The sequence below is a fragment of the Hemiscyllium ocellatum genome, chromosome 18 (assembly GCF_020745735.1).
Source record: "Hemiscyllium ocellatum isolate sHemOce1 chromosome 18, sHemOce1.pat.X.cur, whole genome shotgun sequence".
Taxonomy (NCBI): domain Eukaryota; kingdom Metazoa; phylum Chordata; class Chondrichthyes; order Orectolobiformes; family Hemiscylliidae; genus Hemiscyllium; species Hemiscyllium ocellatum.
The window spans coordinates 78,841,840-78,958,322 of record NC_083418.1 but is presented as its reverse complement, the minus strand read 5'-3'; the positions used below and the strand labels follow the sequence as shown (position 1 = coordinate 78,958,322).

General features: G+C 43.5%; 1 protein-coding gene across 2 annotated transcripts; it reads right to left on the bottom strand.

Annotated features, from left to right (window-relative positions):
- Positions 1 to 10,108: 10,108 nt before the first annotated feature.
- Positions 10,109 to 110,719, bottom strand: nadsyn1 (NAD synthetase 1). Of its 2 annotated transcripts, XM_060839119.1 has the most exons (22): positions 110,276 to 110,719; positions 105,845 to 105,905; positions 97,645 to 97,761; positions 92,809 to 92,862; positions 87,635 to 87,724; positions 78,555 to 78,606; positions 72,645 to 72,740; positions 70,271 to 70,359; positions 67,489 to 67,606; positions 62,445 to 62,576; positions 61,233 to 61,307; positions 58,769 to 58,893; positions 52,776 to 52,824; positions 46,182 to 46,284; positions 43,476 to 43,644; positions 30,226 to 30,361; positions 23,484 to 23,590; positions 17,069 to 17,200; positions 16,757 to 16,826; positions 13,686 to 13,814; positions 12,731 to 12,907; positions 10,109 to 10,295 (listed from the first exon to the last, which is right to left on the bottom strand). In XM_060839119.1, exons 1-22 carry the CDS (start codon positions 110,418 to 110,420, stop codon positions 10,233 to 10,235), a joined length of 2,289 nt encoding a protein of 762 aa, XP_060695102.1. In that variant the 5' UTR covers positions 110,421 to 110,719; the 3' UTR covers positions 10,109 to 10,232. The 2 variants fall into 2 exon arrangements, with proteins under 2 accessions (XP_060695102.1, XP_060695103.1); XM_060839120.1 differs by lacking the exon at positions 72,645 to 72,740 and having other exon boundaries at positions 110,276 to 110,718.
- Between the last annotated feature and the right edge of the window lie 5,764 nt (positions 110,720 to 116,483).

The window sequence follows — 116,483 nt, the reverse complement described above, 5'->3', positions numbered from 1 at the left end:
GGCTCACTCAAACCCAATGCGAATGGACAACCCAGTGAAGCCAATGTCTCCCCTCCCTTTACAGGGACCAACAAGATTCAGGAAGAAATCTTAGCAAAACAGCCCAGCCCTGTCTGCCCTCTGTATTTGCAAACTCCACCCAAATCCACATGGGTGCCAAATCCGGATTAATGTTGCATTGCAGAGACAGCCCAACCAAACTAATAAACCCAACGTGACACCGCACCCATAAGTTTATTTCCCTTTAAAGGATTGCAACGATTCACGTCTGAGCTTGTTGAGCAATGCAGAGAGTTACTTTCAGTGTTGTTCTTCTTTGATGTGTAATCTTTTTCGGTTGGGCCAGACCTGAATCAGTTCTGACGAAGAGTAACTTGGACCCGGAACGTTAACTCCCACTCCTCTCCACAGATGCTACTAGACCTGCTGAGTTTCTCCAGCAATTTCTGTTTTTGTCTCTGATTTACAGCAGGAGAAAGTGGGGTCTGCAGATGCTGGAGATCAGAGCTGAAAGTGTGTTGCTGATAAAAAGGCAGCAGGTCAGGGAGCATCCAAGGAGCAGGAAATCCGACGTTTCGGACATAAGCCCTTCTTCAGGAATTGCAGGAATTCCTGAAGAAGGGCTGATGCCCGAAACGTCGATTCTCCTGCTCCTTGGATGCTGCCTGACCTGCTGCGCTTTTCCAGCAACACATTTTCAGCTCTGATCTCCAGCAGCCGCAGTTCTTCCGAGAAAAAAAATGCCGATCTGTATTGAGAGCGCCAATTTATTAAGATACTTTTTTTTATCGGATGAAAACTGCTTTTAAGGTAACCTGCTATATAACTGCAAGTTAAGAATGTAGAGAGGGAAAGAATCAAGAAATTGTAACGTAAATTCTGATCTTCAAAATACAATGGCAGAACCTTTCGTGAGATTTGAGCTAATTAGAGCGGGATTTGTGAAGCATCCGCCATAAATCGAACTTTTTTTTGCGATAGTAAAGTTGTATCTAACCCGGGACTGTTAGCTAACAGCGTATACGATTGCAATCAACTGATTGCCCTGCCCAGGACAGTCTCATTAGTCCGTTGAAGACATATAATCCGGAAAAAAAGTGCACAGAAATTGGCAGGAAGTGATCGTTTGTGGTTTTCCAGAGAATTTGACTTCAATTATTTATTAATGTCTTTAATAACATGCTGTTGGTCATGTAGAAAAGGCAGAGTCCAGAGTGTGGTGCTGGAAAAGCACAGCAGGTCAGGCAGCATCCGAGGAGCAGGAGAATCGACGTTTCGGGCATAAGTCCTTCATCAGGAATTCCTGATGAAGCTCTTATTCTCCTGCTCTTTGGATACTGTCTGACCGGCTGTGCTTTTCCAGCTCCACATTCTCCACTCTGAGCTCCAGCACCTGCAGTCCTCACTTCCTCCACGTGGAAAAGGCAGGGGCTTTGCAATGGTTACATGTCAAAATGGCTTGAAGTGCGTGGCTGCACCTGGACCGTACAGTCAATGTCGTTTTAACCCATGGCCAAGGCTCTTGTGGTGAAGTGATAGTGTCCCTACCTCTGCGCCAGGAGGGTGACGTTCAAGTTCTACCCGTTCCAGAGGTGTGTCACATGTCTAAACAAAATGGTTAGGAAATATCTAACTCGTGTTGGGTGAGTATTGATAGGATATTGAACGTACAAATCGTTATTTTTTTTTATTCAGGTGTGTCTTTGTGAAATTTTCCTAATTTTAAAAGGACGGATCGAGTGGATTCTGTCCCCAAGTAAGAAAATATTTGAAAGTTATCATTGTTTGCTCTTAAAGGGAGGAGCGGAAGAAAGATCTCGCCGTGTGCATTATACATTGAGACTCATACTAAGTAATTTGTTTCCTAATTGTAAATTAATAAGGAAAAGAAATATAAGATGCATAAATAAGTAAAATGTACATCAAAACGCAGTCGAAGTTTTGAGGAAGAAGTTAATAAGTTCTATTTTAAGGGTAAAAAATGAGGTCTGCAGATGCTGGAGATCACAGTTGAAAATACGTTGCTGGTTAAAGCACAGCAGGTCAGGCAGCATCCAAGGAATTGGAAATTCGACGTTTCGGGCATAAGCCCTTCATCAGGAATGGCTTATGCCCGAAACGTCGAATTTCCAATTCCTTGGATGCTGCCTGACCTGCTGTGCTTTAACCAGCAACGTATTTTCAACAAGTTCTATTTTAAACCCATTGTAACAATCGTTGTGCTGGTGTGTTGCAATATAATCCATGTTGCTTTTGAACTGGCCATAAAGGGAGGTTATCTGCTCGGATTTTCTTCAATTTCCATTTACTTCCTCTCTATGAAATGAGAGAATATGGCAGGGATTAACTAAGTATATCCTCTCTTTCCATTATTCCGTAAAAGTTACAAATTTTCAGATTGTGTTAACTGACAGGAGCTTGATGTTACCCAAAGTTCCTACTTTTGTCATTAGACACACGACACACTGCTTTCGCAATGCACTGAGGGGGAGCTAAGCAGCTCAGTTATTTTTTAAAAATGCAAACTCATCTAAATAAGGGAACTGTTTGTTTTTTTTAAGAACGACATGCAGATAATCTGATTGCGTTCTTACTCCTGATATCCAATTTAACAAGTTAATGTAATGGAAGAATCACAGCCAGAGTTGGATTCATTCATTGCACCATCAGAACGCCACTTGTTTCTCGCCATCAGGAAGTGGAGCTTCTAAATACTGAATTTAAACAAAGTCGCCTTTTAGGCTTCCTACCTAACTGACCATATCCAGTCTGTAACCGAGACATCGGTCAATTCTCCTTTTATATATATATTGCAATCAACTTTCACAGTCTTCGGTCCTGCAAATACAGAACGTGGGGCACAAACATTTTCCTAATTGTAGATATTTTTAATCAGCCTGTTCATCGATGTTATATTATGTACCTGTGGAGCGGGTGGGACTTGAAGCCGGGTATTCTGACTCATAAACAGGAACACTACGACTGCACCACAAGAACCCGTTTTATTATTTGTAGAGTTTTTAAACCAGCCTATTCAGTGATGTTATTACGCATGTATGGAGCAGATGGGATTTGAACGTGGGTTCTCCGGCTCAGAGTAAGGGACACTACCGCTGCACCATAAGATCCCTTATTTGAATTATTTCTTATTTTTCTATTGAATTATACAACACACATGAAGGCCAGTTGGACCATTATGCTTATGGCAGCTACCTGAAATACTTTTTCTTACAGTGTGCAATGAACTTCTGTCACAACTTAATGGGGCTGGAAATCAAGGTCCACTGTTCCCGGAGTCATCACAAATATTAAATCAGCAAATTGTCCAACTTTCTCTTGTTGTCAGGTTCCAAGAATGTACACAGCAGATTTTACCATTAAAAAAGAAAATCACTATTTATTGCAATCAAACAGTTTTAAAGCAATGACAGCCAAGCAACTTGAGTTGCTAAATTATAACTCTATAACTTAAACTCCACCCCTTTTCAAAACTCTCACACGCATACAAACTGTCACTCCAAGAAACAACGCAGGACGTTGATACTGCGGCTAACAATGAATAGGGTTGTTGGAGCAGTACAGGTGTCGACGAATTTCTTTTGATGAAAACATTAGGTTTTGGACGAACTGACTCTCAATCTTTCATTTCCCAGTTGAAAATTCGGCCTTTCAATGTGTTGAAGGTAGCTTCTCCCTTTTCAAGACAAGAATGCGCAGAGACATGTGCTTCCCTCTGCCTCCTCCCCTCAGAATAAAAAAGGGGAGAGAGAAACAAAGATTTAGGTGTTTTCTCTTCCATAGGCTGGGTCTTACTGTTGCTTTGTCCAAATACAAAGCTGTAGCCATTTGCCCAGGAATCAGATAACAAGATATTGTAATACTGGGTACTCCGGAACAACAGTCCTTATTGGAAAACCAATCAGTCCCTGGGCGAAACTATCCTGTCTAGAATCCTCCTGCACTAAGTGAATAAGGTCACCTTATAAATACAACACACAATGAGTTCTGGTAACCTTTTTTTTTTAAAAAGCTATAACAGCTTTACTCCCAATTTCCTTGGTTAAAAGCAGTATCTTTTCCCATTTTGAAGTCTACAGTCTAAAATGTAATTTTTAAATATTGTACACAAAATTGCCTCCTCGACACTATTGATTTTAATCAGTGATGGTATCACCAAAGTGCCTTTGGTGATGGACACAAGTCTAGCACCCAGAGTATACACTGTGACCCTTATCACCCTCAGTGCTTTTTGCAAGTTTTGTTCAAAATGAATGAACACCAGCTCATTATCCAAAAGAAAATTAGGTAATAATCAGCAGTTGTGGGTCTTCATGGTGTTATGAAGATGAAATACTGTACCTTTAAGAGAGGGTGACTGCTGTTCTAAAATGAGAGCTTACAAGCCCCTGCGATATGACTAGATGACAGTCTCAGTGTACGGGAAAACTGACAATATGTAACATTTGACTGTGAAATGGATACTGGAGTTGGTTGCTGACAAAATTTGAATTTAACCAGTTTAAATTATGCCCCAAGGTACTAAAATCCCATCGAGTTTGAATTTATTGTTTTGCCAACATCAAACCAGTGAGATAATCGATGTTGGGGATATAAAAATGCAGACATTTTGAAAACTGGAGATAGAGCAACTGCCATCGAGAGAGACCCAAGAAATTAGGAAACACTCAAAGTTTGGGAGAAGATTTGTAGCTCGGGTGCTCGTAGTTGTGGTTCTGTTCGCCAAGCTGGGAGTTTGTGTTGCAAACGTTCTAGGTGACATCCTCAGTGCTTGGGAGCCTCCTGTGAAGCGCTTCTGTGATGTTTGCTCCGGCATTTATAGTGGCTTGTCTCTGCCACTTCCGGTTGTCAGTTGCTGTCTGCTGTAGTGGCCCGTATGTTGGGTCCAGGTCGATGTGTTTGTTGATAGAATCTGTGGATGATACAGACCACCAGTCAACAATCCACAAGCCAGGGACACAGCCAGACAGAACGGACTCAGGATGATCCAGGTAATGATTACAGACGCTCACAACAGACTTCACAAATACAGACAAGAAATTGCACGCCAAAAATCATTAATTTCAAAAACCACCAATCAGGAATGGACCCAGACCATAGAATAGGCTATCACCGTGGTACAGAACAGGACCACACACCACAAAAAAAAGCACTAAAGGAAAAAAATGGCCAAACTAATACACAACGAAGAGGACACCACAACACACACCTGGGTTAAAAACCTCTCCCACAGACAGCTCATAGACACAGAAAGAACAATACTGGCCAAGGGACTCAACTACCACCACAGGGACGCCAAGACAGCAGACTTCCTAGCAGCACTAGAACGCACACTCAGGAACAATGGACTGACAGAAGAGACACAACAAACAGTGAGACAAAGTATCGTACCTATGATAACAAGGAAAAGACAAACACACAACCTCAACACCAAGGAGAGAGAAGCACGAAGATCACTAAGAAACGATAAGAACATAATCATACTACTAGCAGACAAAGGCAGAATGACGGTCATACTGGACAAAGCAGAGTACATCCAAAAGGCACAACAACTACTTGCAGATACCAACACCTACCAAAAGAGAGAGTCTGACCCCCACCCCACAGCTCACCAATAGGATAAACAACACTGAGGAATCTACAAAATAAAAGACAGATAACCAGGTCTGACCTACAAAGAATGCAACCAGAAAGCAACACCCCCAGATTCTATGGACTACCTAAAGTACACAAACCAGACATCCCACTCAGACCCATAGTATCACTACCAGGGACACCATCACACAAACTGGCTAGAGAGCTACATCAGAAACTGAAACACCTGATCAGCGGATCCAGACACTCTATACAGTCAACACAAGAATTCTTAGACATCATCAGAAATATACACATAGACAAGGAAGAAACCATGGTATCATTCGATATAACGGCACTGTTCACCTGTCGACAAAACCCTAGCCAGAGAAACAATATCCAACCTGCTGGACATACAGAACAGACAACAAGACGGGGAACCTATCAACAAAGATGGCATACTCAAACTACTGGACCTGTGACTCACAACACACTTCACATTCAACAACCAGATATACAAACAAATCAATGGAACACCCATGGGCTCACCCATCTCTGGACTCATGGCAGAAGCAATAATGCAAAGGTTAGAACAAACAGTCTTACCGCAAATACAACCCAAACTCTGGGTCAGATATGTGGACGACACCTTTGTAATCATTAAAAACACAGAAGTAGAGAACACACACCTGATCATCAATGCCATACTCACAGGAATCCAATTCACGAGAGAGGAAGAAAAGGACAACCAGCTCCCATTCCTAGACGTGATGGTACAGAGAACACCGAACGGAGAATTCAGCACGAAGATATACAGCAAAGCCACACACACAGACCAAGTCCTGAACTATGAAAGCAACCACCCCAACACACACAAACGAAGTTGCATCAGGACACTATTCAAAAGGGCCACAACACACTGCAGTACACCAGAACTACAAAAAGAGAAAGAAGAACACCTATACAAGGTATTCACCAAAAACGAATACCCATGTAATTTCATCAACAGATGCCCAAGGGAAAGACAACGGAACGAGGACATGCCGCAACCCAAAGGACTAGCCACACTCCCATACATCAGGAGCATTTCCGAACTGACAGCCAGATTACTGCAACCACTAGGACTCATAACAGCACATAAACCAACAGCCACTCTCAGACAACAACTCACCAGGACAAAGGGCCCAATACCCAGCATGAGCAAAACCAATGTAGTGTACAAAATCCCATGCAAGGACTGCACAAAACACTATATAGAACAAACAGGAAGACAGCTAACAACCCGCATCTATGATGTGGAGGCATTGGAACGAGTGCAGAGGAGGTTTACCAGGATGTTGCCTGGAATGGTAGGAAAATCTTATGAGGAAAGGCTGAGACACTTGGGGCTGTTCTCATTGGAGAAGAGAAGGTTTAGGGGAGATTTGATAGAGGTGTATAAGATGATTAGGGGTTTAGATAGGGTCGACACTGAGAACCTTTTACCGCTAATGGAGTCAGGTGTTACTAGGGGACACAGCTTTAAATTAAGGGGTGGTGGGTATAGGACAGATGTTAGGGGTAGATTCTTTACACAGCGGGTTGTGAGTTCATGGAATGCCCTGCCAGTAGCAGTGGTCAACTCTCCTTCTTTATGGTCATTTAAGCGGGCATTGGATAGGCATTTGGAAGTTATTGGGCTAGTGTAGGTTAGGTAGGATTCGGTCGGCGCAACATCGAGGGCCGAAGGGCCTGTACTGCGCTGTATCTTTCTATGTTCTATGTTCTAGAACACCAACTAGCCACAAAACGACACGACCAGCTATCCCTAGTAGCCATACACTCAGATGACAAACAACATGAATTTGACTGGGACAACACCACTATTATAGGACAGGCCAAACAGAGAACAGCCAGGGAATTCCTAGAGGCATGGCACTCATCCACAGATTCTATCAACAAACACATCGCCCTGGACCCAATATACCGGCCACTGCAGCGGAGAGCTGGAACTGACAACCGGAAGCGGCAGATACAAGTCACTATAAATGCCAGAGGAAAGATCACAGAAGCACTTCACAGGAGGCTCCCAAGGACTGAGGATGTCACCTAGACAGGGGACAAAACGTTTGCAACAAAAACTCCCAGCTCGGCGAACAGAGCCACAACAATTAGGAAACACTCTCTATCAAAAGTACCTCTTCACATGAAACATATTCACTGTAAAAAGACGGCCCAGTGAGACCTTCAGCCAGAAGAAGACATCTAAGACAACAGCTGCTGTGTCGTTTTGAAATTAGTTTGATGTAATTTTAATAAAGTTGTATTGGAACAGCATACTGTTATAGAGATGGAGGCAGGTAATAAACAGTTAAGAGAAAGGGAGGTTTAGAGTTGTGAATAATTGTTTAATCTTCACTTTTAGAGTTAAAGAATAACTGACATTATTTTCTTTAATTCGTAGAATTTGGGAGTTCTCGATCACTCATACTTTAACAGATTATGAGGAGAGGTGAGCTTTTCTGGTTCAATTAACAGAGGGGTCCACTGCAATGTTCTCTCAAATCAATGTTAATAACTAGTAACTTCACACCCACAATGTCGCTTCAACCCCTCCACCCAATGTTAATGTCTGTAAAGCAATCGTGAGTGATAGCAAAGATTTTGAATAAGGCAATACAGATCTTAGAGTAATGAGACTGATGACTTTAAGAACATCATTCTATTTTACAATTCAATTAGATTCAATGCAATGAAGAATATGTGGCAATCTTACAACATTGACAATATTAAACTCCGTTTAAACTTTTTACAGTTTTTGGATTTAGCCTTGAACAGCTGAAACAGACACATTCACACATTTCAAAAAGTGTGGTGCTGGAAAAGCACAGCCGGTCAGGCAGCATCCGAGGAGCAGGAGAGTCCAGCAGAAGCTCTTCATCAGGAATGTGGCCACATTCCTGATGGAAAGCTTATGCTCAAAACATCAACTCTCCTGTTCCTCAGATGCTGCCCAACTGGATGTGCTTTTCCAGCACCACACTTTTTGACTAATTTCCACCATCTGCAGTCCTCACTTTCTCCTATATTCATACATTTGAAGAGTTGTGAAGATTCTTTTTTGAAGTTTCCATTTATCAATTTGTATTCCACAGTAAAATACTTCAGTTTAAATATCCATCTGATGATCATTTCATAATGTTCATAAAGGCCAAGTTCCTTCCTAATTAAGTGCCATCATTTTATTGTGAAATCTGTGCTATGAATCTAAAATCTCTTTCTGTAATTGCTGATAATGATGAAATTCCCTTCCAAAACTGTCTCTCTCCTATTCTCGATTTAAAACTTATTATTTCGACCAAACTTTGTTCACCTATTTCATTATGTCCTTCCTTAGCTTGGTCTAACCTTGTTAAACTGTAAAAATCTAGGAGAAAGCGAGGACTGCAGATGCTAGAGATCAAAGAGTGTGATGCTGGAAAAGCACAGCTGGTCTGTCAGGCAGCTCCTCAGATGTGCCTGACTGGCTGTGTTTTTCCAGCACCACATTCTTCGAAACTGTACAATCTGTCGAGATGTACACGATGTTAAAGATGCTATTTAAATACAGTTAATATTGCTGTGGTGAAAGCATGTAGCTTTAGTCACTTTAGTTAAGGGGGTATAGTAATTCCCATTATTATGTGTAAAGGTCATTCACCAGATTAATTCACTGGATACTGGGACTGCTTATGAGGCAAGATGTGAAGAAACTGGCACTGTATTCTCTAGAGTTTCAAAGAATGATAGGTAACTAATTGAAACTTTTAAAGTTCTTACAGAGCATAACCAGGTGGAGAGATAATATATTTCCCCTGGTTGGTGGTTCTCAGACAATGGGATGCAATCTCAGGATGACGGGTATCACAGAATCCATACAATGTGGAAGGAGACCATTTGGCCCATAAATTCCATACCAATCCTCGGAAGAGCAACCCACCCTATCCTGGTCACCCTGCATTTTCCATGACTAATCTACTGAGCCTGCACATCCCTGGATGCTATGGGGCAATTTTACTATGGCCAATCCACCTAACCTGCATATCCTTCGACTGTGGGAGGAAACCTGAGCATCCAGCGGAAACCTGCACAGGCGTGGGCTGGGGCGGGGGAACGTGCAAACTCCATCCAGACAGTCACCAGAGGCTGGAATCAAACTCAGGTCCGTGAGGCAACCACGCTAACTGAGCCACTGTACTGCCCAGGTGGCCATTTAAAAATCGAGAGGAGCAGAAATTTCTTCACTCAGAGTGGTGAATCTTTGGAATGCTCTCCTCCAAAGGGCTTTGGAAGCTCAGTCATTGAGACTGTTGAAGACATAAAATGAATATGCTTCTGGAAGATAATGATGTGAAAGGGACATGGGAGATGGCGTTGGAAAGTGATGTTGAGGTAGATGTCATGGTCTAGAATGGCAAGAAAGGCTCAATGGGCTGAATGGCTTTCTCGTGTTCCAAAGCTGTTGAACAGGAGTATTATTTCACAAGAATGGAAAGGGTTTTCACTGGGACTATTAGGCTTTATTGCTATACAGCTACAACAAAGTCTGCGGTTTAATTCTGTGGGAGCACACTGCTCTCCGTCCATTGCTGGCAATTGTGCTCAACACGGAGTTGTAAGATTCAGTCAAGCTCATCACAAACACCATTGTTGGAACTTTCTTGGCTGCTCTCGAGCTTTGAGACCTTGAAAAAAAAAGAGGAGAAAGAAAAATGAAACAATAATGAAGGACTTTCATAACTTAATCATCAAAAGCACTTTAAATAGACAAGGTTAAGATAGGGGATGCATAGTGTAAATCAAAACTGTTAGATTTAAAAGAATCATAATTGACAAGGAGACAACTTGCAAAGGTATGTGGAAAAAGCAGATTACCTATCGTGCCAAATAACACACATTTAATGAGCCAGTGCAGGCACAATGGGCCAAATGGCCTCCTTCTGTACCTTAAAACTTCTGTGGTCATGTGAGGTTAGCTCACGAGACTGCACATTTGTTGTGATGTATAGAATTGGGGGAAATCAAGGTAAGTGAAGTATTTTATTTTGTGAAATATTAAACAGTACACCAGTTAGTTTCAGACAAATACTACACAGGTTTACAATATTCCCATGATACTGGTGATGCAAATGGATGACACTTCAATGGATGGTTTGTGATAGGATGGAAGTGGGGAGTTAGAAGTTGCTGAAATCAGTGTGTGGCCTGTATTGGAAATGTGAAAAGACATTTACAAAGACCAGCTACATGATCCAGAATAAGAGTTGGAAGAGAATCAGTGTAGAGTGAAACCTGTAGATGTTTCACAACATTGTGGGCGGCACGGTGGCACAGTGGTTAGCACTGCTGTCTCACAGCGCCTGAGACCCGGGTTCAATTCCCGACTCAGGCGACTGACTGTGTGGAGTTTGCATGTTCTCCCCGTGTCTGCGTGGGTTTCCTCCGGGTGCTCCGGTTTCCTCCCACAGTCACAAAGATGTGCGGGTCAGGTGAATTGGCCATGCTAAATTGTCCGTAGTGTTAGGTAAGGGGTAAATGTGGGGTATGGGTGGGTTGCGCTTTGGCGGGTCGGTGTGGACTTGTTGGGCCGAAGGGCCTGTTTCCACACTAAGTAATCTAATCTAAAATGGCACTGAAACTAGTACAGAAGGACACTTTTTTTAAAATATAGAAGTGCCGATAATAAACTATTTTAATTGGAGATGATATCTCCTGACCTAGGAGCACAGTAGAATCAGTGGATGAACTTTATCTTCACCTTGCAAAATTAATACATCAGACCATTGCAGGTTCAATAAAACTCAAACTCAAATAGAAATGAGTACTCATTGGCACTATGGATCTATCAGCGCACATGGACTGCAGCAGATTAAGGAGGTAGCTCACCACCACATCCTGAAGGCTAATTAGGGATGGACAATTGTTCTGACCAACCAGTGATGCCCACATCTCATTAATAAATCTTTAAAATTAAGCTTAACTTAATGAACAGTCATCTAGATTTGAAATGTTAGTGTGTTCCCACTCTCCATGGATGCTGTCCAACCCACTGATCTCCAGCATTTGTTGTTTTCAGCACAGATTCCAGCATCTACAGTAACTTGCTCCAACTTTAAGATTAAATTGTTCACCAAGAAAGGTACAAGTACAAGGAAAGATAATCTATGTGAAAGAGAACGTTTTCAGCATTGAGTTGAAGGTGAAGTTTGAGCCAAAGCAGCCGAACATCAAATTCATCTGACCACTGCGGCCGGAATAGTAATGTGCGACCTCTCTCTCTCCACCACAAAGACAGGATCAAGAATGCAAAACAGGGAATCAGGTAACAAATGGAGCAGACTCTCCACTTAAGACAAGCTGCGGTTCTGCAATGGCAACATCCCAGGACTAGACCCCATGATATCATCCAACCTTTCCTATCTAATTAATTAATTATTAAAAGTTTGGGAGAAGATTTGTAGCTTGGGTGCTCGTTGTTGTGGTTCTGTTCGCCGAGCTGGGAATTTGTGTTGCAGATGTTTCGTCCCCTGTCTAGGTGACATCCTCAGTGCTTGGGAGCCTCCTGCGAAGCGCTTCTGTGTTGTTTCCTCCGGCATTTATAGTGGTTTGTCTCTGCCGCTTCCGGTTGTCAGTTCCAGCTGTGATCTAACTCCTCATCTCCTGGGTCAATAGTTTTAAATTAACAAAAGTCTCGCTTCAATCTAAAATTTCTCATTCATATAGCAGCCAATGTCAGGGAGGCAATGGCTTAGTGGTATTACTGCTGGACTCAGAGACATAGGGAATGGTCTGGGGACCCAAGTTTGTACCCTGCCAGAGCAGATGGTGGCATTTTAATTTCAGTTTTGTATTGAATTGAAGAGTCTAAGGAAGATCATGAATCCATTGTCAGAAAAACACATCAGGTTCACAAATACTCTTTAGGGAAGGAAACTACTATCCTGACTTGGTCTGGCCTAGACGTGACTCCAGACCCACAGCAATGTGATTAGCTCTGATGGGCAATAAATGCTGGCCTAGCCACGAATGAATAAATAATAAATCAAAATAGTCCAAGAGCCAAACCAAATAACTTGGATTTTCCAACTCGATTGCAGGCCACTGGATCCTTAAGCCTTACCTGGTTATCAATACACTTGAACTGCCAAGACCAACTAGCATTGTATAAGAATGGTCGAAGATCAAACCGATTGTCATCAGGACTATAATTTTCTGCATGGTACGCAGGGGTCAGTGTTGTCATCTTGTGCCGGTTAATCGAGTACATTTGGAAGAAATGTTTCACTTTCTCAGCCACCTTGAGATGAATCAGAAATAAAAATTCACTTCAAGTGAATGATATTCTCTTCAGCGCTCTTTCACGTTTGGGTTTAGTTTAACAATTGTGTGTGGATTGACTTTACAGAGAAAATCTATTGACATTTGGTCATGGCCTGTTAAATCCCATGCTGACTCAAGTCAATAAATAATAGATTTTCAGTTCAGTCAGACAATAGTGCGAAATACTAGATTGACAGCTCCCAACTGAATTCTTAGAAAGGTGCAGTCAAAGTTTAATCGAACATAATTTTAGTTGGACAGATAAAAGACTGGGATTTCTCAACACCTTTTTCAAATTTATTTGGGGATATTATGCAGGATTAATCATCCAAGTCTAAATAACTCTCAGCTTCTGTATAAATATTGTCTGACTAATTCAGAAAATAATTCTGAAAGATAATTGCAATCAACTTCACACATACATTTAGATAAAATGAAGTGTGTAAGACAGAAGATTTGGTCGTATTACACATTACCAAAAGAAAATAAAAATGTTCCATTCGAAAGAAAGGTCACTGACCTCGAAGCACAAAATCTATTTTCTCTCCACAGGTTCTACCAGACTTACTGAGATTGTCTGGCAATTTTTGCTTTTGTGTTTCATATCGCCAACATTTGCAGTTCTTTGTTTTATTAAACACACAACTATTGGTTTGATGAATATAATGCAGACTTTACTCAAAACATTTCCTGATACTTTTCCTGATTATTTTTTTATTTCTAATTAACATATTGCAAACCTACTATTACATTACCTGCCTTGGGGTACAGATACTTTTCCACATGTAGAGCAATTTGCAGAACATACTGTAAGGGCCACACTTTGCAATCTTTCTTAGCTTCCCAAAGACAGACAGTTCCGTGTAGGTCATTCCCATATCAGCCTGTACAGAAATGAATGTTACATTGAAGCATGTGTATCACATTGAAATGGAATCCAACTCGTTTTAGATTATTGTTGAAAAGATTCAAGTTGCCAAATCTTCCTGCACTTAATAGAAATGATGCAAAATGCCAAATTTTACACTATCACGATTACTTAAACCAAAGGAGTGTGGCCTTTTTTTACCTCCCTTGCGAAGAAGCTTATATGGTTGTGATCATTTGAAATTAGCTGAAAATGTGTTGCTGGTCAAAGCACAGCAGGCCAGGCAGCATCTCAGGAATACAGAATTCGACATTTCGAGCATAAGCCCTTCATCAGGAAAGATGAAGGGCTTATGCTCGATCATTTGAAATTAGTCCTGTTAAGTAAAAGATGAAAATCTTCACCAGCATGACAGCAATCATCGAGTCCTGTGCTGCTACACAACTCTAAATTGTAAATTGTAGGATAAGTCTTTTAATGGCAGCTGTAATACAATGAATTAAACAGTCTGATGCTCAGAGCTTCAATGAGCATATTCATTGCAGCCTTTATGTAATCAGTAATATTGCTTATAAACGTAAAGACGAGGTATATAGACAAACATAAACCAAGACCTACTGACAAAGCTGGACAAGATAAATCATTCAAGATCCAATTAGTACAGAGAGGGAAAAAAATAAATTATGCTAAATCTTAATCAAACTCTGGTCAGTCCCAGCTGGAATTTTATATCTAATTCTGGGCACCATATTTTAGGAAGAATACCAAGGCTGTGGGGAACATGGAGGTTTGCCAGTTTTGGAGGCACTAGGATCAAAGACTTCAGTTATGGGAGAGAGGAGAGAGACCGGGGCAGGGAGAGGATATTTGATAGAGGTATGCAAAATGACAAAGGGTCTTGATAGAGTAAATAAGGGTAAACTGTTTGAAGTGGCATAAAGTTTAAAGGAATCCAAAGCATGAAATGAAAAAAAAAAATCCACACCAAGCTTAGGTTATCTGCAATGAGCTGTCGAGGCTGATGGAAACAGATACAACAGTGACTTGCAAATGGAAGCATATGTATCACATTGAAATGGAATCCAACTGGTCTTAAAATTATTGTTGTTGAAATGATCCAAGTTGTTGAATCTTCCTGCACTCATTAAGAACGATGCAAAATACCAAATTTTAGACAACCACAACACTTATAGGGCAGTGGGAACAGACAAATCCAGAGCAGGAGTAGATCTCAGCTCCTGAAGCCAGCTCTACCACTCAAAAAAAAAAGTCACAGCTGATTAGATTATAGCCCTTCCTGTCCACCAACTTTCAACTTCACGCATATCAAGAAACTATCCAGCTCTGCCTTAAAATAGTCAAAGATTCTGCCTGCACCAGATTTTGAGACAGTAACAGCTCCAAAGATTGATGATCTCAGAGGAAACAAAACTTCTCCACATCTGTCTTAACTGGGCCACCTCTTATTTTGCAGCAGCTCTAGATTCCTCCCACAAGAGGAAAGATCCTCTCGAAACCCACTCTGTTCAGGTCCCTGAGGATAGAGTCTTAGAGTCCTACTGCATGGAAACAGGCCCTTTGGTCCAAATTGCTCCATGCCGACCAAAATGTCCATCCACGCTAACCCCATTTCCCTACCCTTGGCCCATATCTCCCTAATCCTTTCCTATCCATGTATTTGTCCAAATGCCTTTTAAATGTTGTTAATGTACCTGCCTCAACCACTTCCACTGACAGCTCATTCCATGTCCATACCACCGTCTGTGTAACTAATGCCTTTTAGTCCTTGATTCCCCAATCCTGGGAAAAAGGATGAGTGCATTCACCATATCCATGCCTCTCGTGATGTTATGCACCTCTAAGATTTCCCCCACTCAATCTCCTAAGCTCTGAAGAAAAAAGTCCTAGCTTATCTAACCTCACCCTATAACTCAGACCGTTGAGTCCTGGCAACATCCTTGTAAATTTCTTCTGCACTCTTACTCAAAGTGTGGCCTCACCAACGTCTGTATAACTCCCAAATTCTTTACTCAGTGCCCTGACTAATGAAGGCCAGTGTGCCAAAAGGCTTCTTCACTGCCCTGTCTACCTGTGACTCCACTTTCAGAGAACTGTGCACCTGAAATCCAAGGTCCCTCTGTTCCACTACACTCCTTAAGGGCCTACCATTCACCACAAAACTTGATTTGACTTTCCAAAATGCAAGATCTCACACTTATCCATATTCAACCCCACTTACCATTTCTCAGCCCACATCTCCAGCTGATCAAGGTCCTGCTGTAATTTCTGACAACCTTCCTCACTGTCCACTATACCTCCTTTCTGACTGTTATCTGCAAACAAACTAATCATGCCTTGTACATTCTCATCCAAATCATTGATATAGATAACAGTGATGTTTCAATTAAGTCAATCAAGCGGATTAGATTAGATTAGATTAGACTTACAGTGTGGAAACAGGCCCTTCGGCCCAACAAGTCCACACCGACCCGCCGAAGCGCAACCCACCCATACCCCTACATTTACCCCTTACCTAACACTACGGGCAATTTAGCATGGCCAATTCACCTGACCCGCACATCTTTGGACTGTGGGAGGAAACCGGAGCACCCGGAGGAAACCCACGCTGACACGGGGAGAACGTGCAAACTCCACACAGTCAGTCGCCTGAGTCGGGAATTGAACCCGGGTCTCAGGCGCTGTGAGGCAGCAGTGCTAACCACTGTGCCACCGTGCCGCCCGGAGGGGAATAAGACTCAACAGACAGCTCTTACAAAGGGCCAGCATGGTGCAGTGGGCCAAATGACCCCTTTGTGTAATGGATTATTCGATGATATTGCAGTTGCTGTGTTGCTCACACTCTCTGGTTAGAATAATAACATTTCATGTTGTTTCACTAAAGTCAAGGCAACAGCGAATTACAAACAAGTCAGAAATCTTAAAATTAGTCAGAAGTACCTCATCAGTTTGAGATGTCTGTCCCTCTGAAAGTGGCTCCAGTTCAGCAGTTGGTGGCGCAGACATAATGCTGCAACAGGACAACACAAGTGATTCCTCAATATTAAATCAACTGCACAAGAATCAAAACATCTTTCACGTCACTTCCTTAGATCTGAAACAGCCTTAATCTATCTTCCGTTCTGGAGAATGTTTCGGGTCCAATGACCATTAACTCTGCTTTCCCTCCACAGGATATGCTGAGTTTCTCCAGCTCTTCCGTTTCTGTTCCAAACGTAAGCATGAACTGAAACTCTTGCAACATCAACTTACCTTCTCAGTGCGGTCAGTTGGAAGTTTTCGATACAGTACTGTATAAAGCTCCTTAAATCGGTCTTACTGATGCCACCAATTGGGTTGATGTCAGCACTGGAGCAATCGTATTTGGTCAGATATCCACAAAGGCTGAAAATAAAAGTAATAATCCGTTTCCTCAGGTTAGGAACTCTGTCACCAAGACAGATTCAAACTCAAGAAGACCTCTTTACAGGAAATGTTTAAGGACCCTGGCCTTAAGGGCGGCACGGTGGCACAGTGGTTAGCACTGCTGCCTCACAGCGCCTGTAGACCTGGGTTCAATTCCCGACTCAGGCGACTGACTGTGTGGAGTTTGCACGTTCTCCCCGTGTCTGCGTGGGTTTCCTCCGGGTGCTCCGGTTTCCTCCCACAGTCCAAAGATGTGCGGGTCAGGTGAATTGGCCAAGCTAAATTGCCCGTAGTGTTAGGTAAGGGGTAAATGTAGGGGTATGGGTGGGTTGCGCTTCGGCGGGTCGGTGTGGACTTGTTGGGCCGAAGGGCCTGTTTCCACACTGTAAGTCTAATCTAATCTCCAAACCTCTCCTGAGCCGGGAGGGAGTGCCTGAAGTTTTACTTTTGGATTTCCAACCACATGTTTATTCATATTCAGCATGCACCAGATTTGTTGTCATGACTGCACAAAGAGGCAGCTTTTCCTTGTCCAAATGCCAAGAGGAAATGCTTTAGTTGCAGTGTGTGTTCGGACTGAAAAAAAACAGTTTGGTTGCAGATGTAGCTGATGCTGTGACTAATTCCAGCCTCTCTAACATTCAAGTCCACATTGACAGATTTGCATTAACTAACTGTGTTATTAATCATCCCATTCGAGGCAGTTTTACTCAAATACCGTATGAAACTTCACCAGGACATCACTCAATTGCTTAACCGCAAGAACAATCTGTGCTTAAATAAATTGTTTTTAAATGTTCAGTTAGGTTTTATTAATTCGGAGTTTCCCATGTGGAGTCATGAGCTCAGAGACAGCAGTGACCGTCATGGGTCTCTGACCGAGTTATTACGGGTGTGTTCCCACGACAACAAGGCCCCGCACACTCAGTCACCCACCTATCTCAGTCTCTCATTCCTTACTCAGGGGGTCATGACAATTCTCAAGTCTTGAAATTGGGCAGAGTGGGAAAAAATTTGGGAAGCACTATATTAATTATTTTAATGTTTAACAAATAAACACGAGTTAGGAGGAGGCCTTTCAGCCAGGTGAGCATGTTCTGCCCTTCAACAAGATTATAGCTAATCCGACTGAAATGTCATCAACTCCACTTTCCTGTCTGTCTCCCCATAATCCTCATCCCCCTCATCCAATAAAAACTTCAAATAAATTCGAGGTTGATTTGTAACGACCCTCCCTCCACTGCTCACGGGGGAAGAGAATTCCAGAGATTAATAACAGTTGGATTTAAAACAAAAAAAACTTTCCTCATCTCAAAACTTGATTGCAACACCAGGTTAGCGCCCAGTTTTATTTGAAATCACAAGCTTTTGAAGTGCTGCTCCTTCATCACATGAAGGGACAATGCTCTGAAAGCTTGTGATGTCAAATAAACCTGTTGGACTATCACCTGGTGTCATGTGGCCTTGTCCACCACAGTCCAACACTAGAACCTCCACATCATGCCGAATTTTTAAACTCAAGGGGAAACATCCTCTCAGCATCTACCCTGCTGAGTCCCACATCTTAAAATGTTTCATTCTTCTAAACTCCAATCAGCAAAAGCCTAACTAGTTTGTTTCTTGGTAAGGCAGGCCCTCATCCCAGGAGTGAGTTGTGTAAACCTTTTCTGAAGAGGTACTCATGTGATCATATTCTGAAGTAAGGAGACTATGACAGTACTGTGCCTTTAAGAGATACATGTTCTGTCCTGTTACTCTTGCAGAGAGCTGTTGTCACCCTGGTGCTGAGGTGTCTGCACCTGTGAAGCAGACTAAATAGCTTTGGGTTTTTGTTTTAAATTCAACAAAAGCATTTGCCAGGGGTGGGTGGGATCAGACTCATGCAGAACCAAGGGACTTTGCAGTTTGCTGGCTGTTGGAGTTAATAGACAGATCGCTCTCTCTCTCTCTGCTGCTAATGAAGACTTAGACAGAAAATTAGCTTTATACTGCCCCTTAGAAATAAAAGAGGCTGACTGTTTCTTTCAGTATTTCTTTCTACTGGACTGGAGAAAGATAGCATGTGAGAATACAATCATTTTGATAACCTACCTTTGCCAAGGGGGTTTATGCGATGCTGCTTGTATTGGGACCTGATTTGGAGACGCCGGTGTTGGACTGGGGTGTACAAAATTTTAAAAATCACACAACACCAGGTTATAATCCAACAGGGTTATCTGGAAGCACTAGCTTTCAGAGCACTGCTCCTTCATCAGGTGATTGTGGAGAATAAGATTGTCAGACATAGAATTTATAGCAAAGGTTTACAGTGTGATGTAACTGAAATCACATATTGAAAAGAGCTGGATTGTTTGTTAAGTCTCTCATCTTTTAGAGTGACCATGTTGGTTTCAGTTCTTTTACATGTAAATCGCAAAACTTTTTTTTAAAAGTTACATTCAAGTGAACTTTAACAATTGGTGTCATGTCAGCCCAGATAGCGCATTGAAGGTGTTAACTCCCTGTGAGGCTGACATTCCTGATGAAGGGCTCCTGCCCGAAACATTGATTTTCCTGCTCCTCAGATGCTGCCTGACCTGCTGTGATTTTCCAGCACCACTCTAATCTAGACTCTAATCTCCAGCATCTGCAGTACCCACTTTCACCTGAACACAACTATTTATAATTTCAGCAATTGTTTTGTCAGGTGTCCATGGGATGTGGGTATCACTGGCTAGGACAGTATTTATTGCCTATCCCTAAACACCCAGAGGGCACTTGAGTGTGTTACAATCCCAGTTAATATTAGCACTGCATGAGGCAAATTGTAGACTGAAATCTAGCCTGGAGAGCACCTGTTTAACTTAAAGTAAAACTGAAAGGGTCGCTTTCTATAGTTTTCGGTTTTACCCCCAAGCCTACAAAAAGAACCTAGTCCTGAAATTCTAACAGAAAACTTGGGGCATAATTTTTTACCCTGCTTAGTCCCAAGGTAAACCACAAGGTAAAGAAATCCCTTTGTTGCTGGAAACTAGCTCTCTCAAATGGTTATTTGAAACAAACACCGGTGACTACTGAAGCAGGTTAATTATTATTCCCTTCAGACACACAGGAAAACCTTTGTGTCACTAATTCAAAATCCAAACAGAAATGATATTAAAATACATAACAATCACAAATAATCAACCACCTAGCTACAGGTCTGGAGTTACATGTAGGCTAGATCAGGTAAGGTATGGCTGTTTCTTTCCCTAATGGGCATTAGATTTATTTTTTAAAAGCCCAATCAGGTTATTAATTTTATTCCAGCTATTAAAAAATTATTGAATTAAAATTTCACCATCTTCAATGGTGGGATATGAACCAATGTCTCCAAAGAATTAGCCTGGGGTCTTATATTACCAGACTGGTTCCTGTGATGGCAGGACTTATGTATGAAAAGACACTGAATCAGTTTGGACTATATTCACAAGAGTTTACAAGAATGAGGGGAACCTCAGAAAATGGCAAAATTCTTATAGGAATAGACTGGGTAAACGTAGGAAGGTATGCTTTCCTCTATTGGACAGAGCATTGAAGATAGGAGTTGGGAGGTCATGTTGTGGCTATACAGGACATTGGTAGGCCACTTTTGGAATATTGCATGCAATTCTGGTCTCCTTCCAATCAGAAGAATGTTGTGAAACTTGAAAGGGTTCAGAAAAGATTTACAAGAATATTGCCAGGGTTGAAGGATTTGGGAAGAGGTTGAATAGGCTGAGGCTGTTTTCCCTGGAACATCGGAGGCTGAGAGGTGACCTTATTGGGGTTTATAAAATCATGAAGGGCATGGATAGCTTAAATAGACAAGGTCTTTTTTCAGGATAGGGGAGTCCAGAACGAGAGGTCACAGTCTAAGGATGCAAAGCCCTTTAGGGCTGAGATGAGAAGAAAGGTCTTCAGCCAGAGAGAGTGGCTAGCCAGTAGACTTCTCTACCATAGAAAGCAGTGGAGGCAAAAACATTGAATTTTGTCAAGAAGTCTAATATAGTTCTTAGGAGTAAAGGGATCAAAGGATATGGGGAGAAAGCAGGAACTTGGGACTAAGTTGATCAGCCATGACATCAGTGAATGGCAGAGCAGACTCAAAGGGCTGAATGGCCTACTCCTATCTTGGAACGTTTATTATTACTACATACCTCTGCCCCATAACTGACCTAGACTCTAGCTCAGCCCCATTGTCATCGCTCTCTATGTTAACCTCAGTCTCTGCCCCTGCCTCCGTTGAATGACTGCTGAAATCCCTGAACTCCTTTCGTTCTCTGCCTACATCTCAACTCCAATCTCCATAAAGGGGACGTCATCCAGCCCTCATTGCCAACTCGTGTTGAGCCCCTTTCTCCCATCACTTGCTACTGTTGGACTTCATGACTCAATATCTCTCCCTTCCCCAAGCTTCAATAAAACTTTAAACTTCCAAGTATCTCAATGTTCACAATTCTCCGTAACAAACTGCATGGTCGGCAGGATCTCTGGGAGCTTGGGACATGGAAAAGAGGTTACACATGGTCAGAGGGTTGGACAGTATGTTTACAAGCCACCCTTAGATTGGACCATTTGTGAGACGAGTTTCCACCTCAGTTTGAGAAGGGTCCAAATCAAAATATGTAAAGGAGCTGTGCAGTGTGTGTGTGTGTCTCATGTTCCAAGGGTGAATGAGGAAAGAGAAAATACAACAATACAGCAAGGAACCGACCCTTCAGCCCACCAAGCCTGTGCTGATTCTTATTTAGACCCGCTACTTATTGCCGATAGGTGGTTTCTATCCCTCTATTCGCTGCCCATTCATAGGTCTATCAAGACAGGGCCTAAACGTTGTTAAATGTGCCTGTTTCCACCACCTTCACTGGCAGTGCGTTCCAGGCACTCAGTGAAAATTGTTCCCCCTCCCTCACCTTGAACCTGTGCCCTCTGGTGGTTGACCTTTCCACCCTGGGAAAACAGCTCTGACTATCCACCCTATCTACACTTCTCAAAAGTTTGTAAAGCTCTCTCAGGTTGCCTCTCAGCCTCTGTCTTTCAAGTGAAAACAGAGTTTACCCAGCCTCTCCTGCTCCAGACCAGATGATATCCTGGTCAACCTTCTCTGCACCCTCTCCAAATATCCATGGGTCCTTCTGATAGTGTGGTGATCAAAACTGCAAGACAATACCAAGGGCTACAGGCGGCCAATGAATACTGATGTGACTAAACAAAAATAAAGCTGCCTAATGTGGGAGAGGTCAAGGACAGGGCAATGCTTATCTGTAGGCTGCAGAAAATTCAAACTGTACCCTATCAATAGACAGTTAAGCTGCAAGTGGTGCACGGTAAGCATTTATGGACAGGTACAGATGCAGAATCCACTGAGATTCCTGGACATCTCTCAGGCAGACTCTCCAGATGGATGGCCTATCCATCTGAGGGGTTCTTGTGTCGGACCAAGAGGAGGGAGTAGTCTGGGACAATTGCAGATGCTGGAGATTAGAGTCGAGAGTGTGGTGCTGGAAAAGCACAGCAGGTCAGGCAGCATCCGAGGAGCAGGAAAATTGACATTTTGGGCAAAAGCCCTTTATCAGGGACAACTGTAGGTCAATAAGTTACATATTGGCTTTACAATTGTTAATGGGATAACTGATTACATTTTACAATTGAATTAAAATTCAATCATTTGAAAGTTTGAGTCCTTATTGAGGCTAACTCAAATTGACGTGATCACAAGAAGTTTGGCTTGTTTAGGTTTTGATGGTTTCAGCTTCCTCTGGTAGAATACAGCAACTATAACATTTCCTCCTGTGTCTTTCCACTGGAATAAAGCTTTGACAACTCAAAACATTTCAGATTCCAGAGAGGTGGTTCAAAGTCTCCATCACACCTTCATCCACTAAGGCTACCAGCTCTGCAAACCTTTGAGCTACCTCATTGGCAAAGTTTCTCATCATCTTCCCTGTATTTCTTTGTATGGCTTCGGTGTCAAACTCTATTGGTGAATGGTGCAGTGAAGTGCTTTGGGGTGTTTTACAAGGTTTAAAAAGTCCTTTACAACCACAAGTACATCTTGAATAATTTCAATTGCAGCAAGGTGCAAATTGTGGGACAAGTTGACTTCTTATGAGACTCTCAGAGAGACTCTACAGGGAGTTCACACTCAACTACAGTAACCTGCTGGTCATCTTAGGAAAAAATACAAATTCACAGAAAGCGAGTCATTTTGACTAAACTACAACTAAATCCACGATTTTGCGAAATGGACAGGTGAGCTCACCTCTCATCCACATTGGCTGATCCAAGAACCAATGAGCTTCCAGGTTTTCCAGAAGTCCATAAACATAACTGAGCAAAGAGATAGGCGATGACCATGCGAATTCTTGCCTGGAGAAGGCAAACACAAGAAAGCAAAATTCATGACTGAAGCTCTAAATGCTGGAAATTTCTTACAGCTAATATTAAAATTAAAATCCCAAATTTAAGAACAGGGAACTCCATTTAGTATAAAGCCCAACCTCTCATCATTAACGAGCAGCAAACAGCTTTGCCAGAAGACAACTCCTTTCATGAGTAAAATGGCTGTGGTTTGAAAGACGGTCCCTTGCGGTCAGGGAGATATGATCTCCAGATGAATGATCAGTCAGGCAAGAGCGTCAAACTTCAGCTTAGCAATATCAATGGCAATGCTAGGCCATCTCCCTAACACATGTCCCACTCCCACACCAATTCTTCAATCAGTAACAAACCAATAGCCCTACGGCTGAGGTGACAAGCTTCATTGTGTCAGAACTGTTGGGACTCACTCTTGTGATGCCATGCCACAAGGCTGTGGGCCTAAGGGCTGGAAAATGGGATTACAATAGTTAGATGGTGGTTTTTGACTGGCACAGACTCAATGGGCCAATGTGCTGTACACTTCTATGACCCTACGGCAGGGGGCTGTGTATCTACACTGGGAAAAGCAGACAGACATTAAATCCGGGAACTCCACTGCACAAAGAAATAGCAGGATTTCATCAATGGTGGAGTATGCTATCCCTAGTCTGTGACTCCCTGGGATCGAGAAGAAACAGGAAGAGAGCTCCCAAAACTTCTCATTTTACCTAATTTTCAATCACTTCTCAACACCACCAGTGCCTCAATCCAGGTGGCGTTCTGGAGGGCGCGATGACATCACACATCCACTGGTTATATCTGTGCCAGCACAGGGGCTCGAAGATCTTTCCTCCACTTTCCGTCTCACTCTCCTTGATTCTGCCTGTGAGACTGTGGTATTGCTGATGGAATTCTCTCTTTTGGTCAAATATTTGCAACTGAATCTGCTGTAACCCCCACGGGGTTGGGCAGGGTGGGTGTGGGTGCAGGCAATACATTTAAAGAGAGAGCATTAAATTAATCTCACAATACATCTCAGCAGTAATGTTCACCAGTGATAAGGTAGTTCATAACAGCTGATTGCTGCATCAAAGGAGACACAGTTTTGTGGATCGATAAGTGACAAGAAGTCTGCAATCTAATGTTTTGGCAGAAGTTTAAACAGTCAAGCATCGGGAACAAGGAAATCAGTTAAAGTCAACCAGCTGCTCTAAAGCCAGGTGAGTGTGGTATTAAACAGTGGGAATAGTTGTTCCATTTGTTCGTTTGTCAATGAAGCATACAGCTCCTGCAAGACTCATCTTAGAAGGATCCCAATTTGACCAACATTAAAACAGCCTGAGCTGATGTGATGATGTCCTTTATAATTGTCACTTTCTAAAACATACCGACTTGAACACTGCACGCAATATTGCCTTCTGGGAATGTCAGCAGGGCCAACCATTTACAGGAGTGGTGCAAAGTGTTCACTAACTCTGGCAGGATACATGCTGGCTCATTTTAAAGATGTACATTTTAGTGTAAAGCAGACAGTGAGGGAAAAGTAGTGGGTGGCATGGTGGCTCAGTGGTTAGCACTGATGCCTCACAGCACCAGGGACCCAGGTTTGATTCCCACCTCGGGCGACTGTCTGTGTGGAGTTTGCACATTCTCTCAGTGTCTGCGCGAGTTTCCTCTGGGTGCTCTAGTTTCCTTCAATGATCCAAAGATGGTACTGGTCAGGAGAATTGGCCATGCGAAATTGCCCATAGTTTTCAGGGATGTGTAGGTTAGGTTCATTAGTCAAGATTAAATATAGGAAAATGGGAGTGGGTGGGTTACTTCTCGGAGGGATGGTGTGGACGAGTTGGGCCGAAGAGCCCGTTTCCATTTGGGGCCAGGGAGGGCGATCTTGAATTCTACTTAAACTAGATTTCAATAAACACACATTAGAAAGCAGGACTGAAGAAACTGGAAATCTGAAATAAAAATATTAAATAGTTAGAAACATTTGCAGAGAAATAACGAAAGTTAATATTTCAGGTCAAAGAATAGAGTCATAGAGATGTACAGCATGGAAACAGACCCTTCGGTCCAACCCGTCCATGCCGACCAGATATCCCAACCCAATCTAGTCCCACCTGCCTGCACCCGGCCCATATCCCTCCAAACCCTTCCTAGTCATATACCCATCCAAATGCCTCTTCAATGTTGCAATTGTACCAGCCTCCACCACATCTGGCAGCTCATTCCATACACGTACCACCCTCTGCATGAACAAGTTGCCCCTGAGGTCTCTTTTATATCTTTCCCCTCTCACCCTAAACCTATGCCCTCTAGTTCTGGACGCCCCGACCCCAGGGAAAAGACTTTGCCTATTTACCCTATTTATGCCCCTCATAATTTTGTAAACATCTATAAGGTCACCCTTCAGCCTCTGACACTCCAGGGAAAACAGCCCCAGCCTGTTCAGCCTCTCCCTGTAGCTCAAATCCTCCAACCCTGGCAACATCCTTGTAAATCTTTTCTGAACCCTTTCAAGTTTCACAACATCTTTCCGATAGGAAGGAGACCAGAATTGCAGGCAATATTCCAACAGTGGCCTAACCAATGTCCTGTACTGCCGCAACATGACCTCCCAACTCCTGTATTCAATACTCTGACCAATAAAGGAAAGCATACCAAACGCCGCCTTCACTATCCTATCTACCTGCGACTCCACTTTCATGGAGCTATGAACCTGCACTCCAAGGTCTCTTTGTTCAGCAACACTCCCTAGGACCTTACCATTAAGTGTATAAGTCCTGCTAAGATTTGCTTTCCCAAAATGCAGCACCTCACATTTATCTGAATTAAACTTTATCTGTCACTTCTCAGCCCATTGGCCGATCTGGTCCAGATCCTGCTGTAATCTGAGGTAATCCTCTTCACTGTCCATTACACCTCCAATTTTGGTGTCATCTGCAAACTTACTAACTGTACCTCTTATGCTCACATCCAAATCATTTATGTGAATGACAAAAAGTAGAGGGCCCTGCACCGATCCTTGTGGCACTTCGCTGGTCACAGGCCTCCAGTCTGAAAAAACAACCATCCATCACCACCCTCTGTCTCCTACCTTTGAGCCAGTGCTGTATCCAAATTAGTTCTCCCTGTATTCCATGAGATCTAACCTTGCTAATCAGTCTCCCATGGGGAACTTTGTCGAACGCCTTACTGAAGTCCATATAGATCACATCTACTGCTCTGCCTTCAATCTTCTTTGTTACTTCTTCAAAAAACTCAATCAAGTTTGTGAGACATGATTTCCCACGTACAAAGCTAGGTTGACTATCCCTAATCAGTCCTTGCCTTTCCAAATACATGTACATCCTGTCCCTCAGGATTCCCTTCAACAACTTGCCCACCACCGAGGTCAGGTTCACCGGTCTATAGTTCCCTGGCTTGTCTTTACCACCTTTCTTAAAACAGTGGTACCATGTTTGCCAACCTTCCGGCACCTCACCTGTGACTATCGATGATACAAATATCTGAGCAAGAGGCCCAGCAATCACTTCTCTAGCTTCCCACAGAGTTCTCAGGTTCACCTGATCAGGTCCTGGGGATTTATCCACCTTTAACTGTTTCAAGGCATCCAGCACTTCCTCCTCTGTAATCTGGACATTTTGCAAGATGTCACCATCTATTTCCCTACAGTCTATATCTTCCATATCCTTTTCCAGTAAATACTGATGCAAAATATTCATTTCGTATCTCCCCCATTTTCTGTGGCTCCACACAAAGGCCACCTTGCTGATCTTTGAGGGACCCTATTCTCTCCCTACTTACCCTTTTGTCCTTAATATATTTGTAAAAACCCTTTGGATTCTCCTTAATTCTATTTGCCAAAGCTATCTCATGTCCCCGTTTTGCCCTCCTGATGTCTCTCTTAAGTATACTCCTACTTCCTATATACTGTAAGGATTCACTCGATCTCTCCTGCCTATACCTGACATATGCTTCCTTCTTTTTCTTAACCAAACCCTCAATTTCTTTAGTCATCCAGCATTCCCTACGCCTACCAGCCTTCCCTTTCACCCTGACAGAAATATACTTTCTCTGGATTCTTGTTGTTATCTCATTTCTGAAGGCTTCACATTTTCCAGCCATCCCTTTACCTGCGAACATCTGCCTCCAACCAGCTTTCGAAAGTTCTTGCCTAGATTTGATTTGATTTATCAATGTCATGTGTATGGAGGTACAGTGAAAACTGTTGTTTTATGTGCTGTGCAAACAGATCACAGTATACAAGTACATCAGGGTAACAGAACAGAGTGCAGGGTTCAATGTTACAGCTGCCAGAGAAGGTGCAGAGAGCGATCAACATTAACATTAAAGAGATCCATTCAAAAGTCTGATAACAGCAAGGAAAAAGTTGTCCTTGAGTGTGTTTGTATGTGCAATGAACTTTTGGATCTTGTGTCTGATGCAAAAAGGTGGGAGAAAGTATGACTGTGATGGAAGGGGTCTCTGATGAGGTTGTGATTTGAAGATGCTGGGGTGTACAAAGCTAAAAATCACACAACATCAGGTTATAGTCCAATAACTTTTGGAGCGCTGCTCCTTCATCAGGTGGTTGTGGAGGACACAATTGTAAGACACAGTTTATAGCAAAAGTTTACAGTGTGATGTAAATAAAATTATACATTGAACAATCCCTTGATTGTTTGTTGAGTCTCTCATCTGTTAGAATGACCATGATAGTTTCACTTCTTTCATATGTAAATCACAAAACCCTTTTTTAAAGTTACATTCTCAGGTTAACTTTAACAATTGGTGTCAGTGCAGATAAGAAGTTGAAGGTGTTAGCCCCCTGTGTGCTCTGTCTGTGCCATAATGTTTAGACTGATTCTAATCTAAAAAAGTTAACAGTCTTACATGGATTCATGCAATTTTTGAGCAAAGTACAATGTAACTCTCAAGTACAAGTTCACCTCACAAACGTGCGTGTGAGAGAGAGAGAGACACACACATACACACAGAGTGTAAAGGGGTCTAAGTCTGTGAGAGGGTGCATGTGTGAGTGTGTCTGTGTCTGTGTGTCTGTGTGTCTGTGTGTGTGTGTGTGTGTGGTGCAATGCTGGTCACCTGTAGGTTCCGGTTGAGGGCCTCCCTCTGGGTACAGAACTTAGCTATCAGCCTCTGCTCGGCCACTTTTCACAGCTGTCCATCCCGAAGTCCGCCTTGGAGGATGGTCACCCGATGGTCGAATGTCCCGGACCACAAGTGTTCTCCGACTGAGAGGGAACACTCCTGTCTGTTGATTGTTGTGCAGTGCCCATTCATCCATTGCCGTAGCCTCAGTTTCCTCAATGTACCATGCCTCAGGGCATCCTTGCCTGCAGCGCATGAGATAGACAACGTTGGCTGAGTCATACAAGTACCTGGATACCACCATTACACGTGGGGGCACCTCTCACCACGTATGTGGCAGGTACTCCTGCAACTCAGCCAACGTTGTCTATCTCATACACTGCAGGCAAAGATGCCCTGAGGCATGGTACATTGCGGAAACGGAGGCTATGGCAACAGATGAATGGACACCGCAAAACAAACAGACAGGAGTATTCCCTCCCAGTCGGAGAACACTTCACGATCCAGGACATTCAACCTCGGACTTTTGGGTGACCATCCTCCAAGTCGGACTTCGGGATGGGCAGCTGTGAAAAGTGGCCGAGCAGAGGCTGATAGCTAAGTTCCGAACCCATAGGGAGGGCCTCAACCAGGACCTTGAGTTCATGTCACATTACAGGTGACAACCATTGCGCTACACACACACACACACACGCACACGTTTGTAAGGGTGAATTTGTACTTACAGAGTTACATGATACTTTGCTCAAAAACGGCATGAATCCATGAAAGACTCTATTAATTCATTTTGTAAGATTAGAATCAGTCTAAACATTATGGCACAGACGACAGCACACAGGGGGCTAACACCTTCAACATCTTTTCTGGGCTGACACCAATTGTTAAAGTTAACCTGAGAATGTAACTTTTAAAAAAAGTTTTGTCATTTACATATGAAAGAAGTGAAACTATCACGGTCATTCTAACAGATGAGAAACGTAACAAATAATCAAGGTATTTTTCAAGGTATAATTTCAGTTACATCACACTGTAAACTTTTGCTATAAATTCTGTGTTTACAATTGTATACTCCACAACCACCTGAAGGAGCGATGCTCCAAAAGCTAGTGCTTCCAATTAAACCTGCTGGACTATAACCTGGTGTAGTGTGATGTTTAACTCTGATTATGTTAGTTGCTTTCCCAAGGAAATGGGAAGTAAAGATGGTGTCACAGGAGGGGTTTGCGTGATGGACTGAGCCGTGTTCATGACTCCAGTTTCTTTTGCTCTTGGACTGACTAGTCATCAGAATTGTCACCAGTCAGAAAAGTCACAAGGTTAGCTCAGTGTTTTGTCTCTACAAGTACTGTCTGACCTGCTGAGCATAGTCAGAACTTTCCTTGATCATTTCACATGTTACATTGAGTGTATGTGGACGAGTGATTGGGCTCACTATTATTCTTTACGCTACATAGCTATGCCTTTTGCATAAACCAAGCTACATTCACCCATCATGCAGGTCACAAGATGTAGCAGAAATTCCACCTACATACCTGCAAATTCTGTAGGGCAAGGTTTTCTCTTCTGCTGCCACCGTGTGCTGCAAACTGTGGAGATTTACCGGTTACCAGGCGGAATATTCCCATCATCGCCTTCACCGCTGGATCGATGTTCAAGTTTATGTGATAACTGAAAGGAGATAAAATCAGACTATTAATAGACAATAGGTGCAGGAGTAGGCCATTCTGCCCTTCCAGCCTACACCACCATTCAATATGATCATGGCTGATCATCCTTGATCAGTATCCTGTTCCTGCCTTATCTCCATAACCCTTGATTCTACAATCCTTGAGAGCTCTATCCAACTCTTTCTTAAGTGAATCCAGAGACTGGGCCTCCACTGCCCTCTGGGGCAGAGCATTCCACACAGCCACCACTCTCTGGGTGAAGAAGTTTCTCCTCATCTCTGTCCTAAATGGTCTATCCCGTATTTTTAAGCGGTGTTCTCTGGTTCGGCACTCACCCAGCAGCGGAAACATGTTTCCTGCCTCCACAGTGTCCAATCCTTTCATAATCTTATATGTCTCAATCAGATCCCCTCTCAGTCTTCTAAACTCAAAGGTATACAAGCCCAGTCGCTCCAGTCTTTCAGTGTAAGGTAGTCCCGCCATTCCAGGAATTGATCTTGTGAACCTACGCTGCACTCCCTCAATAGCCAGAATGTCTTTCCTCAAATTTGGAGACCAGAACTGCACACAGTACTCCAGGTGTGGTCTCACCAGGGCCCTGTACAGCTGCAGAAGAGCCTCTTTGCTTCTATACTCAATCCCTCTTGTTATGAAGGCCAGCATGCTATTAGCCTTCTTCACTACCTGCTGTACCTGCATGCTTACTTTCATTGACTGGTGTACAAGAACACCCAGATCTCTTTGTACTGCCCCTTTACCTAAATTGATTCTATTTAGGTAGTAATCTGCCTTCCTGTTCTTGCCACCAAAGTGGATAACCATACATTTATCCACATTAAACTGGATCTGCCATGCATCTGACCACTCACCTAACCTGTCCAGGTCACTCTGTAATCTCCTAACATCCTCCTCACATTTCACCCTGCCACCCAGCTTAGTATCATCAGCAAACTTGATCTACTGGATCTCCCTCGTCCATCTTCAGAGTTACATCCTCAAAAAATTCCAGAAGATTAGTCAAGCATGATTTCCCTTTCATAAATGCATGCCGACTCTGACATATCCTATTACTACTATCCAGATGTGTCGTAATTTCATCCTTTATAATAGACTCCAGCATCTTTCCCACCACTGAGGTCAGACTAACTGGTCTATAATTTCCTGCTTTTACTCTCCCACCTTTCTTAAAAAGTGGTACAACATTAGCCACCCTCCAATCCGCAGGAACTGATCCTGAATCTATCAAACTCTGGAAAATAATCACCAACGCATCCACGATTTCTCGAGCCACCTCCTTCAGTACCCTGGGATGTAGACCATCAGGCCGTGGGGACGTATCAACCTTCAGACCTAACTGTCTTTCCAACACCAATTCCTGGCAAATATTAATGCCCTTAAGTTCAGGTCCTTCAGCCACTGTTACCTCAGGGAGATTGCTTGTGTCTTCCCCAGTGAACACAGATCTGAAGTACCAATTCAATTCTTCTGCCATTTCTTTGTTCCCTGTAATATATTCCCCTGTTTCTGTCTTCAAGGGCCCAATTTTAGTCTTATCCATTTTTTTTGCCTTTCACATACCTAAAAAAGCTTTTACTATCCTCCTTTACATTTTTGGCCAGTTTACCTTCGTACCTCATTTTCCCTCTGCGTATTTCCTTCTTAGTAATCCTCTGTTGCTCTTTAAAAGTTTCCCAGTCCTCCATTTTCCCACTTATCTTTGCTATGTTATACTTTTTCTCTTTTAACTTTATATGATTCTTAACTTCCCTCGTCAGCCAAGGCCATCCATGCCTCCTCCTAGGATCTTTCTTCCTTTTTGGAATGAACTGTTCCTGCATCTTCTGCATTATACACAGAAATATCTGCCTTTGTGCCTCCACTATCACCCCTGCTAAGGTATTGCACCATTGAACTTTGGCCAGCTCCTCCCTCAGCTCCATAGTTCCCTTTATTCAACTGAAATATTGTCACTTCTGATTGTACCCTCTCCCTCTCAAATTGCAGATCGAAGCTTATTGTATTATGGTCACTACTTCCCAATGGCTCCTTCACTTCGAGGTCCCTGATCAATTCTGGTTCATTGCACAATACCAGATCCAGAATTGCCTTCTCCCTGGTAGGCTCCAGCTGTTCTAAGAATCCATCTCAGATTAAGATTGAACAGTGATTACTCTCCTGTTTTAGCAATGTCAGGGGTAGTGTTATCCAGTGCAAAACAATCCTCATGAGATGTGTACAGTAAAGTTCCTCTCTCATGATCTGCTTAGTCCACATTCCCACCTCGTTTCACTTGTCCCATCGAATCATAGCGGATTCTTAAGGAACTTGACAGGGTAAATACGGAGAGGAAGTTTCCCCTCATTAGGAATGTCTGGCACCAGAGGGCATAGTCTCAGAATTTAGGAGTGCCAATTTAAGACTGAGATGATGCGGAATTTCGTCTCTCAGAGGGTCGAGAGCCTTTGGAACTCTTTGCCACAGAGAACTGCGAGGGCAGAGTCCTTGTGTAGATTTAAAGGCTGAGATCGATAGATTCTTGATCAGTCGGGGAATCAAGGGTTACAGGGAAAGGGCAGGAAAGTGGATGTGTGGAATATTGGATCAGCCACGATCCTATTGAATGGTGGAGCAGGCTTGATGGGCCAAACAGGCAGAAGTAGGTACTGCAGATGCTGGAGATTGGAGTCAAGACTGTGGTGCTGGAAAAGCACAGCAGGTGAGGAAGCATCAGAGGAGCAGGAGAATCAACGTTTTGGGCAAAAGCCTTTCATCAGGAAAGGTCCAAACAGTCTACTCTTGTTCCTGTTTCCTTACAGTCTTATTGTTGGAATCATAAAAAAAATGTCAATTCAATTATTCACGTTGCTTAAGTGAAGGGACTCTCAGAAAAGGTGAAACTGGAACCTCAGTGATGCAATAGTAGTGCCCATACCTCTAAACCAAGAGGTCTAGGTTTGGGTCCTAGCTGCTCCAGAGGGGTGTCTTACCAGCCATGAATAGTTGGTGAGAAATCCCAAGGACCATGGGTTTGTATCAGCCTGACATCATCCCCCTCATTCTTCTTTTGTCTAATTTAAAATAAAGACTCAGCTGTTTACCCACTGTTTCTGAAGTAAACATTTCTGTCCAACTGGCAAAATCTCTCTACAAGAAAGATAGCACAGAACAAACTCCTTTTCAGAGCATCGTACAGTTACAGCCACTTAGGCATATCAGTGTACTCTCGGAGGGGAAAAAAAGCCTGAAAATAATTGAATAATTGACATTGTCCCTTGAAGCGAGAGTGTCTTCATATGTGTTCAAGTGAAGCTCCACTTACTGCTTACAAGGCGAGCAGCTTATTTCCTGATGCACAGAAAAAATTCAAAACAAATCAAATCATGAAAAGCACCATATTTTCACAAAACAAACCAAGGCAGCTGCTCTCTTAAACCCCTAACTATTTGTTTGTACAAAGTATTTCTTTTGTAAAATGGACAGCTGGTCAGCATGGATGAGTTGGACCGAAGAGTCTGGTTTTGTGCTGTATATCTCTATGACTCTGGATGACTTGTCCTGAAGAATCAGGGAGAGCAGAGCCGATGGAAATACCAAGAGGGATCCAGTACGAGATTCTTGCCAAAGTGAAGTGATGTGAAGTTCTCAGTAATGAGAAGGAACTAATAAGAGTTTAATTTAAAGTCTGGTTGAAGATTTGTAGCTTGGGTGTCCGTTGTTGTGGTAAAGGACCCAATAGCCAGCACGAGCCAAACTAACGTAGTTTACAAAATACCATGCAAGGACTGCACAAAACACTATATAGGACAAACAGGAAGACAGCTAACAATCCGCATCCATGAACATCAGCTAGCCACAAAACGACACGACCAGCTATCCCTAGTAGCCATACACTCAGACAACCAGGAACATGAATTTGACTGGGAAAACACCACCATCATAGGACAAGCCAGACAGAGAACAGCCAGGGAATTCCTAGAGGCATGGCATTCATCCACAAACTCCATTAACAGACACATGGACCTGGACCCCATATACAAACCACTACAGCTGAAACGGACACCCGGAAGCGGCAAGAACAAACCACTATAAATACCGGAAGAAACATCAAAGCAGCGCTTCACAGGAGGCTCCAACAGCACTGATGATGTTCCCTAGCCAGGGAACGAAACGTTTGCAGCAAAAACTTCCAGCTCGGCGAACAGAACCACAACAAGAGTTTAATTTCCCCCCCCCCACTGATTGTTTAATATATTCACTGCATTATAAGTAATGCTTATCAATGTTGATATTTGTTTGTTAGAGTCTTCAAACTGGTTCCTAAAAACCTTAAAAGCTGGTGATTCATACTTCTCATGAAACAGACTCAAGGCCGAAGCAAAATTAAGCCACGGTATTTATTTTCAGAAATTCAGCTCTTCCAGACCATGCTATCACTCAGTGAAATCATGGCTGATACAAAAACAAACTGCTGGAGAAATTTAGGCGGTCTGGCAGCATCTGTGGGATTAATGTTCCGAGTCCAGAGACCCTTCTTCACAACAGATTTTCTATTTCAGATTTCCAACATCACAATTCTTTGTTTTATTTTAGATCATAGCTGATGTTCTGTTCGGTCTCTGTTAACTATGTAGGTCCCTTGGAGGGTCAACCCAAACAGCCCCATAGATGATTGAGGTTAGAGTTTCTATTCAAGTGCTGCTTTCTAGATGGGTACCATAAGGCTGGAATGCATTCTCTCTCCCTCCAATGCCACTTTGATTTAGTCCCTCCTTTGTCTCCACTTTCTTGATGAGGCAGTGTTTGGATCTTGATTAATTGGGTGTCCTGTTAACTTGGTGGTGGGTTATTTAAATAAATAAAAAAGGAGGGCTCTGTTCAACTCCCTTGCTCCCCCCCAAACCCTTCTTCGGTTGTGTCATTGTTAGACTGTGCCTGAGGGGTAGTGTTTGTAATTTGTTTAATTGGGTGAATTGGTAAATGGGTGGTGGACTTACTTATACATTTTTTAAAAGTCTACCGCTGCCCAGACATCCTTTTACCATGCCTTCTATCGGTGGGCTGCAGAGATCCTAATAATGGGCTTTCCAATGATGGCGTGTGGCATGGTGACATGGTGGTAATGCCACTAGACTAGCAAATAAGTTTAGGCCAATGTTCTGGGGACCTGAGTTTGAATCCCACCATTGCTGGTTTTAAAATTTGACTTGAACCAAATCCCAAGTAAAAATGCTCGTCTAATGGTATCATGCAGCATTGATTGCTACAAAAACCCATCTGGGTAGCCAATGTCCTTCCAGGGAGGAAAATCTTCCATCCTTACCTGGTCTGGCCAACATGTGACTCCAGACTCATGCAGCAATGTGGTTGACTTGTAATTGCCTTCTAGGCAATTGGGAAAGGTAATAGAAACTGGCTTAGCCAGCGATGCCCACAGCCCATAAACAAATTTTGCAAAAACGTCCTCATCCTTTCCATCAGGGGCTTGGGGTGGAGAGTCTGAAGATTCAGGTGACTCACAGATTTCCAGCCCAATGATTTATTCTGTGGCTTGTGTAATCCATCAACCATGTGTACACTGGCTGTGGGAAACAGTACCTGTTTATTTATTTAGAAAGCCTTCTGTTAATGTTCTGAGGATATACTCAATGAAAAAAATGTGTCTCATCATCTCCTTTAAAACTTTCTCAGCCTCACCTTAAACCAATGCCCCCGAGGGACTTAACAGAATCATAGACTCTCTCCAGCATGGAAACAGGCCCCTCGGCCCAACAAATCCACAGTTGACCCTCCAAAGAGTAACTGACCCAGACGCATTCCCCTACCCTATCGCCCATATGTACCCCTGACTAATGCACATAACCTACACATCCTTGAACTCTAGGGCAATTGAGCAAGGCTAATTCACCTAACCTGCACATCTTTGGATTGTGGGGTGAAACAGGAGCACCTGGAGGAAACCCACGCAGACACAGGGAGAATGTGCAAACTCCAGACAGTCGCCAGAGGCTGGAATTGAACCCAGGTCCCTGGCGCTGTGAGGCAGCAGTCATAATCACTGAGCCATTGTGCCACATGGTATATTTGACATTTCTACCCTGGGGAAAGAGAGAGACTTTGACTATCTACCTCATCCATGTCTCTCAATTTTGTCAACTTGTATCAGGTCACCCCCCAGCCTCCAACACTCCAGCAAGTTTGTCCAACCTTTCCCGATATCTAATACCATAAGACCACTGCAAGAAATAGGTGTGGAAGGCAGGTCATTCGGCCTATTGAATACACTCCACTCCAGGACATATCCTGAGACATCACTTTTGCACCATCTCCAAAGCCTCTGCATCGTTCCTACAGTGTTGCAAGCAGACTTGTACACAGTGCTCCAAATGTACCTGAATCAAAGTCTTATATGGCTGCAACATCTCTTGCCAACTTTTATATGCAATGCCCGAACTGATGAAGACAAGCATGCCAATACACCTCCTTTACCACCCTTTTCCACTGGTGTTACCACTGTCAGGGAGCTATGGACTTGCAACCCAAGGTCCCTCTGTATTTCAGTGCAAATAATTTCCTCTTGCATTTGATCTCCCAAAATACATCACCTCACACTTGTTCAGATTAAACTCTGCCATTTCTTCACCCAACGTTCCAGCTGATCTTATCCTGCTGTATCTTTTGACAAACCTCCTCACTATCCACAACTGCACCAATTTTCATGTCATCTGCAAACTTATGAATCAGACCATCTACATTTTCATTCAAATCCTGTGTGTGTGTGTGTATGTGTGTATATATATATACGTCCCAGCACTGATCCTTGTAAAAAACCACTGTTCACAGACCTACAATTAGAAAAATAACCCTTGACAACTACGGTGTCTTTTATGGTTGAGCTATTTTTGTATCCAACTTTCCAATTTACCATGGATTTCATGCACTTTAATCTTTTGGACCAGCCTACCCTGAGGGACCTTGTTGTTTTAAGTCTGTCCAACAGAAAGGCTGCAGTAGTGGGTTCAGTGGATTCTTTCTTGATTATATGTTTTTGGAGATAAGTCTCTTGATTAAACTTAAAATATAAGCCATAGGTATTAATATAACCTGGAGCAGTGTTTGTAGAGGAATAAGACGGTGTTATTTTCTGGGTCTGTAGATTGTGAAGGAGCAAAATGGCCTTTGCAGTGATATGTACTTCTTGTCAGATGTGGGAATTTAAAGAGAGTTTAAGGGTTACTGCGGATTATATCTGCCGTAAATGCTGTTGGATGCAAATCTTATCAGATCGGGTGGATCGGTTGGAGAGACAGATAGAAGTGATGAGGAATTTGCAACAGCAACAGTATGTGATGGATGGCAGTTATAGGGAGGGGGGGAAAGTCTCAGACACCGTCACATAGACGGGTCAACTCCAGGAAAGGTAAGAGAGGTAGGCAGCTAGTGCAGGAATCTTTTGTGGATATACCCATTTCAAACACGTATACTATTTTGGAAAATGTAGGGGGTGATGGACTCTCAGGAAAACGTAGCACAAACAGCCAAGTTTCTGATAGTGAGACTGGCTCTAATGCAACGAGGGATACGTCAGCTTCCAAGAGATCAGTTGTGTTAGGGGATTCTGTAGTCAGAGGTACAGACAGATGTTTCTGTGGCCAGCAGAGAAAAAGCAGAATGTTGCGTCGTTTCCCTGGTGCCATGATCAAGGATGTCTCAGAGGGTGCAGAATGTTCTCACAGGGGAGAGGGGCCAGCAGGAGGTCATTGTCCACATTGGAACCAACGACATTGGAAGGGAAAAGGTTGTGACTCTGAAGGGAGATTACAGAGAGTTAGGTAGAATTTTAAAAAGGAACTCCTCAAGGGTAGTAATATCTGGATTACTCCCAGTGCTACAAACTAGTGAGGGCAGGAATAGGAGGATAGAGCAGATGAATGCATGGCTGAGGAGCTGGTGTATGGGAGGAGGATTCACATTTTTGGATCATTGGAATCTCTTTTGGGGTAGAAGTGACCTGTACAAGGAGGACGGATTGCACCTAAATTGGAAGGGGACTAATATACTGGCAGGGAAATTTGCTAGAACTGCTTGGAAGGATTTAAACCAGCAAGGTGGGTGGTGCGACCCAGGGAGATAGTGAGGAAAGACATCGACTTGAGATGGGTACAGCTGAGAACAGAAGTGAGTCAGTCAGGGCAGGTAGGGACAAGGTCGGACTAATAAATTAAACTGCATTTATTTCAATGCAAGGGGCCTAACAGGGAAGGCAGATGAACTCAGGGCATGGTTAGGAACATGGGACTGGGATATCATAGCAATTACAGAAACATGGCTCGGGGTGAGCAGGACTGGCAGCTTAATGTTCCAGGATACAAATGCTACAGGAAGGATAGAAAGGGAGGCAAAAGAGGAGAGGGAGTGGCGTTTTTGATAAGGGATAGCATTACAGCTGTGCTGAGGGAGGATATTCCTGGAAATACATCCAGGGAAGTTAATTGGGTGAAACTGAGAAATAAGAAAGGTTGTATTGGTTGTATTATAGAACCCCTAATAGTCAGAGGGAAATTGAGAAACAAACTTGTAAGGAGATATCAGCTATCTGTACAAATAATATTGTAGTTATGGTAGGGGATTTTAACTTTCCAAACATCAACTGGGACTGCCATAGTGTTAAAGGTTTAGATGGAGAGGAATTTCTTAAGTGTGTACAAAACAATTTTCTGATTCAGTATGTGGATGTATCTACTAGAGAAGGTGCAAAACTTGACCTACTCTTGAGAAATAAGGCAGGGCAGGTGACTGAGGTGTCAGTGGGGGAGCACTTTGGGGCCAGTGACCATAATTCTGTTCGTTTTAAAATAGTGATGGAAAAGGATAGACTGGATTTAAAAGTTGAAGTTCTAAATTGGAAAAATGCCAATTTTGACGGTATTAGGCAAGAACTTTCAAAAGCTGATTGGAGACAGATGTTCGCAGGTAAAGGGTCAGCTGGAAAATAGGAAGCCTTCAGAAATGAGATAACAAGAATCCAGAGAAAGTATATTCCTGTCAGGGTGAAAGGGAAGGCTGGTAGGTATAGGGAATGCTGAATGACTAAAGAAATTGAGGATTTGGTTAAGAAAAAGAAGTAAGCATATGTCAGGTATAAACAGGATAGATCGAGTGAATCCTTAGAAGAGTATAAAGGCAGTAGGAGTATACGTAAGAGGGAAATCAGGAGGGCACAAAGGGGACATGAGATAGCTTTGGCAAATAGAATTAAGGAGAATCCAAAGGATTTTTACAAATATATTAAGGACAAAAGGGTAACTATGGAGAGAATAGGGCCCCTCAAAGATCAGCAAGGCGGCCTTTGTGTGGAGCCACAGAAAGTGGGGAGATGCTAAATGAATATTTTGCATCAGTATTTACTGTGGAAACGGATATAGAAGATATAGACTGTAGGGAAATGGATGGTGACATCTTGCAAAATGTCCAGATTACAGAGGAGGAAGTGCTGGATGTCTTGAAATGGTTAAAGGTGGATAAATCCCCAGGATCTGATCAGGTGTACCCGAGAACTCTGTGGGAAGATAGAGAAGTGATTGCTGGGCCTTTTGCTGAGATATTTGTATCATCGATAGTCATAGGTGAGATGCCAGAAGACTGGAGGTTGGCAAACGTGATGCCACTGTTTAAGAACGGTGGTAAGGACAAGCCAGGGAACTATAGACCAGTGAGTCTGACCTCAGTGGCGGGCAAGTTGTTGGAGGGAATCCTGAGGGACAGGATGTACATGTATTTGGAAAGGCAAGGACTGATTTGGGATAGTCATCATGATTTTGAGTGGGAAATCATGTCTCACAAACTTGATTGAGTTCTTTTTGAAGTAGTAACAAGGAAGATTGAAGAGGGCAGAGCAGTAGATGTGATCTATATGGACTTCAGTAAGGCGTTTGACAAGGTTCCCCATGGAAGACTGATTAGCAAGGTTAGATCTTATGGAATACAGGGAGAACTAGCCATTTCGATACAGAACTGGCTCAAAAGGTAGAAGAGAGAGGGTGGTGGTGGAGGATTATTTTTCAGACTGGAGGCCTGTGACCAGTGGAGTGCCACAAGTATCGGTGCTGGGCCCTCTACATTTTGTCATTCACATAAATGATTTGGATGCGAACATAAGAGGTACAGTTAGTAAGTTTGCAGATGACACCAAAATTGGAGGTGTAGTGGATAGCGAAGAGGGTTACCTCAGATTACAACAGGATTGGGATCATATGAGCCAATGGGCTGAGAAGTGGCAGATGGAGTTTAAATAAGATAAATGTGAGGTGCTGCATTTTGGGAAAGCCAATCTTAGCAGGACCTTTACACTTAATGGTAAGGTCCTAGGGAGTGTTGCTGAATAAACAGACCTTGGAGTGCAGGTTCATAGCTCCTTGAAAATAAATTTGTAGGTCGATAGGATAGTGAAGGTGGTGTTTGGTATGCTTTCCTTTATTGGTCAGAGTATTGAGTACAGGAGTTGGGAGGTCATGTTGCGGCTGTACAGGACATTGGTTAGGCCACTGTTGGAATATTGCGTGCAATTCTGGTCTCCTTCCTATCGGAAAGATGTTGTGAAACTTGAAAGGGTTCAGAAAAGATTTACAAGGATGTTGCCAGGGTTGAAGGATCTGAGCTACAGGGAGAGGCTGAACAGGCTTGGGCTGTTTTCCCTGGAGCGTCAGAGGCTGAAGGGTGACCTTACAGAGGTTTACAAAATTATGAGGGGCATGGATAGGATAAATAGGCAAAGTCTTTTCCCTGGGGTCAGTGAGTCCAGAACTAGAGGACATAGGTTTAGGGTGAGAGGGAAAAGATATAAAGGAGCACACAGAGGGTGGTACATGTATGGAATGAGCTGCCAGAGGATGTGGTGGAGGCAGGTACAATTGCAACATTTAAGAGACATTTGGATGGGTATATGAATAGAAAGTGTTTGGAGGGATATGGGCCGGGTGGTGGCAGATGGGACTAGATTGGGTTGGGATATCTGGTCAGCATGGATGGGTTGGACCGAAGGGTCTGTTTCCGTGCTGTACCTCTCTACGACTCTATGACTCTAAATGCTTGAGTAAAGTCCACGTAGTCAACATCATTGACATTACTCTCTTTAACTGTCACTTCCTCAAAAGAAAAACAAGACTTTTTCCTGCATAAAGCCATGCTGATTATTCCCAATCAGTCCAGTCTTCTCTAAACATAATTAACTTCTGTCCCAAGTATCTTCTTCAATAATTTCCTTACCACTGATTTAAGACTCACCTGCCTATAATTTCCTGGATTATACCTGCTCCATTTGGAAAATAAAAGGAACATTAGCTATTCTTCAGTTTTCCAGAACCTCACCTGTAGATACAAAGATCTCAGTCAAGTCTTCAGCAATCTCTTTCCTCACGTTCCTCAGTCTTCTGGGATAGATCTCATCATTTCTTGGGGCCTTATTTATCTTAGTGCTTTTCATGACACCAACACAACCTCCTTCTTAATACTGACATGCCTGACAGTACCAGCAAACCCTTCTCTAATCTAACCATTATCCATGTCCTTCTCCTGTTGATGCAAAGGACTCATTAAAGAATGAAACCAACTCCTTTGGCTCCATCCATAAATTCCTTCCATTGTCCTTGAGCAGACCTACCCTTTCCCTCATTCTCCTCTTGCTTCTTATAGAAGTATAAATTGCTTTGGCATTCTCTTTAATTCTACTTGAGGGGACTATGAAATGTCCTTCGAGCCCCCCCAAATTTATTTTAAAAATATTTTTCTCTTTCCTTTATACTCTGCATTGGCCTTATCTGATATCAGTTTCCTAAATCTTACATGACCTTCCTTTTTGACTAAATTTCCAAAATCTCTTGACATCCAAGGTTCTGAATTTTGCCATCCTTATCTTTAATCCTCACAGGAACCTGCTGAACTGAATCCTGACCAACTGGCCTTTAAAAAGACTCCTATGTGCCAGATGTGGATTTACCTTCAAGCAGCTGATCCCAGTCCACTTTATCCAGTTCTTCCCTAACGCTGTTCCCCCAATTTAGCACTTTCACCTGAAGACCAACCATTTCCTCTTCCGTAACTATCTTAAAATGCATACAGTTATGATCACTGTACCCCTTGATATTGTTAATCTGTAGAAATCTATTGAGCACTGTCCCAAACACATTCAATGGCTGATCCTCCATAGCACAGTGGGAGACAGATTCCCAAAGATTCACCACCTTCTGACTGAAGAAATTCTTCCTCCTTTTATTCCAGAATACGCTTCTCCTTATTCTGAGACTGTGTCCCCTCATCCACCCGGGGAAAAAAACATCCTTCCCGTCTTTACCCTGTTGATTGCTGAGAGAAATTTATATCTTTGAATGTGATCACCTCTTAATCTTCTAAACTCCAGATATTAAAGATCCAGTTTATTTAATCATTCCTCACAGGACAAACCCTCAATCCAGAGAAGTAATTTGATCATTTAATAATTCAATAATCAAGACAATAGGTCAGAAAAGTTATATAAGAATAACATTTGAACAGTTCATGAAAATAATCATAAGAGGAATTAAAATTTCGTTCCAAAACAGCTGTTGTTAACCACAAGGATTATGTAGTGTGTAATCTCATCAATTACAACCTCAAAGTAGAACACTGTAATATAGAGGGTTTAATCATAGAAACACTACAATGTGGAAGGAGGCCATTCAGTCCACACCAATCCTCCAAAGAGCATCCTACCCAGATCCATCCCACTACCCGAACCCTGTAACTCCCCGGCTAATCCACCTAGCCTGCACATCCCTGGACAATGTGGACCATTTAGCGTGGCGAATCTTTGGACTGGGGGAGGAAACTGGAGCTCCCAGAGGAAACCCACACAGACACAGGGAGAACGTGAAAACCCCTTACAGACAGCCATCTGAGGAAGGAATCAAACCTGGGTCCATGGCACTGTGAGGCAGCAGTGTGAACCACTCAGCCACCATGCCATCCTGTTTGAAATCTTAGAAATCACTGCATAAATTTGAAAGGACGAGAGAGAAGACTGAACCAGTGCCTAAAATGCCATAATAAAACTAACCCATTTCCTACTTCCACCAATGCCTTACCTGCCAATTTGCTCTGCTAACTCTTTGGCTCGATTGCAAGTGTCTTGTGAAGAGTTCTCACTCGCCATGTAGCAGGTGATAAAGATGCGGTGACAAAATTCCCGTGGGTCCTTGGGGACATACTGAGGATCATTCACTATCCTCCGCGCATCTTCAATTACCTGCTGATCTGGACAGACAGAATGAAAAACCTCAAGAGCATTTTGACATAACCTAGCAGAGCCGTTTGACAGGAACATCATCCCAAGAAACTGCTGGAAGTTGTTTAACCTTATCTGAAAATATTCCTCATCAATTTACAGCTAAATTAAGACAAACTTCACTCAGTACAAAAATCTAACTTTTCTACTTTGTCAAAAAAATATTGTGAAAAGTATTGTTTAAAAAAATCAATTATTTTGTGAAGTGAAAAATCACAACACCAGGTTATAGTCCAACAAGTTTATTTGGAAGCACTAGCTTTCTGAGTGCTGCTCTTTCATCAGGTAGTTGTGGGGTATAAGATTGTAAGACACAGAATTTATAGCAAAAGCTTACAGTGTGATACAACTGAAATTATATATTGAAAAAGACCTGGATTGTTTGTTAAGTCCATCCTCTTTTAGAATGACCACGTGGTTTCAGTTCTTTCATATGTAAATCTCAGAAATGTTTTTAAAGTTACATTCTCAAGTGGACTTTAACAACAGGTGCCATGTGAGGCAGTCTGTACACCAATGTTCAGACTGATTCTATTTCACAAAAGGGATTTACAGAATCTTACAGAATCATGGAGTTTTTGAGCAAAATACAATGTAATTCTATTTTCACCCAACAAAATTATATATGTGTGTGCGCATGTGGGGGGATATGAATGTCTGTGAGAGAGTGTGTGTGAGTGAGAGTGTAAAGAGGTGTAGGTCTGTATGTGTGAGCATATGAGAGAGCGAGAGCGCGAGTGCGAGAGAGCGCAAGCGCGAGAGAGAGAGAGAGTGCGCGGGAGAGAGGGAGGAACCCAAGGTCTCAGTTAAGGCCATCCCCTGGGTACCGAAATTGACCATCAGTCTCTGTTCAGCCACTTCACATTGTTGCCTGTCCTGAAGTCTGCCTTGAAGGGTAGTCACTCAAGGTTCGAGGCAGAGTGTCCCAGATCACTGAAGTGTTCTTCAACTTGGACGGAACACTCCTGTCTGTTGATTGTTGTGTGGTGTCCATTTGTTGCCGTATCCTCTGCTTGATAGAGATGTATGTGTCCAAGAATGAGACAGATGCTAAAGCCTAGTCCATGGTGACTTTGATGGTGGGATGAAACTCATTGATAGCTCTGTGTTGTTGTTTCAATGACTCCTCGCTATGGGTCCGGAGGAAGAAAATGTCATCAATATACTTGGTGTATAGTGTTCGTTGGAGATCATATGATCTTATACTCCACAGGCCATGCTAAATTGCCCATAGTGTTAGGTAAGGGGTAAATGTAGGAGTATGGGTGGGTTTCGCTTCGGCGGGTCGGTGTGGACTTGTTGGGCCGAAGGGCCTGTTTCCACACTGTAAATCTAATCTAATCTAATCTAAACTACCTGAAGGAGCAGCGCCCCGAAAGCTAGTGCTTCCAAATGAACCTGTTGGACTATGACCGGGTGCTGTGTGATTTTTAACTTTGTACACCCCGGTCCAACACCGGCACTTCCAAATCATGTTGTGTCTGGATATGGATTGTCATAATGGGCCAAATGGCCTCCTTCAATGCTGAACAATTCTTTGATTCTATTTAATCTCCAGTTTCACACAGTTCTCCAGCCTAGCCACCACCTTCTACTGGTAAGCCTCTGCCAATACTCAGCCACTTTGATGTGTAGAGAATAGCCTGCAGAGCTCCTAACAATTCATTTTTATTTCCTCTATCAAAGCAAGGATATTTCATTTACATGCTGTCAGTGCCAAGTTGGCAGCTGATTTTTTGGTTGGGAATTCATGCAGCATGAAACCAGCTTCAAACAAAAAGGGTACACAGACCCAAATATGAACTGGCATCATACTTTACCACATTACCACATGCCATATCACAACATACCAGCAACTACAGTGGCTCAAGCTTCTACAGGAGGAACCAGGGGCAGAGTTTAAAAACTAGGAGTCACCCTTTGAGGACAGAGGTGAAAAGGATTGCTTTTCTTTCTGCAGGTTGAGAGGCTTGGGGACCGTCTGCTTCGGAAGACAGTGGGGGGCTTGGGGAAGGTTTCCACAGGATCTTAATTACTGAGGTAAACTCACTGTCTTGTCTAAAGGAGAGTTTAAGTTGATGGAGGGTGGATGGGAATGTGGAATTTGGAACACAAACAGAACAGCCGTGAGCTGGAGCCAATCAAGTGGGCTTTATCCTGGAAGCTGTCAAATTCTCGAGTGTTGTTGGAGCTGCACCCATCCAGGCAAATCCTGACTTTAAATGGTGGGCATTACTGAGTGTTGGAGCAGGCTTGAAGGGCCAAATGGGGGACTTCTGTTCCTAATTTGTGTGGTGATGTTCACGGGGTGATGGTGTCACTGTCTCGGCCAATGTTTATTGTCTATCCCCAGTTGCCCACAGAGTAGTTTAGAGTTGACCATATTGTTTGGGGGTGAAATAAGCTGTAGGCCAGAGTGGATAAGGATGGCAGATTTCCTTCCCTGAAGAGAATGAGTTAACCAGGTGGGTTATGATAATCGACAGGTAACTTTATAGCTACTTACTTCCATTACTTGCAGCAAGGCACACCTGATGACACATGGAATAGACAATACAGGCTGTAGCTGAGCTATCGATACCTCCACTAAGAGGGAGAAGAAATCCAGCCTACAGACACAAAAGAAATGATACATCACAGAACAGGAGTAACCAACAGGAATCTGCTCAACTCCAAGTACTACAATACTTCCATACACACATTACTTCGCTATACCCACTCACACCAGATTGTGATGTTGGAGACAACTGTTTCCATTGAGATAAATTTGTCTTGGTTATGAAAGTTCAAATAGTCAGCAGTAGCTGACTCACGTTAGTTGGAAATGTTTGCTATGTTTAGGGAATCGAGGTTCTTCACTTCCAGTCACACACACACACACACACACACACACGTACAGAACTCCAGTATTGTTGAGCAAAGACTTTTTGTCCAAGCTTCTCCTTAGTCAGTTCAAATGTCAGTCAGGCTTCCAGCACGGTGCCCTTGCAGGTGCTGGAAGCTGTACATGAAATACACAGAGTCCTGGTCTTTGTAGACAGAAAGAACATGTATACACACTGCACGGTATCAACTCAAAACAGCTGACAGTCATTCGCTAGTTTATTTTGCAGAGCAATATCCTTATCAAATCAGTCAACCTCCCTGGTTAAGATTTAAATAAAGCCTGGCTGTTAATTGTCAATCATTATTAACTGCTGCATTCTTAATGGCAATGACTCCACCAGAGTTCACTCACCACCAAATGTAGTAAACAAGTTGGCGCTCCTCTTAAGTTTATATTTTTGCAAACGTCCTGATGACTATTGACAAAAGACTTGGACAAGTGTCTTTTTTTCCAAGCAAACACAATGGGATTGTGTGGATGGAGAAATGGCAAGGTTTTCAATTATATGTTTACACACTAGAGGGCTGGATACCCTCCCCCCCCTCCACCCCCGAGAGGGCTGGATACCCCCCAAAGAGGGCTGGAACCCTCACCCCTCCAGAGGGGTGGATACCACCCCCTTCCCCCCAAGAGGGCTGGATACCCCCCTCTGCAGAAGGCTAGATACCATCCGAGATTAGAGCCCTCTTCAGTAAGAAAAGGTAACTGTTTACAGCTGGCATACACATGGACCTTTTTTTTAAAAAAAGGAATGTACCTTACACTGGCTGTGGAAAGCAGGGGATGCTTTAACCACAGATTCATCCTGAGTGCTATGTTCAGACTGATGGCTGATACAGAACAATTTTAAGAGTGTGGTGCTGGAAAAGCACAACAGGTCAGGCAGCATCTGTGTAGCAGGAGAGTCGATGTTTCGGGCAAAAGCCCTCCCTCTGGAATATCAATGTTTCAGGCATAAGAGCTTCATCAGAAATTCCTGACAAAGGGCTTATGCCTGAAACGTCAACTCTCCTGCTCCTCAGATGCTGCCTGGCCTGTTGTGCTTTTCCAGCACCACACTCTCCACACACATCTCCTCATGGCAGACAACTGCCTGACAGGCAATGTTCAGAATGACTCCCTCTCTCACACACCCTCAGTCTGCTATTCTGGTCAGTCGTCTTGGAAATCAAAATAATTATAAAATTGTTCTGACGATTTCAGAGTTTTCTAAACTCACCCAAAATTCTGGTGAACGAGAGCTTTGCTTTAATTCATTCACGGGGTGTAGGTGTCAGTGGCTGGGCCCGCATTTGTCAAAGTAATGCAAAACCTTATCTCAAGTGCAGCTCAGAAATGTGGCTCAACTCCACATGGGACATGTGACCCAGAAAGGCAGAGCTGGCTCAATGGGTTGAATGGACTACCGCATTCCAACATGTGACAGTATTTGGTGTCAACCCAAATTTGGAGACTGCAGGTTCAGAAGACAGCTCACCACCATCTTCACAAGGACAACTGGAATGGGCAATAAATGCTGGGCCCATCCAGTGACTCCCACACCCCATGAATGAATTACAGCAACCCTACAATTACCAATCAGACGCATCCTCACCTGCATACCCCCCTCCCCCTCACCAACCCCCCCCCCCCCCACCAAACCTAACAGACCCACAGAAAGCAAGGTTAGAAAAGATGCCTCAAAATCCTTCATCCACAGTGCTCCCAGCGTACACAGAGTCAAGTTTGATATTGGATAACGTTTGAAGAGTCGTATTGGACTTGAATCATTAACTGTTTTTCTCTCTCCACAGACGCTGCCTGACCTGCTGAGTTTCTCCAGCATTTTCTGTTTTAATTCTAAACTTAGGAGGCTTAGTTCCAGCAATCCATCTCAGGCACAGGGTGTCTTGTGGTGTGAGAGTGGAGGTCAAGTTTTGAATCCTGAGTTGACTTGAACAAGAGGACATCTTACAGCATGGAAACAGACCCGTCAGTCTAACTTGTCCATCTACCTGCTCCTGGCCCATATTCCTCAAACCTTTCTTATTCACCTATGTATCCAAATGTACTTTAAACATTGTAACAGAACCCACATCCACCACTTCCTCTAGAAGTTCATTCCACACACAAACTACCTAAAGTAAAACTGCTTCTCGGGCCTTTAAAATCTTAAAACTTTAAAAATATGCCCTCTAGTTTTGAAATTCCCTGCCCTACAGAAAAGACACCTGCTATTCACCTTACCATGCCCCTCATGATTTTATAAACCTCACCCCTTAATCTCCTACACGAGTGAATAAAGTCCCAGCCGGTCTAGCCTCTCCTTATAACCTAAACCTTCCATTCCCAGCAACATCCTGATAAGCCTTTTCTGAACCGTCTCCAGCTTAATGATATCCCTCCTATAACAAGGCAATTAGAACTCAACATAGTACTCCAGAAGAGGCCTCATCAACATCCTGAACAACCTCAACATGACATCCCAACTCCTATACTCAATTGTCTGAGTGATGAAGGCAAGTGTACTAAATGCCTTTTTAACCACCTGGTCTACCTGTGACATAAACTTCAAAGAATTATGTACCTGAAACCCTTATGGTCTCTGAGGGTTGAGTGTCTTTTGAATTCCTTTCCTCAAAACTCAGTGGATGTTGAATCTTTAAAATGTTTTTAAGGCATGGACAAGATTCTTACTTCAGGAGGATGGAAGTTTCAGGTATCTGCAGGAATGTAGAGTTCAGGTTAAAAATCAGATCAGCCACGATCATTTAGAATGGGCTGGCCAGATGGGCCGACTGGCCTCCTCTTCTTCCCTGTTTGTAGGAGTTGGCATTGAGCAGGATATTCACGATGGGTCACCATCACACTCGACCCAAACCCCCGCTTCAGTGACTCTGCTTTCTCTCCGCAAGTGCTATCAGACCTGATGAGTTTCTCCTGCAATTTCTGTTGTTGTCTCTCCACCCCTTGTCAGGCAAGACATGAGAGAGCAAAAGCACTCCAGCCCTGGTGCAGTGACTACCCTCATGACTGGGGATAAAGATGGTTGTTCATCAAACTGAGAATTTCTTCTGCTACGCCACTATTCACCAATGGGAGACAGCAATAATGATACCAAAAACACCCAAATGCAGCAATGGCGATAATATTACTCTCGCAGATATACAAACAAACCCCCTTCTGGAAGACTGAACCAATACAGTCGAGTACAGTAAGGCACAACTTCCAATAGGTGGTGCTGTAGTATCACAGCAATGGTGTATTTCTTCTACCATAGGCTGAAGGGACACTGCAGCCAATTCCTGATCCCCCTTTCTCAGATGCATCTTGGAACACAATCCAGGAACGTTGAATAATGCTCGGCCACTCCTGCATTCCTCTTGGGTATCAGATAAAAATAATCAAGGTCCAGAACCAAACACCAGTCTGCTCTCAGAGTGAGCAGCTACCCATACAGGGAAACCGTTCATCAAAGTAACACGTTCCCTCGTTCTTTACTGACCCATTACATTCCCCTTCACATTTATTAAAGGGTAAAAGCTTTGGATAAATCATCATTTGTTTACAGTCGCAAACCAGTGAGATAACGTTTCTTTAAATACACCTAGAAGTAAACCTCCTCCAACGTCAGGTTTGCTTCCATGGGTGGACTCTCACCTGGAGTCCAAAGACAGTGGGTTTGAGAGCTGAGCAGATACCACAACAAGCACCAACTAGCAATCAAAAGACACGATCAGCCATCACTGGTATCCTTACACACAGATGAGGGACACCGGTTTGACTGGGACAATACATCCATTCTAGGACAGGCTAAACCAAGACATGCACGAGAATGCCTCAAGGCCTGGCATTCAAACCAGAACTCCAACAAGCACATCGATTTGGACCCCAGTTACTAACCTCTCAGAAAAAGAACCAGAAGTGATATCACCCACCACAACAGACCAAGGCACATAAATAGCAAGCAGGACAGAACACCAACACTTCACCGGAGGCTCACTGATGAAGTTACCTAGCATGGTGACAAATATCAGAACAAATCTTCCAGCTCAGCCAGCAAGCTTACAACCTGAACCTCAACCTCAGCTACAAATCTTCACAAAAATCGCAATACTGCAATGTTTGAAATGTTTGCTTTTGGATGAGGCTTTAAACCAAGCCCCTATCTGAACTCTCAGGTCAATGCAGGAGCTCCCATTGTCTCACTAAGAAGTAGTGGTGGCGGGTCCCCAGTGTCCTGGTCAGGGTGTGTCCCTCAAAACATCACCACAAACACTGGACTGTACACGAAAATCTAGTCTGTGCAAAATGGCTGCCACGCCACAATTCTGACGTCAACTCTAACTAAACTTCAAAATGTACTTGTTCTACTCTTGGACCAGATGTGGAGGTCACAGAGTGCTTTGCTCAACCATTTCAGAGGGCAGTTAAGAGTCAACAAGATCACTGTGGGTCTGGAGTTACACATCGGCGAAAGTGTGGACAGTAGATGCTGGAGATCAGAGTCTAGATTAGAGTGGTGCTGGAAAAGCACAGCAGGTCAGGCAGCATCCGAGGAGCAGGAAAATCAACGTTGCGGGCAAAAGCCCTTCATTAGGAATGAGTCACATGTACACCAGACAAAGATGGCAGCTTCCTTCCCTAAATGGGCATTCGTGAACCAGATGGGCTTTTACGACAATCAACAATGGGTACGAAACAGGAATTAGGCTGATGTTTTATTCCAGAATTTCACCGAATTCAAATTTCACCACCTACCATAATAGAGTTCAAACCTATGCCCTACTGTACATCAGCCTTGAGGTTTCTTAGTTACGAGTCCAGTAGCGTTACCACTACCTCCCCCAGTCAATTAGTCTTTACAACAATCCATGCTAATTTCAGGGGAGAAGGTTTTAGTTCCAGATTTGGTCAACTGAACTAAAATTTCTCCATTGGCCAGGCTGGGATTTGAACCCATTTCTCTAGACCATTAGCCTGGGATTGCTGGTGCAGTGACATAACCAATATGTCTTTATGCCCCCCAACTTCACTGACTAAAAAGTACCCTTACAGGCACATAAAAAAGGTGTAATATAAATTCAAGAGGTTCTGCCTTTCCTTCTCAGCACCTTCAAGGGAAAGCATTAATATTCCAGATGGTCACAAAGTGTCATTGCAGGTTCCAGTAAAACTGCTCTGCACACAGCCAGGAAAGTCATGGAAATATGGAAATCAAACAATCCTCAGAGTCTGGAAGCAGGCCGTTCAGTCCATCGAGTGAACACTGAACCCCTCCCAACCAAAACAGCATCCCATCCAGATACATCCCCCTACCCTATCCCTGTAATCCTGCAATGCCCGTGGCCAATCCACCCAGCTTGGACATTCCTGGGTAATTTACCATGGCCCGTCCACCTAACCTGCATATCTTTGGACTGTGGGAGGAAACCTAGACAGAGATGGGGAGAATGTGAAAACTCCACACAGATAGTCATCCAAGGGTGGAATTGAACCCAGGTCCCCAGCGCTGTGAGGCAGCATTTTTGTTTGCATGAGTTCAATTGGTTATTTTCCATCCTCTCTCTTTTAGGAAAGCAGCAATGTGGTTTGACCCTGTGTGGAGAAGCCTAGTTAGTGTGCTCTACACCTACACCACACTGGGCCACTGAACAGCTAACTCTCTCAAGCCAGCCACAGCTGGTGCAGGAGGAATATTGGGCTGGTCATCCTAATACCCAGCCTCTCAGTCTAGGGACACAGCTTCAAATCCCACTGTGGCAGCTAGTGGTGTTTAAATCCAATTACTAACTCTGCAATACAATGGTGTATGCCTCAATAATGCTGATCAGCAAACTACCACAGTATTTTAAAAACGGATTTGTTTGACTGATGTCAGTTCAGAAGGGAATGGGACATCTAACCGTGTCTGGCCTACTTCAAGAGGTTAACCATCAATTGCCCTCCATCACTCAGTTAAGGGGCAATTAGGAATGGACAACAAATGCTGCACTTACCGAAGATATGCACATCCCATGAAAGAATAAAATAAGAAAAAAAAAATGTATGTTCGGTAACAATTGGTTAGTGTGCAAGACCTAGCAAAGAACCTTTCTTCAAACAATGAAGGCATCCCACCTGGACAAACAGACATTTTTAACAAAGCATCTTGTAAACTATGTACGGAAAGAGTAAAGCTTTCTAAAATTAAGCTGACGTCTATTAATATGACTATACATCTCACTGACTTACCTGTGAACTACGTCGCAGGTAATCCCACAACCAACAGGCCGGTCCAAGACTAAATAAAATATGAAGAGGATGCAATCAACGACATCAAGTCACAATTTTCTAGCAATATTTTATCCTGTATTTGGGCAGCAGTGTGATTATATTGTACTTAGAGGTGTAAAATCAGGCAAAATTACCATCGTATCATGTAACGATCCCAGCTGCTGTTGATATTGGACAAGTCAGATCCCAGCTTGAAACCTGGCTTGATAGGTCAGTTTGATTTTTGTAATTTGTTTACTGTGGTCAGTCACTGAACATACTCACACAAAGCTGCCGATGTACTTATAACAAATGAACAAAGTGTTTTTCTTTTTCTGTGTAATAAAAAGCACCAGTTATATTATGCAAAAACTGATTGGTTCAGCAGGTCAGGATGAGCAATGTTGTTATCTCGAACTATTGCACCAACACCAATCTTCGGTCTCATCTATCCTTATTTTCTAGAGCACAGAGTTAGCTAGTGAAAGGATTTTTATTTTGAATGTTGGATTTAAATACATATAAACAAGTTTTACTCACTGAACCATTCACAGAACACAAAAATGAAACAAATTATTTATCCCCTTGTTAACAAGCAATGTAGAAATAATTTGGAGATGCCGGTGTTAGACTGGGGTATACAAAGTTAAAAATCACAAACACCAGGTTATAGTCCAACAGGTTTAAATTGGAAGCACTAGCTTTCAGAGCGCTGACCATTCATCAGATGTTCATCAACCACCTGATGAAGGAGCAGTGCCCCAAATCCTCGTGCGTCCAATTAAACCTGTTGGACTATAACCTGGTGTTGTGTGATTTTTAACAATGCAGAAATAGGAACAGGGCTTGAAGTTATACAAGATTCTGTCCACATCGGAACCCAAGTTTCCAAATAACAATGAAATGTACTATGAAGTTCCATTTCAAACAAGTTGCAGGAAACCATTGAGTTTACACAAGAGATGTGGAATAATATGGTCAGGTACGTGGACACTGTTCTCTGCAGTTACAACTGAAAGTTCCAAAGACTACACTCCCTGCCCAATGCCAGGGGGTAAAGTACCAACGTGGATGGCAAAGAACTTGAAGTGGGAGGGGTCAGGTCCAGTTATCACAGTTCACATAGGAACAAAGAGGAGCTCGGAATGATATTCTGATGAGAAAGTTTGAGGGTTCGAATTCAAAAACAAAACCTTGAAGTGAATAATTAGAAAACTTTTACCCCAGTCTTAAACCAATTGGCACAGGAGTAAAGAGGTTAGGAGGTTAAATGTGTGGCTGAATAATGTTGCCTGGGAGAGACAGGTATTTCACATCATGGGGTACTGGCACCAGTACTGGGCAAAAAGGGAGCTGTACCATTTGGACTGGTTTAGGACAAGTGCTCTAGTGAAATGGATGACAAGGACAAAACAGAGAGCTTTGAACAAATAATGGGTTTAGAAGTGTACTTTTTAAATTTCTTGCATGGAATGTGGGCATTGTTGGAGAGGCCAGAATGTTTTGCCCATCCCTAGCTGCCCTTGAACTTATTGGCTGTAGACAGCATTTCAGAAAATCAATCACTTGTCCACCACATTTTGTCATTACTTATTGAATTTTAATTAACCAGCCACTACTGTGGGATTTGAACTCATGGATCCAGTTAACATTAGAACTGGGAGCAGGAGTAGGCTGTCCCGCCCTGCTCTGCCATTCCATAAGATCATGGCTGATCTTCTCGTGGGCTCAGATCCACTTACCTACACGCTTACTATATCCCTTAATTCCTTTATTGTTCAAAACAACATCTACCTTAGCTTTAAAAACATTTACAGAAGTAGCATCAACTACTTCACTGGGCAGGAAATTCCACAGATTTACAACCTTGGAATTAGCTTTATTGTCACATGTTCCTGCATGAGTGCATCTTAGGTACATGGTACCTAGATACAAATTCTTACGAATAGATTAGAAAAATAAAGGAATAAAAAAGTTCAGAGCTCCAGTCTTTCCAAGCCAGAGGAGAAGGAGCAGAGGCATCTGTACTGGCCTCCAGTCCACGCAGGGGCCTCACATGCAGACTCCCAGGGAAATAACTCTGCACTGGCTTCAGCTCGGACATCGCCAATGCCACCAAAGGACAGGAGGCAAGACAAACAAAAGCAAGAAGAAAAAAAAGAGAAAAGAGAAAACCAGATGTTGTGGTTCTGTTCGCCGAGCTGGGAATTTGTGTTACAGATGTTTCATCCCCTGTCTAGGTGACATCCTCAGTGCTTGGGACCCTCCTGTGAAGCGCTTCTGTGATCTTTCCTCCGGCATTTGTAGTAGTTTGAATCTGCCGCTTCCGGTTGTCAGTTCCAGCTGTCCGCTGCAGTGGCCGGTATATTGGGTCCAGGTCGATGTGTTTGTTGATGAGAATCTGTGGATGAGTGCCATACCTCTAGGAATTCCCTGGCTGTTCTCTGTTTGGCTTGCGCTATAATAGTAGTGTTGTCCCAGTCGAATTCATGTTGTTTGTCATCTGCGTGTGGCTACTAAGGATAGCTGGTCATGTCATTTCATGGCTAGTTGGCGTTCATGGATGCGGATCGTTAGCGGTCTTCCTGTTTGTCCTATGTAGTGTTTTGTGCAGTCCTTGTGCAGAACAGGCCATCACCATAGGACAGAACAGGACCGCACACCGCAAAAAAACGGCCCTAAAAGAAAAAATGGCCAAGCTAACACACAACAAAAAGAGGACACCACAACACACACCTGGGTTAAAAACCTCTCCCACAGTCAGTTCACAGACACAGAAAGAACAATACTGGCCAAGGGACTCAACTACAACCACAGGGACGCCAAGACAGCAGACTTCCTAGCAGCACTAGAACGCACACTCAGGAACAATTGATTGACAGAAGAGACACAACAAACAGTGAGACAAAGTATCGTACCTATGATAACAAGGAAAAGACACAACCTCAACACCAAGGAGACAGAAGCACTAAGATCACTAAGAAACGATAAGAACATAATCATACTACCAGCAGACAAAGGCAGAATGATGGTCATCCTGGACAAAGCAGAGTACATCCAAAAGGCACAACAACTACTTGCAGATACCAACACCTACCAAAAAAGGGAGTCTGACCCCACCCCACAGCTCACCAATAGGATAAACAACACTCTAAGGAATCTACAAAAAAAAAACAGACAGATAACTAGGTTTGACCTACAAAGAATGAAACCTGAAAGCAACAACACCCCCAGATTCTATGGACTACCTAAAGTACACAAACCAGACATCCCACTCAGACCCATAGTATTACTACCAGGGACACCATCACACAAACTGGCTTAAGAACTACAGCAGAAACTGAAACACCTGATCAGCAGATCCAGACACTATACAGTCAACACAAGAATTCTTGGACATCAGAAATACACGCAGACAAGGAAGAAACTACGGTCTCATTCGATATAACGGCACTGTTCACCTCTATCGACAAAGCCCTAGCCAGAAAAACAATAGCCAACCTGCTGGACATACAGAACAGACAACAGGACGTTGAACCTATCAACAAAGATGGCATACTCTAACTACTGGACCTGTGCCTCACAACACACTTCACATTCAACAACCAGATATACGAACAAATCAACGGAACACCCACGGGCTCACCCATCTCTGGACTCATAGCAGAAGCAGTAATGCAAAGGTTAGAACAAACAAACAGTCTTACTGCAAATTCAACCAAACTCTGGGTCAGATTTGTGGATGACACCTTTGTAATCATTAAAAACACAGAAATAGAGAACACATACCGGATCATCAACGCCACACTCTCAGGAATCCGATTCACGAGAGAGTAAGAAAAGGACAACCATCTCCCATTCCTAGATGTGATGGTAGAGAGAACACCAAACGGAGAATTCACCACAAAGGTATACAGAAAAGCCACACACACAGACTGAGTCCTGAACTACGAAAGCAACCACCCCAACACACACAAAAGAAGTTGCATCAGGACACTATCCAAAAGGGCCACAACACACTGCAGTACACCAGAACTGCAAAAAGAGGAAGAAGAACACCTATACAACGCCAAAATGGATACCCGCGCAATTTCATCAACAGATGCCCAAGGGAAAGACAACGGAACGAGGACATGCTGCAACCCAAAGGACTAGCCACACTCCCATACATCAGGAGCATATCCGAACTGACAGCCAGATTACTGCAACCACTAGGACTCATAACAGCACATAAACCAACAGCCACTCTCAGACAACTCACCAGAATGAAGGACCCGATACCCAGCATGAGCAAAACCAATGTAGTGTACAAAATCCCATGCAAGGACTGCACAAAACACTACATAGGACAAACAGGAAGACAGCTAACAACCCACATCCATGAACACCAACAAGCCACGAAACGACATGACCAGTTATCCTTAGTAGCCACACACACAAATGACAAGCAACATGAATTCGACTGGGACAACACTACTATTATAGCGCAAGCCAAACAGAGAACAGCCAGGGAATTCCTAGAGGCATGGCACTCATCCACAGATTCTCATCAACAAACACATCGACCTGGACCAAATATACCAGCCACTGCAGTGGACAGCAACTGACAACTGGAAGCAGCAGAGACAAACCACTACAAATGCAGGAGGAAAGATCACAGAAGTGCTTCACAGGAGGCTCCCAAGCACTGAGGATGTCACCTAGACAGGGGATGAAACATCTGTAACATAAATTCCCAGCTCGGCGAACAGAACCACAACAACGAGCACCCGAGCTACAAATCTTCTCCCAAACTTAGAAAACCAGATGGAACAGACGTGCTCCAGCTCAGGAGTCCCTCTCTGCCATTCAGGGCGTCTAATTCAGTAACATCGCCACCACGTGAAAAAATGATACAAAACTGATGCACAGAACATCATGATGCCACCATTGCCCCCTTCTCCAATCAATACCCTCCCCCTGTTTATAAACAGTGATACAATTAACACCTTACAGTCAAAAGGAAACCGCTTAGGGACCAGTGTGGGACACTGAGCAAGGAAGCCTGGCTTCAAGCCATAAGTGCTCCAGAGATGCCTCAACTAACAGCGTGATTAAAAATACCGAGAGGGTATTCTCCGTTATGCCCTTCAAAATGGCTTGCAGCATTTCCTGGATGGGCTGCTGCTGTAACACTTCCTTGCATTAATCTACTGTTCAGATATGGCTCGATGTTAGACCCTCTTTCAGGGCTATGGGCTGGAGTATGTTGCACACAGCAGCCCCATCTAACGAAGGTGGTTCTCTCCAGGTGCCAGGCTCACACAGATAGATTGTGGGGCATGGAGGAAACAACTTTCCGTATTAATTTGAGATTCCGGTTGCAGCCCCTGCTCTGCTTTTAAATTTTTAATTGCACTTCAGCCCCTCATTGCTGTTGAATGGGGGCACTGTGCGAGAGGGAGAGGGGGTGGTGCAGACAGATCAGAGGAAGTCCTCCTGGGTCTGCTCCTGGCTACTGTGCTCGGCTGAGGGTCTGGGCAGCAGGTGTGGACGGAGCTGTAGTACCTAACCACCTGCCCCTCTTCCACAGCTGCGTCCACACTCAGGTGTCCTTTGAGAGGGAGCATGTGGTGTCTGCAAGCATGAGAGAGACCACTGGCACAAATGGGCACGCCCACAGGATCAGGTGGGTATCGTCATTTCAAATAAACAGTGTGATTCAAAACACCAACTCTGTCTCCACAGATGCTGCCAGACAGTTTAATTTCTCCAGCACTCTTTCAGAATTCCAGAATCCACAGTCTTTTCTTCTATATCCCCATATGCATCTTCCTCATATCCTCCTGAAAAGTAGGTTACCTACCTATTTTTGTGCCACAGACCGTGACCTAGATGCTTTCACTGAGGACCACATTAGACGTGGGATTTAACACACCAGGTTACAGTGATCCTTGGAGGAACTATTGAACAGTTTGAGGACACAAGCCTACCTGATTTCCTCCTCAGGAGTATGGTACCGGATCTGAATGGGTTCAATGGAGGGCATACAGACATCATCGACTGAAGAAAGTGCAAAGTCGACTTTCACCCGAGGATAGGGCTGTACTTCAGTTGCCTGTTTGGGATTTCATTTACAAGAGATTTAATTCTGACATTTGAAAACATGCACAAGTAAAAGAACAAGTGAGGTTTTTGGAAGTGGAGTCAGTGAGTCATGTGAGTGGGATTGACTATTAGCTTATTATCTCTCAGTTTTAACTGATAAAAAGTTATCTTTTCGGCTAATCCCAAAAGAAAATAGTGTCGTAAGACCGATAGAAAAATTCCAAACAGAACTCCTGAGAACTCAAGCTATTGGTCGGGTTTAAGAGATTCACAAGTTTGCCTCAATGTCAACAGTCCAATAGTAACTCCCCAGGTGGAAATCAGGAAAAGAGTAAAGACCACTGTTCAAAATAATTTTGTTTGAGATTCTGCTGGTTTTTAAAAATGCCAACTGTCCATTGAGATTGGGGACCAAGGCCCCAAACTCAAACTCATTTCCTGAGTCTATCCACTTCCATAGTCCCCTCGAGAGCTTAACGATGCAACTCGGTCTACTCTTTGACCAAGGTTTTGTTCACCGACATTGCCATCTCCACTGTAGCTTACAGTCATCTTATTTACAAATGATCCTACAACGTGCCTTGGAATATTCTAAAAATGCAAGTTGTTGTTGGATGATGTGACAGGTGATTCAGCTGTCTCTTTCACCTGTGCCCTGGATTCGGTTCCTTCTAACCAGGCACCTTCATTCTCTGGGCATTGTGCTTGGCTAGTTTTCAATAAAAGCCTAACACCCACAGACACACTGCATACAATTTGATAGGAATCACAAACCAGATAATAGATTCTCGGTCAGATGTGAAAAGGTATCAGGGAAGAGCAGAACATAGCGAACAATCATTGATCTATGGAATGAAAAAGTGTGGTGCCGAAAAAGCACAGCAGGTCAGGCTTATGCCCGAAACCTCGATGCTCCTGCTCCTCGGATGCTGTCTGACCTGCTGTGCTTTCTCAGAGCCACACTTTTCAACTCTGACAGTCCTTACTTTCCCCTGGTCAATGATCTATGGAGTGTGGGGGTGGAGAGACTACTGGGACAGAGTTCAAGCGACCCTTAATCCAGTCAGACCAGACTTGAAACGTTAGCGGTGTTTCTCTCTCCGCAGATGCTGCCAGACCTGCTACATTCCTGCAGTATTCTCTGCATTTGTTTCAGGTTTAAATAGCTTACTTTTCTTTTAAATTATAAACTTCTGCTTTCCAAACTATTAGCTAGTTAAGGGGGCTTCTCTTTTGCCCTTATATATTTTTAAAAAGTTCTGCAGAGTTTCTGTTGCTGAGTGTGTCTCTGCTTTGGGGCTGAAAGATGATAAAGTTGTCATTGCAGATTACAGTTTCGGTATCAAATAGATATACCACTTGTTTTTAAAATGTGAATTTTGTTTTATAACAAATTAGTTATTTGGATTGCATTCAAGAAATCCAGTTGAAGTCTTTTTGTTCCGAATGGCAATACAGAAAAGGGGTTCAATTAACCATGTTGGGGATTTTAAATTTTCTTGTGGGACATTGGCATCACTGGCTGGACCCAGCATTTTTTGCCTGTTCCTAGTTGCCCCTTTGAGAAGGGGGGGGTGAGCTGCCTCCTTGAACTGTTGCAGTTCATGTGCTGGAAGTTGGCTCCTTCAGGAGGGAATTCCAGGATTTTGACTCAGCAACAGTGAAGGAATGGCGACATATTTCCAAGTCAGAGTGGTGAGTGGCTTCGAGGGGAACTTGGAGTTGGTGGTGTTCCCATCTGCTGGCCTTGTCCTTCTGGATTGAAGTGGCCATGGGTTTGGAAGGTGCTAAGGATCTTTCTTGAATTTCTGCAGTGCATTTTGTGGACGGTACACACTGCTGTTACCGAGCATGAGTGGTGGAGGGAGTGGATGCTTGTGGATGTGGTGCCAATCAAGCGGGCTGCTTTGTTCAGGACGGTACGTAAAAACAATGACTGCAGATGCTGGACACCAGATTCTGGATTAGTGGTGCTGGAAGAGCACAGCAGTTCAGGCAGCATCCGAGGAGCAGTAAAATCGACGTTTCGGGCAGAAGCCGTTCATCAGGAATACAAGATGGTGGTGTTCTGGATGGTGCCAAGCTTCTGGGGTGTTGTTGGGGCTGCACCCGTCCAGGTAAGTGGGGAATATTCCATCACACACTCAACTTGCAGAAATTGGGCAGGAAGTCAGGAGGTGACTTACTAGCTGCAGGATTCCTAGCCTCTGATTGAATCAGAGCATTGACACTCCGAGGCAAACCATTGTAGTGGGACTTGATTACCAGCACATCCCTCCCATTACAGTCAGAACACTGGATATAGATGGAAACTCACAATACAACATACAGGAAAACTCATGTACCAACCATTAATCTTGCAGATATCCTGATTGCATCGTAGCTTCTGACATCTTCCAAATCCTGAGTGGTCGTTATAACTTCCTAAATATAGAAAAAAAAAATTCTAGGATGGATATCAGCTATTCCTGCAGTAATACTGAAAAATTCTGCACAAGCAACTTTGAAATTGTCTTCTTAAACTTTGAAATTCTTTTTAAATTTTCCCAAGATTTATTGCCAACTGTTGTGGTTCTGTTCGCCGAGCTGGGAGTTTTTGTTGCAAACATTTCGTCCCCTTTCTAGGTGACATCCTCAGTGCTTGGGAGCCTCCTGTGAAGCGCTTCTGTCATGTTTCCTCCGGCATTTATAGTGGTTTGAATCTGCCGCTTCTGGTTGTCAGTTGCTGTCTGCTGCAGTGGTCGGTATATTGGGTGCAGGTCGATGTGTTTGTTGATAGAATCTGTGGATGAGTGCCATGCCTCTAGGAATTCCCTAGCTGTTCTCGGTTTGGCTTGCCCGATAATAGTAGTGTTGTCCCAGTCGAATTCATGTTGTTTGTCATCTGCGTGTGTGGCTACTAAGGATAGCTGGTCGTGTCGTTTCGTGGCAAGTTGGTGTTCATGGGTGCGGGCTGTTAGCTGTCTTCCTGTTTGCCCTATGTAGTGTTTTGTGCAGTCCTTGCATGAAACGACACGACCAGCTATCCTTAGTAGCCACACACGCAGATGACAAACAACATGAATTCGACTGAAGCACTGAAGATGTCACCTAGAAAGGGGACGAAACATTTGCAACAAAAACTCCCAGCTCGACAAACAGAACCACAACAAAGAGCACCCGAGCTACAAATCTTCTCCCAAACTTTGATTTATTGCCAACCCTTAAATCACCCAGGGGCAGTTAAGAGTCAGCCACATTACCATTGGTCTGGAGTCACATGCGGGTAAGGATGGCAGTTTCCTCCCCTGAAGGACATTAGTGAACCAGATGAGTTTTTCTGACAATCAATAATGGATTCATAGCCATCATTAGACTCTTAATTGTAGAATTTTATTCAATTCAAATTTCACCATCTGTCATTGTGGGATTTGAACCCAGTTCCCCAGATCATTTGCCAGGTTTCTGGATTATCAGACTAGCAATACTAACATTAGGCCATCACCTCTCCACACCAGCTCAGAGGCAAGGAAAAAGGCAAATGAATCTACCACCACAGGCCATAAATCACTCAGGTCTTACCACATCATCCAAGGAAAACTGGGATCCTTGAGCCACAAGGTGGCCATTGACAGCAATCATTGCGCAGCCGTCATAGTACAGGCGATCACCATCACAGCCTTTCTGGTTGGCAAGGAGATAAATACCACCATTCTGCTCAGACAAAAAAGAGAGAAGAAAAAATAGCTCAGTCCACAATTTGTGCAATGACACACTGAAGGATGGTGCTGACGGCAAAAGGTTCAGGTACAAGCTTGACAGATTTCCTGAGCACAGAGCTGTATTACAGGAGCATAAAAAGGCAAAAATTCCTCAACACTGATTTCAATATCACTTTGTGTTCTTCCATGTATTTCTGATCTCAATTTATGACTCTTCATTGAGCACTTACTAAATAAATGTGAATATGCTGACAATGCCCACAATTGTTGTCCAAGCTTCATTGAACGGAGTAGCTTGATAGGTCATTTCAGAGGGCAGTTATGAGTCAACTATCTTGTTATGGGTCTGCAATCCAGAACAATTCTAGAGCAGATTCCCTTGCTGAAAGGACACTTAAAGACAATAGACAATAGGTGCAGGAGGAGGCCAATCTGCCCTTCCAGGCTGCACCACCATTCAATATGATCATGGCTGGTCATCCTTAATCAGTATCTTGTTCCTGTCTTATCTCCATAACCCTTGATTCCATTATCCTTGAGAACTCTATCCAACTCTTTCTTAAATGAATCCAGAGACTGGGCCTCCACTGCCCTCTGGGGCAGAGCATTCCACACAGCTACCACTCTCTGGGTGAAGAAGTTTCTCCTCATCTCTGTCCTAAATGGTCTATCCCGTATTTTTAAGCTGTGTCCTCTGGTTCGGCACTCACCCATCAGGAAACATGTTTCCTGCCTCCACAGTGTCCAATCCTTTCATAATCTTATATGTCTCAATCAGATCCCCTCTCAGTCTTCTAAACTCAAAGGTATACAAGCCCAGTCTCTCCGGTCTTTCAGTGTAAGGTAGTCCTGACATTCCAGGAATTGACCCAGTGAACCTACGCTGCACTCCCTCAATAGCCAGAATGTCTTTCCTCAAATTTGGAGACCAGAACTGCACACAATACTCCAGGTATGGTCTCACCAGGGCCCTGTACAGCTGCAGAAGAACCTCTTTGCTTCTATACTCAATCCCTCTTGTTATGAAGGCCAGCATGCTATTAGCCTTCTTCACTACCTGCTGTACCTGCATGCTGACCTTCATTGGTGTACAAGAACACCCAGATCTCTTTGTACTGCCCCTTTACCTAAATTGATTCCATTTAGGTAGTAATCTGCCTTCCTATTCTTGCTACCAAAGTGGATAATCATATATTTATCCACATTAAACTGGATCTGCCATGCATCTGACCACTCACCTAACCTGTCCAGGTCACCCTGTCATCTCCTAACATCCTCCTCACATTTCACCCTGACACCCAGCTTAATATCATCAGCAAATTTCCTAATGTTATTACTAATACCATCTTCTAGATCATTAACATATATTGTAAAAAGCTGCGGGCCCAGCACTGATCCCTGCGGTACCCCACTGGTCACTGCCTGCCATTCCGAAAGGGAGCCGTTTATCACTATTTTGTTTCCTGTCAGCCAAGCAACTTTCAATCCAAGTTAGTACTTTGCCCCCAATACCATGCGCCCTAATTCTGCTCACTAACCTCCTGTGTGGGACTTTATCAAATGCTTTCTGGAAGTCCAGGTACACTACATCTACTGGATCTCCCTCATCCATCTTCAGAGTTACATTCTCAAAAAATTCCAGAAGATTAGTCAAGCATGATTTCCTCTTCATAAATCCATGCTGACTCTGACCTATCCTGTTACTACTATCCAGATGTGTCATAATTTATTCCTTTATAATAGACTCCAGCATCTTTCCCACCACTGAGGTCAGACTAACTGGTCTATAATTTCCTGCTTTCTCTCTCCCACCTTTCTTAAAAAGTGGTACAACATTAGCCACCCTTCAATCCGCAGAAACTGATCCTGAATCTATCAAACTCTGGAAAATAATCACCGACGCATCCACGATTTCTCGAGCCACCTCCTTCAGTACCCTGGGATGTAGACCATCAGGCCCCGGGGACTTATCAACCTCCAGACCTAACAGTCTCTCCAACACCAATTCCTGGCAAACATAAATGCCCTTCAGTTCAGGTCCTTCAGCCACTGTTACCTCAGGGAGATTGCTTGTGTCTTCCCCAGTGAACGCAGATCTGAAGTACCAATTCAATTCTTCTGCCATTTCTTTGTTCCCCGTAATATATTCCCCTGTTTCTGTCTTCAAGGGCCCAATTTTAGTCTTAACCATTTTTTTGCCTTTCACATACCTAAAAAAGCTTTTACTATCCTCCTTTATATTATTGGCCAGTTTACCCTCGTACCTCATTTTTTCTCTGCATATTTCCTTCTTAGTAATCCTCTGTTGTCTTTCAAAGCTTCCCAGTCCTCCGTTTTCCCACTTATCTTTGCTATGTTATACTTTTTCTGTTCCAGCTTTATAATGTTTCTTGACTTCCCTCGTCAGCCACGGCCGCCCATGCCTCCTCCTAGGATCTTTCTTCCTTTTAGGAATGAACTGATCCTGCATCTTCTGCATTATACACAGAAATATCTGCCTTTGTGCCTCCACTATCATCCATGCTAAGGTATTGCACCATTGAACTTTGGCCAGCTCCTCCCTCATAGCTCCATAGTTCCCTTTATTCAACTGAAATATTGTCACTTCCAATTGTACCCTCTTCCCTCTCAAATTGCAGATTGAAGCTTATTGTATTATGGTCACTACTTCCCAATGGCTCCTTCACTTCGAGGTCCCTGATCAATTCTGGTTCATTGCACAATACCAGATCCAGAATTGCCTTCTCCCTGGTCGGCTCCAGCACCAGCTGTTCTAAGAATCCATCTCAGAGGCACTCCACAAAGCGTCTTTCTTGAGGTCCAATACCATCCTGATTCTCCCAGTCTACCTGCATGTTGAAATCCCCCATAACGACTGTAGTAACATCTTTGCGACAGGCCAATTTCAGCTCCTGATTCAGCTTACATCATACATCCAGACTACTGTTTGGGGGCCTCTAGATAACTCCCAAGAGGGTCTTTTTACCCTTAGAATTTCTCAGCTCTATCCATACTGACTCTACATCCCTGAATTCTAGGTCCCCCCACGAAAGGGACTGAATATCATCCCTTACCAACATGGCCACCCCACCCCCTCTGCCCGTCAGTCTGTCCTTACGATAACACATGTAGCCTTGAATATTCATTTCCCAGGCCCTGTCCACTTGAAGCCACGTCTCAGTTATCCCCACAATAACCTGCAACAAAGAGCTAGAACTTTAGCCCAGCCAGCACTTGGAATATTATGTTCAGTTCTGATCACCACACTGCCAGATGGATGTGGATGCTTTGGAGAGGTTTACCAGGATGTTGCCTGGTCTGAGGGACTTCAGCTATGAAGGTTGGATAGACTGGGTTTGTTTTCACTGGAATGCAGGAGGTTGAGGGGTGACCTGACAGAAGATTATAAAGGTTATGAATGACAAGGATAGGATGGAAAGTAGGAGGCTTTTCCCCAGGGTGGAGAGGTCAATTACAAGGGGACAAGGATTCAAGGTGCAAGGGGGCAAGTTTAAAAGAGATGTGCGAGTTTTTCACACAAAGTGGCGAGTGCCTGGAATGTGCTGCCAGAGGTGGAAGACACAATAGCAGCATTCAAGAGACACCTGATGAATATATGAAGGGAATAGACGGTTTCGGATCCTGGAGGTGAAGACAGTTAGTGTAGGAGGGTAAAATGTGTCGGTGTAGGCTTGGAGGGCCAAAGGGCCTGTTCCAGTACTGTATTGTTCTTTGTTCTTCTTCGAAGAACGTCGAATCTCCTGTTCCTTGGATGCTCCTGACCTGCTGCGCTTTTCCAGCAACACATTTTCAGCTCTGATCTCCAGCATCTGCAGACCTCACTTTCTCCTCTTTGTTCTTCTTGTAAAGGCTGTTACAGTAGCTTCATGGTCACGATTAATGAGACCATTTTTTAATTCCAGAATTAGTTTAGATTAGATTCCCCACAGTGTGGAAACAGGCCCTTCGGCCCAATAAGTCCACACTGACCCTCCGAAGAGCAACCCACCCAGACCCATTCCCCTACACCTAACACTACGGGCAATTTAGCATAGCCAATTCACCTAACCTGCACATCTTTGGACTGTGGGAGGAAACTGGAGCACCCGGACGAAACCCACGTAGACACGGGGAGAATGTGCAAACTCCACACAGTCAGTTGCCTGTGGTGGGAATTGAACCCGGGTCTCTGGCGCTGTGAGGCAGCAGTGCTAACCACTGAGCCACCGTGAATTATGGAGTTCAAATTCCTATAGCTGCTGTGGTAGGATTTGAGCCCACTTCCCTAGAGGGTTACTCTGGGTCACTGGATTACTGGTCAGTCACATTTTCACTACCCCATTGTCTTGCCCACCTCAAATATTTTTCAGAATCTGACAGGGCCACGTTCTATCTCCCAGCCGGAGACAGGCTATTCCCGCACCAGATAAACACTCAGTGAGCTAACTGGCCAGTCTCTGGAGAATTGAGCTTGAATAAAAATAAGAGGAGAAAGTGAGGTCTGCAGATGCTGGAGATCAGAGCTGAAAATGTGTCGCTGGAAAAGCGCAGCAGGTCAGGCAGCATCCAAGGAGCAGGAGATTCGACGTTTCGGGCATAAGCCATTCCTGAAGAAGGGCTTATGCCCGAAATGTTGAATCTCCTGTTCCTAGGATGCTGCTTGATTAAAAACAAACAAGGCAAAAGTGAGGTCTGCAGATGCTGGAAACCAGAGTTTAGATTTTGCCTGAAATATCAATTTTCCTACTCCTCAGATGCTTCCTGACCTGCTGTGCTTTTCCAGCACCATTCTAATCTTAACTTCAAATTAAACAGCCGTGAGTTCACCCTTCCACATTTTTGCTTTTTTTTTCCAAAAGCCACGCAGGAAACCTTTCGTGACACCACCACATCCACACTCATACCTTTGCTGTCGCTGACTTGATAAGATCAACCCTCACATAATTTTTCCGAAGGACATGGTGGCTCCCTGAAGAATTAGTAAATATTTCGACCCCATCCATCGCCATGGTAATGTGGGGGCTGAGAAGGAAAATGAAAGTACTCATTGTCCGATTTTTATGATGTCATGGAACGGTTGATATTTACACACAATGTACAATCAACTTTTTAAAAACATCACTAAATAAAGTCTTTTTGTTTTAGCCGCACCTATGGCCTGCAGTCACTGACAAACCACAGAGCCATAACCAAAGCATGGTAATCTTAACCAGATGCTCTACTCTCAGGATTTAGTAACGGGTTCACTGTATCACAAGAGGTAAAGTTGCCATTGTCCCAAGGGATCACAGGGCTAATCTCTCACTGAGGAAAGATGGCGGTTAACCTGAGGGTCACTTGGCCAGGAGAGAAGCTGAGAAGGTGACAAAAACAGAAATTTCTGGAAAATTTGAACCCATGCTGTTGGCATCAGCCTGCATGGCAAACCAGCCATCCAGCCAACTGAGCTAACTGACACCATCACAGCAGCAGGTCACTGTGTCTGAAGGTGCTTCATTTTGCATTGAACCAGTCAAACTCATCAATCACACCTGCACCTGCTCAAACTAACATCCTATTATTTCAGTACAAGGCGGTTTACAAATATTTGCATACTTCAGCTGTCACGCAAAGTTGAGGATGTGCACAATGATGTCAAAACAATACTCCAAAAAATCACACTGAGTCTTTCCAATGCCCTTCCACGCCTTAAACAGAACAAATCGTGGGCGGCACGGTGGCACAGTGGTTAGCACTGCTGCCTCACAGCGCCAGACACCCGGGTTCAACTTCCGCCTCAGGCGACTGACTGTGTGGAGTTTGCACGGTCTCCCTGTGTCTGCGTGGGTTTCCTCCGGGTGCTCCAGTTTCCTCCCACAGTCCAAAGATGTGCAGGTCAGGTGAATTGGCCGTGCTAAATTGCCCGCAGTGTTAGGTAAGGGGCAAATGTAGGGGTATGGGTGGGTTTCAGTTCGGCGGGTCGGTGTGGACTTGTTGGGCCGAAGGGCCTGTTTCCACACTAAGTAATCTAATCGAAAAAATGGGCCTAAAAAAAACAAACAAGGTCAGGTTGTCATTTCCTTTTTAACATAATAATGAAACCGGGACGCAGTGAGGTAACTCATTTCAAGGATGATTCTATTGAAAAATTAACAGCTGAAAGTAATGCAATGCTAGGGAGCTTTCTTCCCAATTTATTTCCAAATCTCCATCAACCAAAACCTTACCTTAATGCCCCCCCACCAAGAGTTAAAACATCACACAACACCAGGTTAAAGTCCATCAGGTTTATTTGAAAGTACTAGCTACTGGAGCACTGCCTGATGAGGGAACAGTGCTCCGAAAGCTAGCACTTCCAAATAAACCTGATGGACTCAAACCTGGTGTTGTGTGATTTTTAAACTTTGTCCACCCCAGACCAACACCAGCACTTCCACTTCCACATCATAGCCCCCAGCTAAGAGGCAGTTAAGAGTCACCCACATTGCTGTGGGTCTGGATTCTAACGTCGGGCTAGCAGTTTCCTTCCCTGTAGGACACGAGTGAACCATTGCCATAAAAACCCAATCAATTCAGAGAAAGTGAGGACTGCAGATGCTGGAGTCAGAGTCAAGAGTGTGGTGCTGGAAAAACACAGCCAGCTAGGCAGCATCTCCTGCTCCAAGGGTGCTGCCAGACCTGCTGTGCTTTTCCAGCATCATACTCTCGTTTCCGACAATCGATAACACAGTTTCATGGACATCACTGAACTTTTAATTCCAGATTTTCGTTGAATTCAAATTCTACCATCTGCCATGGTGGGATTCAAACCAGCTTCCCAAAAAAATTAGCTGCATCTCTGGATTAATAGTCTCGCAATAATCCCACCAGACCACAGATATCCCTGCCCGATGAGGATGGTGACAGTAAGTCTGCCCCCAAGTGGTGAACGATGGTGCAAACAGTCTGCGACAACACAGCGATCACTGAGGGTTACTCCTGCAATATCTTCCCAAACTCAGTCCTTCAAACTCAACAATTTACTGTTTGAAGAATATACGTTTTAGAAAAAAAACACAATGATAACAGCAAAAATCTGAATTTTTATGATTCTTTGATATTTTATAAATGCAGAAGCAATGGTAACACTGCAAAATTTCAGATGATCGATCATGTTTAAGCAAAATGATTGTCAGTGTACTACTCTATATCCTCAAACCCTGGAGATCACTGACTTTTACAGTAAGTCAAAGTCTCTATATAGTATATTACCTTTTATCTTAGCCTGCTTGGCTCTCTCTCTCTTATTCCTGATGAAGGGCTTATGCTCGAAACGTCGAATTCTCTATTCCTGAGATGCTGCCTGGCCTGCTGTGCTTTGACCAGCAACACATTTGCAGCTATTATTTGTATTTGACTATTTCAAAGATACATTTTTTTCCTTCTGTAAAGTTGACTGTTTCAATGTTTCAGTTACTGAAGCCTCCTATTGTGCCTTTTTTTTAAAAAAAAATCTGTAAATTTGACTCCTGCAACACATTCCTGGCTGAACTCCCAAAATCTACTATCCATAAACTCAAGGTCATCCGAAACTTTGCCTCCTGCGTCATTACTTGAACCAATTCCCAGAGCTCACTGATCCACCTGGGCTCCTAGTTTACTGCTTCAAACCGCTGCAAGGTCTCCACGCTGAAGAGATCCAAAAAGAAACAGAATGGATGTTTGTACCTGTTTGGAACCCAGAGCTCCTGACAGATTTCACTGCCCAGGCAGGTCTCCTTTGTCTCAATGACAGCATCACCAAATGGAGCAGTATCCTGAAATAAAAACCATGCACTGGCATTATAGTCATCTATCAGCATTCAATTTTATCTGTTCCTTTACAATTGCATTACCAGGAAAAGTCTCTTCACTTATGGATAGGAATTGCTTCAGAGCTGAATGTGTTCACAGGCAGTGAGGTTTTACATGTGGTTTTAAATGAAATTTATCAGTGCTTCTCAGTACCATGGCTCTCTTGGAGCAACTCAGACATAACGAGAAGTCATTGCAAATAAAGGCATCAGGACACACTCACTTTCACAAATTATGTTTGTATAGCGGGAAAACTCAGTGGTTAGCACTGCCTCTAGAAGGTGCCAGGACCCAGGGTCGATTCGGGCCTCGGGTGACTGTCTGTGTGGAGTTTGCACATTCTCCCTGTACCTACCTGGGTTTCCTTCGGGTGCTCTGGTTTCCTCCCACAGTCCAAAGACGTGCAGGCTAGGTGCATTGGCCATGCTAAATTGAATTAGCTTTATCACATATACTCACTTGAGTACAGTGAAAGTTTTACAAGTTAATCACTTACAGCATCAGCTTTGGTACAAAATTGCTGAGTAGTGTTTGGGGATTTGCTGGTGAGGTGGATTAGCCATGGGAAATACAGAGTTATGGGGACAGGGTGGCAGGGTTGGGTCAGGGTGAGATGTTCTTCACTGCACCAAAGCAGACTCAAAGGGGCTACTGCATTGATGCATCCAATAATAACTTAAGCCACAAAAAAAAAGGTCCAGTTGAAAAGGAGATTCTAGTAAACACTGCAAAATCATTTCTAATTTGTCCACCTCTAACAAACTTCAAACTCCCTTCCGAAAACGTACAAGCATTTTTGTAATATGTCAGCTAACAGAAAGCCTCTGCTAATTTCTAAACTTGCTTTCACACTGTCCAGGCATGTTCCCATGGATTTTTCTTTGCACGTGATTTTTTTGTTTGAAGTGCACAATCTCTACTTTCTTGCTCAGACATTCAAAAGGATGGGCTGGTGCACACAGTGTGTAGGATTCTGCATGTTGCTGGACAGCCAACCTTATCAACCTGCACTCAATATGCAAAGAATCTTTATCTTCCAGATACAAAAATCACTACTTGAACTTTGCAGTGGGAAAAGTAAGTAGAGTACCCTTCAATATTACCGGAAATTGGATAGCAACTTCCAGTGCCTGCACAGAGTCATACAGCACAAAAACAGGCCCTTCAGTCCAGCAAGTCCATGTTTGTCCATAATCCCAAACTAAACTAGTCGCACCTGCCTGCTCCTGGCCCATACTGCTCCAAACTTATACAAATGTCCTTTTTTTTGGTAAATATATTTATTAGCAAATTTTTTTAAACTTTACAGACAAAATTTTTGAAAAAAATATAATAATAAAAAGAAAAACACAAATTACAATACAACGATTGTCTATTAACTACTAACCTACCCAATAATACAAAACAAACCCAAACACTGTGCAAAGCAACACCAATAAATAAGTAAATAACTATAAAGATAAAATAAAAAAAACAAAAAAAAACACAGAATACAGACAAACAAAGGAACGGGAGCATTGTATACATACCCATATTAATTCAGGAGTCCCCCTCTCCAGGGCCAGGGCTCGACAAACCTAACTATCCTGGTTAAACGCCCTAGTTAAGATAACTGATAAATCTATATCCAAATAACTCAAGTAGGGCTGACGTGTCTTATAAAAATTGTCTTTTGTGTGGTGCACCATGTTTGTAAAAACGTCCAAGGGAATGTGCTCCATAACTAATGTCTGCCGTCCCAGCAAGCCCGGCGGGTTCTCACACACCCAGTTCATCAGAATATTCTTCCCCGCACAATACGCAAGAATATTAAATAGTTTCTTCCCATACCCGTCTAAAGATGGTAAATTCGGTAGACCTAAGAGGAGAGATATCGGGTCTACTTTGACTTCAATCCTCAATACCCTCCCTATATCGCCCTTCAATGCCGCCCCAATACACAGGGAGCCTGTGGTATGTCCAGAAGCAATAGGTAAGAGTACCGACACTTATTTTACATTTGGGGCACATTGAAGATGCCCCTTTTTTAAACTTCACCAGACGTTCTGGTGCCAGATGAACCCTGTGCAGAACTTTTAACTGCGTAGCGCATGTCCTATTACAAATTGAGATCTTTCGAGCATTCTCCCATATGTTCTCCCATGTTTCAGAAGAGATCTCCACTCTTAGCTCTTGCTCCCAGACCTCACATAATCAGTTAATATCCTGCCAGACCCTGCCACACTAGCAGGCGATAGAGGGCACTAACCGAAAGGGTGCTTGTGGAACGTAGCAGCAGCCTCTCTGTATCGGGCTGATGGGGCTTCGTGAGAAATGTAATCTTCTTCTGGATGAAATCCCTAACCTGAAACAAAACAGAAAGGGTCTCTGCTGGGCAACCCGTATTTGCGGCTCAGTTGCTCAAAAGACATCGTAACCTCCCCCTCAAACAAGTCTCCCAAACTAGAAACTCCTCTCGCTGCCATAGTTTGAACCCTGAGTCCATCATCCCTGGTCAGAACCCTGGCATGCCAACTGTAGGTGTAAGTGGTGAAGTCTTGGATAAGTAACTCTCACTCTGGCGCATTGCCCTCCATGCCTTGACTGTACCAATGACAATGGGGTTCCAGCCGTGGTCCATAACTGTCCTCATCTTATCCATGAACAACAGGTTAATAAGAGGGCACTTTGCTTGGGAGGCCTCAATATCCAGCCATATTGAGTTTGGATCGTTCCCTCCCAATCACAGACAAAGGACAGCAGGGAACTCAATTGATACCTCCTGATGTCTGGGAAATCAACTCCTCCCCCCTCCTTGAGGCAACTGCAATTTAGTAAGTTTGATGAGGGGCCGCCCACGATGCCAGACAAAGGAACCAAACCACCCCATAAGCTTCCACAATGTTGATCTGGGAAACATTATAGGGAGCATACACATGGGATAAAGCAAACGAGGAAGAACATTCATCTTAATGAGAGATATTCGGCCCAGCCATGAAATTGGAAGAGCCGCCCATCTCGAGATCTCGCCGAATATTGTCGAGCAAGTGAGCAACGTTAGTCTGAAATAACAGATCAAACTTGGGGGTAACAAAAATGCCTAGGTATCGGAACCCTGCCCGTGACCACTTAAAAGGGAACTTAGGGCCACCTTCAACTTCTGACACATCCTTGAGGTTCCCCCAAAGGCAGAGCCTCCGATTCTGCAAAGTTAATCTTATTTCCTGAAATAGCCCCAAATGAATTGATACATTGTGTCAAATGGGATACGGAGGTGATCGGGTTCGATAAAAACAGAAGGACATCATCCGCCTACAGTGTAATCTTGTGTGACCTCGATCCCACTTCCAGAGTGAATGGCCTCTGCCAGCTGCTCTATCACCAACGTAAACAACAACGGTGAGAGGGGGCAGCCTTACCGACTACCCCGACCAATCATAAAATTCCCAGACTTGACCCCGTTGATGATGACCGCGGCCAGAGGGTGGTGAGATAAAACCTCCACCCACCTGGCAAAGACCCCGCCCAACCCAAACTGTTCTAAGACATAAAAAAAATACGGTCATTCCACCCGGTCAAATGTTTTCTCTACATCTAAGGAAATCACCAATCCCTGAATCGATCATTGCTGACAAACTTGGACCACATTCAGCAACCTTCTAATATTATTAGAGGACTTATGGCCCCTTATAAAGCCTGTCTGGTCCTCTTTAATAATATGGGGCAACACCCTTTCCAATCTCAGCACCAGGATCTTAGACAGAATCCTCAGGAACCTTCTCCTTAAGAATTCAGGAAATATTAGCTTCTCTCAAAAATGGTGGTAAGACAGTCATGTATGTAGGGGTAAAAAATGAGCTCTGCAGATGCTGGAGATCACAGTTGAAAATGTGTTGCTGGTTAAAGCACAGCAGGTTAGGCAGCATCCAAGGAATAGGAAATTTGACGTTTTGGGCATAAGCCCTTCATCAGGAATGGCTTATGCCCGAAACGTCGAATTTCCTATTCCTTGGATGCTGCCTAACTTGCTGTGCTTTAACCAGCAACACATTTTCAACAGTCATGTATGTAGGAGTGATTGTACATCTCCAACATCAGCCCTGACAGAATTCCTATAAACTCCTTATAAAACTCACCCAGGAGACCATCAGGGCCAGGCGCTTTCCCACTCTGAAGTTGCCTAACTGCCTCCTGTATTTCCTGAACTGTCAAGGGGGCATTAAGGAGAGAGGCCTGTTCTAAGGTTACCCCTGGGAGGTCCAGGTTCTTAAAAAAGGCCTCCATTTTAGCCCTCCTGTCCTCGCAACCTTTAGACCAATACAATTCAGAGTAACAGCTCCAAAAAGCCTCAATAATGTTTTTAGCATCGTATGTAAGGACCCCGGTGCTGTCTCTGATTGCAGTAATGGGTTGGGGAGCACGCTTTTTCCTAGTCAGGTATGTTAAATACTTCCCTGGCCTGTCCCCATATTCAAACAGCCTCTGTCTAGCAAAACCAAGTTCTTTCTTTGCAGTATGTGTCAGTATTGAATTCAAGGCAGCCCGGAGGGCCGTGATCCACTGTAGCTTAGTCACCGAAGGCCGTGCAAAATGTGCTGCCTCAGCGGCTTTCAACCGCGTCTCAAGTAGACGCTGCTGTTCCTCCTTCTGTCGTTTCCGGCAAGCCGAATAGGAAATAGCTAATCCCCTAGCAAAGGCCTGAGCAGTCTCCCATAGCATGGACAGACTACTAGCCATGCCTGAGGTGATAGTCAAGAATTCTTGAAACTCCTTCAAAAAGTATTCCACAAATTTGGAATCCTTAAGGAGAAAAGGGTCCAAACGCCAGTGCCACAAACCTAGCCCTTCACTCTTGGCCTGAACCTCTAAATATACTGCAGCATGATCAGAGATAGCTATATTCCCAATGTTACATCCCATAATTGAATCCAGAAGGGCCGAGGGAGCCAGAAAGAGGTCAATCCTCGTGTGACATTTATGTGGGTTTGGAACAAAGGTGAAGTCCCTGCCGGTAGGGTGAAGACATCTCCAAATATCAATCAGCCCCAACTCCTCGCGTAAGTCAACCACCTGCTTGGTCTGCGAAGAAATAGTTGGGAGCCCACAAGGCAACCTGTCCACTGTCAGATCCACAAGACAATTTTTTGCTTTTTTTTCTTTTGGTGTTGCTTTGCAGGGTTAGGGTTTGCTTTGTATTATAAGAGTAGGTTAGTTGTTAGTAGATAGCAGTTGTATTATAATTTGTGTTTTTCTTCTTTTTATTATACTGACACTCGTGATTGATTGATTTTTTTCAATAATTTTGTAAGTTAAAAAAATTTGCTAATAAATATATTTAAAAAAAGAGAAGGAGAACAAACATTAACCGCATTCTTCAGGCCAGTCCGTCTATTTTAAATTGTCTACAAAGTTTTTATCCACTGAGTCAAATGTATAAACGGAGCCCTCATGGCTGAAATGGAGCATTCCGGGGTATCTCATGGAGTACTGGATGCCCAGGTTCCTCAGCCTCTTTTTACCTTCATCAAAGGACTTGCTCTTTCAACTTAAAGCTGCCAAGAAATCCAGGAAAAACATGACTTTTGACCCCTTGTACAGCAGTGCCAAGAATCTGGAAGCTTCTATGACATTTTGCTTGTCCGTACATGAGTGGAAGTGCACTAGGACCGGGTGGGGATGCTGCACCTGCCCTGACCTGTACACTGTAACCTGCAGCCTGCTGGACTTGATGTGAAGGCCCAAAAATTTCGGCAGCCAGCTTTCAAAGAAGCTGACTGGCTGCTCACCTTCCTCACCTTCAGGGAGCCCGACAATTCAGAGATTTATCCTCCAACCTCTATTTGAGGTTGTTGATATGGTCTCAATAGGCCTGCACCTCTCACTCAAGCACCTGGATCAGATTGGGCGAGGACTCCATCGCAGCTTCCGAGGCCTTAGTTCGACCCTCCACCTCCTTCAGCCTCTCCCCGAGGCCCTGGATCTCCTGCTCGTGCTTCTGCAGCATGGATGCGAAAGGTTGGACCTGGGCACAAATCTCCCCACGAATTTCCTCAATCGCAGCCGCAACTTTCAAGGTAATTCTCTCCATCGCCGCAGCCAATTCCTGAGAGTCTGTCAGGTCCCCGGGGGGGTTCAGGAGAGGCTGCTGCTGCTGTCTCTGGTGTGGTAGGTGCTGCAGGGGAGTGTCCTCTCTGCTGCTGTTTGCTCAATCCTTTTCCCTTTGGAATCCTTCCCATTCCCAAATGTTAACAAATATGTGTTCTGTAAGGTTTTAAACTAATAATTCCACCACACAAGTTGGCCAGGGATGGCAAAAAACACCAACATGCCTTGGCTGTTAGGCAGAGCTGTCCACAGCTGTTCTTCAGAATCGCCGCCATCTTGCAGAGTCCCAAATGTCTTTTGAACGTGGTACCCGTACACACATCCACCACTTCCGCAGAAAGCACATGAACCACTCTCAGTGTAAAACATTTGCTTCTCATGGAGTCACACTTTAAAAAACTGGAAGTCACATTCCAAGATACAAGCTTCCCCTGAAGTCTTTCTCAAAACCGGATCTCACCTTCAGATTCAACTCAAATACACTGAATCTCACTCAGCTACTTATCCAACTCAAAAAGGTACAACCATTAAATGCGGAAAGTATTTGCATTTGACTCATCCACTGAACAGAGACTTTTAATAGAATGGCAAGTGTTAATTAATGTCAAATAATTTTTCAGATAAAGAACATAGTTTTTAAATAAATGTAGAAATGCAATCTTTCAGATTTTAATCATTGTTTTTAAATTAGTCCAATAGGATTTATTTTTTGATCTCTCATATCCCTCTCTCAATATAACCTTTTTTCTCTTTATTTTCTTACCTGATTTGACACCAGATGAATATTTGGTGCAACTCGATGCTGCTCATGATCAATTCTTTCACCTGACCGATTTAAGATCATTCACAGTTTCAGATCCAATTTAAACAAATCCCAGCTGTTCTTACTGGCTGCACCACCTGGATTGTTGATTAATAGCAAGTTACAGCATAAAAGCTAGAGCAACTCAGCTTGGCTCCTTAGACAGGACCATCCAAACCCATGGCCACTATCAAAAGAGTCATACACACAGAAACAGACCTTTCAGTCCAACTCGACCATGCCAACCAGATATCCTAATCCAACCGCGTCCCATTTGCCAGCATTTAGCCCTTATTCCTCAAAAGCCTTTCTAGTCATCATATACCTATCCAGATGCCTTTTAAATGTTGTTATTGTACCCACCTCTACCGCTTCCTCTGGAAGCTCATTTCACACACACACACACACACACACACACACACACACACGTGAAAATGTTACCGCTCAGGTCCTTTTTAAGTCTTCCCCCTCTCACCTTAAACCTATGACCTCTAATTTTGGGCCTCCCACCCCCTCCCAGGAAAAAGGTCTTGTCTATTCACCCTATCCACTCATGACTTTCTAAACCTCTGTGAAAGCATCTCAGCCTCCATCCAGGGATAAAGCTCCAGCCTGTAACTCAATTCCCTATAACTCAACCTATATCATTAAGGACAAGAACAGCAGATACATGGGAACACCATCACCTGCAAGTTCTCCTCCAATCCACTATCATCCTGACTTGGAAATATATCACCGTTCCTTCACTGTCACTGAGTCCAAATGGTCAGGAACTTCTCTCACTATCCGCATTATGGGTGTCTCAACACTGCTGCGGTTCAAGGGAGCACCTTCACCATCTTCCCCTGTCCAAAGATGTGCAGATTCGGTGACTTGGCCATGCTAAATTGCCCATAGTATCCAAAGATGTGCAGATTCGGTGGCTTGGCCATGCTAAATTGCCCATAGTATCCAAAGATGTGCAGATTCGGTGGCTTGGCCATGCTAAATTGCCCATAGTATCCAAAGATGTGCAGGTGAGGTGGATTGGCCATGGGAAATGCAGGATTACAGGGAAAGGGCAGAGGAGTGGATCTGCGGAGGATGTGTTTTGGACAGTCAGTGTGGACCCGAAGGGCCAAATGGCCTGCTTCCACACTGTTGGGATTCTATGAACTCAGAGTGGGCAATAAACAATGACCCAGCTAACAACATACACATCAAGAACAAGATGATAAAAAGAAAAAAAAGTGATAAAGTAACCACAATGAAAGGGATCGATTCTGCACTCACCTGTCTAGTTACCCTTTGGATTATATCTGGAAGGGAAAATTCTTCAACTACCCTGAGAAAAAGAAACAAAAACAATGACCAATTATTTAAATTAATCAAGAGAAATAATCCCCAGCAGAAATATAAATGACTAAATGAAACTCTTAACCATTTTCAAGTTTACTGTAACATCTGCCAAGGAACTGCTCTTAATAAGCCAAACAATGCGCTATTTTGAAGAGACAGGAATATTCTACTCTGTCAAATAAATATATTGCCCCGCAGACAAACAATATTTCAAGTCTCGAATTTTAAAAGGAAGTTTGAGGACTTGTCAACTGAGTTATTATGGGCAGAGGTTAGAAACGGGAAAGGAGAGGTCACACTGTTGGGAGTTTTCTATAGGCCTCTGAATAGTTCCAGAGATGTCGAGGAAAGGATAGCAAAGATAATTCAGATAGGACTGAGAATAACAGGGTAGTTGTTGTGGGGGTCTTTAACTTTCCAAATTTGACTGGGAGAACTATAGTTCAAGTATTTCAGATGGATCAGTGTTTGTCCAATGTGTGCAGGATGGTTTCCTGACAGTATGTAAACAGGCCAACAAGGGGAGAGGTCACATTGAATTTGGTACTGGGTAATGAACCAGGCCAGGTGTTGGATTTGGAGGTAGGTGAGCACTTGGGTGATAGTGACCACAATTTGGTTATGTCTATTTTAACCATGGAAAGGGATAGGTTTAAACTGCAGAGCAAGAGTTATTGCTGGAGGAAAGGTGATTAAGATGCGATTAGACAAGATTTAGGATGCATAGGTTGGGGAAGGAAAGTGCAGGGAATGGGCACAATTGAAATGTGGAGCTTATTCAAGGAACAGCTACTGCATGTCCTTGATAAGTATATACCTGTCAGGCAGGGAAGAAGTGGTCAGGTGAGGGACCCATAGTTTACTAAAGAAATTGAATCTCTTGTCAAGCGGAAGAAGGTGGCTGAGGTTAGGATGAGACCGCTCAGTTAGGGCGATTGAGAGTTACAAGGTAGCCAGGAAAGACCTAAAGAGAGAGCTAAGAAGAGCCAGGAGGGGACATGAGAAGTCTTTGGCAGATAGGATCAAGGAAAACCCTAAAGCTTTCTCTAAGTATATCAGGAATAAAAGAATGACTAGACAAAGATTAGGGCCAATCTAGGACAGGAGTGGGAAGATGTGCTCAGAGTAACAGGAGATAGGGGAAACACTAAATGAATTTTTTTTTGTCTTTTCCAGTGTGCAACTGAATGTTGTAAAGGAGAATATTGAGATACAGGTTACTAGGCCAGGCCGGACTGAGGTTCACAAGGAGGAGGTGTCAGCAATTCTGGAAATGTGAAAATAGATAAGTCCCCTGAGCCGGATGGCATCTATCCTCAGATTCTCTGAGAAGTCAGGGAGGAGACTGCAGAGCCTTTGGCTTTGATCTTTATGTCGTCATTGTCTATAGGAATAGTGCCAAGACTGGAGGATAGCAAATGTTGTTCCCTTGTTCAAGAAGGGGAGTAGAGACAACCCTGGTAATTATAGGCCAGTGAGCCTTACTTTGGTTGTGAGTAAAGTGTTGGAAAAGGTTATGAGAGATAGGAATTATAATCATCTAGAAAGGAATAGGGTGATTAGGGGAGGTGGTGCCTCACAAACCTTATTGAGTTGTTTGAAACGGTGTCCAAACAGGTGGGTGAGGGTAAAGCAGTTGATGTGGTGTATATAGATTTTAGCAAAGCATTTGATAAGGTTCCCAGCGGTAGGCTATTGCGAAAAATATGGAGGCATGGGATTGGGGATGATTTAGTGGTTTGGATCAGAAATTGGCTAGCTGAAAGAAGACAGAGGGTGGTGGTTGATGGGAAATATTCATCCCAGAGTTCAGTTGCTAGTGGGATACCACACGGATCTGTTTTGGGACCACTGTTGTTTGCCATTTTTATAAATGATCTACATAAGGGCGTAGAAGGATGGGTTAGTAAATTTGCAGATGACACGAAGGTCTGTGGAGTTGTTGGTAGTGCCAAAGGGTGTTGTAGGTTACAGAGAGACATAGAAAAGCTGCAGAGCTGGGCTGAGTGTTGGCAAATGGAGTTTAATGTGGAAAATTGAGGTGATTCACTTTGGAAGGAGCAACAGGAATACAGAGTACTGGGCTAATGGTCAGATTCTTGGCAGTGTAGATGAGCAGAGAAATCTTGGTGTCTACTTACATGGATCCCTGAAAGTTGCTACCTAGGTTGATAGGGTTGTTAAGAAGACGTCCGGTGTGTTAGCTTTTATTGGTGGAGGGATCGAGTTTTGGAGTCACGAGGACGTGTTGCAGCTGTACAAAACTCTGGTGCAGCTGCACTTGGGAATATTGCATACAGTTCTGGTTGCCACATTGTAGGAAGGGTGTGGAAGCATTGGAAAGGGTTCAGAGGAGATTTACTGGGATGTTACCTGGTATGGAGGGAAGGTCTTAGGAGGGACGGCTGAGGGGCTGGAGGCAGTTTTCGTTAGAGAGAAGATGGTTGAGAGGTGACTTAAGTGAGACATATGAGATAATCAGAGGGCTAGCTAAGGTGGACAGTGAGAAACTTTTTCCTCAAATGGTGATGGCTAGCATGAGGGGACAGCTTTAAATTGAGGGTAATAGATATAGGACAGATGTTAGAGGTAGTTTCTTTACTCTGAAAGTAGTAGGCGTGTGCAACTGTAGTAGATTTACCAACTTTAAGGGCATTTAAATGGTCATTGGATAAACATATGAATGAAAATAGAATAGTGTAGGATAGACGGACTTCAGATTGGTTCCAGAGGTCGGCGCAACATCGAGGGCCGAAGGGCTGGTATTGCACTGGAATATTCTATATTTTAAAGGTAAGGTTAGTTCCAAGGTCATTCAACTGGCTAATTACCATTCTACTCTGGCTCTTGCTCTATGCCAATATTAATTAAATGCGTGTAGACATGGAGGCTCCACTATATTTTCTTACTATAAAAATTTGTTATCTTCCAAACTTTCAACACCTGGAGTTCCAGAACTCTGGACTGGATCTCGAGTGGGTGTCCTAATTCTAGTTGCTGAATCCAGAAGCCACTCGTGGCCCTCGTTCAGAGAGCCCCCCCACCCCACCCCCACCCCCCATCCAGTGACTCAGTGTCAGCACTCAGGCCATTGTCTCAAAGAGACCTCAGTAACAGGTTGGTGAACAGCCACATAAATGTGGTGCATCTTGCCTTCTGACAATGGCAAATCTGTCAATTTTTCCTACAGCTGACAAAAAGGCATAGTGATAGAAAGACACTGGACATCTTTTCAGTGACTTTTTTTAGATTAGACTTACAGTGTGGAAACAGGCCCTTCGGCCCAACAAGTCCACACCGACCCGCTGAAGCGCAACCCACCCATACCCCTACATTTACCCCTTACCTAACACTACGGGCAATTTAGCTTGGCCAATTCACCTGACCCGCACATCTTTGTGACTGTGGGAGGAAACCGGAGCACCCGGAGGAAACCCACGCAGACACGGGGAGAACGTGCAAACTCCACACAGTCAGTCGCCTGAGTCGGGAATTGAACCCGGGTCTACAGGCGCTGTGAGGCAGCAGTGCTAACCACTGTGCCACCGTGCCGACTTATAATAAAATGATTCAGACTTGAATGTAAGAAGTATGATTAGTAAGTTTGCAGATGACACCAAACTTGGTGGTGCAGTGGGCAGTGAAAAAGATTATCTCAGGAGTACAACAAGACCTTGATCAGATGGGCCAATGGGTCAAGGAGTGACAAATGGAATTTAATTTTAGATAAATGTGAGGTGTTGTATTTTGGTAAAACAAATCAGGGTGGGTCTTATACAGTTAATGGTAGGGCTGTTACTCAGCAAAGAGACCTAGGTGTACTTAAGCATATTCCTTGAAAGTGGAGTCACAGGAAGACAGGGGTGAAGGAGACAGCATTTGGCATGCTTGTCTTAATTGGTCAGAGCATTGAGTACAGGAGTTGGGATGTCATTTTGCGGCTGTATAGGACATTGGTGCAATCACTTTTGGAGTACCATATGCAATTCTTGTCACTCTATCAGAAGGATGTTGTTAAATTTGAGAAAAGATTTACAAGGATGTTGCCAGGGTTGGAGGGTTTGAGCTATAGGGAGAGGCTGAATAGGTTGGGGCCGTTTTTCCTGAAGCTTTGGAGGTTGAGGGGAGACCAATGAAGGTTTATAAATTCATGAGGGGCATGGATAGGGTGAATAGACAAGGTCTTGCACCTGAGTAGAGAGTCAAATCTAGATGGCAAAGGTTTAAGGTGAGAGGGGAAAGATTTAAAAAGGACTGGAGGTGTAGCTTTTACATGCAGAGGATGGTGCGTATAGGGAATGAGCTGCTAGAGCAAGTGTTGGAAGTGGGTACAACTACAACATTTAAAAGATGCCTGGATGGGTATATGACTAGGAAGGATTTACAGGGATTATGGACTAAATGCTGGCAAATGGGACTAGGTCAGATTGGGATGGCTGATCAATGTGGCGAGTTGGACCATAGAACATAGAATACACTGTAGAACAGGCCCTTCGGCCGTCAACGTTGCACTGAAATGTGAACTAGTCTAAGTTGATCCTTCTACACTATCCCATCATCATCCATGTGCTTATCCAAGGATTGTTTAAATCTCCCTAATGTGGCTGAGTTAACTAAATTTGGCAGGCAGGGCATTCCACGCCCCTACCACTGAGTAAAGAACTATCCCTGACATCTGTCCTAAATCTATCACCCCTCAATTTGTAGATATGCCCTCTTGTACATGCTGATGTCATCATCCTAGGAAAAAGTCTTTCACTGCCTACCCTATCTAATCCTCTGATCATCTTATACATCTCTATCAAATCCCCTCCTAGCCTTCTTCTTTCTAAATGAGAACAGGCCCACATCTCTCAGCCTTTCCTCATAGGACCTTCCCTCCAGAGGAGGAAACATCCTGGTAAATCTCCTTTGCACCTTTTCCAGTCCTTCCACATCCTTCCTGTAATGGGGCGACCAGAACTGTACACAATATTCCAAGTGAGGCCACACTAACAATTTGTATAGTTGCAGCATGACATCACGACTCTGGAACTCACTCCCTCGACTGATTAAACCTACACACCGTATGCCTTCTCAACAGCACTATCAACCTGGGTGGCAACTTTCAGGGATCTATGTACATGACAAAAAATAAAAAAAATGGATAGATAACCAGGTTTGACCTACAGAGATAATGAAACCTGAAAACAACAACACCCCCAGATTCTATGGACTACCGAAAGTGCACAAACCAGACATCCCACTCAGACCCATAGTATCACTACCAGGGACACCATCACACAAACTGGCTAAAGAACTACAACAGAAACTGAAACACCTGATCAGCAAATCCAGACACTATACAGTCAACACAGGAATTTTTAGACATCATCAGAAATATACACAGACAAGAAACTATGGTCTCATTTGATGTAGCGGCACTGTTCACTTCTAAATCGACAAAACCCTAGCCAGAGAAACAATAGCCAACCTGCTGGACATACAGAACAGACAATAAGACGGGGAACCTATCAACAAAGGCTGCATACTCAAACTACTGGACCTGTGCCTCACAACACACTTCACATTCAACAACCAAATATACGAACAAATCAACGGCACACCCATGGGTTCACCGATCTCCGGACTCATAGCAGAAGCAGTAATGCAAAGGTTAGAACAAACAGTCTTACCGCAAATACAACCCAAACTCTGGGTCAGATATGTAGATGACACCTTTGTAATCATTAAAAACACAGAAATAGAGAACACACACCGGATCATTAACGCCACACTCTCAGGAATCCGATTCATGAGAGAGGAAGAAAAGGACAATCAACTCCCATTCCTAGGCATGATGGTACGGAGAACACCAAACAGAGAATTCACCACTAAGGTATACAGGAAAGCCACACACAGACGAAGTTCTGAACTACAAAAACAACCACCCCAACACATACAAAAGAAGTTGCATCAGGACACTATTCAAAAGGGCTACAACACACTGCAGCACACCAGAACTGCAAAGAGGAAAAAGAACACCTATACAAGGTATTCGCCAAAAGATGCCTAAGGGAAAGACAACGGAATGAGGACATGCCACAACCCAAAGGACTAGCCACACTCCCATACATCAAGAACATTTCTGAACTGACAGCCAGACTACTGCGACCACTAGGACTCATAACATCACACAAACCAACAGCCACTCTCAGACAACAACTCACCGAGACAAAGGACCCAATACCCAGCATGAGCAAAACCAATGCAGTGTACAAAATCCCATGCAAGGACTGCACAAAACACTACATAGGACAAAACAGGAAGACAGCCAACGATCCGCATCCATGAACACCAACTAGCCACGAAACGACACGACCAGCTATCCTTAGTAGCCACACACGCAGATGACAAGCAACTTGAATTCGACTGGGACAACACTACTATTATAGAACAAGCCAAACAGAACAGTCAGGGAATTCCTAGAGGCATGGCACTCATCCACAGATTCAATCAATAAGCACATCAGCCTGAACCCAATATACCAGCCACTGTAACGGACAGCTGGAACTGACAACCGGAAGCAGCAGATTCAAACCACTACAAATGCCGGAGGAAAGATCACAGAAACGCTTCACAGGAGGCTCCCAAGAACTGAGGATGTCACCTAGACAGGGGACGAAACGTCTGCAACACAAATTCCCAGCTCGGCGAACAGAACCACAACAACGAGCACCCAAGCTACAAATCTTCTCACAAACTTTGTACATGGACTCCAAGATCCCTCTGCATGCCCACACTACCAAGAATCTTTCCATTGACCCAGTACTCTGCCTTCCTGTTATTCTTCCCAAAGTGCATCACTTCACATTTATCTGCTTTGAACTCCACTTGCCACCTCTCAGCCCAATTCTGCAGTTTATCCAAGCCCCCCTGCAACATTCTTCCACACTGTCCATTACTCCACCGACTTCAATGTCATCCGCAAACTTACTAACCCATCCATCAGTGCCTGCGTCCAAGTCGTTTGTTAAAAAAAAATGACAAAACCCAAATGGTCTGTTTCTGGGTTGTGGGACACTACACCCTCCCTGTTGGCACCCACCCTCCTCAGAGCAGTTTTATGTCATTTTTGCAGCCTTGGCTCCTCCCAACCCTTCACAAAAGTTCTGGTAGAATTCTGGCCAAGATATCACGAGGACAGGTATTTGTTTATACAGCATTCTTCAATAACCATAATCTCAACAGTTTGATTTCAGAAAATATTATGACACTTCTGGAGCAGGTGGGAGTTGAACCCAGGCCGGGGAGAAAGTGAGGACTGCAGATGCTGGAAATCAGAGCTGAAAAATGTGTTTCTGGAAAAGCGCAGCAGATCAGGCAGCATCCAAAGAGCAGGAGAATCGACGTTTCGGGCATGAGCCCTTCTTCAGGAATGAAGAACCCAGGCCTCCTGACTCAGAGGTTTGGACACTACCACTGTGCCACAAAACCCTCAATAACCATATATTTTATATTTAACAAAACTGAAACTATAAAAAGTACACAGCTAAATAAAAAAATCAAACTGTCTATCTCTCTCTCTCTCTGTCGACATTCACACATCCAAATAAAAAGGTCACTCTCTTATCACACCGTACGATTTTTGAGTCATTCCTGGTGATATAATGGGCAATTCCGTGTATTAACCACTCTAGACACCATTAATCATGAGCAAGGAACTGAATATTACCTCACATTCCACGACAGTTAAATTAAACAAACCTGAGTATTTTATTTTAAGAACCAAACAAAAAAAAGGTCATAAGGTGAGGTTTCAACGATGCACTCGGCTCTTAGCGCTCTTCTCCTCAATACATTTACACAGCTCCTTCGATCCTGAGCAAGCCCAAGCAGCACAGTTTGGGGCAGTCCTGGGATCTTGCCACATTAAGCATTGAGCTGTGGTCAGAATGGTAACTGTGGGCTGTGAAGTTGGATTACTATTCCACTTCATTTCTCTTCGGGAAGAAGGACAAAAGTACCATTTCTCGGGGGTTTACTATTTGTGCGAGTAATCATCACGTGGTGAAAGAGGCAAAGCAAATTGTAAAACCGCCAAGGACAAACGGACATGATCTGTGGATCTTGCAGATTTCATGGACTGAAAAGGCAGTTGCTATAGTTCCATGGAGAAAGTGAGGACTGCAGATGCTGGAATATCAGAGCTGAAAATGTGTTGCTGGAAAAGCGCAGCAGGTCAGGCAGCATCCAAGGAACAGGAAATTCGACGTTGAAGGGCTTATGCCGGAAACGTCGAATTTCCTGTTCCTTGGATGCTGCCTGACCTGCTGCGCTTTTCCAGCAACATTTTCAGCGCTGCTACAGTTCCATGCCTTATAACAAAAATCATGATTTGTAATCCTATTCTGCCTCTCTTTCAGCTTCAAGCATGTGAAACATTGACTGATTTCATAATTGACTCCTAATGAAGGGCTTTTGCCTGAAACATTAACTCTCTTACTCTTTGGATACTCCCTGACTTGCTGTGCTTTTCCAGCACCTCACTCTCCACTCTGCATCTGCAGTCCTCACTTTCACCTAGTTGATTTCATAACTCATCTATCCTCTGGTTCAGTCGGCCCAAGGTAATGATGACTTGAAATGGAACAGGAAGAAAGGCATAACACTGTCTCTACAGCCATACCATTGAACAATGAGCAAAGCCAGATTTGATTTCCCAACTTGCACACAGGTAAACCCATTTACTCAAATAGTTTAGCAAGGAAGCTTTTGGTGGGAACAGTTAAGTTAACATGAAGAATGTGAGGTAGTCACCAGCAAATATTGACGATATCACATAGGTCAGCTCCCACCATTATGCCCCAGTGGATAGTGCTGAGCCAAAGTTCCAGTTCTCAGTTTCTCTTGCACTTTTGGCTGGACTAAGGACATGCATTGCAGATATTCAGTACAAACATATTTATTGTTTAATCCAAAATGCCGACTAGGATTTTAAACAACAATTGTATGAAAGAAAACTGTTGCCATACCTCGGTTTATCCCATGGCATAAACCAGCGTAGCTCTCGGTAGTTACCACTATTTGCCATGGCCATCTTTGGTCTAATTAACAATACCTTCCTGAAACATATGGATTTAAAAGGTTAACTGCAGAAAATTATAATCAATCTCTTTCCAAAAAAAATTCACATGTAAATAGAAGGTATGGAGTCACAGGCAACTAAACCACTAATGGTCAATGCCAATGGACAAAGGAAATATTTTATTGCATATTTCTGCTCCAATACATGATGTTTACAAGGTGAAACATTGCAATTCACTGTGAAAGAGATGATCAGTAAGACTGGAATCAGTAAATCATTTATTCATCATTGTGACAGTGCAGGAAACTAATTAAATACATTTCGAAGCTATTTCTAGGATGTCGAGAGTTGCAGAAATTGATGCTTAAATTGCATTAGCTCCACTCAAGCTGATGTTACAGTCTTAGCACGAAGGGGGAGTTAGCTTTTCACAAAGTCTCACTGGTGACATGCTGATACATAGAGTCAGAGATGTACAGCATGGAAACAGACCCTTTGGTCCAACCCATCCATGTCAACCAGATATCCCAACCCAATCTAGTCCCACCTGTCAGCATTCGGCCCATATCCCTCCAAACTCTTCCTATTCATATAATCATCCAAATGCCTCTTAAATGTTGCAGTTGTACCAGCCTCCACCACATCCTCTGGTAGCTCATTCCATACACGTACCACCCTCTGTGTGAAAACATTGCCCCTTAGGTCTCTTTTATATCTTTCCCCTCTCACCCTAAACCTATGCCCTCTAGTTCTGGATTTCCCGACCCAGGGAAAAGACTTTGCCTATTTATCCTATCCATGCCCCTCATAATTTTGTAAACCTCGATAAGGTCACCCCTCAGCCTCCGAAGCTTCAGGGAAAACAGCCCAAGCCTGTTCAGCCTCTCCCTGTAGCTCAGATCCTCCAGCCCTGGCAACATCATTGTAAGTCTTCTCTGAACCCTTTCAAGTTTCACAACATCTTTCCAATAGGAAGGAGACCAACATTGCCTGCAATATTCCTACAGTTGCCTAATCAATGTCCTGTACAGCCGCAACATGACCTCCCAACTCCTGTACTCTGACAAATAAAGGAAAGCATACCAAACGCCTTCTTCATTATCCTATCCACCTACGACTCCACTTTCAAGGAGCTATGAACCTTTCTTTGTTCATAGGTCTCTTTGTTCAGCAACACTCCTGAGGACCTTAACATTAAGTGTAGAAGTCCTACTAAGATTTGCTTTCCCAAATGCAGCACCTCCCATTTATCTGAATTAAACTCCATCTGCCACTTCTCAGCCCATTGGCCCATCTGATCAAGATCCTGTTATAATCTGAGGTAACCTTCTTCGCTGTCCACTACACTTACTATTTTGGTGTCATCTGCAAACCTACTGACTGTACCTCTTATGCTTGCATCCAAATCATTTATGTAAATGGCAAAAGGTAATGGACCCAACACCGATCCTTGTGGCACTCCACTGGTCATTTGCCTCCAGTCTGAAAAATAACCCTCCACCACCACCCTCTCTCTTTTACCTTTGAGCCAGTTCTGTATCCGAATGGCTAGTTCTCCCTGTGAGTTCTAACCTTGCTAATCAGTTTCCCATGGGGAACCTTGTCGAACGCCTTATTGAAGTCCATATAGATCATATCTACCGCTCTGCCCTCATCAATCCTCTGTTACATCTAGGTCTTAACTGTAGTGACTGGAGGGCCAGGTGGGTCTCATTGACAATGAGATTATGATTGGGGTTGTTAACCTGGGGCCAATCAGGGAACCCTGGCTGGAAGATAGCCAGGAGATTGAGAGAGTCTCCTTAATCTAGGGACTGGCTCAGAGCTGGCTGGTCAGAACTCATGTACTGTGCACATTTAGATAAAGGGTGACTTGATGATAGGATACTGGCCTCTCTGCAGTTATTTCATGAAATTATTATAATTATGATTAACTAGTTCATGTTGATAGTACATTTTACTGTCATAATATCCAGGACAAAGCAACCCATGATGGCACATCATCAAACAACTTCCTTGTTCACTCCCTCCATCACCAAGACACAGTAGCAGCAGTGTGTACCATCTAGAAGATTCACTGAAGCAACTCACTAAGGATCCTCCAACAGGACTTCTGAAACCCACAATCTTTACCAACCACAAGGACAGAAACATAGGAACACCACCAACAAGTCCCCCTCAAGTCCCACACACCATCCTCATTTGGAACTCCACAGCCATTCCTTCAGTGGCTGGGTCAAAATCTTGCAACTCCCTCACTAAAGCACCACACAAACTGCAGAAAGTGCAAGATAGTTTCTCCAGGGCAATTAGGAATGGGCAGTAAATCCTGGCCCAGCCAGCAACACCCACACCTCACAAATAAATGAAAAACAAAATTATTGATGTAACTCCAATGTCCACCTTGTATAAAACTCTGGTGGTGAAAAACAAAAACAGCTTTTGTTGAAATTTTTTATCTTAAACTGATTGCTTACTGTTCTGAATTGGTCCAAAGAGAGAGAAAGCCCACACCTGCCATTTTAGATTAGATTAGATTACTTACAGTGTGGAAACAGGCCCTTCGGCCCAACAAGTCCACACCGACCCGCCGAAGCGCAACCCACCCATACATATACCCCTTACCTAACACTACGGGCAATTTAGCATGGCCAATTCACCTGACCCGCACATCTTTGTGACTGTGGGAGGAAACCGGAGCACCCGGAGGAAACCCGCACAGACACGGGGAGAACGTGCAAACTCCACACAGTCAGTCGCCTGAGGCGGGAATTGAACCCAGGTCCCTGGCGCTGTGAGGCAGCAGTGCTAACCACTGTGCCACCGTGCCGCCCGTTACCACCAGTTACCCGGATGCAAATCAAGATGAGGGGCTTTCAAACAAATTTAAGTTTTAACCATTAAAAAAAACACCCAACGAGCTTGAGGAGGGTTTTTAAAAAAAAATACTTTTTTCCCCCATGACCACAAGGCTTCACTATACCCAATGCAATAGGTTTCTTACATTGAATGGTGGGGGGCGAATTTCAGGTTTTTTTTATATAAGCAAAAGCATTAATACTGTACGAGAGGAAAGTGTTGTTTGATCAGCAAGTCAACTAACTGGTAGAGACATTGTCATGGGTAATGCAGCAGTTTACACAATGACTGACAGCTCACTGCCATTATTTGTTTAAGTTTTAAACTGGGGCTCTTGACTGTTATTGGTCAGGTAACAGCGCTAAAAGATTAACCAGTGAATTGCCATCACCCAATTTCTTGCACTGAAACAGGCAGACCGCGTGTACATGTTCCTTCTGGTTGAAAGAAAAGGTAGGTACCTGTGTATTAACATTTACAGCCCCAGCTCCACAAAGGCGCTGTACTGCAAGCCCAACTGACATCCCTAAGTTAGTTGTTGGCGGGTCAGCACTGCTGCCTCACAGCACCAGGGATCTAGGTTCTATTCTAGCCTCGGGTGACCGTCTGTGTGGAGTTTGCACATTCTCCCAGTGTCTGCTTGGGGTTCCTCCAGGTGCTCCGATTTCCTTCCACAATCCAAAGGTATGTAGATTATGGGCAAATTACCACTGCCAATTCACCTAGTGTTCAGGAATGTGTAGGTTATACCCCAAACAGGGTATGGGCCTGTTTACACACTGTAGGGATTCTATGATTCTGTGCAGTTTACTAACAGTCATCATTAACTGGCACACATTCTCCTCAGCAATGCCTCCCCTAATCAGAGTCTATTTAAACAACCAATGAACACTGTTCCCTCACATAAGACAAATGTTTTTTCCTCTTTACTTGGATATTTCTTGTGTATCATCCTTCAATAAAATTTATCATTTTCCACTAAACTCAAGTTCTGAATTCCCAAACAGCCATTGACGATTTATCATCTATTGTGGGTAATAAGACAGGCCGATAAATTCAGTCCGGAAAGGAGACTAGAGGGTTGTCATGGCTGTCTCTACTTCAGATCCAAGGGGCCGGAGTTCAAGTCCCACCTGCTCTAGTGCTGTGCAAAAACCATCTCTAAAGAGGTGGATTCGAAAGGAGGATGGATGTCAGCAAACCATCCAAACACCAATAGTTGGGAACCAGAGGATACAACATATATCAGGTGTCATTTAAGCAGACAGTACTGTCCTAATGATCCAGTGAAGATTCATTCAAGGTCCTGGTGATAAAAGCCATGGTTTTATGCCAAGAATTCGAACATGTGGTTGGCACTAACCAGGGACGAAACCGATCAACAGCAGTTTGGAAAGTAGGGTGATTTGGGACATTCGGGCTCTGTGATCCTTCTTGATATGATGCAGTATAGAAAACAGAGATGCCAGCCACTGCAATTCAATGTGACCACTTCAGGACCTGGCATCATTTTCCTTCGGGCAGGGCAAGAGACATTACAGGGAAATGTCATCAAGGTGCACAAGATCAGGCCAGTTTTAGACCAAGTCAACATTCTGTTCCTATTGGCTGATGCCACAAAGACAAGCGAACACAAAGTTGTTTTGATTTGGTGGGTGTGATACAGAGGGATGCAGGGAAAAGTGTTAGAGTTTCAAGTGCCTTTTAAACGTAAACATTGTTGAGCACACTATGCACCTGCTGAAATCATTTCATGGCAGTATTAGAATACATATAATAAATCTAAAATTATCACAATTATATCATGCAAACCAACAAGCATTTGATGTTTTTGAAAACACGGTGGCACAGTGGTTAGCACTGCTGCCTCACAGCGCCAGGGACCCGGGTTCAATTCCCACCTCAGGTGACTGACTGTGTGGAGTTTGCACGTTCTCCCCGTGTCTGCATGGGTTTCCTCCGGGTGCTCCGGTTTCCTCCCACAGTCCAAAGATGTGCGGGTCAGGTGAATTGGCCATGCTAAATTGCCCGTAGTGTTAGGTAAAGGGGTATATGTAGGGGTATGGGTGGGTTGCGCTTCGGCGGGTCGGTGTGGACTTGTTGGGCCGAAGGGCCCGTTTCCACACTGTAAGTAATCTAATCTAATCTAAAAAGTGCTAATCGCTGCCAGACATTTTGCTGAAAAATGGTATTTAAGTATCATTCTCAATAATGTAAGATTGACACAAATACATGACATAGCAAGTAGAGTAAAGAACTTACTTGTTGAGAAAAATCACTCTGCAGTTATAGAGGGTGTTTTTGTACATGACTGGCCTGGATTGTATAAAAAAAAGAGTTAGGACCAATTACAATGAGTCTTAGCTTATTCAATTAATCCTTTATTATTTCTCAATGTTACAATTTGACAACAAAAGACAGTCTCAACAATCCAGAAGCTTTACCTGCGTAAGGAAAATGATGAATTAAATCAGCTGGTTGCCTATTTTCACTGTTGGTCCAAAATTAGGAAAAGCACAAATGAGCCTTTACATAAGGGAGGTAAAAACAATGACTGCAGATGCTGGAAACCAGACTCTGCATCAGGGGTGCTGGAAGAGCACAGCAGTTCAGGCAGCATCCAACGAGCAGCGAAATCGATGTTTCGGGCAAAAGCCCTTGGCTTTTGCCCGAAACGTCGATTTCGCTGCTCGTTGGATGCTGCCTGAACTGCTGTGCTCTTCCAGCACCCCTGATCCAGAAATGAGCCTTTACATAACCCAGCAGCATTGATCAAAAGTAGGACTAATGTCTTTTTTTTCCCATTTATTCTTTGATGGGATAAGGCCATCACTGGTAAGAATGGCATATGATTGTACCTGCATGGAGTGTCTCGTCTGGCCATTTCATAGGGCAGCCAATAGCCAACCGGATTATAGCGGATCTGGAATCACATGTACATCTAGGAGAAAGTGAGGACTGCAGATGCTGGGGATCAGAGCTTAAAAATGTGTTGCTGGAAAAGCGCAGCAGGTCAGGCAGCATCAAAGGAACAGGAGAATCGACGTTTCGGACATAAGCCCTTCTTCAGGAATGAGGAGGGTGTGCCAAGCAGGCTAAGATAAAAGGTAGGGAGGAGGGACTTGGGGGAGGTGCGTTGGGAATGCGTTAGGTGGAAGGAAGTGAAGGTGAGGGTGATAGGCCGGAGTGGGGTGGGGGCGGAGAGGTCAGGAAGATGATTGCAGGTCACGAAGGCGGTGCTGAGTCTGAGGGTTGGGACTGAAAAGGTGGGGGGAGGGGAAATGAGAAAGCTGGAGAAATCTGCATTCATCCCTCGTGGTTGGATGATTCCTAGGCGGACGATGAGGCGCTCTTCCTCCAGGCATCGTGTTGCCATGGTCTGGCGATGGAGGAGGCCAAGGACCTGCATGTCCTTGGCGGAGTGGGAGGGGGAGTTAAAGTGTTCAGCCACGGGGCGGTTGGGGTAGGTGTCCCAGAAGTGTTCTCTGAAACGTTCCACAAGTAGGCGGCCTGTCTCCCCAACAGCAGATGCAGTAAATGATGTGTGGAGGTGGAGGTGAATTTCTGATGGATATGGAAGGATCCCTTTGGGGGGGGGGGGGGGGGCGGGGGGAGAAGGTGTGGGCGCAAGTTTTACATTTCTTGCGGTTGGAGGGGAAGGTGCGAGAGTGGAGGTTGGGTTGGTGGGGGGTGTGGATCTGACAAGTGAGTCGCAGAGGGAGTGGTCTTTCCAGAATGCTAATAGGGTGGGGAGGGAAATATATCCCTGGTGGTGGGGTCTGTTTGGAGGTGACGGAAATGACAAAGGATGATACAATGTATCTGGAGGTTGGTGGGATGGTAGGTGAGCACCAGTGGAGTTCTGTCCTGGTGGCGATTGGAGGGGCGGGGCTCAAGGGCGGAGGAGCAGGAAGTGGAGGAGATGCAGTGGAGGGCATCGTCGATCACGTCTGGGGGGATATTGCGGTCTTTGAAGAAGGAGGCCATCTGGGCTGTACGGTGTTGGAACTGGTCCTCCTGGGAGCAGATGTAGCGAAGGCAAAGGAATTGGGAATATGGGATGGCGTTTTTACAGGAGGCAGGGTGGGAGGTGTAATCTAGGTAGCTGTGGGAGTCAGTCGGTTTATAGTAAACGTCCGTGATGAGTTGGTCGTCCGAGATGGAAATGGAAAGGTCTAGAAAGGGGAGGGAGGAGTCTGAGATGGTCCAGGTAAATTGGAGGTCGGGGTGGAAGGTGTTGGTAAAGTGGATGAACTGTTCAACCTCCTTGTGGGAGCACGAGGCAGCGCCGATACAGTCATCGATGTAGCAGAGGAAAGGGTGGGGGGTGGTGCCAGTGTAGCTGCGGAAGATGGACTGTTCCACATATCTGATGAAGAGACAGGCATAGCTGGGGCCCATGCGGGTGCCCATGGCAACTCCTTTGGTTTGGAGGAAGTGGAAGGATTGGAAAGAGAAGTTGTTCAGAGTGAAGACCAGTTCAGTCAGTCGAAGGAGGGTGTCAGTGGAAGGGTACGGGTTGGTTTGGCGGGAAAGGAAGCAGAGGGCTTTGAAACCTTCATGACAGGGGATGGAGGTGTACAGGGACTGGATGTCCATGGTGCAGATAAGGCGTTGGGGACCGGGGAAGCGAAAATCATGGAGAAGGTGGAGGGCGTGAGTAGTGTCCCAAACGTAGGTGGGGAGTTCTTGGACTAAGGTATGCAGAGATGAGTTCGGTGGGGCAGGAGCAGGCTGAGACAATGGGTCAGCCGGGGCAGTCAGGTTTGTGGATTTTGGGCGGGAGGTAGAAACGGGCGGTGCGGGGTTATGGGACTATAAGGTTGGAGGCGGTGGATGGGAGATCCCCTGAGGTGATGAGGTTGTGGATGATCTGGGGGGGTTGGTGGTTTGGTGGTGGGAGGTGGGGTCATGGTCAAGGGTGCAATAGGAGGAAGTGTCTGCAAGCTTGCGTTTAGCCTCAGCAATATAAAGATTGGTACATCTGACAAGGTCTGGACACCAATCTTCCTTACATTAGTGACTGAGGAGATATTTCTCAACAACTGGACAATAGTTTCATTGTCACCATTGCTGAACCCAGCTTTCAATAGGATTAGGGTTAAGTTAAAGTTTATTTTGAATTGAAATTCCACCAACAGAGTGGTGAGATTTGAACTCAATCCTGAAAGCATTATTTGGGCTTCGGAATTACTAATCCAATGATATCACCACTACACCATCATGTCTCTCTGTTCTGCTGATTATGATTCATGTCGGTGATAGTCTTTACATGACTTGACTAATGAGCATCATTCTCAATCAACTTCGAGCTTTGCTGCTGCAGCTGCTGTGGAACAGAATAACCGCCAATCCAGGCAAGTCTGGTTACCTCATCACTAAAACACGTCAGTTCCTTCAGCACAGAGGAACACACCAAAACATCATCCCACTGTCAGTATGCTGCATAAAAAATGTGCACCTTCACTGTTTGGTGGAAAATCCTCCATTTTAATCACTGCTAAAACAAAAGTACATGAGAACTAGGAGCAGGAGTCACCATCTGGCCCTTCAAGCCTGTCCCACCATTCAATAAGATCAGGGCTGATCTTTTTGTGGACTTAGCTCCACTTACCCACCCTCTCACTGTAACCTTTAATTCCTTTATTGTTCAAAAACATATCTGATGTAACATTAATTACTTCACCGACAGGGAATTCCAATATATTTTCAACCCTGTGGGTGAAGAAATTCCTTCTCAATTCATTCCTAAATTTGCCACCTCTAATTTTGACAATATGTCCTCTTCAAGAAAGTGAGGACTGCAGATGCTGGAGGTCAGAGTCATTGATCCCTTGGATTGCACCAGTTTCCTCATTTCCCCTCCCCCACCTTAATCAGAGATCAAACCTACCAACTCGGCACCGCTCTCTTGAACTGTCCATCTTCCTTCCCACCTATCCACTCCAGCCTTCTCTCCAACCCATCACTTCCACCCCCACCCTCACCTGTCCATCGCATTCCCAGCTACCTCCCCCTTCAGCTCCAGCTATTCTCTCTTGTCCTAGTTTCACCTGCCAGTGGAAGTATGGAATTAAATCTCCCTACCTGCCTGATATTAAATCTAGTTCCCAGCCATCTCTCAGCATCCTGTTCACTGTTCAGCTGAACCTCAATGTGCACTGACTCAGTGCCTACCTGTCTTCATTTATGACTTCCATTCGCATTTTTGTTATTGCCAACCCAAACTTTGCTAGCTTTCTCCATCGATCACCTTGGGTCTCGGCCACCTCCACCCTGTGCTCCAAACCATAAATATAGATGGATATGTAATCAAACAACTATAGACAACCTCAAGCTACACATTCTGGTCCATAGCTCTCCTGTTCTTTCACTAGCATCACCACCCTTAACCCTCAAACCCCACTCTCTGCAATTCGAGACTCTTGACTTTCTGTCCATCTCTCCAAAGCCTCCTGAAAACCAGCCTGTTGGGTTGATGCTTCTGTCATTTACCTAAACTCAGCATAGCTACTCTCTCTGTAATCCCTTGGTCCTGGGTATTCTGTGAGTTGAAGGTACTGTGAGAACTACAGCGATGTCATGGGCAAGAGATTTCCAAGCAGAAAACCGAATGGCACCAACATGACTTTTCAGTATCCACTCAGTCAAAAATGTTGCTCAATTTCTTCACAGCCTTGCAATCAGAGAACTAAAGTAATTTCACCATGGAGGGAAGAGTCCAGAGGTGCACAAATCTAAATGTAGCAAACCAGTTAATGAAGTCTTCCAAAACTTTTTGATAACATCAATCATGATCATTCCCTGTTCAAACAGCTTTGCCAGACAGGCCAGGGTAGAGGTTAAAATCACTATTCTGAGAGAGACCTCTTATACTTCTATATGTATTTCATTCTACTTTTTAAAAAGTTTCTATAATATCACTTGTTAAATTCTAAATGGGTTAACATGCAAAAACAACAGAGGGAAACTACTGTGTCTCAGCTAAATTAATCATCAAATAACAATTCATCAAGTCACCCGTCATGACTGCAAAACCTCAGGTCTAATATTAAGCAATTGAAATTGTCTCAGTAATCAGCACTGAAACACACTCACATTCCTACATCGCACATTATGTCTTCAGTGACCGGAGAGACCAACAGTTCTGCCAATACTTGAAATGAGTGAAGTACTGTATCGGGTTCCAAGTAGTGATCGCCACAGCCATAGCCACTGGAGAGGGGAGTAAAAGGTACAAAGTGATTTTACTGAAAGAGAAGTACGAGAATCAAAGAGCAACATCATGTAGCTTTCTTGAAAATTCATCAAAAGAGTCAACATTTTTAGAGAAGAGACATGACTGCTGTTATCAATTTTGCTCTGAACTTCACATGTATACAGTAATCAATCTGTTTGCTGATACAAAGCATTAAGGAAACAAAACTCTCCATTGCCTCAAGGAGGTTGACAACAAAAAAATGCTGGGGATCGCAGCGGATCAGACAGAATCCATGGCAGCTGCCTAACCTGCTGTGAGCTCCAGCATTTTTTTGTTTTCAGTAGAGATTCCAGCATCTACAGTAATTTGATCCTTAAAAAGGTTGTTGTTTAAAGTCCCACTTTACAATCAGACACTTGGTCAAAACGTTATCAAAGACTTACCTGAAACCACAATCTCAAGGAGATAACTACCAGAAGCCAACTTTTAAAAGACAAAAAGAATGGTCACTTGGAAATGAGTGTTAACTTGGGAGAGGCAGCAGTTATTTAAAGGCAAATCCATCCTTTTTTTTGTGGACGTAAAAGAATGACTTGACAAATGTCATGCAATGTACCTCAGATTTTCAAAAGGAATTTGTTGAAGTAATACACAAGACAGTCATTTAGAGAGTAGAAATAAATAGTTAAACCTGGAGGTTTAAGTGCCTGCAGGATTGGAGGGACACTAGTGGGGCCAGGTGGATCTCATTGGGGTTGTTGAGCCAAGCCAATCAAGAATCTGAGTCAATCAGGGAGCCCTGGCTGACAGATATAACCAGGGGATAAGCAAGGAAATTGAGATTACAAATTTGAAGCAATTTAAAGCACTAAATCATTAAATGTAATTCTCCAGCCGTACGGTTTCATTATTAAGTAATATCAAATTGAATAATTGTTTTCCTTAAACCTTTGTCTTTTAAATGTTTCTAGAGATGAACAACATTCTGATTTTCGGGCTTATGCCCGAAACGTCGAATTTCCTGTTCCTTGGATGCTGCCTAACCTGCTGTGCTTTAACCAGCAACACGTTTTCAACATTCTGATTTTACCATTATACTTTAACATTTATAGAGTTATTGTGTAAATAGTTTAAAATAAAATGTAATCCACACAAAAGAAATAACCAGGGGATAGTTCTGAGTGAAGAGACACTTGGACTTCTGGTTTCTTTTTTGATGTTTGTTTTGGGGTTTCTCTTTCTTTTACTGGGCTATATTGAGTGCACAAGCAGCTACTGCCATCACTGCTGCTGGTGCCTCGCTGCAGCCTGGGCCTGCATCTACTGCTGCAAAGAGAAATCTTGGGGATTCAGAATCTTCTCATTCTAGGGACTGGTTCTGAGCTGGCTGGTCAGAGCCCGTGGACTATGCATATGTAAATAAAGGGTGATAGGACACTGGCCTCAGTGCAGTTAATTCAAGACTGTTACGGTGAAGATGTTTTCCTGATAAGTGTTATTCAATGTGGTCCCTCCATCAATCAATATTTAGATCACTGTATTTCACTTTCTATATGAATGGCCTGGATTTGCATACAAGGGGTACAATTTCAGGATAATACAAAAAGCTTTCCAACATAATAAACATAGGAGGAGAATATTGGCAAATTTCTGGAGGAGTTAGTTTAGTTGAATGGGCAGAATCTGGGTGTGTGTTGGGCAGTAATCTAAACATACTGACCTGACAGACTATTTTACATCCTATTTAGAGAGGAATGCCACAGCAGAGGGATCCATAGGAGATGCATAATCATAAGATTCTCAAAAGATGCCAGGGTAAACTGATACGACAGATAAATATATGGGGCAGCTCACTTTGCAAGTGGCCTCTGACTAAAAAAAGCAAGGAAGTGATACTAGAATGATAGGAGAAAACGAGGACTGCAGATGCTGGAGATCAGAGCTGAAAATGTGTTGATGGAAAAGCGTAACAGGTCAGGCAGCATCCAAGGAGCAGGAGAGTCGACGTTTCGGGCATGATTTCTGAAGAAGGGCTCATGCCCAAAACGTCGACTCTCCTGCTCCTTGGATGCTGCCTGACCTGTTACGCTTTTCTAGCAACACATTTTCAGCTCATACTAGAATTATAGACCAGTAAGCCTTACTTCGGTTGTGAGTAAAGTGTTAGAAAAAGGTTACAAGAGATGGGATTTATAATCATCTCGAAAGGAATACGTTGATTAGGGACAGTCAACACCGTTTTGAGAAGGCTAGGTCATGCCTCAAACTTTATTGAGTTCTTTGAGAAGGTGACCAAACAGGTGGACAAGGGTAAAGCAGTTGATGTGGTGTAAATGGATTTCAGTGAAGCATTTGATAAGGTTCTCCATGGTAGGCTATTTCGGAAAATACGGAAGCATGGGACTGAGGAGCAATTAGCTATATGAATCAGAAATTGGCTAGCTGAAAGAAGACAGAGGGTGGTGGTTGATGGGAAATGTTCATCCTGGAGTTCAGTTACTATTGGGGTACCGCAAGGATCTGTTTTGGGTCCACCGCTGTTTGTCATTTTGACAAATGACCTGGATGACGGCGTAGAAGGATGGGTTAGTAAATTTGTGGATGACACCAAGATCAGTGGAGTTGTGGATAGTACCGAAGGATGTTACAGGTGACAGAGGGTCCTGGATAAGATGCAGAGCTGGGCTGAGAGGTGGCAAATGGAGTTTAATGTGGAAAAGTGTGAGGTAATTCACTTTGGAAGGAGTAACAGGAATGCAGAGAACTGGGCTAATGGTAAGATTCTTGGTAGTGTAAATGAGCAGAGAGATCTCGGTATCCACATACATAGATCCTTGAAAGTTGCCACCCAGGTTGATAAGAAAGCATATGGCTTGTTAGATTTTATTCATACAGGGATTGAGTTTTGGAGCCATGAAGCTATGCTGCAGCTGTACAAAACTCTGGTGTGGCCACACTTGGGAGTATTGCGTGTAGTTCTGGTCATCGCATTACAGGAAGGATGTGGAAGCATTGGAAAGGATTCAGAGGAGATTTACTAGGATGTTGCCTGGTATGGAGGGAAGGTCTTAAGAGGAAAGGCTGAGGGACTTGATTAGATTACTTACAGTGTGGAAACAGGCCCTTCAGCCCAACAAGAGCAACCCACCCAGACCCATTCCCCTACAATTTACCCCTTCACCTAACACTACGGGCAATTTAACATGGCCAATTCACCTAACCTGTACATTTGTGGACAGTGGGAGGAAACCGGAGAAACCCCACGCAGACATGGGGAAAATGTGCAAACTCCACAGACAGTTGCCTGAGGCAGGAATTGAACCTGGGTCTCTGGCGCTGTGAGGCAGCAGTGCTAACCACTGCCATCATGCCACCCATGAGGCTGTTTTTCATGAGAGTGAAGGCTGAGAGGTGACTTAATGGAGACATATAGATAATCAGAGGGACGGACAGGGTGGGCAGTGAAAGTATTTTTCCTCGGACAGTGATGGCTAGCACAAGCGGACATAGCTATAAATTGAGGGGTTATAGAAATAGGACAGATGTCAGAGGTTCTTTCTTTACTGAGAATATTAGAGGCATGGAACACACTGCTTGCAACAGTAGTAGATTCACCAGCTGTACAGGCATTTAAATGTTCATTGGATAAACATATGGATGAAAATGGAATAGTGTAGGATAAGTAGGCTTCAATTTGTAGCACTGACCTGTGGAGATATTGAGGGCCAAAGGGCCTGTTCTGATCTGTAATATTCTATGTTCTATGACGAAGCAGGGTTGTGGGGATAGGATGGAGGGTGGGTCCGGTAAGCTACTCTTCAGAGGATCAGTGGACTCAATTGGCCTACTTCCACACTGTAGGAGATTCTAATATTCTATGGGCATCACAGTGGCTCAGTGGTTATCACTGTTGCCTCACAGCGCCAGGGACCCAGGTTTGATTCTGCCCACAGGCAACTGCGTAAACTCCACACAGATGTTCTCCTTGTGTCTGCGTGGGTTTCCTCCTACAGACCAAAGATGTGCAGGTTAGGTGGATTGGCCAAGGAAAATTGGCCAGTGTTCAGGGATGTGCAGGGTAGGTGGGTTAACCTTAGAAATGCGGGGTTACAGAGTGGATCCGGATGGGACGCTCTTCAGAGGATCAGTGTGGTCTCAGTAGACCAAATGGCCTGCTTCCACACCATAGGGATTTCATGAAGAAGTCTGAAAATCACTGGTTGAACCTCAGCTGGAGTACTATAAACAATTGTAAATCATTTTAGGATAGATGTTACAATTTTAAAAAAGATGTTTAATAAGATGACGCCAAGGATTAAGAACTTCAGTTTTATAGAGGGGTTGGAGAAACTACAGTAAGTAGATTTACCCTTTCAGTGGATTGACGTACAGGTTTAAAACAATTGGTAGAGAAATATCCAAAGGGGAAATATTTTCCAGTGAAGAGTTTAATTCTTAAACACAACACATGAAGAACTGGAGGGATCTAAAAAAAACACGTGATTACATTCTTGAAAAAGGTAAGTACTTTCGAAACTGTTCAACATGTTTGTTCAAGAGGCTTTTCCCCACCAAAGAAATCAGCAACATTTGGGATCACTGTCATAATCCCAGATCACCCATGGTCATCTGAAACTGTCCAACCACATGTGGTATTTAATAAAGAGGACTAATACTGTCAAGATGACTACAGATTGAAATTCAACAACATTCTGGAACATTACAGCTGTATAGAATCAGGGAAACTTCAAATCGGAAATGTACAAAGGAAGAGACAACAAGAGGCTGACTATCCAACCACCCCCCCCTTCCCCTCCACCCTCCTCTACAAGATCAATGGGGTTTAAAAGGAGCTTCAACCCTGGTCTGTGTACATTAGTGGCCTTAAGTCCTGGTGTGTGGACAATCATGTTGTGAAGGTCACAGCTTTAAGGAAAGTTATTAACAATCCGCAGGAAAAGGGAAAAGGCAGTCTTTTGATCAATTGTGGCCAGCTAGCCACAGTCAAAAGCAACGAAGGCAAAAGAGTTTCAGTCAAATTGTTTATTTGCCAAAGTATCTTGAAAAAAAAAGCACTTGACATTCCTATTTGCAGACCATTCTCTCAGTCACTGGGTCAATATCCTGGAACTCCTGTCACAGCAGCACTGCAGGACTAACTTCGTTCCTTTACAAAGGAACCTCAAACTTTTCTGAATAAGTGTCTGCAGTGGGAGACCACAGTGTTAAGGGGGAATATAAATTTTGGGATTTGGGATTTAAATTCAAGATGGTGATGTTTCAATTCAAAGAGGAGTTTTTGTTTAAAATGGAAGAGAAAGTCATTAGGAACAGTGATCTGGTACATGCGGGTGGCAAGGTGGCACAGTGGTTAGCACTGCTGCTTCACAGTGCCAGCAGACCCGGTTCAATTCCCGCCTCTGGCGGCTCTGTGTGTTCGGTGAAGGGGTAAATGTAGGAGAATGTTTCTGGGTGCGTTACGCTTCGGCGGGTCGGTGTGGACTTGTTGGGCCGAAGGGCCAGTTTCCACATTGTAAGTAATCTAATCTAATCATTTCCAAGGAAGCATTTGACTTCAGTTACGAACCGAGCAGGATACCGGTGATTTTAACTGACAATGTGTTTGAAAAGTTGAAATTTTTTCAGAGCGAAATCATACCGGAACAACTTGCGATTTGAGTTCAGATTGGAATCAGGTTCTATTCCAGGAGAACTGTTCACCCCAGAAAAAGGGTTTGGTTCATAAAGTCTCTAAATTTACGTACTAGTTTTCAGAAAAACTGTCAGAATGGAAAAGCAGTGTAGTTTATCAGAACATGGAGAAAGACAAGAAGACTTGGGAACTTGGAGAAGCTAGCGGTGAGATCTTGGGGACAGTCCATATCACAGTAAAGGTGGTGTTGGATGTATTAGAATGTATGAAGGTGGATAAACCTCCAGGTCCTGACCACATATATCCGAGAACACTACAAGAGGCTCAGGAAGAAATTCCGGGAGCCATAGCTGATAGTTTTGCATCGTCATTAGCCACAGTTGAGGTCCTGGAAGACTGGAGGGTAGCAAACATTGTACCCTTATTCAAGAAGGCTGCAAAGAAAGACTATAGACCAGTAAGGTTAACATTTGTGGTGGGTAAGTTACTTGAGAAGATTCTGAGGGATAAGATATACATGCATTTGGAAATATTACACAACTACCTGATGAAGGAGCAGCGTTCCGAAAGCTAATGAATCCAAACAAACCCATTGGACTATAACCTGCTGTTGTGTGATTTGTAACCTTGTAACCCCAGTCCAACACCAATACCTCAAAATCACAAACTTGGAAAGACAGGGTTTGATTAAGAATAGTCAGCATTGCTTTGTGCACGGAGATCATGCCTCACAGATTTGTTAGAGTTCTTTGAAGAAGTGACCAGGAAGGTTGACAAGGGCAGGGCGGTAGATGTAGTCTATATGGATTTCAGTAAGCCCTTTGATAAGGTTCCACATGGTAGGCTGCTCTGGAAGGTTAGATCGCATGGAATCCAGGGGAAGCAGACAAATTGGATACACAATTGGCTCGATTGTAGGAAGCATGGACAAATACATATATAGGAAAGGTTTAGAAGGATATTAGCCAAGTGCAGGGTAATGGGGTTAGCGTTGATGGACATTTTGGTCAAAATGGCCAGTTTGGGTTAAAGGGCCTGTCTCTGTGCTGTAGGACCTGGAGTGTCAGAGGCTGAGGGGTGACCTTATAGAGGTTTACAAAATTATGAGGGACATGGATAGGGTAAATAGACAAAGTCTTTTTCCTGGGGTCAGAGAGTCCAGAACTAGAGAGCATAAGTTTAGGATGAGAGGGGAAAGAGATCTAAGGGGCATTGTTTTCACACAGTAGATGGTACATGTATGGAATGAGCTGCCAGAGGAAGTGATGGAGGCTGGTACAACTGCAACATTTAAGAGGCATATGAATAGCAAGGAAGGGTTTGAAGGGATAAGGGCCAAGTGCTGGCAGGTGGGACTAGATTAGGTTGGGATATCTGGTCAGCATGGACAGGTTGGACCGAAGGATGTTTCCATGCTGTACATCTCTATGACTAATAGGAAAGAAGTCTCAAAGCCATCAAACCTGAAGACAGTCAGTTCAGTAATAAATTTTTAAAGAGTTTAAATGGGAGTGATACTTCACCAAAATGGAATGTCTGTAAAGGATATTGCTGGGAATTTGGTGAAGTATCATTTTCTTGCTTTTTTTTGGATATATGTATATATTTTTAAACTGTCACAGATTGTTTTTCTTTAGCGTAATAAACGTAATAATGAACTTGCCAGTCCCGTGTGAATATGTTCAGTGACCACAATAATCAACTTCAAAAATTAAAACTTATGGTCTCTCAATCCAGATTTTACTCTGGGATCTAACTTGTCCAGAAATGCCATCAGCTGGGACCATTACATAAAACCAAAGGGTCGCCCCAAAGGGCGTTCTGCTGTCAAAGTGACTTACACATCACACAAGCAAATTTTCTTCAAACATTACCAACTCTGAATCTTCATTTCAAACATGAAGCAAGGAAAATGAATCAACATGACGCATCTTTTTCTTGTCTTTCACGGGATGTGGGAGTCAGTGACAATGACAGTATTTGTTTCCTACCCTGAACTGTCCTTGAACCAAGGTGGCTTGTTTGGCCATTTCAAAGGGCAGTGAAAAGGTCAACATTTAAGAGTATGGAATCACATGCAGGCCAACCTCAAAAAAAGGCAACAAGGTTTTTACAACATTTTTACGTAGAATAACTTCACGTAGCTTTATGTTTTATTCCAGATATTATGAACTAAATTTAAATTCTACCTTCTGTATTGTTCTGAACCTCAGCCTGGGCTTCTGAATAATAATCCAGAGATATTACCACTTCATCAACACCGATCCTCAAAACTGCACCTTTCTCCATCAACAATTTCAGGATCATTCTCATATTAATGTGTGTGGGAGCTCAGACTGTGCAAATCAGTCAATGTGTTCATGACACAAGACCAGGGACTGGACTTGATCATTTTTCATTGGTTTACCAACAACAAAAAAAGCAGAAATTTCCTTTTTACTTACCAAATTTCCAGTTCAGGTCCAAGTCTATATCGTGCACTTTTTGATTTTGCTATTTCAATACCTGTAAATGTTTAAAAATATTTCAAAACAAAGTACGTACTAGTAACCTGCTCATAGGTTATTTAATGTTACTCAATTTTAACAACCTTAAAACAAGATATCGAAGGTAGACACAGAGAAAGTCATCAGATAGATAGATTTTGAGGAAACATCGCAATAGCTGGTTTAACTTTATCATTGCCACAAAGCTGTGAACTGACAGTCACTACCCTGTAGTCTTGATCACACCATCACTTCAAAGTACAAATCAAAATGCAGAGAGAAAACTGGCAGAATTAAAATGAACAATTCTGTAATAGTTGGCTTTTGTCTCTTTCTTCATTACATTTTCACCCAATTTTGAAGAGTACAACTCTCGACCATTCCCCATTGAATAAATTTCTCCCTGGTAATGATCTGATCAGCAAAATCATTTAGAGTCATAGAGATGTTCAGCAAGAAAACAGACTCTTCGGACCAACCCGTCCATGCCGACCAGATATCCCAATCCAATCTAGTCCCACCTGCCAGCACCTGACCCATACCCCACCTATTCATATGCCCATCCTGATGCCTTTTAAATGTTCCAATCGTACTAGCCTACACCACTTCCTCTAGGAGAAAGTGAGGAGATGCTGGAGATCAGAGCTGAAAATGTGTTGCTGGAAAAGCGCAGCAGGTCAGGCAGCATCCAAGGAGGAGAATCGACGTTCCGGGCATGAGCCCTTCTTCAGGAATCATGAACCTCATTCCTGAAGGGCGCATGCCTGAAACATCGATTCTTCTGCTCCTTGGATGCTGCCTGGCCTGCTGCGCTTTTCCAGCAACACATTTTCAGCTACACCACTTCCTCTGTCAGCTCATTCCATACACGTACGACCCTGTGTGTGAAAAAGTTGCCCCTTAGGTCTCTTTTATATCTTTACCCTCTCACCCTAAACCTATACCCTCTAGTCCTGCACTCCCCCAACCCAAGGAAGAGACTTTGGGTATTTATCCTACCCATGTCCCTGATGATTTTAAGACCTCTATAAGGTCACCCCTCAGCCTCCAACGGTCCAGGGAAAACAGCCCCAGCCTGTTCAGCCTCTCCCTGTAGCTCAAATCCTCCAACCTTGGCAACATCCTTGTAAATCTTTTCTGAACCCTTTCAAGCTTCACAACATCCTTCCGATAGGAAGGAGACCAGAATTGCAAGCAATATTCCAAATTCGCCTAACCAATAGCCTGTACAGCCACAACATGTTGACTCTCCCTAATCAGTCCTTGCCTTTCCAAATACATATCCCTCAGGATTCCCTCCAACAACTTTCCCACCATCAACGTCAGGCTCACCGGCCTATAGTTCCCTGACTTGTCTTTCCGCCCTACTTAAACAGTGGCACCACGTTAGCCAACCTCCAGTCTTCTGGAACCTCACCTGTGAGATGGTACAAATGTCTCAGTAAGAGGCCCAGCAATCACTTCCCTAGCTCCCCACAGAGTTCTAGGGTATACGTGATCAGGTCCTGGGGATTTATCCATTTGTATGCATTTCAAGACATCCAGCACTTCCTCCTCTCTAACATAGACATTTTTTCAAGATGTCACCATCTATTTCCCTACATTCTATACCTTCCATGCCGTTCTCCACTGACGCAAACTACTCATTTAGTATCTTCCCCATCTCCTGCTGTTCCACACAAAACCCCCCTTCTGATCTTTGAGGGAGGTAAAAACAAGGACTACAGATACTGGAAACCAGAGTCTAGATTAGAGTGGTGCTGGAAAAGCACAGCAGGTCAGGGAGGATCTGAGGAACAAGAAAATCGACATTTTGGGCAATAACCCTTCATCATCTATTCCTGATGAAGGACTTTTGCCCAAAACGTCGATTTTCCTGCCGGATGCTGCCTGACCTGCTGTGTTTTTCCAGCACCACTCTAATTTAGACTCTGATCTTTGAGGGGCCCTATTCTGTCCCAAGTTATCCTTTTGTCATTAATATATTTGTAAAAGCCCTTTGGATTCTCCTTAATTCTATTTGCAAAGCTATCTCATGTCCCCATTTTGCCCTCCTGATTTCCCTCTTAAGTATACTCCTACTTTCTTTATACTCTTCTAAGGATTCACTCGGTCTATCCTGTCTGTACCTGACATATGCTTCCTACTTTTTCTTAACCAAACCCTCAATTTCTTTAGTCATCCAGCACTCCCTATACCTACCAGCCTTCCCTTTCACCCTGACAGGAATATATTTCTCTGGATTCTTGTTATCTCATTTCTGAAGGCTTCCCATTTTCCAGCCGTCCCTTTACCTGTGAACGTCTGACCCCAATCAGTCTGGAGAGCACTTTCAAAAGCTATCTCCCCATTGGTGGGAGAATGTTTCTGTGGAACATCAATAATGCTACAATCGGGTCAAACAAAAACAGGAAGTGTTGGAGGAACTCAGGTCTGACAGCACCTGTGAGGAGAAAGAAAAAGAAAGAGATAAAGTCTGAATGTCGGTTTGCTCACTGAGCTGGAAGGTTCACGTTCAGACATTTTGTCATCATACTAGGTAACATCTTCAGTGAGCCTCCGGATGAAGCATTGCTGATGATTCCTGCTTTTTGATTTTATGTTCAGGTTTCTTTGGGTTGCTGATGTCATTTCCTGATTTTTTTCTCAGGGGTGGTAAATGGGGTCCAAGTCAATGTGTTTGTTGATGGCATTCCAACCGGAACTCTATGCGTCTAGGAACTCTCATGCGTGTCTCTGTTTGACTTATCCTAAGATGGATGTGTTGTCCCACAGAAAGGGGGTCTTTCTGTGATTAGTGACCCTCTTGCACTAGTATCCTTACATACAGATAAGGAAGGACACCACTTTGACAGGGACAACACATCCGTCCTAGGACAAGCCAAACAGAGACACGCACGAGAATTCCTAGACGCATAGCATTCCAACTGGAACTCTATCAACAAACACATTGACTTGGACCCCATTTACCACCCTCTGAGAAAAAAGAACAGCAACTGACATTACCAACCCAAAGAAACCCAAACATATAATTAGAAAGCAGGAATCATCAGCAACACTTTGTCTGGAGGCTCACTGAAGAGGTTACCTCGTACAGTGTCGAAATGTCAGAACATGAACTTTTCAGCTCAGCGAGCAAACCTACATCCAGAGCCTCAGCCTGAGCTACAAATCTTCTCAAAAAACTCGCTAATAGAGTTAAAGTCTCAAGTCCAATAACCATACTTTGAAACTGCTCCAAAAAGAAAAAAAAAGTTACTGGACTCAAAACACTCATTGTTTTTCTCTCTGCACAGATGCTGCCAGATCTATATAGAGTTTTTCCAGCAACATTTATCCCCAAAACATTAATCTGGGGGGGGTGGGCGATCTGGACATCTTGCCCAGGGATATGACCATCATGCCAATGCATCTCCAGTGGCTTGTTAACCTTAGATTGTCGCAACGTGATTTAATGCCAATGAAATATATTCACAGTGCAATCACTTGAAATTTTGAAAAATCAACAGCAAATTTGCAACGAGCAACCTCCCACAAACAAACAAGTGATAATGACCAGACAGATGTTGATTAATTTTTTTTTAAATCAGACATGACATAAGGGATAACTGTCCTGCCCATCTCGGACACAGTGCCAAGGAATCTTCTATGTACAACACAAGGAGTCAGACAAGGTCTCATTGTGTCAGCTTATCTTTAAGGCAGCACTTCAGTAATACACCAGTGTTAGAGATTTCAACACAGACCATTCTGGCTCAGAGGAGGGGGTTCACAAAACAGCCACGAGTAACTTCTCTCCCCAGTCCACTTCCACGAGTTACAGTGCTGTAGGGAGTATGTGGTTGGTGCATTCTGGCGCATCGCTAGAAAAGTGAGGAGGATGCATTAGACAACCAAACCATGCTGTTGCTAGCTGAGAATGCAGCGGATTATCAGCATAAATCCTGAGTCAAAGCTGAGCGACAGGAACACATTTTCCCACACGTGCTGGAAAAATGAAAAACAGCACCGGGGCAGAATTAACAAAGAGGTGTAATTGAGCCCAATGGGTGCACGCTGCCCGACCGCCTCCTCACTCTGGTGCATCTGGGGGGGGGGGGGGGGGGAAGTAACTGTGCAGAAATGCAAGAACTGATATTAGCTATGAAAATGACATATGGGTTACAATGGTGCAGTTCAGAAAATGCCGAATAGTTCAAGCGATTCACGCACTGCCTTTGTTAGCTCCCAGAGAATGAAACTCTCACGTTCTTGATAATTCCCGTTTACGAATTAATCCTGGGGGCAGAAATGATGGTTGGGGTGTAGGAATCCCCGAGTAACGATAAGAATACTTCTCAATATAACGACGTAGCCGCGTACCGAGCTTCTTAATTTTTGAAAACTTACTTTTCAGAATTCTTTTCAGATTTCCTTCAAAATCTAGTGCCCACTGGTTCAAAGCACAGGTCGCCAGGGTGACCTTGCATCCCAGCATGGTGTAAGTGGACTTCACTTCCCTCTGCTGATGTTCTAGGTGGCAGTGAGGGGACATACATTCAGACCTGGAAACAGGGAAAGCCCAGAGCTTTCTAAATAAATGCAATCTCCTTCAACAATCAACTCTCTCTCTCTCTCTCTACTTTTCTTCCGGGTCAGCTTGTCTTCTGCTGTAGAAGGGGGTGTGGAGAACTGCCTGCTTGGATTCCCATTGCCAAATACAGTGTCTACTATTTCCAACCTTCTGCTGGTCTCCTTATCCTCCGCTCAGCGCTGCCTGGATGGAAACGCTGCATTATTCCCACGGTCACAGACTGACACAAAAAAATACAAATTGTTGCTCATTTTGTTTTTGTATTGTCCCTTAAATCAGCAGCAGCTTCAACATTGACTGGGCTAGAACAACCTAAAGATTTATTTATAGTCTTGGCAAAGAAAATATTTGGGGACGGAGTGAAAAATAAATGATTTTACACTTCTATTAATATCAGAAAAGCTCTGATAGTTTGATTGACAATTAAGATTCATCCAATCAGATTATGGAGAGTGTTTTCTTTAGCTTCCCTATTGGTTTAGAAAGACATGGTTCTGCACATGCTCAGATAAGGTAAGGTTTAGTGATTAAATATTCAGAATTTTATTTTAATTTCTCCATAAATTATAAAATGTTGTAAAACAGTTCAATTTGGTCATTACAGGAAATGCAATTTTAAAAACCACTTTCTTATTGAGCATTTGCACCGTTTGATGACTCAATCCGAATGCAAGAAAAGTAACATATTCTAAATATGACCAGAAGCTATTTAATAAAAGTTAAGAAGGATTCTATTCGTTAACAAATCTGAAGAATGTAGAAACATAGAAAATGTTCTGTACAAGGGTCACTGAACCCAAAGCGTTAACAAAACATTTTCTCTCCACAGATGCTGCCAGACCTGCTAGTTTTTCAAGCAATTTGTGTCAAAGAAAATTGGAATAGGAGTAGGCCATTCGGCCCTTCAAGCCCGTCCTGTTTTTCAGTAGCAAGACAAAGACTAACGTTTTCATGTAAAGCCAGCCTAACTGTCCTCCTTCACCTTTATAATAAATTTTTCAGGTCATTAAACATCTTACTGCATCTTAATGTTTCTCTGTACTATTTTTGATTAAATTATTTAGGAGTGCAGAAAGTGAAAATTGCTGAACAGAGATACACTTTGTTAAATCTTTCAACTTGCATTCATCAGGACAATTCACAAGAATGTCAATTCAAGGGGAAACTTACATTTGTTAATATGAGGGGAGGAGCTGATTGGTTGACAAATGACAAAAGGTTGAGGCATTGCCATGGAGAATGCACCAACTAATGATGACTGATAGTTAACTGTCAAGATTTGTTTAAATTTTAAGACAGGCAAATTCATCTTCCTAATCAAGACATTGCCCTGTTGCAATGAACCAGCAAGCAGCGACGACCTCCTGTGTTGCATTGAAACAGGTGCAATGTGTTATAGGTTTTTTTTCCTATCTGTAAAGAACAGGGCTCTGTGTAGGTTCTAGTACATGCAAATGTTCTACATTGTCTGCAGTCTGGCTAATGATCCTAAATTGGTAATAAAACCAGAAGAGCACCCAGAGGAAACCCACACAGACACAGGTAGAATATGCAAACTCCACACAGCCAGTTACCCAAGGCTGGGATCAAACGTGGGTCCCTGGTGCTTTAAGGCAGCAGCGCTAGCCACTAAGCCCCCATGCTGGTAGTGTACATTTAAGTCAAGGTAATGTATGACCTAGCAATGGATTTGGAGGGGATTACGTTCTCGTGACATTGCTTCTCTTGTAAATCTTTGTGATGGGGCATACAAAGGAGAGATTTGTTGGTGAAATAACCATGCTAAACTTCTGAAATGGAAACAGAATATGCAAGAGAAACCCAGCGGGCCTAGCTGCAGCTGCAATGAGAGAAAAACAGAACTAACGTTTCGAAACCGGTGACCTTCTTCAGAACTGATAGTACTGAGGAAAAGGCAATATAAATACTGATGATGGGAGTTGTCTGGGGAAAGTGAGTGAGTGGAAAGGTGGAGACAAAGCCCAGAGAAAGATAAACAAGTGAGGGCAACAAAGAAATGGTTGATAGTAAGCCAGGGAAAGAGAAAGGCTGATAAGGAGGTCAATAAGTGGATGAAACTGGGTTGGCTGCACTGAAAGCAGCCTATGTTGTTAAGAATGCGTGTGGTGTGTTAGGTTTTATTGATAGAGGGATTGAGTTCTGGAGCCGTGATGTCATGCTACAACTATACAAAATGCGAGTGCGGCCTCACTTGGAATATTGTGTACAGTTCTGGTCGCCCCATTACAAGAAGGATGTGGAAGCATTGGAAAGATGCAGAGGAAATTTACCAGGATGTTGCCTGGTCTAGAGGGAAGGTCTTATGAGGAAATACTGAGGGACTTGGATCTGTTCTCATTGGAGAGAAGAAGGCTAAGAGGGGATTTGATAGAGACATACAAGATGATCAGAGGATTAGATAGGGTGGACAGTGAAAGTATTTTTCCTAGGATGATGACATCGGCTTGTATGTGGGGGCATAGCTGCAAACTGAGGGGTGATAGATTTAAGACAGATGTCAGAGGCAGGTTCTTTACTCAGAGAGTGGTAAAGGCATGGAATACTCTGCCTGCCAATGTAGTTAATTCAGCCACATTAGGGGCATTTAAACAGTCCTTGGGTATGTATATGGTTGATGATGGGATAGCGTAGGGAGATGGGCTTAGATTAGTTTACAGGTCAGTGCAACATCAAGAGCCGAAGGGCCTGTTCTGACCTGTACTGTTCTTTGTTCTATGTCATGACAAAGCTAAAAATCACACAACACCAGGTTACAGTCCAACAGGCTTATTTGGAAGCACCAGCTTTTGGAGCACTGCTCTTTCATCAGGTGGTCATTCACCATCGCTCCGAAAGCTAGTGCTTCCAAATAAACCTGTTGGACTGTAACCTGGTGTTGTGTGATTTTTACCTTTGTACATCCCAATCCAACAACGGCATCTCCAAATTGTGTCATGACAGACTCTAGATGAATTGTTATTGCGCATACTTTCAATTGCATATATAGTGAACCAGGAGTGCAGCTTTTGAGAATGAAGTCTAATTTATTTCTGCCTTGATGGTAAAAAGATTTAAAGGATGTTGCCAAGGTTGGTGGGTTGGAGGGTTTGAGCTGTAGGGAGAGGCTGAATATGTTGGTGTTATCTTCCGTGGAGCGACAGAGGCTGAAGGATGATCTTATAAAGCTTAGTAACATTCTGAGGGGCATGGATAAGATAATTAGACAAAATCATTTCCCCAAAGATGGGAAGTCCAAAACTAGTAGGCATATGCTTAAGGTGAGAGTGGTAAGATTTAAAATGGACTTAGGGGAAATTTTTTTCACTCAGAGAGTAGTGCATGTGTGGAATGAGCTGCCAGAGGAAGTAGTGGAGGCTGGTACAATTACAACATTTAAAAGGCATCTGGATGGGTATATGAATAGGAAGGATTTAGAGGCCAAGTGCTGGCAAATGGAACTAGATGTTTTTAGAATATCTGGTCAGCATGGATGAGTTGAACCAAAGGGTCTTTTCCTTTCTGTACATCTCTATGACTCTATGATTCTATGGACATATATAAATATCATATAAGCAGGAGAAAGGCATGGACCCCATGAGCCTGTTCTGCCATTCTGTAAGATCATGGCTGATCTGATTAATTCACATTCCCACCTATACTCAATAGCCTTTCACACCCTCACTTACAAATAATTTATCAATCTCTGTCTTAAAAATACTCAAGCACTCTGTTACCCCTGCCTTTGAGGAAGAACGTTCCAAAGACTCTCAAACCTCTTTGAGAAAAAAAAGTCTCCTCATTTCCGTCTTGTCTCATTGTTTTTAAGCAGTGACATTGCCTTCTAGATTCTCCCCAGGGGAAGAGTTATCCTCTCCACATCTGCCCATTCAACACCTCTCAGAATCTTACAGATTTCAATCAAGCCACCTCTGATACATCTAATCTCCAGTGGATACAAGCTTAGCCTGTCCAATTTATTCTCAGAAGACAACAGTCCCATTCCGGATATTAGTCTGTTGAACTTTCTCTGAAATGCGTTTTGACTGCATTTTGTGATTCATACATCCAGCCACGTGGAAGGTATTCTGGCACACTGCTGGTAAAGAAAGATTCTGAGAGATAACAATGAGTTACTTGCCATAGATCTAGTCTCTGCTTGCAGTGTTGAAATGTCTGATTTTGTTTAACCTCTGTGCAATATTACCCTGAGATCAACATGTATACCAATGATAGTGCTTTTAAAGACCAAGAGAAAATTTCTGAGCCTTCTCCACTACCGGATTGTGGTGCAAAGTGGCTATCGAATTTATAACCACTACCAAATCGAAAGACAAGGGTATCAGATATCACCATAATTTCCCCTCCAACCCACTCACCATCCTGACTTGGAAATATATCACCATTCATTCAGTCGCTGTGTCAAAATGCTGGAACTGCCTCCCTAAATGGCATTGAGGATTTCCCTGCACTGAATGGACTGCAACAATTCAAGAAGGCAGCTCATCATCACCTTCTCATGGCATTAGGGATAGGCAATCAATGCTGGACCAACCAGTGAAGTCCATGAACTGATTTAGAAAACACCCACTTTTCAGTTTTCAGTATTATTGGCAGCTTCTTAGCCTGGATCACTTCATGATCAGGAGAGTAGTCATGGAACTGAATACCATGACATCACTAATGAACCCCACCCCGTTCCAGATCTTAAGATGGCGAGGAGGACACTGATAAAGCATTTGAAATGGAATAGGCCAGGGCACGATTTCATGAGTTCTCCAATGCTGTGCTTTCCATACCTTACGCAAGTAGCAATTACTCAGGTGTGGATCTTCAGATTATTGGCAGGTTAGTTGACTCTGGAGCACCATACCAATCCACATACATGCCAAGTTTCAACATGTTTATACAAAACAGTCAGCTTGTTCATGTTTCTGATTACAATTTATGTATAAGTAGAAGGTTAGTCTGAGCAAAAAGAAATTAAGTCAGACCACACAATTTTGTCCAAGTGTTCTAAATTAGTTCAGGAGACAGGGGACTTGCGTATGTTATCAAGGACTTCCTGGAAATTTTGTGACATTTATGTGTATGTTCTACCAACAACAACTTGTATTTACACAGCACCTTTATCAATGTTGTCACTTTTACCAATGTTATCATTAAACAAATTTGACGCATGCTGGCATCAGGTCTGAGAGTAAACTTTTGACTGAGCTCGGTTTTTGAGGGGAGTCAGACAGTCAGAGAGGTGTCAGTACAGCATTTCAAACTTTAAGCACAGGCTCGCAGGCAGCAGAAGGCACGGGTGCCAATGGTACAATGATTAAAATCAAAAGGACGCCCAAGAGATTGTAATTGGAGAAACAAAAAATTTGAAGGGTTGTAGGGCTGGAAAATGGAGATGGGGAGCTTGACTCTAATTGGAATTTCCCATGTACAGCTGAGTAGAGATTGGAGATTTATCAGGTTACAGATAAAGCAATCACAGGTCGCTCTACTATAACATGTGTTTCATCAGTGCAAATTGATGATAATGTGATTGATGAATTGTGAACGGTACTTGAATAATGTGAGCTTTCTACCGAACGGGTATAGCAAATTTCTATTCGCGATCTTCCATATTGGGATTTTCGATACCGCGAGGTTGCAGAGGAACACAACTGTCACGTTATAGAAGAACGATCTGCAAAACATGTTATCTTGACAAGGGAATGAAAACTTTTGACTTTTGTAAACATTATGGATGATGGCCAATCAATAAATGTTGCAAAAATACAGTATCATGCTTGAAATATTGTCCATATATTATGATCCATTGAATCAATTATTGCTATGAAGGCGGTTTTGTTTATTCTAATAAAAGCAAACTACTATGGACGCTAGGGATTTGAAATGAAAACATAATGTACTGGTGAAACTCAGCAGGTCAGGCAGCATCTGTGAAGAGAGAGAAACAGAATTAACATTTTGAGTCCAACATGACACTTCTTCGAAACTCACGAATGTGTTTGAAGAATACATACT

Coding starts and splice junctions, on each gene's coding strand:
- nadsyn1 (XM_060839119.1), bottom strand. CDS start 110,420: ATGTCCCCTCACTGCCACCTAGAACATCAGCAGAGGGAAGTGAAGTCC. Junction 46,285..52,775: donor ACCTGCGACGTAGTTCACAG/GTAAGTCAGTGA, acceptor TTGTGTCTGTAG/GCTGGATTTCTTCTCCCTCT. Junction 13,815..16,756: donor AGACATCTCAAACTGATGAG/GTACTTCTGACT, acceptor ATTTCTGTACAG/GCTGATATGGGAATGACCTA.